Below are 144,179 nucleotides of genomic sequence, written 5' to 3' on the forward strand. Positions count from 1 at the left end.
ATGGACGCCAGAGAATAGTCGATTTACTCATATTTTTCGGTGTTAATTTACAGGCCGAAGTTTGGGAAACTTATTTCGAAGGGTTGAGACGTATGAATGAATTAAATGATAAAAATAATCAGCTGTTAAATTATGTTAGTCATCAATCGAAACTGTGTCTTACCTTAGAAAACCTACTGTGTCTTACCTTAGAAACCAATATAACTATAAGAAGAAAAATTAGAAATATAGAAGAAGATGCCACTCAACTGGGATTGCCACCAGTATTGGTTAAATGCTTACAACTTAAAGACCGATAGAAATATGTAATATGATTTATGGACATATGCATAAAAGAGCAGTTAGTAAGACTGCAGTTGATACATTATTTTTAATTGATTAAATGTCTGAGGTATCGTATGTAATAAAAATCTGATGTGTACACCACATGACTTCCTTGTACGGAATATTAAATTATACGCATTTTTTTCTTGCATTTTATTTAAACTTATTAGATTGAATTAAACCTACTTCGCCGACAGCGCATAAACCACAATAGAATAAATGCATTCTTTAAAATTCACTTTGTTTACCATAGCGACACTCTGGCGCTAGTTTCACTTAACAGTATTATATTTCGTTCATATTATAACTCTGAATGCACAAAATTTATATCATTAAAAGAATTATCTAATCGTTGCCACATGTTATATTCAAATACTATAATAAAGCTAGAACTATGTATAAAAGAAATTAAGCAAACAAAACAAAAAAGAAACAGCTTTTCACAGACGATTGAGTATTTTTCATTCAATTAATTCAGTTCTCCCTTCGCGACAAGGCAAAAATCCATAAAAACTCAAAATATCTGTATTAAATTTTACGAAGTAAATTTTAAACGCTTATTTCCTCGAAAAATTCAAGAAAGGATTAACCATGATTTAATTGGCAAAAATAAATAAACGCGTTATCTTTGTTGTTTCGAAGCTAAGTTTCTCTAGATTGGCAACAAATCCACTAGTCTCTTGTTTCAAATTTAAACATCAATGGCCGCCGTCAAATTAGGCTTAGCGGCACTTAAACAATTTTAAAATTGTTGATAATTCTAAAAATATTGCATACAGATTTACTAAAGGCATAAAACCCTTAACCGGAATATAAAAACAACATAATTCGATCATTTTTAAAGCAAAAAATGTACAATTTACAAACATATAAGAGTAAAGAAACTGAGATCACTGAGCCGGGTAACAGAGTGGATGTATTTATAAATATATTTATATACGTTTGGCGCGGCCGATTGAAACCAAAATACGAGGTGCACATCTACATGTTATAGTAGTCTTATATACGAAATTTCAACGTTCGTTATGCGAGATACGTACGTACGTACGTACATACGTTCGTACCGACGCCACGAAAAATTCTCTTCAGAATTCATTTTAAAGCAGTTTTTTAGTTTTTTTTTTTTTTTTTTTTTGGAGTCTTATATAAAAAAAAGGAAAAGAGTCTTTTAATCTGTCCTTACGTACAGATATCACGCACAAACATCGTTAAATTGCATTCGAAAGCGGTCAAAGTGGATATTTTCGTTGAAATATGCTGCCTGAAGCTTTTCGCGATTACAGTACTTCCTTTTTACTTCGTACAAGGAAGTAAAAAGGGGAAAAAAAATTTGTCCATTTTTGGATTTCCCACAAAGAGCAGTTTTTCAAAATTTATTATTTGACACTGAAAAAATACTTGTTATTCTTTACCGGAACTATTGTTCTACATTTATAACAATACGAACAGGCATGTAATCTAAGTTTACAACAAAAACACTTTGCCCGAATGAAAATTTATACATTTTGAAAACAATGAAAAACTGTCAAACTTAATATTAGTTAAAATTACACGCAGAAAAATAAACGTTGGTGATACTGAAACAAACAAGAATCGGTGTAATTCGCATAAATTTTTAAGATTAAGTTACAAAGCTTTAAATAGACACGTTTTCTTGTTTGCTTTAGAATTTCTAACATACTATCAGGCTCGTTTACTATAAAATAATAAAATGAAAATCTGAAAGGTTTCAGATTTTAAATTACATCCAAAAGGGCGTTTTTATCTAACATTTTGTGTGTTACCTTTATTTATTAAATATCATGGTCTTCTCACTTAAACCATAAAATTAAGTTTAAGCACAATATCGCAAAATAACTTTAAATTGAGCATATCTTTAGAATTTCCGATACACAGTCTCGAGCGCTGGAGATAAAAATGTTTGTTCTGTACAAAGTTGCCATTGCTCGCTTTGAAATTCTTGAGTTTGTTAATCAAAAATTCGTTAAAGTTTTACATAATATGAAATCGATAATAAAGCGATTTCCAAATTTCAAATTTGGGCTTCCAGATGCCAAATTTGGCCAATAAGTTACCAGCCAATAAGTGACCTTTTCTGAGCCTCCAGAACCACCAGGTTTAAAAAATTTGTATACCCCCGTGGCCGAGACTGCCTAGGTACAGATCCTAGCCAGTAGCTTCGCAAAATTCTCTACGTCGACCCCCGGGGGAGCTGGTAGGGAATAAGTGAAAACAAGAATTGATAGAAAAGCACTTTGAAATTAAAATATACCTTCAGAAAATCCCAGCACAGATTCCTTAATTAAAAGTATTTGTAAAATTTCAAAGTTTAAAATACTTCATGAAAAAGGAATTTAGACTCTAAAAAGACATGTTATGCCCTGTTATGTTTTATTCAGGAACCTATTTACAGCTCAACTGTGTTGTTTTATCAGTTAACACTATTAAATAACAGTAGAGGGTTTCTGCTAATTTTTGAAATATCGAAACTCACCTTAAAATTCCATGCCTTGTATATCTAACGTATTTAGCACAGACGTAATTTTTGTTAAAAAATTTCTTATATTTTGTTCGTTCACCAAGGTTAATGCTATTGGTTTTAGTGGTGCAGGACTTAAAAAATGCGAATGAAAATCGCGTGTCGAAAATATTAAAATTCATTTCTTTCATATCTACTAAATTTCAAGACTCTTCGTGAAAAATGTGCGAAACTTTTTATTTATTTATTTGAAATGACCAATCACTATAAATACTTCCTTTAGGGCATGAATGAGATTTTTAGTTTATCTTCTAATGAAAACCGGGGCGTATTTATAATATGCAGAAGCGAAGCGTCGCAGAAGCGAACGTCGCACTGGTCTTTCGAAATGACAACTGTTTCGTATCTAGGTTAGACATGGATAAACTACGAAAACTCCCATGCAGCCAGTCTATTCGCAGGGACTGAAATCCCGGCCGAGCTACCCAATGGTCAACAGATTTATGGATTGATCGTTAGCTGACTGAAAGCTTCGGACACAGGCTTCTATTCCAAGTCCCCATATACTCTGATGTCAAATATTAAATCTTATTCTTATTTATAAAAATATTATGACCAAACTTTTATCAACCAAATTTTTCTAATAAGATATAAACAGTAGGGCAATAACCAGTCCAACAAAATTGCAGATTTTAAAAAGGTTACATATAGATATATATAGAACAACAGTGGTAAGTTTTTTCGAGGTAAATTGTGCTCCCTTCGAAAGTATCCCTGTCCTTAAGCAGATAGCTCTCTAGTGCTTTGCCATAATCAAATAAACCAAAGCAACCCCTAATAAGGTTTATTTGAGATGTTGGCATTAGCGTGATAAAATTCACGCTGACACCAGCCTAAAAACAAGTATCCAAATTGCGGCAGTTTATTGGAGACTGTCATTCGTTAACAGAAATTATGGCTCCATCTTGATATTAGCCACTCGGAAATAGTTTTACTTTTGGTACTCGGAACAACCTGTTATGAATTGATATAAAATCTCTCCTGAATAGAATCAATTTGAATATTTGTGCATTAAACTATCATTTTTATCATGTATTGGGTTGAAACATAAAGTAACGGGCTTTCTTTTTATTAAAAAATGTTTATTTTAACAAAACAAAAAACATTAACTTTGTCAATAATAACCGAGTTTTTGGATTTTTCCCATAGACTCAAGATGTCGGAACTGTAGTCATTTGACTACAACCCATTCGTTCGACTGATTCTCGAGTGGTTTGACGCGCGTCTTCCTGCAGAAGTTGATTCAAACGCTCTTCATCAAACTCTTTTGGTCGTTAAGAACAGCGTCTTCGAGGTCGAAATTTCCATTTTTTAATTCAGCAAACCAATTTCTTGCAGTTCGTTCAGGCATTGCACCTTCTCCATACACTTCACAAATCTCTTGACCAGCTTCTGCAGCACTGATGCCTCGATTAAACGCAAAAAGAAGGTGTCGAAAATGCTTATTTTTGTCGACTTGACACCCCATTTCAATTATCTGAAAAATAACAAAAATTAGGTCAGACAAACAGCTTCCATGAGTTTGCTTAAACATGTTAAAAACTTATTGGCCTATAAGACGCAGGCTCCTAAGTACACTTGTTCTATTTCAGTACTGAAGTAATTATTGCGGGTTGCAAACTGCTGGGAAATGCTGCCATATCATAATGATATTGAAAATTCTAGTAAGCTTGAAAATGTGCGTGAGATGTAATATCTTGATCATTTTATTACTAATGTGGTGAATTCCAGGAATTTTCTTGGACTAGTTTCTTTACACAGCCAAGTACTTCTGACGGGAGGACTGGAGCTAGGTTATGTGCTAGTAGGTTTGGTGTGTACCTAGAGGGGACATCAGAGACTATGCGTTCTGCTGCTCTTTCATGTATGTTGTTCTTGTTTAACTGAGATTCCAGATGCGTTCACCAAACACACTTGAATTGAATTATTCTATTTCTCATGAATAGCTATATATCACAATAAAATAACACCACACACATTACAGAAAATAACACTTTTACTTTCAATACATTTATTTACCATAGTGACACTCTGGCACTACGTTTCTTTCTTACAGCGTAACATACGAATCGCAACTCCGAATGTACGTTTTTCTGCTCATATCTCCTTTAGTGACATTTTAATAAGCAAAAGTCAATAAACAAATAAAGAGCTTCAGAAAGGGAGAGGGTACTTAAACTTTTGTTTCTACAGAACTTCAATCTGAAAGTATCCTAGTAATCCTTCGTTTCACAAAACCAAAAGTAATATCACAGTCTCATAACCTTCATTAGCTGTTCCGGCTCTGACTTACTGAGTTGGATCTTTTAATTTCTTATTTAACTACTTTTATTAAATTCAGTTTACAATATAAAATTAGTTAAATTTTTACAAAATGTAAAATAATTACACTGCTCACTTTAAAACTATGATTTTTAATCAAAAATTTGTTAAATTTCTACAAAGTATAAAATAGATAATAAAAATATGTTAATTCCAAATTCAGGCTTCCAAGTGCCTATATGTTCGGGTGGAGGACTATGTTATCCAAAATTTAATGACTATAGGCAACATTGTTTTTCAACAATGCGTAAACATACATATGTTCATGCAAATTATCATTATTTAGTTTCATGAAATATGATACTGGGTGATAATATTTGGTGACAACAATTAGAAAAGTGCTTCGGACATTTAAAGTGATTTGACACAAAATGCCATTTTGAAACTAATAGCCCTTCTGGGGTAATTCACATTTGTGCTTTAGAAAAAAATATAAAATTAAAAATATTAAAATAAAAGCTGAAAGATTTCAAATTTTATATTACACCCAAAGGGAATTCTTTTAATGTTTTGTGTGTTACCTTTAATTCTCAAATAGCCTGTTCTTCGTACATAAATCACATAAAATTCAAGTAAACAGCTATATAAAAAAAATATTTAAAAAAGGCCTATCTTCAAAATTTCCAATAGCCTTCCGTGCTAGAGGTAACAAAATTTTTTTCTCATACAGCAATACCATTGCTCACTTTTATTCCATTATAACTGATGAAGTCACTTCAAATAATAAGGAAACTTTATGATGGTGTACAAGATGATTTGTGAACAGTCAAAAAATATTAGATAAGAAAGACATCCTACATTTTCTCAGACTAGCTAAGATTACAGGTCCACTCAATAATAATTCTATAATCTCAATAATTTCAAAATCCGGGTTAGATGGTAGCAACATTAGCTATGAGTTATGATGGAGCAGGTAACGTGATAAAAAAGGGAATTGGAGCTCAGATTAAAGCTTTTGCTCCAAAAGCAATCCATATGCACTGCACTTCTCATTACATGAATCTTGTGTTCATATACTCATGCAACATTTCTGAAATTCACAATATGCTGAACAAACTTTAAAAAAAATATTCAAATCGGCAAAAAATATTAGACCTTTTCCGGACAAGATAGATAGCCTATACGGCATTGAGGCGTACCGCCACTTCTATCACAGCTTTTCCGATATCACCGAATTTAAAGGATCCGAAATTCGATCGAAAGCAAGTCTATCGAAATACTGTTCATTGTGATTCTGTGTTTTGTTAATACAAAGCTGCATTTTAGCAGTACCTTAACTTGTCTAGCTCATTTTCCAACTAAAATCTCAGTTTTTCAAATTTAGAAAAGATTGTATATCACCGTTTTGCATCAGTTTGCGCTGATCATGTAAATGAAATTTGTGACATATAAAGATGATTTACCCTATCCGGTAACACATCGACGTATTTTCACTTAAAAAAACATCAGAGAATTGCACAATATCGGCAATGTGCATCTTCCTTTGTTCAAGTACACATTGATGTAAAAAAGTCAAAGGAAATTGACAAAAATCCAGTTTTTCTTACTCTTGTAAAAAGCGCCAAATAAGTGGGCGATTCTGCACTTCACACCCTAATTTTATATTTGCTGCGTTGTTTCAAACAGAGGATTAAACCAATTGTTTCCTTTTCCTAATATACTGTGAAAGCATCGATTTATCCGTTTATAGTTATATTTATAGTAAATTAATTGAATTCTGCTGCTATGCTCAACGATATATATAGTTAACAAAATAGCTCTAGACAAACGTTACGCAAATCAAACGACGCCAACTGTACTTTTAAATACGATGAAAATAAAATTAATAATCATGTACATACTAATGAGTGGATGAACTTTCGTTAAGTAACAATTACTGATGTAAAAAATTAAACACAAATATTAACACTTAATTAAATAGATAACCAATAGAATAGACTGATGCAATACATTAAAAGAATTTAACTACAGTTTATTATGAAAAACTTAATGCAGATAATTTAATTTTCATCAACAAAGATTTAACCGGGACATTGGTAGTACCGACAAACCGAGTGAAGTGCTAAAAAATAAATAAAACAATATAAATACGCAAATATACATTACCTGGAGCTGAAAGGCTCGGACTCCATTTCAGAAATTTTTATTTTTATTACACAAGTAAATTACAATATATATACTACAATACAAAAATTTTAATGGCAAGAAAAAAAGTATTTATTACAAAGATTATTTACAAAAATATTATATACAAATGTTAATAGTTAGTAAGAAAAATTAGTATTTATATACAAATGTTAGTAAGGTTAGTTATGTACGAAGATATTAAAGCTTAAATATCTGAAAAAGAATTAGAAAATTATATAAAAAAATATATCAAATACAAAGATAAAATATCTGAAAAAGGAATTAGAAAATTTATAAAAAATATATCAAATACAAAAATATTAAAGATTCTTAAAAAGAATTAGAAAATTATATTAAAAAAAATCAAAAATACAAAGATATTTAAGATTAAATATCTTAAAAAGAATTAGAAAATTATACAAAAAATATATCAAACAGAAAGCTATTAAAGATCTTAAAAAGAATTAGAAAATTAGATCAAATTAGACAATGAAAAATATATAGAGAATTTATAATCGCAAGAATAGCACCTAGATCCAACAAAGTTAAAGTCTAGTATGAGCTAAGGCTCCTCTAAACCTTAGTATAGCCTTAGTATGAGCCGTAAAGCTTTTGCACTTCGTCGCGAAGTCAGTGGCGAACGGTCATGTGCCCTTTCTAGCCAATCAGAAAAATCAGTTAAAAATTACGCTAAAATTTCATTGGATGGATTTGCACCGTTTGCTAATTGTAAATTTCGGCCCCCTCCCAGACCCGAAGCACTTGGCGACATAAAGTTCGAGCGTTTTCACTCTGCTCTTGTTAACAACCACTGATCAAGGAAATGTCGATGCTTGTCAAAATTCATGATGTAACCCCTCACAAAATTGATTCTGGCCCTTTTTTGACACAAAAAAATTTACTAAATTAAGTCCTTCAGTGTTTTTACCTTTTTTTCACTGTAGAAGGCAGTTACTCTTGTTAAATTTAACATTTGGCACTAAATTTTACCTCTTTGCGGAACCCTCTTTTTGGCGATAAAAATAATTCTTTGATGATGTGGGGATAAAGGCATTGGTCATTGCAAATTCGAATCCTTTGTTACCATTTCAATTAATGCTGGTGATTTTTTTAGTCTAAAACAAACACTTCGCTTCCGAAAACTGTCAGATTTAAATTGAAATGAGTTTCACTTCAGTTTTAGACAAACGAAATAATTTGACTAGCTACTCGGGAGAGGCGGAATATCTTATTGTAGCAAGTACGGTTATATAAATGGCAGGGAAAACTTTCTACTACCACCTTGCAATAAACTTTCATTTAAACCTCAGGACCCCGTAATATTTACACAAATTTTGTGGGACTCCATAAGTATTGCGCAAATAAGACACACGCGTGAGTGAAACTCTCAATTTTTTTCACTTGTACTGTAATATACTATTGCAGTTTCAGGTCATTCCCTTTAATTTCTAATTTTAAGACATAGAACGATGTGAAATTTTTAAATATGTAACAAACGAAATGACAGCTTCACGTGCAAAGCAAGGAAAATGAACGTTTATATTATAAAAAGAATGCGTCGAAACGTTTTCGTTTTTCCCTTTGTCTGTATTGTCTAGCTTTTTTTATTTTCAGATACATTGTGTAAAAATATTTGATAACTGTAAAATTATTATATTAAGTTAAAGAAATATCAAAACTGCTAAAATTTTGGCAACATCCTACTGCAGGTCCCGCGACCAACACGGGAGTCGTGACCTACAGTTTAAGAAACCCTGTTCTAGGTAAAATCCTAGTATACGGAACAGCATTTGACGCGACTTTAAAAATCGTCGCCAACACCAAAATGACACATAATGCCGCCGAATCCCGTATGTACTGCAAACTAGAATTAAAACGTGTTCTCTCTCTCACACACACACATACCATATCCATATATATATATATATATATATATATATATATATATATATATATATATATATATATATAATTTATTTACTAAATAATATTGATTATATTTATCTTCTAAGATTAATTATAGTAGATTTATCTGAAAAGAGTGAATCCATACTTAGTAAGTTCTATTTCGAAAGATGTTTTTAAGCAACTTGAATGAAAATTGTTAAAAATGTTTAACGGGGACTGGAATTAAATCATGAATAACAAAATTTCAATTGTAAAAGGAATAAATTAAAAGCAAGAATTAAATTAGATACAAATATACATATAAATTATATGCGTTGCTCTAGTTATTTCGTGCACTATTTAGGAATTTTTTACTTGTTGTAGAAGGGTTAAGGCGACTGTGCCTGGGCACCTTGTTGTGTCCAAACACCGTTCCATCGTGATACACCAAGACTCCATTAAATGTGATCACATTTTTCCAACCGGGATAGTGATTAGTGACTCTGAGTACCGTACCGAAAGACTCGCGCTCGAATCCCGGAGACTGCATGGATGTTTGTAAATGTATAGTGTCTGTGCGGTATGGGGGGCACTCTAAATACGCGGCGGGCCGAAAGTCTTTTTTCGTTTTGCAATATATGAAAGATGTTATATTATATGTTAGTCTAAACGCATATTCATCTAATATCCTGTAGAATGTGTCGCTATTCCACTTGACCCATGTCCATCCATAAACTCTATTGATATACCATATTAAAATTTAAAAGAAACCTTGTTTAAAAAAATGTATTTGTAATATTTGGATCGTATTAACCGAACTGTTGATCACAATAAGCGATGCATTTTCCATGTTTTCGTATACAAACTGAAGGGCGTTCTGCAATTCGATAACAATATCCAAATGATAACATTATTTTTCACATTGGACAGCTGATGTTTATCCATTTTCACAGTCGCACTTTCCCGTAATTCTGATAATACTCTGTTACATGCAGTTGAAAACAAGTCTGAAATCATTTTTTCCAAATGCAATTGAAAAATAGATCACTTGTACTGTTTCTGACAGAATTTAAACCACTTCAGAATTAATCAGGTTTACATGAATACAAAGCGTTATTATGGCAATGGTACGCAAGTCGCGAAGAAATTTTGGGGGGTCGCTAAATTCAAAAAAAATTTATTTGACAACAAAAAATATAACGGCATTTGAAAAGAATTTTGGATGCTTAACATTTACTAGGAATTTTAAATTAATCATTTCCATATATTAATTTTGATTGTATTGTTTTCCCCTTGATTCAGGCGTTATGCTTGAACAATTCGAGAATCGAATTTCAAAGCGCGCAGCGATAATTGTAATATGCATAGTTTACACACTTGTGTTCCCTATTTCTAACCAAATTTGTTGTCAAGCAAGCATATAACATTTTCGAAGTATTGGAAAATTCGATTGCGTGCTTGAAGGATGATAATAAAAAAAAAAAAAAAAAAAAAAAAAAAATCAGTTTTATTTGATGGATAAATGGCTACACAAGAGGGTACAATCCTAGAACGCGGTATGGTCTTGGCGCGAGTTTGAAAATTTTCGCCAACACCAAAATGACCCGTTTACTGCTTATAATAATGTCGCAAAATTCACCCAATCCCGTGTGTAACGTATACTGGGATTAAATCGGCAAGAGTGAAAATGGGAATGATGGCCAGACATCTAATAAACATTTTTCTTTCTACTTCTAATAAAAAATCAAGTAAATATCAAGAAGAGTTTATTAGATACTGTTTTACATGTTGCATTATCAGTGGAAAATGAATATCCGTTGTGTGTTAAATGCAATGAAAAATCAATGCATGAAACCTGTTAAATTAAAACTATATTTGGAAACTAAACATAACGATTTAGTAAATAAATCTGATTAATTTTTAAGAAATTAACTAACAGCGTGAAATATCAAAATGTATTTTTGAGAAAATATACAACAGTTCCTGAGGTTTCATCGGCATCCTTACAAATTTCATATTTAATTACGAAAAATCTAAAACCTCATACAATTGGAGAATCGCTCAATCTTCCTTTTCGGCAATAAAAATGACATCAATTATCCATGGAGAAAAATACAATAACGACTTAAATGATACGAAACAGTCACGATTTTATTTGAATTCGAAAAGGGGGTGGGATAGAATTCGGAAATATGCAACCGGGAAAAACCGGCAACTATGAAAAAACGAAATAAATAGGCGTAAAATGGACGAAATACGTTAGTCTAAACGCATAATTCATCTAATATCCTGTAAAATGTGTCGCTATTCCACTTGAGCCATGTTTATACATAAACTCAAACTGATAAACCATATTAAACTTTAAAAGAAACCTTTGTTTAAAAAATGTATTTGTAATATTTGGATCGTATTAACCGAACTGTTAATCGCAATGAGTGATGTATTTTTCATGTTTTCATATACAAATTAGAGGAATTTCTGCAGTTCGATAACAATATCCAAATGATAACATTAAGGGGCATTTACTGTATTTTACAATTTCTGATTAACAGGGGGGGGGGGATTCAAACTCTTGGTTGACAGAATGACAGTTTGCATGATTTTCCTTTCAAGAAAATATGATTTTTTTTTTCATCTGGAATTGGATCATTATCCATTTTTTTTGGCGCATGGCTGTAATATTCTGTCACTAAATTCCAAATTCTTTAGAAGCAAATCTGGCTCCACTGTACCCGAGTAGTTAAAACTGTTGACTACTGCGTTGGCTTTTGTGATTTTTACTATGCAATCAGTTTTCCTTAGAAATTACTCCACGAAATCAAACCTACGTTATTTGGCCAATGTGCTTGGCCAAATAACCTAACCTAACATTTGAAGGAAATCAGCGTGAAACCAATTTTGAAAAATACATAAACAAATAAGTAAGTAAAATTTTAAAAAAATTCTGAAAGTTTTCAGATTTTATATGACATTCAAAACTGCGTCTTTTAACGTTTTGTGTGTTCACACTCAGGCCACATAATATTCAATTCAACAGCAATATCGCAAAATGTTTAAAAACAGAACATCTGTAGACAGTGTCGCGCGCAGGAGATAAAAACACTTTTCTTCTGTACGGTGTTGCCACTACTGGCTTTAAAATCGTTGAGTTTGTTAATCAAAAATTCCTTAAAATTTTCCAAAATATGGAAAAAATTCGAAATTCAAAATTCGGGGGTCCAGGTGCTCATGTTCGGGTGGAGGATTACGTTATTAAAAATTGGATGACTGTAGGTACCGTACTTTCTTCACAGTGCTAGAAACATGCATACATTCATGCAGCTTCTTCATTATTTAATTTCTTTAAATATAATACAGGTCGGTAATATTTGGTGGCAACAATTTAAAGAGTGATTCGCCGTTTATAGTGAAACGCCATAAAATGCCGTTTTGAGACTAATAGCCCTTCTGGCTCACCGCCCGCTCGGGTTAAAAAATTAGGTTATGTTAACTGAATACACACAGTACTGTAGGGGTATCACCTTCAGGGATGGGACGCCTTTGTGGAGGTCTTTCTCAGGAAACTAGATTATACTCATGTTACAGACAAGTGAAAAACCAAGAGAAGTACTCATGTAGCCCACTAGTTCGAAGAGGTTTGCAATTTTAGTCGAACTACCGGTATTGAGTGGTCACTCGTGGGGTTTTGGAAAAGCTAAGATTGATTTTTTAAAAAAAAATATTTTTATTTATTTATTTAACCAAGATTAAACTAAATGTGTTCCACATTTTCAAAGCAACTGAATATGATTCTTACTTCGTTACTTGTTTACAGATCGTTACAGCTAGCTCAAGACAGGGATAAAAACTAAAGATAACTAAAGACAGCTTTAGTTTAGAAACTAAAGATAACTTCAGTAACTAATTAAAATAGAGATTTCTAAACTAAACTTTAGTTTAGAAAAATTAACCTTGATCGAAACTTAGTCTAGAGAAAATTGTTTGGCGCGTGTTGTCTTGCCTCTGTCGTCCCCCCCCCCCCCGCTTGAAACAAGATTTTTCGTTGTTTCACTTTTCATGCGAGTCAGTTGCCTTTCGGAAAAACGGAAGATATAATTCTTTCGTTTGTCCAGTATTAACAACTAAGCTATTTAAAAGAAATAGATGCAATTCTAAAGAATATTATCTATTTACATTTTAATATGTTTAAGTAAAAATGCACTTAATTCATGATACATCTAATTATATAGAATTGCATTTTATATTTCCTTCAGTTTTTAAGTACACAAGAGATACAGAACATTCCTGTGTTACCCTAAATGTATTATGTACTGTATTATCCTTTAAAATATTCCGTTATTCCACCTGGGACGTCTCTGCCCATAATCTCCACTTTCAAAGGGAAAAAAAGGCCCTTCTGGACGATCGGTAAAATCAACCCTTTCAGATTTTTCATTATTATTTTTTAAATTGGCGATATTGGCGACATAAACAATTTCGAAAAAAATTAAAAACTGAAGACCATTTTGACACTAAATCCAGGTAGTCGTAAATTCTAATAAAAACTACCTGAAGTGGACTGAAGTTTAGCTTTCCTATTTTTTTTAGCCCAAAGGGCGTTGGCTCAGCAGGGCTATTAATTTCGTTTTGGCATTTTGCGTGGATTCACTATAAACAGCGAATCACTTTTTAAATTGTTGCCCCCAAATATTAGAGCCTGTATTATATTTAAAGAAATTAAATAATGCAGAATCTGCATGAATGCATGTATGGTTCTCGCATCGTGCGGGAAAAAAAAAGGGGGGGGTTACTTAGAGACGTTAAACTCTGAATATCGTAGTTCTCTACCCGAATATGGATACCCGGAAACCCGAATTTAGAATTTCTTTTATTGTCTATTTCATATTTTGTAAAACTTGTCAAAACGAATTTTTGATTAGCAAACTCAACGATTTCAAATCAAGTAACGGTAACATTGTATTGAAAAAACACTTTTATCTCCAGCGCGCAAGACTATCTGTCGGAAATTCTAAAGATATGCTGTTTTTAAATATTTTTAGCCCAAATGCTCTCGAAATGTGTATGTGTAACGTAATGTAATATATACGAGTGTACTGCAACCCTCCTGGCCGATAATAATAGGCCTCATGGTTAACGCAGCACAACCAACACAAACGTGTATATGTACGTAATTTAAAAAAAAAAAAAAAAAAAAAAAAGCCCCTTTGATAACACGTGAAAGCCTTTCTATTTTATTTTATTTATTTATTTATTTTTTAAATTATGGCGGGCACTAACCGATTATAGGCGTTGCCCCCTACTAAGGTCAGAAAAGGAGGTCGTTTTATTATGGGGCCGGCGGCCACCGTTACGTCCTATGAAGGCACAGACAATTTACATACATGCCTTCTCCGGGATTCGAAATCAGGCTCTTCGGTTACGGTTACGTTCCCGTCTGGACGGCAGGTTTCCTAAATTAATGTTTTGTTAAATTACTGCAAAGTACACGAGGACTATCTGCCTGAGAGAAGGGATGCCTTCGTGGAGGAGTTCCTAAGCCTAAGTGAAATTGGCTCAAACTGGGGAAAACTAAGAAAACACCCATGCCAGCCCGTTAGCCAGGACTCGAACTACCAGTGTTCAGCGACTTTAGCGCTCGGCAGCTGGTGGACCTCCTACGTTAAAATTTAACTGCTATGAATAGGAATGGCATAACTGTTAAGCATTGATAGGGGATGTTTACAGGCTACATTTAAAATGGTTTATTTTACTCTGACAAAAAATGAATAAAGTTTTTGGAACCTAAACAATGAGTAATAAAAAAGATGTAAAACCAATCCTTTTTATGCCAGTCATATTTTATGTTGATTTTACTTTCTTACTTATATCATTTTCTTCTTTCACATAATTTCAAAATTGAGCGTGAGTCATTGTAATGACAAATCAGAATTGCTTCAACTGCCTCCACTGCAAACTTGTTACTTTTATCCGATTCCTGAGGACCATTAATGAAAATATTCTCTGGAAATTTGCATCGTGGGCTAGAATGACAATTAGCTTAGCTTTCTTGGATATGATTTCCGATCAGTATGCTTTGTATCTGTAAGAAATTTAGCCATTTTCAAAGTAATCACACAGTTTTAAATAGTATTCTTTTTTTTTTTTCCTAATTAATCTTAGTTACCTTATGGCAACCCTAGCTACTATACGAAAACGTTGGAAACGAAAAGGTAGATGTAAGGAAATTCATGAATCACAAAGTTAGTTCACTTCAACTGCAGTGTTTTAAAAGGCAGATGCAAAGCTCATAAACAGTATCTATTTTTCCGCTTTGGCGCGTATCGAAAGATGCAAAGTCAACAGAATTTTATTCGTATTTTCTGTTATTATATTCAGACATGTCCTTTAGTTACTCGCTGGGAATTTAACTTTGCTCTTGCTGTTGCCTTTCACCCTAAAGAACTCGGATATATCTCTAACGAAATGAAAGAACTTTGTTTCTTTCTTCTTTTTTCCGGTTGGCTAGGTACAGTGGCTCCCAAAAGTGTTCGAACACTTATGATTTTCATTGAAATAGGGCTCTATCCATTAATCAAAAGTAAACTTTTTCAATGAGATTTTAATAATAAGATCTATAACATATTCATAACAAAATTACATGATTTTTAAAATATAGCGAAACTTTATTTTTAAGAAATTAATAATAAAAAAATGACAAACATTTTATCTCACAAAAGTCTTTGTACACTGAAATATTTTTAGATAAAATCAAAATTAGATTTACAGTTCGCCGCTTTTTTTTAACTTTTGCAATGTGGTGACATTTAAAAAATCGCTTGCTTTAATTTTTTATTGTTTACTTCATAATATTCTATTTATTATTGAAAAATGGGTTGCAGTCGTAAAGAAATTACAAACAGCATTCGAATATTGATAATTTGTCACCACAGTAGAGTTAAATCAATTCGAAATATCGCTAAATTAGTTAACGTATCACATTCTACAGTGCAGTATGTGATAAAACGCTTTAAAGAAGAAAATCGGATTGAAAACAAGGTAAAAAAAGGTCGACCGAGAAAGTTAACTAAACGTGATGAGACTATTTAAACGTGATATACGAACTATTTAAACGTGATGAGAGATTTATTATTAGAAAATTTGTGAAAAACCCACATTTGAGTGCTGTAAAAGTTTCTGCAGAAATTAATGCAAAGTTTTCTACTTCAATTTCACCTTAAACTGTTCGACAAGTTCTCAGAGAAGCTGGATTACATGGGCGTTCACCCCGTAAAAAAATTTTGTTAGTGAGAAAAACAGAAAGCTTAGGCATTCATTCGCAAAATCAGAGATAAATACACCCGAAACGTACTGGAATAATGTCCTATTCGCTGAGGAAAGCAAATTTAACATTTTTGGTTCCGATGGTCGAATAACTGTATGGAGAAGAAAAAATGAGGAACTTTATTCTAAGAACTTAGTTGGAACAGTTAAGCAAAGCGGTGGAGGTGTACTTGTGTGGGGGAAGGGCATAACAGCATCAGGACTAAGTAATTTGGTATTAATTGATGCATAATGAATCATTCTCTTTATTTAAATATTTTAAGAGACAATTTAAAATTATCAGCCCAAAATTTGGGTATTGGAAACAACTTTATTTTTATTCATGATAACGATTCTAAGTTCTCTCAACGTTCGCCTGTAGTGTCTCTACAATTGTCCACAGGTTTTGAAAACACCAACTCAGTCGCCAGATTTAAACCTCATAGAACACATTTGGAAAGAGCTAGAGGTTAAAGTACAAAAACACGACATCAAAACGAAAAGCGAACTCAAAACAGCCATGATGGAAGAATGGATGAACATTGATACAGAAATTACAAAAAAAATTAAAATCTGTTCCCAGACATTTAAAAGCTGTTGTGGATGCTAAAGGATATCCTACTAATATTAATTGAACGAAAAATGAAAATATTTAATAATATGTCAAGATTTTTTTGAAGTGTACGAAGACTTTTGTGAGATAAAATGTTTGTCATTTTTTGATTATTATTTCCTTAAAAATAAAGTTTCGCTTATTTTAAATATATTACATGTCATTTTGTTACGAATAGATTATAGTTTCTTATTATTAAAATCTGATTCAGAAAGTTTACTTTTAATTAATGGATAGAGCCCTATTTCAATGAAAATCATAAGTGTAAGAACACTTTTGGGAGCCACTTTTGGGATCAAGAGAAACAAAGTATTTTTAAATATTAAATTCAAAAATCTCGTTGTGATAGCCCTCGAGGCTTTGCCATAATCACACACACACACACAAAAATCTCGTGAAGAAAACTGGCTAACTAGCGGCTCAACCGTGGAAAAAAATTAAAGGCATTTCAAATAAAGTTATTAAAATTTTATTGCCTTTTTGCAAAACCTATTTGTGTGAATAAGGATTTTCTTCCATGCTGTATTTTAAAAATAAATACAGAACTAAATTAAAAGTGGATCCTAATTTACGGTTAAAACTAAGTGAAATAAAACCAGAAATAATGAAAATTCTCTCTCTTAAATGGGCCCCAATTTCGCACTCAATTTTAAAATTTAATTATTATAACTTAAATTTTGATAATTAAAATGGAAACCCATTTTTAATCGAATATTTTTTATGCGTGCATATTTAATGCAAATAGCCAACAGGTTGTGCAAATGGCAAACTTTTTTTTCCTCCATTTGAGAAATTGAAAAATAATCAATGTAAAATGTAGTGGTGGAACTAAAGTTTTTCAATTTTTGTTTAGGGCCTACCAGCGGCCGAGCGGTAAAGACGCTGAACACTGGTAGTTCGGTCCGAGATTCGAATCCCACGAACGGGCTGGCTGCATAGGCGTTTTCGTGGTTTTCCCCATGTGTAACGTGTATACGAGCCAGTTTCCCTTAAGTCCTCCACAAAGGCGTACCTACCTTTAGGCAGATAGCCCTCGTGTGCTTTGTCATAATTAAATAATCCAATCCAATCAATTTTTGTTTAGATGGTACGCGTTAGACAAAAGGTTGAAAACTGCTGTTCTAACGTTTCACACAGGGCTTAATTTCTAAGATTAGGAGAGCCGAAGCCCTACCGTAGACCCTCAGGAAAGAGGAACAAGAATAAATAAATAAATAAAATAATTAATAAAATTGTTAATCATTAAAATAATTAATGATCAAAGTGATAAATAATAAAAGAAATATATTAAAATTTATTTCTTTGGTGATTTTAAATATAACTTAATCTAATAACTTTATTATTAGATAATAATTTAATCGAATAATTTATTATTCGATTAAATATACGAGGGCTATCCAGAAAGTAGATTACGTTTTGGAATAAAAAAATAAACAAAGTATAGGAAACAAATTTTATTATATACAGATGAAAGCCACACTCAAATACTACTTTTCTACATAGTCACCATACAAATTAAGGCATTTATCGTAGCGATGTACGAGCTTGGAAATTCCTTCGTCGAAAAATTCGGCCGCCTGCGCCTTCAACCACTTCGTTACCTCTTCTTGCAGCTGTGCGTCGTCATCAAAACGCTGCATAGCCAGCCACTTCTTCATTGCTGGGAATAGGTGGAAGTCGCTCGGTGCCAGGTCGGGACTGTACGGCGGATGAGGAAACAACTCCCACTTAAAAGATTCAAGAACTTTACGAGTGACATTTGCCGTGTGGGGCCGGGCGTTGTCGTGAATCAACAAGATCTTAGAGCTCAACATTCCTCTGCGCTTGTTTTGAATTGCTCTTCTGAGTTTTTGGAGAGTTTGGCAATACCTTTGAGAGTTTATTGTAGTGCCTCTTTCCAGGAAGTCCACCAAAATTACACCTTTTCTGTCCCAAAAAACAGTCGCCATCATCTTCCTTGCCGACATTGTTTGCATGCATTTCTTGGGTTTTTGGGGAGAACTTGTGTGCCCCCACTGCATTGATTGCAATTTCGTTTCACAGTTCACATGTTTCACCCATGTTTCGTCACCAGTAACGATGCGATCGAGTAAAGAGTCACCATCCTTATGGTAAGCGTCCAAAAAGTTCAACGCTGCAGCCATTCGCTGATTTTTGTCGTCCTCTGTCAAGATTTTTGGAATCCATCTTGCACAAAACTTGTGGTAACCAAGCTCTTCGCTGATGATTTCGTGCAACAAACTTCGCGAAATTTGTGGAAAACTCAAAGAAAGTTCCATTATTGTAAAATTTCGATTTTCACGGACTTTAGCATCGACTTTTTCGAGAAGTTCGGCGGTCACTATGCTGGGTCTCCCACTTCGATCTTCGTCGTGAACATTGGTTCGGCCATTTTGAAATCTTATGACCCACTGACGCACTCCACCTTCAGTGATAATGTTGTCCCCATACACTTCACGAAGCTGCCGATAGATTTCTATCGGTTTACAGTTTTTTGCAGTCAGAAACCTTATTACTGAGCGCACCTCGCAGCTCGCGGGATTTTCAATTAACGCAGACATTTCAAACCGTCACAGTATCTGAACGGAGCACAGCACGAACCTCTCACTAGCACGGCTAGATGCAGACTGAGCTGCGCAACGCTCTGACCCCAAGATGGCCGCGCTAGCCCCGCCCCTAGCGGACACAGACGGAAACGTAATCTACTTCCTGGATGGCCCTCGTACTATATATTAGATTATTAGTCCAAAGGGGCTTTGTCTCTGAAAGACTATTGTTTTCGTTTGCGATTTTGTGTCGAATCACTCTGAATGCCCGCTTCACTTTTCAAACTGTAGTCACCTAATATTATCGCCCTGTATTATATTTGAAGAAATTAAATAATGAAGAATCTGCATAAATGTAAGTATGTGTTTCGCATTGTGATAAAAGAACGATACCTAGAGCCATCCAATTTTGAATGACGTAATCCTACTGCGAATATGGGCATCTGAAAGCACAGATTTGAAATTTGTTTCATTATCGATTTCATATTTTGTAAAACTTTAACGAATTTTTGATTTACAAACTCTACGATTTCAAAGCGAGCTATGGCAACGTTGTACACAAAAAACAATTTTATCTCCAGCGCGTGAGACTGTGTCTCGGAAACAAAGATATGTTCAATTTAAAATTATTTTGCGATATTTATCTTGAACTGAATTTTATGGTTTAAGTGCAAAGAACAGGATATTAAATAAGTAAAGGTAACACACAAAATGTTTAAAAAAACGCCTCTTTGGACGTACTTTAGAATCTGAAACCTTTCAGATTTTCTTTTTTGTCTTTTTTTTTAAATTTATCTCTAATTTTAATAAATCTAATAAGTAATTTTTAATATAATTTTATTGCTTAAAATAAAATTTTCGATATCAAATTTCCACTGAAATTGTTGTTCAGTTCCATAGAAGAAGTACCGAAGCCTTCTTTTTTAGGGCTCCGGCTAGCATTATTATTTATCCTAAAAACTAAGAAGTACCGGAACCCGGTACTTAATAGCCGAGTTCCGGTAATTAAGTACCAGAACCCGTGCAATTTAAGCTCTGATTTCGCAACAATATAAAGGTATGTGAGACAGCGGCCAGCCGCTACCCGACTTTTTTCGTATCCTCTAAAGAAGCGGCCTACCAGCGGCCGAGCGGTAAAGTCGCTGACACTGGTAGTTCGGTCCGAGGTTCGAATCCCGCGAACGGGCTGGCTGCATGGGTGTTTTCGTGGTTTTTACCAATGTGTAACGTGTATACGAGCCAGTTTTCCTTAGAACGTCCTCCACGAAGGTATCCCTGCCCTTAGGCAGATAGCCCTAGTGTGCTTTGCCATAATTAATTACACCACCACCACCTCTAAAGAAGCAAACAGCATTGCCATGTATTACAACATACCTTGAAATTTGTTAGACAGTTCCAAGAATTAATGGCAAAATGCAAAAACGGCAAAAATTACGGAAAAAGAACACTCAAATCCTTGAAGAGAACAGGAAAGATAAACGCGTAAACAATAATTATATGTACTGTACGTAATATTTGCTCTGTTTGGCCTAGAAATATCTTAAAAAGGTTGTCGAGTTATACGGAATGTCTGGATATGGGGAGTCATGTTTGCGGGATTCTACTGTATTTAATTTTAATTAGATTTATACGCATTTTCGCAATCCATTTTGTTATCACACATTTAGAACATGGGTGTCTAAAGTACGCAAATTGTGAAAGTATTTAAATTTATACTTTTTTATTAAAAAAATAAATGTTTGAACTCGATTCGTTGGCATTTATTTTAAAATAAAAATTTAAATAAAAACATCTTAGTATGTCATGTTGATATGCAAAGTGACATTCAACTGAAAGAAAAATTTGAAATTTTTTTTTTACTGGAGTTTTATAAAGATTACCTACCCCGCGATAAATATCCTAATTTTAACAATCATGCTTTATTAATGTCTTCACTTATATTCGTGAACAATTATTTTCAAGAATGAAGTATACAAATATAGAACAAAGATCACTGACAAACATCCTGAAAATGCATTAAGAATTGCTATCTCGTCTATTGAACCCGATATCGATTTGCTTGTTCAACAAAAGCAAATTCAACCATCTTCATTAATTCGAACTTTTTCCATTTGTATGAAATCCGAACTAAATGAAATGAAACTTTTACTAATTAATAATAACATAAATATCTAATTCAAATATTAATAAATTAATAATAAAAAGAAATTAATTTATTTTAATAAAACAACATAGAGCTAATTTTTATTTCAATTTGTTAAAAATATTGTACGTGTGGCCCAGCAAATTTTTCTTTCTTTGCAATGCGGCCTCGCAAATTTTTATCCTTTACAAAGTGGCCCTCAAACGGTCCTAGTTTAGATACCCATGATTTAGAACAAGGAAGAGAAATTGAGCCATGTGGATTTATGTGTCGTCGACATCGTACCAAAAATCAAGAATATTTAAAAATGTTTGCTTCAAGAGACTGAAAACCGAACAAGTTATCGTTCCTAGAAAAAATATCTCTTCTAATACTATCACAAAATATGCGTGTTCCCTTCTGATACAATGCGAAGCATTGAAAATAATACAAGAAATGCGTTTAAGTGAAAATAGTAAAAGTACAGATTAGGCGACTTTGGCGTGATGTTGGCGAAGTACACTGCGCAAAAACACAAAATGGGACACTTCCCGTATCTGCCGTTCTACTGAGCCGATTAACAAAATTCAAATTGCGTTTTTCATGTCTCGAAAGCGCGACTTAGGATACGTACAGTGGGTACAAAAAGTATTTGCACACATACATTTTTGTTCACAATTTATAAGAAAATGCATTAAGAAATACAAAAATTGGCATTTAAAAATAGAATAAGCTTATTTATATAAATTAATTAAAAAATACAATAATATTAATAAAAAAAAACATTTTTTGCAACAATATTAAAATAGCTTATGTCAAAAAAGTATTTGCACACTCAACTCAACTTTAGCAAATTTGCATTTTTATGCTATTATTTGACAGTCATCCCGCAGTAAATAACGTACGTAAGACGACTAGGTGTTGTCGAAACGTTATCAGTTGATTGTCGATTCAAATTGTAATGGCATCTAAGAAATCTGAATTGCCGATTTCGTTGCGAGAAAAAATTGTGTCTCTACGTGAAAATGGCCTAAGTTATCGAGAAATAGGTAAAAAAGTAAATGTTTGCTTCTCTACTGTTCGGTATATTATAAAACGTTATAAAGAAAGAGGATCTACATCAAATAACTTGCGCTCTGGACGCCCAAAGAAACTTTCACTGCGAATGAAGCGAAAATTCATAAGAGAAGCATCAAAAAGTCCATTTGTTAGTGCAATTACTTTAGCCAATGATGTCGCTTCAACATCTGGAGTTCAAACCTGTGCCCAAAGTGTTCGAAATGTCCTGCATGAAGCACACATTTATGGGAGATCACCAAGGAAAAAAAACCTCTCATAACTGAACGAAATAGTCTGAAGAGACTTGAATTCGCTAAGGAATATAACAATAAGCCAATTCATTTCTGGAAAAATGTCATATTCTCCGACGAGAGTAAGTTCAATATCTTTAAATCAGATGGCAGGAAAATAATTTGGAGAAAACCTTGTACTGCTTTTCATACCCAAAATGTGTTACCTACAGTTAAACATGGAGGAGGTTATGTTATGATTTGGGGGTGCATGGCTAGCAAAGGAGTTGGTGATTTGTGTTTTATTGATGGGAATATGATAGCTCGAACCTATATTGATGTGTTGCGAGATAATTTGCCACAAAGTGCAATAAAATTGGTATCAGTAATTCGTACTATTTTCAGCAAGACAATGATCCCAAGAACACTGCCGGTATAACACGTATGTGGTTGCTTTATAATGTACCCAGAAAACTTGCCACTTCACCACAATCACCAGACTTAAATCCTTTGGAAAATTTGTGGAATTCTTTGGATTTAAAAATAAGAAAAAGGAAGATTTCAAGCAAATCTGCTCTTAAGCCCTTATTGAAGAGTGGTCGAATACTGACTCTACTGTTACAGAAAATTTAATTAAATCAATGCCAGCAAGATTACAAGCAGTAATAGATGCTAAAGGAATGCATACTAAATATTAGTTATTTGAAATTTGCTTATATATTTTATTTCTTTTGTATTCATGCAGGTGTGCAAATATTTTTTGATATGAGATATTTTAATTTTGTTACAAAAAAGCATTGTTATTTATATTATTGTAATTTTTCTGTTTGTTTCGGATGATTAAACTTATTCTGATTTGGAAATACCAATTTTTTTATTTCTTAATGCTTCTGTTTATGAATTGCAAACAAAAATGTAGGTGTGCAAATACTTTTTTTTACCCACAGTATGTTACTTCTTTCCATATTTCGATTCTACGACTCAAATGATGCCAGATTGCCAAGTTTTGTAAAAACTCGCACGGGAATTTTTAAAAAATTCGCTCTCAAAATTTTAGCTCCTCCATGTTAATTGAATTTAATATATATATTTATTAATATCTCTTTTTTATTAAACTTTTTGTATTTTTCCTTCCACATTTCGAAATTTAAGTTCATTCCAAATCAAATTCACCCATTTTTTATGATTTATTTGTTAATTTGTATTTTTAAACAAATTTTATCAATTTTTCGAAACAAATTTTGAATTCTGGTCTATAAAATTTTTACCATCATCTTAAAGTAGTTGTATTTCTAAGCATATCTACGAAAATTCGAGTTTTTTTTATCCAGAATTTCCTAAGATATACGTGAATTTACACATTGGGGCGTTTTGAAATTTGGCATATTTGCTATAAGCGATAATAACGCCAAATCTCATTTACGCACTTTGTTAAAATTAGTTGAAAGTAAGAACGATGACTTTTCCCGCTCCTGTATAATTAAAAAAAAAGGAACGGAAAATAGATTGCAATAAATTAAGAGGTACTTACGTATTATCGCAACCAGGCCAAAATTCGCATAAATTGCCAAATTTGGCTACCCTACTTACGGCACCCCTACGTGTTATACGTAGTTTTGTAAAAAGAGCATGTGGAAATTCACAAAATTTTCCTGCATTTTCGTGCAAATTTTTGTAATTTATGAGAAAATAGCAGTGTACATGGATAAAGTCAACAGTGTGCGCAGTGCCATTTTTGTGCAATTCTGGGATGTTTTTTTAAGTAAAAATAAGTCGACGTGTACATGGTTATGGCGAATACGGTTTTCAATCAGTGCTAAAAGCAATAGCCAAAAGATTTCCGCCGAAAAAATAATTCTGCAACTTATTCAAATTGGAAACCGGAAGGGTTTAATTGCTATTTTATATTTTAAAACAAAATAATATAAAAAACTGTATTAAAAATTATCTGTAATTAATAAATGTACATTTTCTTTCTATTCATACTTTTTTACTCAAACTTACAAATAGCGCCAACCTGGTTGCGATAATACGTAAGTACCAATTAAGAAGTTCGCTGAGTGAATTAATCTTGGCTCAAACTGGAAAACAAAAAAAAAAAAAAAAAAAAAAAAAAAATGCTCCAAGGTGGATTTTTGAAATTTCTCCATAAATTTTTCACCAAAAATTAGAAAATTTAATATTAACTCGTAGAATAAATTAGAAAATTTAATATTAACTCGTAGAATCGAAATATAGAGGGGAAAAAAATTGGTACGTTATTTCAGAAAAAGTCCGATTTTGTGTCAAAATGCCTATGTTAGAGCAATGCTATATATAACTCTAATACATATCCTAAGTCGCGCTTTCGAGACATGAAAAACGCAAGTTGAATTTTGTCAATCGGCCCAGTAGAACAAGGTATAAAGAACTCCCCCCCCCCCGCTTTTCGCGCAGTGTAAAAACGTATGCATGTCTGTGTATACACGCACACATACAGGCACCTACATACAGTTAGTCACGAAAGTCTGCATACAGACTAAATTTTAAATTAAAAAAACACTTAAAGCATAGAAAAATGTATTTTAATCATTGCATTTTTTTTTCTTCTATTATCTAAAATTGTAAGCTTAAATAAAAAGTAAATAATATCAGTGTAATACTTTTTACATTTTTTCAAAAATATATTTTGTCAAAAAAACTCAGAAATTCCCTCCAGTTAAGTCTGCGTACACTTTAAAAAAAAAGCAAAATATAAGTTTTTTACATTACTTCAATACTTTGTACGATATCCTTTATTCTTCAAAACAGCTTGCAGACGTCTGGGCATTGACTGAACTAGTTTTTCAGTGTCATCCGACGTAAATTTCGCCCATTCTTCCTGCAATTTACTAATTAGCTTATTTCGCGACGTAATATTGTGTTTTCGAATTCATTTCTCCAATTTTGCCCACAAATATTCGATTGGATTGAGGTCTGGTGACTGTGGTGGAGTACGCAATTGTTTTGGAGTGTGATAGAGGAGATATTCCTTCACAATTTTAGCTGTATGTTTCGGGTCGTTGTCTTGTTGGAAAATAAAGGTATTAGAAAGGTTTAAATTTCGGGCACTGTCTCGTAGATTTTTCTTCAGAATATCCAGATAAACATACTTATCCATGACTTCATCAATAATGTGAAAATTTCCTACTCCTTTCGACGACATACACCACCATACTACCACACCGCCAACTCCATGTTTGACAGTTGGATTTAAATTTCTCAGATTCAGTTCTGTTCCTGGTTTTCTCCATACAATAGGGTGGTCATTAACTTTAAATATTGTACATTTACTTTCATCTGACCAAATTACATTGTTCCAGAAGTCCTGCGAAGAGTTTAAATATGTTTTGGCAAAAGCAATTCTTTTCTTTCTATTTGTCTCGGAAATGTATGGCTTAGACCTAGGTTTGCGTCTATGATATTTGGACTTTCGCAGCACTTTTCGTACAGTTTCAGTAGAAATTTCCTTGTTGCTAGTTAAAAAAATGTCTTTTGCAATGCTTGCAGAAGAAAGTTTAGGATTTTGTTTAATTCGTAAAAGAATTTTTCTTTCTTCTCTCTGCGTTAGCTTCTTCGGTCTCCCACATCTTGGTTTTACAGCAAGACTACCAGTGTCAAGATAGTTTTGAATAACTCTTTGCACACTAGAAAATGGTTTTCTAATGGTTTTACCAATATAACGAAGAGGTTTACCTTCATCTCTCAATTTGATAATTAGTTGTCTCGTAACTAAAGGAATTTCTTTATTGGTTGTCATTTTCGTCAAAGAAAATAGAAATAGCAACTTCCAATCAACGTGAAATTTGCTTCGAAAGTCAATGACCTTCAAAGTGTAACCTTCTTTGCATTCTCAAGTTTGAAGTTTAAAAGTTAGATAAGAAATCCCCTGCCTCCTTCGCGTTGTACGCAAACTTTATAGGCTTTAATTTCTGGCCACTTATCTTTTAAAAATTAGTGTGCATAAATTATTAGATATGAAAATATTACAGTTAAATAATTTCAAAGTCCCTTATTGAAACTAAATATTTAAAAAATAAAACTTTAAGAAACTACCCTTTTCGCACCTTAAAATTTGGATTTGATACTACTTTTCTTGATGTACGCAGACTTTATTGACTAACTGTAAGTCCGCACATACATATACACATATAAGCACATACATAGTATGTATGCCTCTTAAAGAGGAGAATGAAATTCCGACTTTTCCAGATTTTCCAGGTGTGTTTTGAGAAAACTCCAGTCTATTCGCATAGTGCGTGTTGGCTGCGCTGAGAAGTAAATTAATTATAGTACCATTTGTAAACACAAAAGTTTGTCAATTGCATCAGAGGCATTATATAATAAAATCCTGAAAGAATTACTATTATAGCTATAATAGGAGCTGTTTTCTCCACTGAAGATTGAGATTAGAATCTGCCCGATCTGGATTAAAAAACGAGTTTTTTTGCAGACATTTTGCAGCTAAACGAAATAAATAAATCTATTTAATGATATTTTAAAATAAATTCAGGTATTTTATATTTATTTAGCAGCATACATAAACAAAAATATGTGCATTAAATTTCGTGATAGTATGTCATCATACTGCTAGATTTAGTTTCAGAATTATGCCAGAGAAATTTGCCTAAATTTGAAAGTATTGTTAACTAATAATAAATAAATTTAGAGGATTTAAACATTAAATGCTATAAATAACATTAAAATGAAGTTAATTACTTAAAAATTGAATTACCATAATCAATGATATTTTGGCGAATATAGTCAGATTAAACGATTACTATTTTTACTGACTGATTACGATTTTTTATTTTACTGCAAAATGAAAAATAAGGCATTTATTAAAATGAAAAAAAAAAAGTTTAAAAGATTTTGCGATAAAATCCTAGTCTTTGCTACGGCCTTGGTAGAATTTTGAAAACTGCCGCCAACACCAAAATGACCGGTTTACTGCCCAACATCTTCTTAAACAGAGACTAAGAGACAGAAAAAGGTAACTGTTGTTACTGCTCATCATAATATCACCAAATCCTGTGTGTACCGTACATGGAGGTTAGAATAAACTAAATATGTATTGTTAAGATAAAAAAAACTTCTCTGCAACAGAAATGGCTCCGTCTCAACGTTGAGGGAAACAGCTCCGTATGCGCGAAATATCTGTCGCCGGAGCTCGCGAAATTCAAAGGTCAAGTTTATCAAGAGTACATAAAACGAATATCGTTTTAAATTTCCTTTAAAGGAAAAGAAAATAATTTTTGTGCGAGTAAATTAATTAATAGATTAGCTATTTTGAGCAAAAAAAAGTACGAAAATCCGAGTATAAATTATCACGAAAGTCTAAGAACATCGCGGAAAGGGAAATTCTGGCCGTCAGGTTCCGTCGCCAAATCCCCTTGGCATTCTTTTCCCTTGGCGAGTTTTTCCCTCCGCTTTCTACCGACACTCTAGCAAACTGATTTACATTACGTCTATGGAACCTTTCTTTCTTTACATAGACATTCTTACATTAGATCAGAGTCCATGGTACCGTATATTAGGATTAAACCGATTTTGTTGCATACGAGAATGGAAAAGTATTTTCTTCAGTTCAACATAATCTGCACAAGCGAGTCTTTAGGATTCTCGCGGTTCGAAAACTTGCTTTGCCTTTCTAAAAGACAATGCGAAAATTGGCTCTACGCCAGCTGGCCGAATGACACTCATCCGATACATAAGTCGCCAACAAAGTGATCGTTTCCAACATTGGCGCAAAACTCGCTTTTTGGAGGATCACCGTATGACATAGCAAGCCCCGGCACTGCGACCTGCATCACAGCCAGCACCACCGGCCCAGGCTCTAGCCCCAACTCCTGAGGACTGCAGCTGTACCGACACTCTCCGTTGAGTATTCCAGATCTCATCTGAGTTCGGAATCGACCACAAAACCTTACTACAAGCCTTCAGAAATGCCCTGCCTCAGCTACGGACAGTCTCCACCGGACCTGAGCGAGCATTTTTTATCTACGAGGCCTACGTTGGACTCCTCAACTAAACCAGCACGTTCAACGATCCAAATAGAGATGAAGAGCTACTGATTTCGTTCTGGAATGCCAACGGAATAAAGAACAAGATCCACGAAGTCCGGGATTTTATTAATGAGCACCACATGGACCTCTTCCTCGTACAGGATTGTACATCTGGTTGAGGGACTTAGCGCGAACATCGCGAATTATGTTATGCTACCGAAATGATAGAGAGGTATGCATCAGTGACACTGTTCGTGCTAGTGGCGGTACTAGCATATATGTAAAACGCTCATTAAAGCATTCTAGAATACCCACGCCACCACTGGAGGCCCTAGAAGCGACAATTATTCAAATTCATATTCAAAATTCCCCCCCCCAATAGCAGTAGCGTCCTGCTATATGCCTCCGAGACAGGGACCTGCCTTTCTCTCTGATCTCAGAAAATTAAGTGGTGTAGCAAATAACCTGATTATCGCAGGAGACTTAAATGCCCGTCATAGAAGTTGGGATTGTGTCAATGCCAACAACTATGGCGATAAACTCAAAATTTGGGCTCAGGACGCCCGTACCCAAATTATAGCGCCGAACTCACCTACCCATTACCAGTTTCCTGGGGGGTTAGGTGCTCCTTCCATTATTGATTTGGCTTTATTTAAAAATATTCCATTAGATTATTCGATCAAAGTGATTCCGGAATTGTCCTCTGACCATTATCCGGTTCACCTCACCCTTAAAACTACCAAAGTCAATCAAAATTTACCGGCGCAAGTCTCGACTAACTGGGACAACTTTCGGTATGTTTTGGAAAATAGTATTCTCCCCCCTATCAAAATTAACGATAATCAGGAGGTTGACTTAACCATTGACAGGCTCAACCAAACCCTGGGAAGTGCGTTCACGGCTGCTTCCAAACCCAAATTCAGGCCTAATCACTATAAATTACCTGACTTCATTAAGGATAAAATCAAAATTAAAAACCGTCTTCGCAGAGATTGGCAAAACACACTTTTAGAATCCTTTCGAGTACAACTGCGAAGAATCCAGAATGAGATCAAGTCTGACATTAAAAAGTACGCAGATGATAAATACTCAAATTATCTTAAGTCCTTAAAGACTTCTGACAATAGCCTTTGGGTTGCTAGCGCACGGCTTCGCAAACCTAAACATGACATTCCCCCCTAATGAGCACGGTCAATGACCGGATGGCATTAACAGATACTGAGAAGGCTGAACGCATAGCGGACAGTCTTCAAACACAATTCTCATTAAACACTGGACTCATGTTCGATACCTGTGCAACGCACACGCATGAAGTCCAACACCAAGTTGAAGAATTTCTCTCCTCAGATACACATTCTGAGGAACCCATTACCACAACCATGACTGAGATTTCTGCAATTGTCAAAAATCTCACCCCTGCAAAAGCACCTGGCCTTGATAGGATTTCTAATCGCATGATTAAAAATTTGCCTATTAAATTCATATTTTACCTAGCAGTTTTGATTAACTCAATGCTAAGGTTAAAATATTATCCTAATAGCTGGAAGAATGCTTTAGTCATTCCTATTCTAAAACCTGGTATGGACCCAAAGTCCCTCAAAATTACAGACCGATCAGCCTCCTGTCTTCACTTAGTAAAATCTACGAAGCTATACTGCTTAGATACCTGAATGATTTCTGCCGAAACCGAAATATTATTATTCCTCAACAATTCGGTTTTCGCGCAAAACACTCAACTCAGACCCAGCTACTGAGGGTAGTAGAAATCTTTCACACAGGATCTCGCAGTGGAAAGCCTACAACTATAGTCTATTTAGACGTAGCAAAGGCTTTCGACAGGTGTTGGCATATCGGAATTTTATTCAAGCTCATGCGACTTGAAATTTCGGCTAATTTCGTGCACATAATGCACTCTTACCTCAATAATCGTACCTTTTCTGTCAAAGTTAAATATTCTGTTTCTTCTCCTCGGCCTATCCTGGCGGGGGTGCCTCAGGGAGGAATTCTTAGCGCTACGCTCTTCAAATTGTATGTAAATGACATACCACAATCACCAAGTGTCGATCTAGCCCTTTGTGCGGACGACACAGCCATCATTTCTCAGCAGCCAACACTTAACGCCACTCTCAATCACCTTCAACTTTATTTAACAGACTTGGAGTCCTGGCTCATTACCTGGAAAATCAAAATTAACGTCGCAAAAAGTGCCGCCACCGTTTTCTTTTCCAGAAAGAGGAACGTCCATAGTCAACTCCAACCACTCAGGTTATTTGAAGAGGAGATACCCTGGGTGGATTCCTATAAATATCTGGGAGTTTATCTAGATGCGAAGCTGCTCTGGAGTACCCATATCAACTATACAATAGCCAAAGCAAGAACTGTCAGAACCCAACTAATGTCACTTATCAACCGAACCAGCAACCTCTCTCTCAGCAACAAGATCCTCCTTTATCGCAGTACCATCCTTCCCATCCTCACCTATGCAGCTATCATCTGGTCAACCGCAGCCAACAGCCACCTAAAGAAACTCCAAGTATTCCAGAGCGTCACGCTTCGCATACTCACCAATGCTCATTATTTCGTCCGGAATGAAGTGCTCCATAACGATCTCAAAATTTTACCCCTAGATGCCTTTTTTCGGCAAAATTCGGCCAAGTTTTTCAATAGACTTTCTCAGATTGAAAACCCAGTCTTGCATTCACTTCCTGCCTATAATCCAGCAGAGCCCAGCTCTGCTAAGCGACCTAAGAGCGTTCTTGATAGAACATTTAACATCTTTCCTAGGAAGCCAAAGCGGAGGTGCTTGCTTGACTAGGAATTCTTTCTAATCTTAAACTTTAAACTTTAACCAGCACTTCACGGGCCTAACCCGGCGACCCTTAACTAACTCTCCTTTTTACATCACTGCCCGCCGGATCTAATCTGGCCTCGTTCATCGCGACCTACACCTGTACCACTAAACATGACCTCCCCCCATTTATCAGGACCTCACCTTTTCATTTTTCACGGACCAGACTTATAGCATTAAAGTTAACTTTAAAAATAAGCAATATTAAACATCAACTTATTAAACTAATTTAACTTCTAGTAAAATTTCGTTAAATTTGAGACTTAAATAATCCTGCAATAAATTATCTTTAATTTAATCATTCCTGCAGACCACCTTTTACTTAAATTTAAGTTCCAATTCCTTATTTTTTCACAGGTATTACAAGCTTGCATTTCATCACTTCACGACCCTTTTCCATAATTAAATTTAATATAATTTCTCTTTTTAATCCTTCCTTTATTTTCCCTGCTTTCCTTCTTTTGCTCAATACCAGTCCCTTTAAATCCTCTTCTAAAAATTTCTCCGTCTTTTTCGCAGTTAACTTTCTTCACGGTTCTCTTCCGCTCGAAAAGTTGCTCCCATTCTCTACTCGCCACGGGCGGTCGGAGAACTTTTCGCCTTCCTGAAAAGGCTATCCCCTCCCTCCTCTTCGCATGGAGGTAGGAAGTTCCTTTCCTACCTCCATGCCTCTTCGCTCCTTCTTCCCTGGATTCCAGTTTAGTCGCAAGACTCTTCCCCCCCCCCGTTCATCCCCAAGGCATCAGCCATCACTGCGGCTGTCCGTATTACCTAATATTACCTTTCCCAAGCCCTGGAACAACATGTTTCCCGGCTGTTCTCTTCCAACCTTTCCGATTCCATTAATGCAATGCGTTCTGGAATTCGCCTCAATCAACACCTCTCTCTCTTTCAATCTTGGATTACAAGTTGAAAGCAGAGAGAATTACTCGTCCCTTGCGCGGACTCCTTATTCATTTCTTTCATAGTAAACCCTTAACGGTTTGTTCATTTTTCTTTAGCCATTGCTTTTTCTTATTCAACTCAGTTTTCCTTATCGAAGTTGTGGAGGTAATTGCATTAAGTTGCGAAGGTACTCCGGAAGTCAAACGCCTTGGGCCTTGGGCCGTATGACATTCCCTGACTTTTCCCGATTTTGACTAAAATATTTAAATTCCCTGACTTTTCCCCGACTTTTTTGGTCAATTTTCGAATGCCCTGACTTTTTCCGGTTTTCCCGATTTTGCAGGTAGCGTGGCAACTCTAACATATATACGTCCATACATACATACATACATAGTATGTATGGACGTATATATGTTACATACACACACATACATTTCTGAATACATACATTTCTTACATGCATACATACACACACATACATACATTTCTGAATCCAGTCCCGATAACAGAAGAGTGCCGTTATTGTTTGATATTTTAACACTTTTATCAGTATTTTTAATTAATATTCCTGTACACCTGAAAAAAAAAAATTCTCAGAATTTAAAATTTGAGTTTCCCTTGAAGATTTACTACGCTGGAAGAGCATAATCTGCAGAAAACTCTGGTCAGTGATGGTATCAGCGGAAAACTAGTGATGCACCTCCTTTTACGTCAGAAGCAGCGAATCTTCTGTAAAAACTAACTACGTCGGGAAAAACAAAGCTTATGTGGGTCCAAGCTTTGTGTTTCCCAACCTCGGAAGTGAATAATTTATGAGGTGGGGTGAATTTCTCTTTCGGTCAAGAAGAGCAATTTTAACTAAGGATAAGAAACAACTGCAGGATAAAAAATACAGTAAGACCCCGCTTAACGCGGGGGATACGTTCCATCAAAGTAGAGCGTAATGCGAAACAACGCTAAACGAGGCTATCTTTACATGTAAATATTGGGGTTAGGGGAAGATGGCTAGGAAATTGGTTAGGTATTAAATTTAAAAAGTATGTTTTTTTTAATAAAAATAAAACCAAACATTTATTTCTTAAAGCCCAAATTAATACCACATTATTATTTCTTGCAAAAATAAAAACAAAATATAAATAACAAAACGAATATTCTTAAAAAAAAACAAATAAAATTCTCAGTCAGTCATATTTAGTTAGCCTTCCGCGTTTTCAGTGTTCTGCCTTTTTGTGACAAAAGCATCTAATGTTGTTTGCTTTTTTCTTTTGCGTTGTTCTCTTAAAAGTTCTTCATAAACGGATGGAGCATCTCTAACACCACGCCTTACTTTTGAGCTCCTGTCAAAATTCGGATCATTTTCAATGAATTGATCCATTATTTCAGTTATGGTAGACAAACACCTTTTTACAAACGCCATCGAAAGTTCTTTTTGCTCTTCTTCTGAATCACTGCTGTCAACATTTTTGTTTTCTTCTTGTTCAGTTAATTCCTTGAGCTCATCATTAGAAAGACTAGCCGCTGCTTCTTGAATTATTTCTACGACATCTTCCACATTTACCCCTTCAAAACCGGTTTGCTTCGTTAATTTCACTATCTCTTCCACTATTTCATCCACATCGACAGAGTGTCCAACGTCATCGCTCTTACTTAAATCCGGCCAAATATTCTTCCATACTCCTTTCAAAGATCTTTCTGTTACCTCATTCCAAGAAAGGCCTATGTTTTCTACAGCATCCACGATGTTGTAGTTTTTCCAAAATTCTCTTATGGACTGGTTCTCTTCTCCGTCTGTTTTTTCAAACATTTGCTTAAAGGTTCGCCGCAAGTAATAAGCCTTAAAATTTGATATAACGCCTTGGTCCATTGGTTGAATTAAGGCAGTTGTGTTAGGCGGCAAAAAAACCACTTCGACTGGAATGCATGTTGTTAAGTCTGATAAATTTGTTGGGTGGCTTGGAGCATTATCAATTAACAGAAGTGCTTTTTGTTCAAGTTTTTTAATTTTGCAATAACGTTTAACAGACGGGCAGAAATGTTCAGTGAACCAATCCTGGAAAATTTTCGCAGTTATCCATGATTTTTTATTAGACTCCCAAATTACAAGTAAAGTTGATTTAGATATGCCTTTCATCGCTCTTGGGTTTTTGGAATGGTAAATTAGTAATGGTTTTAATTTAAAATCTCCGCTTGCGTTACCACCTAGTAGAAGGGTTAAGCGATCTTTTGCAGCTTTAAATCCTGGTGCCCGTTTCTCTTCACGGGATAGAAATGTTCGTTTCGGCATTCTTTTCCAAAACAAGCCTGTTTCATCAACATTAAAAACCAATTCTGGAGGATAGTTTCCTTCTTCAATTATTATTTTTTTTTTTTAATATCGCTGGAAATTCAGCCGCCGCTTTTGTATCACCACTTGCTGCTTCTCCTGTAATCTTTATGTTGTGAAGGTTATTTCGATGTTTAAATCTATTAAACCATCTTCGACTAGCAACGAAAGTTTCACTTTTGTCAATTGTCTCAGCCTGAATGTAATAAAAAATTCTTCTAGCTTTTTCCATTATGATAGATTGGCTTAATGGCATATTGCGGTCAATTTCGTCGTCAATCCATATAGACAGTCGTTTTTCCATTTCCTCTATGATATTATTTCTAGAACGGGTAATTTTAGTTGCAGAGCTTGACGTAGTTGCAGTTGCCGATGACAGTATTTTTTCTTTATTCTTCATGATGGTCCTTATTGTTGAAGTTGGCAAATTCAATGAAGCACTAATTAGAGTTTGACGTTCACCAGAATCTAATCTTCTAATCACTTCCATTTTAGTTTTGAGTGAAATGCTTTTTCTGGTTGCTTTCTTTTCTTTTTCATTATCACCCATAGTAAAAAACTAAAGATCAAAATATTTGACACTGTAATATAGTATTAAATATGTAAATTAATACTTACAATAATGTCAACAAATGTTTTCAATAATAAAAATATGTCTGTACAATACCGCACCAAACAAGAAATACAAGTACACTCTTTCGGATATGTATTTGAAACCTATCGCTGCATAATATTTCGGGGAATCCCCTTATGCTGCGAGCGATTTCGTGGAATCCCCGGGTTGAAATAAAAGAGCGCTAAACCGAAACAGCGTTAAGCGGGGTCTTACTGTGTATATATATATATATATATATTTTTTTTTTTCTTTCCCTGTACAACGTTGCCATTGCTCGCTTTCAAATCGTAGAGTTTGTTAATCAAATTCGTAAAAGTTTTACAAAATATGAAATCGATAATGAAACAAATTTCAAATCTGGACTTTCAGATGTCCATATTCGCAGTAGGATTACGTCATTCAAAACTGGATGGCCCTAGGTCTCGTTGTTTTATCACAATGCGAAAAACATACTTATATTTATGCAGATTCTTCATTATTTAATTTCTTCAAATATAATGCAGGTCTCTAACATTTGGTGGCAACAGTTTGAAAAGTGAAACGGACATTTATAGTGATCCAACGCAAAATCGCAAAGCGAAAACAACAGTTCTTCAGGGACAAAGCCCCTATGGGCTAATTGTCTCCAGCGCGCGAGACTGTATATCGGAAATTCTAAAGATAGGCTCATTTTAAAAATTATTTTGCGATAGTGCCGTTGAATTGAATTTTATGGTTAAGTGCGAAGAATATATTTAATAAATAAAGGTAACACACAAAACGTTAAAAAAAAACGGCTGTGTGGCCGTAATGTAAAATCTGAATTTTTTATTACAGTCTCTCTTTCTTACGGAATTAAAAATCTGATGTGTACACCATGACTTCCTTGTATTGGAATATTAAATTATACGCATTTTTTCTTGCATTTCATTTAAACTTATTGGATTGAATTAAATCTACTTCGCCGACAGCGCATAAACCACAATAGAATAAATGCATTCTTTAAAATTAACTCTAGTATTTGTTTACCATAGCGACACTCTGGCGCTAGGTTCACTTAACAGTATTAATAATTATATAACAGTTAACTTATATAATAATTTTATAACAGAAACTAAGTTAACTGTTATATAATCCAATAATTATATAACAGTTAACTCATATATTTCGTTCATATTATAACTCATAATGCACAAAATTTATATCATTTAAAGAATAGAATTATCTAATCGTTGCCACATGTTCTATTCAAATACTATAATAAAGCTAGAATGATGTATAAAAGAAATTAAGCAAAAAAAAAAAAAAAAAAAGAAATAGTTTTTCACAGACGATTGAGTGTTTCTCATTTAATTAATTCAGTTCTCACTTCGCGAGAAGGCAAAAATACATAAAAACTCAAAATATCTATATTAAAAATTACGAAGTAAATTTTAAACGCTTATTTCCTCGAAAAAATTCCAGAAAGGATTAAGCATGATTTAAATAATAAATGAAGGCGTTATCTTTGTTGTTGCGAAGCTAAGTTTCTCTAGATTGGCAACAAATCCACTAGTCTCCTGTTTCAAATGTAAACATCAAATGGCCGCCATTAAAAAAAGCTTAGCGGCAATTAAATAACTTTAAAATTGCTGATAATTCTAAAAATATTGCACACAGATTTACTAAAGGCATAAAATCCTTAACCGGAAGATAAAAACAACATAATTCAATTATTTTTAAAGCAAAAAATGTACAATTTACAAACATATAAGAGTAAAGAAACTGAGATTACTGAGCCGGGTAACATAGTGGATATATATATAAATATACGTTTGGTGCGGCCGATTGCACCAAAATACGAGGTGCACATCTAAATGTTATAGCAGTCCTATATACAAGATTTCAACGTTCTGAGGCTACTCGTTTTTGAGTTATGCGAGATACGTACGTACGCATGCACGTACGTACATACGTTCGTACAGACGCGACGAAAAATTCTCTTCAGAATTAATTTTAAAGCAGTTTTATAATTTTTTTGAAGGAAAAGAGTATTTTATTCTGTCCTCACGTACAGATATCGCGCAAAAACATCGTTAAATTGCATTCGATAGCGGTCAAAATGGATATTTTCGTTGAAATATGCTGCCTGAAACTTTTCGCGATTACAATACTTCCTTTTTACTTCGTACAAGGAAGTAAAAAGGGCTTGCAAAAAATTCTTACACAGTATTTTATTATTAATACTCTAACATGTTTTACTTCATCAGAAGCATTTAAGCCTTATACATTGACGAGAGAATATAGCCTCTGAACATAAACAACGTGTTCCAAAATTGTATTTCTAGAACTTTTTTTTGTTTTTCACTCCAGTCTGATTTGGCAATTTGTTATCATTATATTCCTAAAATATTTTCTAAATTTATTAGTTCTTGAGAATAAATAACGCTAAGTGCGGTGATTTTAATGAACTAAACAATTACATTCTGCTTGACATCATCCTTTTTAACGGAGCTTTTACCTTATAAAACTATTTGAAAATCTGTAGCATCAATAACGTTTAACTTTTTAAATTACAATTTATTGTTTTTAGATAAGATAAATGTAAACGATTTCGTAAAAGGAAAACAGAATTTCCAAGTAAGAGTGATTATTACTCCTGATTTTATTTCTAGGAATCAGGCAAACAAAAATATTTATGGGAAAAAAAGATGTTTTTTTTAATTACAAATCTGAAAGCTTTTAGATTTTACATTACGCCCTAAGGTGCGCTTTTTTAAAGTTTTGTGTGTCACCGTTATTTATTAAATAAATTTTCTTCGCACTTAAACCATAAATTCAACAACAATAACGCAAAATAATTTTAAAATGAGCATATCTTTAGAATTTCCGATACACAGTCTCGCGCGCTGGAGATGAAAGTGCTCCCCCCTCTCTCTCCCTATAGTGTTGCCATTGCTCGCTTTGAAATCGTTCAGTTATTAATCAAAAATTCGTTAAAGTGTTGTAAAATATGAAATCGATAATAAAATGAATTTTAAATCCCAAATTAGGGCTTCTAGATGCCCATATTCGAGGGAGGATTACGTTATTCAAAATTAGATGGCTCTAGGTACCGTTGTTTGAAGACAGAGCGAGAAACATACACACATTTATGTAAATTCTTTATTATATAATTTATTTAAATGTAACGCAGGGTGATAATATTTGGTGCCAAAAATTTGAAAAGTAAAACGAACATTTAAAGTTTTCGACGCAAAATGCCAAACGAAATTAATAGCCCTTCTGGGCTAACGCCCTTTGGGCTCAAAAAAAAAAAAAAAAAAAAAAAAAAAAAAAAAAAAAAAAAAAAAAAAACACAGATTTTTATATTACGTCCAGAGGGGCGTTTTTTAACGTTTTGTGTGTTACCTTTATTCTTTATTAAATATCATGTTCTTACTTAAACCATAAAAATCTGTTCAATAGCAGTATCACAAAATGTTTTAAAGAGCATATTGTTGGAATTTCCGATAGACAGTCTCGTGCGCTGGAATTTTTTTTTTTTTTTTTTTTTTTTTTTTTTTGTAATAGTTTTCAGTTATGTGATTATAGTTTAGATTTCTATCATAAATTATTTGAGATAGACCGAGTTCTTCTCTTAAAAAATTAACTTTTCTAAAATGCGAATTAAATGAAAAAAAAAAATCATCTGAATTGTAAAGAGCGATTAACGATTTTCAAGAAGTAAAGCTGGGATATTACAGCCACAAACACTTGCATGAATATAATAAACATGATCTTAATGCAAATTTTTGCAGAAAATTTCGCTGAATAAAATTTGTTTAAAGACATATACCATTAATTTCATGTTCAATAGACTAGCCTGTTCAAATTCATCGAATTTCTAAACCTAATTTACGTAGAAGGAAAGATTTATTTGCAGAAATAAAAAGATAATAAAAATAATATCTATCTGTAGTTTAGAACAGTGTTTCTCTACTAGATTTACTCCAAAGACCGGTAAAATATTTCGGTACGTTCTAGCGGACCGGTAAGTTTAATAATTTGACCCATTGGCTCAATTTTTGGACACATAGCTGGATATTTCGCGGACGGCAAATATTTTTTTGCGGACCGGCGGTTGAGAAACATTGGTTTAGAACACATTTTGTGTCTTGTGCTAATTAACATACGATGTCATTTTTTTTTTTCCTTTTGTAGTATGAAGTATATTAGCAACTGGGTGCGTAATCTAGAGGTCCAGGTTCGAGTCCCGGCGACGGCAGTGGCGGGAGACATCTGTCACCGGGCGCAGCAACGAGGGAGCGCCAAATTGATGTTACCGAATTTTAAAATGAAATGTTTTCCATTCTTGCACACAGAAATGGGCGCAAAATCTTCAGTTGTCCCCGAGCGCTCAAAACCTTAGCTACGTCTCCGGGAGAGGGCATTGCTCATTTTTCATGTCTCCTTCAAAAATCCCAAGAACTCAACACCGTTATGCAGCGAATATACCTAAAAATTAAAAAATGCAATTTGAAATTAAAGGTGCCTGTTATGCGCGGGAATATGGTATGTATTCCTGGTAAAAAGGGAGTAAAATAAATATGTACACTGGGAAAAAAAAAAGAGACAGTTCTAAAGCTCCCATTTCTATCTAATATATATCATAAGTCGCACTTTCGAGACATGAAAAATACAGTTTGAATTTCGTCAATAGGCCCAGTAGAATGGGAGATTTAGAATTGTCCTTGTATTTTTATTTATTTATTTATTTGCGCAGTGTACAAAGGGACCAAAATAAGCAAATTTTATAATAGAATACGCTCGCGGAAATCGCGCGCTAAGGTGGTACAGGACTCTTTTTAATCGGTAGATAGAGCATTTTGCTGGCGTAAATCCTGAACTCCATGCGCATATCGAGCCAGTTTACCTTACAATATCCTCAATGAAGGCATCTCTCCCCTTGGACAAGTGCGCTTTACCATATTTATAACCTAACCTGTAGAGACATTAGGTATTTCTTGGAAGCCGGAGAGATAAAAAATGAGCAATCGCCTTCGCCGGGAATCAAACCAGGACCTCTGGAATACCGGCCCAGCGTGCAGAACCACTACACCACGAAGGCAAGCTAGGAAGCTGGGAGAAATACCTTATACACTCCCTTTTTAAGGGCGACTGGGGTTTTTGGAGGGCCCAATCGCCAAATCCTGGGTGTGGAGAATCCTCATCCAACACCCTTTTAGTTCCGGCGCCACTGTAGAAACATTAGGCATTTTTGGAAGCAGGCAAGATGAAAAATGAGCAATGCCTTCGCCGGGAATCGAACCACAGACGTCTGGAATACCGGCCCAGCGTGCAGAACCACTACACCACGAAGGCACGCTAGGAAGGCGGGAGAAATACCTTATAAATGTAAAATTTTCATTTGAAGTTCAATATGGGGTTTTTTTTCCATACCTCACACCATTCGATTTCTATCACTCCCAAAAATGCTGACTTCATTTTTACCTACAAATATCATAGGGTTTTACTTACATAGAAGCTTATGTTAACTCAATGTGAAAAGCTTCACTTGTAAGACAATAACAAACTTGTAAGACCTATCCCAGATCCTATTATAATGACAATAAGTTATCGCTCCAGCTTGAATTCAAATGACAGAAATTTTTTTAAGGTTTCTTAAAAAGGTCTTTTTTAAAGTTTTTTTTTTTTTTTTTTTTTTTTTTTAAGGCAATAACGTTTTTATTGAACTGTTGAAATTAACAGGAGGCACTGCTTGTGTACAGATGAAACTCTACCACCTCCGGTACTTAAAATAACATAGAACTGAGCGTTTAAATTCAAGTAAAGAAGGCTGATACTACACACAAAATTGTTTACTTAAGTAAATAACGGCGCGCTTTTTCAAAAGTCGGCTAGCAAAATATCTAAAGCCGGATTAAATTCTGGCAGCGCTGGCGATAATATGTAACTGTAAGCGAGCTCTAATTCTGAAACATTCAAAACATCAACTTAAATAATCATCAAGTTTCATTTTGATAAAGATTAATAGTAAAATTTCAAATCATAACCGGTTAATTTTACCATAAAATCCTACAATTTGACTGAATACGAAGAACCTTGAAGGTTTTCAAAACATCTTAACGAAGTGTAAATTTGCCTTTCAATTCGCTTCAACGAGAAATGGTTATTTCAAGTTATTTGGTCATGAAAATTATTTTTTCTTAAAATAGGCCCAACGGTTTCTTAATTAGCGGATTTTCTAAATATTCGTTCAGTTTAACTGCTATCGTTTTAAAAGATTACTAATATTATTTTTAATGATCCAGCTTCCACGGCTATTGAAATGCCTTAGACGCTTTGTTCGCAATTTATTTTTTAAAAAAAAATTTCTGCTGTATTTCGAAGTAAATATTTTGAATTAGTAGATTTCATGCACGCTTACTTTACACTTATTTTTCTCTTCAATTTTCCACGATTATAAAAAGCAAGTTGTATATTTTCTCTCGTCAAAAAAATATCTCAGAATTTTTTCGACGCATTTTAACAAAGAAAAACTAGAACCTTATATTTTCAAAAGTTTAAAATTCTTCCAGCTGTTTTACAAGAAAAGCCTATCAGAACTGGTTCTTTCTCATACCTATTACCGCAATGTTCCAAGACATTTTTAACTTTAATTTTCCAACGATAAAATAAATAAAATAAACAAAATACTTAAATACACAAAATAACTAATTCCTTTATTAGTTTTATTTAATTTCATCCTTTATTAGTTTTATCAATTTCATCGTAAAAGATTTAATACAGTATTACCTACAAAAAACATTTTTTTAATAATAGTTGAATTTTTAATTACTAAATGTCCTGTACCCAGTTACCTTTCTCTTTTTTTACTTAAAAGGGCTATTGGTCTCGAAAAGAGATTTTGCGTCGTTTCTATTTATTTCGAGTCTGTTCCCGTTCGCAAACGTGACATTCTTATTTCATATTTAATCTATCTATTATTCATGAACAAACTAAACTGTTTAAGAGAAATATTATTTTCCTCCCTTTTTAATCCGACTTATTTAAAAAAATAAGCATATTTCGTTCATGATATATATAATAAAAAACATTCAGTACTTTTATAGAATTACTTTCCACACCTTGTCATTTTTTAAATATAGAGAAGATACATAACGTCCCCATGTTATCCATGGACATCTCGATCGATAATTCCTACTGTTAAAAAATATTAACTTTAAAATAGTTCATCTGGGCAATCATTAAAATCTGAACTTTTTTTTTATTTTTTTTTTTTTACTTACTCTATTCAAACGCGCTTATTCCTACAGATAAACACATTTTTAGCCCAAAGGGCGTTAGCCAAGAAGGGTTGTTAGTTTCGTTTTTATATTTTGCGTTTATTCACTATAAACGGCGAATCACTTTTTATATTGTTCCCACCAAATATTAGAGCCCTGTATTATATTTAAAGAAATTAAATAGTGAAGAATCTGCATAAATGTATGCTTGTTTCTCGCATTGTGATAAAACAACGGTACGTAGTGCCATCCAATTTTGAATAACGCACGTCTCCATCCGAATATAGGCAACTGGAAGCCCAAATTGGGAATCTGGAATTTGCTTTATTATCTGTTTCATATTTTGTAATACATTTATGAGTTTTTTGATTAAGAAACTCAACGATTTCAAAGCGAGAATTGGCAACAACAACAAAACAAAAAAAAAAAAAAAAAAAAAAAAGAAAAAAAAGAAACACTCCAGCACACGAGACTGTGTTTTGGAAATTCTAAAAATATGCTGATTTTAAAATTATTTTGGATATTGCTGTTGAACTGAATTTTATGGTTTAAGTGCGAAGAACACGATATTTAATAAATAAAGGCAACACACAAAATGTTAAAAAAACGCCCCTTAAATTACTTAAAAGTTGCATCTGCATGTGTGGAAGAGTGAATCATGAGAAAAGAAGTGAAATATTTGTTTATATTTGGTGAAAAATCGTCCACTGCAGCAACTATGCTTTAAATCAGAAGAGTGAAAACGCGAAAAATTATCACTATGATTGTATCGTTGACAGTTGTACCGCTGGGTAGGCCCAGGTTTAGATTTGTATTTAATAATGCGGACCCATAGTCCTCGAAAAAATCATAAGACTATGGGTCCGCATTATTAAATACAAATCTAAACCTGGGCCTACCCAGTGTTATAACTGTCAACGATACAATCATACACAGCGAGCGTGTCATAATACACCTCGCTGTGTTCAGGCGCGGCAGGAATCATATGGTACTATAGTGTCTGTTCTTGGTAAGATGTGCTGAAAATCACAGATCCCATCTCTGCTCTTTTAAGGGCACCCAAAATTATAATGCAAAGTGTATCCTATGCCTGGGACCGCACCTAGCATCCTCTATCTCTTGCCCACGCAGACCAGGAAATCTAAATAGTAACGATAACCACAATGAAGAAATAAAAAAATATTAAATATTCTGAAATGGAAAATATTCAAAGCAATGCTACCTCAGAAAACTCTCAAAAAAGTTATGACAGGTCACGTGATACTGCTAACCAATCTGAAAACACTAACTCATATGCAACTGAAGTTTAAAATAAAATAAATCCCATCAAAAATTCCAATTCTAATGCCAAAAAGGAACAATCCCGAGAAAAAATATAAATAACAGGCATGAACGTACAGGGGAAAACCTAGACAAATTCATAGCTTTCATGGCTTCAATATATGATCTTTATGATGACTTCTGTAATGCTAAATTTGTCACTGACAAAATGACTGTAGGATTTGAAGCACTCAGGATCTACAAAAATATCAATAATGACTAATACAAACAATTTCCAAAATTATTCAAATTTTAATAGACTAAACTACACCAAGATAATTTTCTACAATTGTGATGGTTTACTAAGGCAGCATTTACAAAATACTAAATTTTTGTTTGAAAACAACCTAGATATGATGTTACTCAATGAAACATCTCAAGCCCAATAAAAAATTCAAAGTTGCAAATTATGGAGTCTATAGAAATGATAAAATGCACAAAAGTGGAGGAGGTACAGCTATCATTGTAAAAAATTCTGTCAAACATACTGAATATCTTCTGCCAAATTTTTCTACAATAGAAGCTTGTGCCTGCCTAATCTAAAGCAATAATTATACTCCATATCTAATTGTTTCAGTGCACAAACCACCTCAAAAAATTATCAATACTGCCGAAATTGACTATATCTCCAACTTGGGATACCCTATCATCATTGCAGGTGATCTAAATTGCAAACACCCAGCATGGCACTCCAGACTTACTAACAGTAATGGAGTTAGATTGTATAATTATATGCAAAACTCTCCTATCAATATTCTAGCTACCACAGAGCCAACACACATTTCGGCTAATAATAACCACATCTCTTATGTTATAGACATACTTATTACCTGCAATATCCCTCAAATTCCAGACCTTATCAATATCACAGACCTGGACTCTGATCATAATCCCATTATGTTCATTTTGAATAATATTAAGCATTATATGCCCCCACAGCCTACTCAAGTAAACTCGACTGACTTTAAATATACTAGTTTAATATCTTATACAACAATATCTCTGCTGCAGCTAAAATGACTACTCCAGACTTAATAGAAGAAGCAACTACTAAATTTAACAATAAAATTCTGGATGCCATCAATAAAGCAACTAGAAATTCATCCAAAAAAGACTACTCCCTTCCTATCAATATTGTAGAAGAAATTAGAAACAAGAACAGATTAAGGAAGATCTGGCAGAGAACTAGAGACCAGAGAGATCATAATAATTATAAAAGATGTCACTACACAGTCAAAAAATTATGCTTTGAATTTAAAAAAGACAGCTGGAACGACTCTGTAGAAAACTTATCTCATACAGATCATTCTATCTTTGAATTTAAAAAAGACAGCTGGAACGACTCTGTAGAAAACTTATCTCATACAGATCATTCTGTTTGAAAATTAGCCAGAAAACTAAGAAATACCAACCAGAAAATTGGACCTATTGAGAACAACAACACAGTTATTTATCATCCTGTAGATATTGCCAATGAATTTGCAGATGTCTATGAAGAACAATTCAAAAATAACTTTTCGCATCCGGAAGACAACAACATTAAAGAACAAGTTCATAACTTTATTAATTCCAATAGGAGCACAGCTAATCCTCCTAACACTCCCTCTGAAGTATTCTATCTGATTAAGCATTTAAATCCTAAAAAAGCCAGCGGTTATGACAAAATTTCAAATACTGCCATACAGAATCTTCCTAAAAAAGCTATGATCTTTCTTGTCAACTTATTCAATGACAGCCTGAGGAATAATTACATCCCTAATGTCTGGAAAATTGCTACTATTATTGTCATTAAAAAACCTGGAAAGGACAAAAAATTAACCACAAGTTACACCATTTTCTCTTTTACCTACTATTTCCAAATTATTTGAAAAAATCATTCAAAAAAGATTGCAACAATATGCTCAAGATAATAGCATAATTTCTCCTTATCACTTTGGCTTCAGGAAAAATTACTCCACCACTCACCAAGTCTCCCGCATCGTTGAAAAGATCGGTGAAGCCTTTAATAAAAAGGAAACAGCATAAATACAAAAAAAATTATCTATTTACAACTCATAAGTCCTGTAATGCTTTACGGTTCGCCAGTGGGCAGCAGCAGCACGCACGAACAGAAAGCCTCTGCAAACATTGCAAAATAAAATCATAAGAACCATGCTGGGTGCTCCGTGGTTCGTAAGAAATGAAGTCCTACATAGACATATGAAAATTAACACAACTAACGAAGAAATACTAAAGACCGTCTATAAATTCTACAATAAAATCGAAAATCATCCCTCAAATCTCGTCAAAAACATGGGCAATTACGATTACATTATAGAACAGCCGTACAAAAGACCAAGGACAATTCATCACAATGTTCGTTGGTAACATATGTATATACTCATCATCGTATTTTATTATTTTATTATTCAGTATTTACTCAAGATTTTTGCTATACTTCAATTCTTTTGAACCTTGAATGAATTTTTATTGAAGGAATTACCTTATTTATCTGCAACTGTATTGGCCGATTAGCAGCTACACCTCTATACTCAAGTTATATTTTTCTTTAATCATCATGCATCAGCATCATCATACTGATATTTTTCTAAGTTTACTGATAATGTTAGAATACAATTCTATTCATCAGATTTGTAAATAGTCTATTATTTATTTTAATATAGAGCAAAATATGTCATCTTGAGCATCTCTCGACTCTGCCAATCAACATCACGGAAATAGCACACGTGACCAGCACCTCTGACTTACGTTAGTAAATTGAAATTACATCCCTGGCATAGATGTCACTTTTGTAATCAACATCTCGAATTAACACTGTGATTCAGGAATCTATTTTACTACTTACATGCATCCCTATGAGACAAGCACCAATACATTTCTAAGGCCTTTAATGGATAATATAACAGGTCAAGTAATGTACTTTTATTAGTACAAAACTTGAAGTATAACGTTATGACCTGACCTGACCTGAAAGGTCAGATCCCACTCCAACATTCAGAATAATCAATTCGGCTTTCGTCAAGGACATTCAACAACTAATTCTCAATTTTAGCAGAAAAAAATTGCAGAAGCTTTTAATAATAAATCTTGTTTCGTTGCCTGCTTCCTGGACATCGCATTTGACAAAATTTGGCCTAATGGTTTACTCTACAAAATCATCTAAATTAAAAGCGACATTAATAAAGCATGTAGAATCATTAGGATTTTTTGGAAGCCAGAGAGATGAAAAATTAACAACCGCCTTCGCCGGGAATCGAACCACGGACCTCTGGAATACCGGCCCAACGTGCAGAACCACTACACCCGAAGAACGCTAGGAAAGTGGGAGAAATACATTATATACTCCCCTTTTTGAAAGGGTGACTAGGGTTTTAGGGGACCTAGTCGCCAAATCCTGGGTGTGGAGAATCTTCATCCACAACCCTTTTAATTTGGGTGTCACTTGTAGAGTCATTAGGTTAATTAGAAGCAGAAAAGATGAAAAATATGCAACCGCCTTCACTTGGAATCGAACCACGGACCTCTGGAATACCGGCCCAGCGTACTACCATTACACCACGAAGGCACGCTAGGGAAGTGGGAGAAATACCTTATAAGCATTTCTGAATAAATTAATGTCCCAATATTCCGCTTTTCGTTCCCATCATTGTAATAAATTGTATTTTTATTTTTCCAAAGAGGCGATTTGCCCAGAAGGACTATTAATTTCGTTTCAGCATTCTACGTTGGCTCACTATAAATGTCGGTTCACTTTTTAAATTGTTGCCGCCGAATATTAGAGCCCCGTTGTGTTATATTTAATGAAGAGTCTGCATGAATGTTATGTACAGTGGATGGACAAAAATATGGAAACACCTTGTGAAATGCACGTTTGAAAAGAAAGATTGATTTTAATGAAATATGTAGGTGGCGCTGGCATTTTTGACTACTGACGCCACCTATACAACTTCGTAAATGTGGTAAACAGTTCAGTTGTTGTCGGAGTACAGTTATGTGAGGTTGTCATTGCATTATGTCAGAGTTAAGAGACTTCGAACGTGGGCAAAGTGTTGGAGCACGTATGGTAGGTGCTTCCGTAAGCAAGGTAGCCGAGGTGTTTAGTGTTTCAAGAGGTACTGTATCAAAGATTTATTCCGCATATTTGAAAAGCGGAAAAACATCATCTGCTAAATCACAGCGCGGACGAAAGTGTGTCCTGAGTGATCGTGACAGACGATCATTAAGGGCAATTGTGACGAAAAATAAGAAGACCACAGCTGCAAAAGTTACTGCCTGAATGAATGTTGTGTTATTAAACCCTGTGAGTACCAAAACAATTAGAAGGGAGCTTCATAAACAGGGAATTGCTGACCGTGCTGCAATTGAGAAGCCACTCATCAGTGATGCTAATGCCCGTAACAGGAAAAGGTGGTGTTTAAGTCATAAAGCCTGGACTACAGAGCAGTGGAAGCGAGTAATATGGTCTGACGAGTCTTCTTTCACATTGTTTCCCACTTCTGGCCGAGTTTACGTCTGAAGAACGCCATCTCAAGCCTATAATACAGACTGGTTGTTGCCAAGAGTGAAACATGGCAGGGGTTCTGTTATGGTTTGGGCAGCCATATCGTGGTTCTCTGCTAGCCCCATGATAACTGTGTCAGAGCACATGACTGCCAAGACTTATGTGAACATTTTGGCCGATCAAGTTCATCCCATGGTACAAACTTTGTTCCCCGATGGTGATGGTGTCTTCCAAGATGACAAAGCCCCTGTTCACACAGCTCACATTGTCCAGGACTGGTTTTCTGAGCACGAGGATGAGTTGTCCCATCTCCCCTGGCCACCACAGTCACCAGACCTGAATATTATCGAACCTTTGTGGTCTACACTGGAACGGAAAGTGCGTTCTCGTTATCCACCGCCAACATCGTTATCTGAACTTGCCACCGTTTTGCAGGAAGAATGGTATAATATTCCCTTGGCAAACAAACAGGAACTGTATTTATCCATTCCGAGAAGACTGCAAGCTGTTTTGGATGCCAACGGGTTTCCTACCTCATATTAAGCAAAGAAACATGTTTTTTTAAAGGTGTTTCCATATTTTTGTCCAACCCCTGTATGTTTCTCGCATTGTGATAAAACAACAATACCTAGAGTCATCAAACTTTGAATACTGAACATTTCCACCCAAATATGGGCATTTGGAAGCCGAAATTTAGAATTTGTTTAATTCTCGATTTTATATTTTGTAAAACTTTAACAAATTTTTTATTAACAAACTCCACGATTTCAAAGCGAACAACGGCAAGACTGTAAGGAAAAATCATTTTTATCTCCAGAGCGCGAGACTGTGTATTGGAAATTCTAAAGCTATGCCCCGTTTAACATTATTTTGCAATATTGCTGACGAACTGAATTTTATGGTTTAAATGCGAAGAACATGATATTTAATAAGTAAAGGTAACATACAAAATGTTAAAAAAGCGCCCCTTTGGGCGTAATGTAAAATCTGAATGCTTTCAAAATTTTTTTTATTTATATTTATTTGATTTTTTCCCTCACAATTATTATTTGAAAATAATGCTACTACTTAGTAATTTTCTTTCAAATAATAAACAAAAGCAAAAGATCAGATTTTCACTTTGAAGGTAGGCAGTTAAAAATACGACACAAATTTTGCAATCGACTTTTTTTACAACTTGCTAGAAAGAAACCTTCCTTATGGGTGATACTCGTAGGATAAAATAACACTCACTGTAAAAGTTAAATGATACTACCAGATAAAATGAATTTTAAACCATCAATTTACACTGTATTAAGACACACACTTCTTTAATAGCATATATAAGTAAAAGATATTTTTTTGCCCTTATAACACAGAAAAGAGACTTTTCTTCGCGACTTTTTAACCTTTTTCCAATTTGATTCTTTATAGTGAAAGCATATAAACCGTATCCCAAATGATCTAGTTTTCGAAATATTTCTGTTAATTCCCAACAAAAAGTGAATGGTTAATTAAGTGTAATCGCCTTGAATGAGAAGAAATTAATACATTCCAATCAAACATTTTTTTAATGCAGTATTTTATCTGGTCTTTAAAAAATTCTGTATTAAAATGCTGCACAATTAGCTTTCTCTCACACAGAATTTCCCTTTGTTCGCTCTAAGCTTGATCTTTCGACCTGCGAGGAGAGGCCCACTAGCGGCCGAGCGGTAAAAGTTGCTGAACACTGGCAGTTCGGGCGAGGTTCGAATCCTCTAGCTGCATGCACATTCTCGTGGTTTTCCGCACGTGTAATGTGTATACGAGCCAGTTTCCCTTAGAAAGACCTCCACAAAGGCATCCCTTTCCTTAGGCAGATAGCTCTAGTGTGCTTTACCGTAATCTCAATACATCAATCAAAATCAACACCCTGCGGGAAGAAAGACTTCTGTCTGTCTTAGGTTGAAGCATAAACAGAAAACTTGCTGCTTAATATGTTGTGCGACTTTTAAAAAGTTCATACATGGACGATTAAATAATTATAATTTCTGTCTAATCACTTATTTAAGTAAATTACTAATCGAACGTAATCAACTTTTAGCTAACAGTTTATAATTTAATATTTCAAAGACCTTAGCGGGGACAAAGAGCTCTTTACGTTCAAACATAAAGAAAAGGTTTGCTTGTTACGACATGAACCTTTAAAAAGTCTAAACGTAATTTAGTTCTTAATTCTACAAACTGGAAAGGAACTAGATCGAAAGAAAACGCAGCCGATTTTTGTTTTATTCAGGGAGAATTGTTTATTTTTATTGCTTACAAATCTTGAGATATATCATATAAAGTCAAATAATTTCTTACATGGCTTTACCGCTTCTATCATGTTTAGCAACATTCAGTCATATAATCTTAAAAGTCTTCAATTCTGCCAGTTCCTTAATACAATTCATTTCAAATTGTATTTAGCTCACCAGAGGCAAAGCGGAAAAATAGGTGAAAACAGGTAGTTCGAACAGGGTTCATATCCTAGCTGCATCGCAGTTTCGTCGTTTTCTTCACATTTTTGGCTTGGTTTATTTGATTACGGCATAGCACACTACCTCAGTAAGGGCAGTGATACTTTCCTGGAGAAATGTCTAAGGAAAACTGACTCATACCCACGTTATGTATGGGGGAAAAGACGATAACGCCGATGCAGCCAGCCCGTTCGCCCAAAATTGAGTCCAGGTCAAACTACCAGCGTTCAGCGACTTTACTGCTGTACTGCTATGACCCGTTTTTCTCAACTATAAAGTGGCCGGGAGCCAGGAAAGGGGTATTGTCGTGACTTGCGATGTGGCGAATTTTGGTACTTAGTTATTACTTTTGTAACAGACAGCGCCACCACTTTTTCAAGTCATTTCATCACACAGTTGCCATTCGCCAATGTAACAGCCAATTAAAAAATATTCAGAACTACCTTTCAAATTTGCATAATAAGATTTATTCTTATTAAATATTAATATATATATATATATATATATATATATATATATATTTTGTCTGTTTTGCAAAATATTTATTTCTTGTGCTGTGTTTTATATTACGGATAAGAAAATTTTCAGTGTACGAAAATACAAGTGTGAATTTTTTTTATTAAATTAGCTGGTTTAAGTATTTCACTGAATTATTTGGTATTAATATAACTGAAAGTGAGCTCCTAAATGTGATGGATATAGATAATATCAAGAACTTTACGCATATAGTGAATGAAACACACCCAATTTTGTACTGCTATATTTACTTGTCAAAATCTATTTCACTTCTTGTTGTAAGCACAGCATTAAAAAGTCTGATATGTAGACCACGACTTCCCTTGCGCGGAATATTAAATTATACGCACATTTTTTTTCTGCATTTCATTGAAACTTATTTCCTCTCTCATTAGAGATAGTTTTCTCTTTCAATTAATTCAATTCTCACTTTGCGACAAGACAAAAATACATAAAACCTCAAAATAGCTTTATTAAAAATTGCAAAATATAGAGACTTGAAACACCAAATACAATTAAAACAATTAAAAAAAACAATTTTTACAATTAAAATTATTGTTTCTACGCAAAAACAAGTAGTTATGCCAGCGACAAGAAGGCAGATTTTTCGGTGCACAAAACTTTTACTTTGGGTCCCACTTGGCAAAAAGACACTAAAAGTGCAGAAACTGAATTCACTATTTCGCTAAGTTTCAAATGCAAACAAATATGGCAGCTATAGTAAAAAAAAATTAGGCTTAGCCGCACTTAAAAAACTTTTAAATAGCTAATAATTCTACAACTATTGCATGCAGATTAACTAAAGGCATAAGAACTTTAACTGGGAGATAAGAACAACATAATTCAATCATTTTTAAAGCAAAACATGCACAATTTACCAATATATAAAAATTATTTTTAAAAAAAACTGAGCTCACGCAGCTGAGTTACAAAGTGGGTATATTTGCTTATTTATACACTTTTGGTGCAGCCGAATCCAACCAAAAAGGTAGGTGCACAACTACATGTTATATCATATACAAAATTTCAACGTTTTGAGTCTACTCGTTTTTGATTTATGCGAGCTACATACTTACATACGTACATCTAGACATCACAAAAAAATCTGTCCTGAATCCATTTTAAATCCTTTTTGCAAACCGTTTTGGGAAAAAGAGTCCTTTATTCTGTTCTTACCTACAGATGTCATGCAAAAACATCGTTCATTGTATCTGATAGCAGTTAATATATGGGTATTTTCATTGAAATATGATACCTGAAAATTTTCATGGCTGCGACACTTCTTACAAAAGTACAACTTACTTCGTTTGATTTACTTACAACTTACTTCGTTCACTGTCTGTCTCATTATTTACAACTTACTTCGTACAAGGAAGTAAAAAAGTGAGTTCTCAAATATCAGTAAATAATTAATTTTATTCCTTTTGTTCTTTCATATTATAATAGTTTATCATTTATCAGTACAAAAACTGAGGTAATTAAAAAATTAACTTTTTAGATATTTTTAGTATTTTTTCATTAACGTTATAAGGTATTTTCTCCCTCCTTTCTGCATGCCTTCGTGGTGTAACCGTAGCACACTCGGCGCGTATTCGAGAGGTGCAGGTTCAAGTTCCGGCGACTCCTTTGCACATTTTTCACAGCTCCTTTAAAATAACCTAATGACTCTACAGTGGCGCTCGAACTAAAATGTTGTGAACGATGATTCTTCACAACCAGGATTTAACGATCGGGTTTCCTAATTTCCATTTGCCCTTTAAAAGGGATAATGTATTTTCTCTCTCCTTCCAGTATGCCTTTGTGGTGTGACGGTTAGCACACTAGGCGCGTATTCGAGAGGTTCAGGTTCGAGTCCTGGCAAAAGGCATTGCTCATTTTCAAAAATACCTCTCGGCGTATTATAAAAAAATAACCTAATAGATTCTAAAACGTAATTAATGAAAATCATTTCAACCCAAAATAGGATTTGCGTTAGTGAATTTTAGTTAAGAATAGTGGCTCCCCACTATTCTGAATATTATTGGAATAATTTAAAGATTAAATCCGATAGTATCTTAAGATGGTTTTGCAATCAGAAAACAAACTCATATTGATTCATCCTTATTTTCTTTACAAATGCCGAATATCTGTTTGCAAGTCTAATCTGTTTTCAAATCAAATGCCGAATATCTGTTTTCTATTTGAACTTGATCAAATAGTGTGTTAGTGTTTAATTCAAAAGATAATATTATGCATTGATTAACATTTCCTCTAACTTCTTTTTAACTAAGGTTGCCTATGAGCAACCCCTTTAATTCTGACTCGCAGCTTTTATTTTTAGGTCAGGATATGAATGTAATGTTAAGGCCAGGATATGAACGTCGGAAGGTTAAGGATATGAACCTTTAAACAATAGGATTTCTTTTGAAGCACAGCGGCATGACAATGATCAATAATCTTAGCATCACTAAGAATAATTTTCTGGGTTCTCATACTGAAATTTTCCCAGAGTATTAAAAGTTGTAAATGAAAATGTAAGCATATTATAAAGGAAAATGTAGCCGAAAAATGCTGTGACTGCTATTTAACTCTAAAGAGGGGTTATCAAAGAGAAAATGAGAATTAATATTGATTAAAATTGCATTTTAGATAATTATTACTGATTATAATAGACTGCAATGTTTGAATATGAATTCTTTGAATATTTTTTTAAAAAATTATGATTGCGAAAATAGAAAAATAGTTTCTTGGATTGATTCCTTTCTCACAGAAGCCAGATGAATTCTGTTTTACTTAATGAAAACTAAAATTTATTTGCATATTAATCTGTCCTCTATGAGCACTTTATTTCAGTGATCTCTATTAATCTGCCATTTGTTTTTCTTAATTTAAATGCTTCAAGAATAATTAGAAAAGGACCTAATTCTCTTCTTGCCTTTAAATTCTTCATTTGTAAAACTGCATTTTCAGCTATAATCATGTGAAATAATTCTCTAAATATAATTCAGTGCAGAAAAAATAAGATATATAAACAGCTTGCAAATGGGATCACCACTTAGATTCTGTTTTAGAAATATGATGAAGCTTACGAAAAATCTAAGAAGCGAAGTAATTCCGTACAATATTTTATAATTTTTTATCAATGATCAACCTGTAAATATAATTTATCGACATGCAAATATAATTTAATAATTTAATGTGTACGTATATGTTACCGTGAAACACCGAAATTGGAGAATATCGACTTTCACCGGAGAATGACAACATTTACCACATACATCGGTGAAAGATCGAATATTGCATTACATTCTTGTACATTCGGACCCTCACCGGTGTTATGTCGACAATCACAGATATGCTCTGGTGTAGGTCGAAAAGAGAGTTCATAAGAAGTCATAATAGTTTAAGTTGTTGCAATAAATAAGATTTGAGTCACATAATTTAGTAAGCTTTTTATTACTATTATTTTATTTTCTCATTTAGAACGCACTGTATAATTAAGTAAGTTTTTAACTTCTATTATTTTCCTTTCTCATTTTCAATGTACTGTGTGTTTTAAGTTCTTATTTTAAGTCTCAAGTGCTTTTTTTCGTGACTGAATTACGGAGAAGAAATATATTCTTATATGTTCAACATTCACCGGTGAAAGTCGACATTCTCCAGATTTCGGTATTTCACCATAACATATGTTCTACATGTAAATATTATAATATATATATGCATGTATATGTGAGGAGAAGGTTCATTAGCGTCTGAGTGGTAAAGCCGCTAAACAGTGATAGTTCGGTCCGGAGTTCGCATTCCAGTGAACGGAATGGCTGTATGGGCGTTTACGCTCCCCGGGGAAAGCGATTAGAAATACGATTTGTATGCGATTGAAATGCGATATTAATGTGCAAAATTGATATAATTTTGAATATTTGTTTCACCTGTTCATTCGTGCTTTCCCAGTGCTCGGGTACCTTGGCAAGGTCGGGGGGCTCCCTCTCCAAGGAGGGTCGAAAGCCTGAGCAAAAGTGCCTACTACTTACTGACTTGGTGTGAACCCCAGGGTACCAGGTCGGTCTACAGACCCAGTGCATCTTATTTAGTTAAGCGTTGAATAACTCTACCTACATCAAAATGAGTTCTAAAGACATTCTCAAAGAAGGACAGGCATATATTGCCACCTTAGAGACAATATTGACAAATTCTGGCATATTCTGGCATAAACAAGGCAGTAGCCGCTGATATTCGACATCAATTTCAATTGATGTTCAACCTTCTAACTGAACAGTGTGTCGAGATGGCACACATGGAAGGACAAATTCATCAAACGCCAAACATTAAAGACTCTTATGCGGACGTACTTAAACGTCCAGCTCGTGACCGATCCAAAACATGGAGAAAACCAGATAAACAACATGTCACTATTTTATACCCCACAAATGAAGGGGATAAACCAGACAACATCAGAAAGAAGCTCTTAAAAACTATTGATCCCACAAAGCTCCACATTGGAGTGAAAAGACTTAAAAATGAGGCAAAAGGTGGTCTCTTAATAGAGACCAATAAAGCGGAAGACATAGAGACGCTAGAAAATGAAATAAATACTGTACCAGAACTTAAAAAGGACCTACAAATTGTTCGTCCTACACGTAGGCTTCCTAAAATTATAATATATGATATTCCAAGGGACTTGACTAAGGAAGAACTTAAGGAAGCCATTTTAGCCCAAAACGAAGGCATCGATGGTGATGGCCTACAGGTTAAATTTCCTATCAAGCATAAGAACAGAAATCATTGGGTTTGTGAAACCTCACCGGAGGTTTTCAAACACTTACTAAGTTACGCAAACTGTGCGTTAATTGGGAACGTTTCAATTTAAGAGAATACATCAGACCAACGCAGTGTTTTAAATGCTGCCAATACCGACATATTTCTAAACAATGCCAAACAGAAGAGGCATGTGGACATTGTGGAGAAGTGGGACATTCCCACAAAAATTGTGACAATAACTACCAAAGATGTATTCATTGTGCAGAAAGAAATGCGAATAGTGATAAGCACCTTGACGAGCAGCACTCAAGTTTCTCAAAAGACTGTCCTAGCAGACAGCTAGAAATTGAAGATCTTCGAAGAAAAATCAATTATGGCTAGAGAACTTATTCAAAATATAAAAGCGTTGCAAATTAATTTAGCGAGATCACATGTCGCAACAGCACAACTAAAGACTTGTATCTTTGAATACGACTTGATTTTTATTCAAGAACCATACTGTATCAATGACAAGCCGTCTGGCTTTCCGACTCAAACATTTTTTCTCCAAATGACCACCCCAAAACAGCCACAGTGGTGGTTAACCCACGACTTACGGTTCTGAATACTTACGCTTCTTCTACTTTAAATGTTATTACATTAAAGATTGAACATAGGACAATAACCATTTTTAACTGTTATACTCAACCTATAACGGACTTAACAGATTTAACTACTCTGTTAAACTTAGCTGAACGTTACTTTGACGATCAACATGATCTTCTTCTCCTTGGCGACTTAAACGCGAAAAGTGTGCTCTGGGGCTCCCCCTTCAAGGATCCCAGAAAACGCACACTTAGAGAATTCTTAACAATGCATAGACTGGCTGTTGAAAACGATCCGGATGGTCCCCCTACCTACAACTGCACAAGGGGAAAGAGCTGGATTGATATTACAGCTTCCAGATCAATCTCTTCCACGTCTTTCATTCATAATTGGAAAGTTATGGACTGTACCACTTTAAGTGATCATTGTTATATCTCTTTTGAAATTACGTATCAACATTCTAGCTCAACTCAAAGAGTCAAATATAAACTTACACAAATGGATTGGCTCTTACTGAAGGCAAAAATTGGTCACTTTTTTGGTTCAATGGAATCTTACTTGCCTAAAGATACAGTTGATCTTAATCAACTTATAATTAAGTGGACTCAGAAAATACAGGAATACTGTGACTTGGCAACCCACGCCAAGGGAAAATATGTTAAAACTCAACACAAAGGTGTCCCTTGGTGGACCCCGGAACTCTCAATATTACGAAAAAGAATCCTCGCTTTGAGAAAGCGTTATCACAAATGTATTCATGATGACGAACTAAGGGCACACTATAAGCAAGTCTATGAAAAAAACCTTGCTCTCTATAAAAGAAAGCTTATGCAAGCCAAAAGAACAACCTGGAAAAGATATCTGGAGCGTCTAAGTCCTAGTTCACCCTTCGGGGTACACTATGACATTGCTAAGGGGACTATGCAATCCCCTCTACAATTAAAAGCGTTACTCAAACCAGATAAAACCAAGACTTCCACAATAGAAAAAACTATACGTTTCCTAATGGATTACCACTTTCCTAAAGATATAATCAGCGAAGACACGGAGTTTCATACGACAATTCGTAACAACTTAAGGAATCCATATAATTCAATAAATGATGTTCCGTTTACGATTCCAGAAGTGGAAAATGCTATCAAATCCCTCAATCCAGGCAAAGCACCTGGAATGGACAATATATCTAAAGAAATTATAGCTGAAGTTTTCTATGCTAACCCACAATTACAAGTAGCGTTACTTAATGAACTCTTCCGTCGAGGAATATTTCCTAACTGCTGGAAGACAGCGAAATTAGTATTATTCTCAAAAGAAGGAAAAAATGGTGAGCTTCCTGATGCTTACCGCCCTATTTGCTTGCTTAACGCATGGAGTAAAGTCTATGATAAATTAATCACTAACAGATTGACTTATTTCTTAGTATCGAATTCCAAATTAAGTGAACAACAATATGGCTTCACGGCGGGAAAATGCTCAGCAGATGCCATCAAGGACAACATAGTCTCACAAATAGAAGCAAACCGACGTAATAATAATTACACCAACGTTATCTCTTTGGATATCAAGAGTGCATTCAACAATATTTGGTGGCCGTTCCTACTACAGGAACTCCGCAATCTGGGATGTCCTCTAAATATTTATAAAGTTATTGAAAGTTTATTGGATAATAGACATATAATCTATGAAATAAATAATGTTCAATACTCCATAAAACAAGAAAAAGGATGTGTACAAGGATCCAACTCTGGACCACTATTCTGGAATATAGTAATGAATATAGCTTTAAAACTCGAATTTGAAGATGGAATCCACATCCAAGCTTATGCGGACGACGTTTCACTCCTAGTAACAGGATCTATGCATATGCAAATTCAAACCAAGGCAAAGTTGGCGCTTCAAAAACTATCAGAATGGGCACTCAAGTGCAAACTTCAATTCTCTCCCGAAAAGTCAAAGTCTATGTTTATAGCAATCAAAAAGCGTGGTGCAGCCTATTCAGCACCGACAATAAAGATGAACGATCATACCATTAAGCAACAAAAATCCATTCAATATCTTGGAATAGTCATAGATGAATGCCTTACCTGGCTACCTCATCTAGATTATATTAAATCTAAAGTTTGTAAAATAATGAACAATCTTCTTAGATTACTTGGGATGCCCAAACCAGTTCTGAAAGAACTTTATAAACGTGCAATAGAGCGTACCATAGTATACACATGTCCTGCCTGGTGGTACCCACCTACGGTAAAAATGCGAAACAAAACAAACTCTATACAACGCATAGCACTTCTTGCAATGACCAAAAGCTATAAGACTGCCCCTACTGCAGCTCTTCAAGTGATTGCTGGAATTATGCCGCTTGATCTTAAATTGGACATGGAAAGCATCATCCAACGTACCAAACGAGGATGGACTGACTTTAAATATGAGGACTTAGAACTTTCACGGGATCAGATTGAATTCCCAGTACCTAAATGGCATTCTCATCCAGCTCATATTCAAGTCTTCGGATGGGACAACAAGCCTCCAATCAATAAAGGTTTAGAAATTTATACGGACGGTTCAAAAAGTGAAGACGGCACTGGAGCTGGCTTCTGTTCCTTCATGAATGGAGTTTGTCACGATCAATTTATGTTTAAACTGGATAAGATTAGTACAGTATATCAAGCTGAAACTTTAGCATTAAAGTCGGCATTACTATGGTTAAAATCACACCCCAGTCCTGCGCATATATATTCGGATAGCCAGGCTGTTTTAAAGTCTATCCATAAATACAATATCTATAATCAGAACATTATCGCCATAAAGAAATTACTGGCTTTTACAAAAGCAAAGCTTCATTGGATAAGAGGACACCAAGGCACTGCCGGCAATGAAAAAGCCGACGAGCTAGCCAAACAAGGGATTTACTCGAACACGTACCTAGACTGCAAGATCCCTATGAGTAATAGCATCAGGACGACAAACGTTCACACTTCTACCGAATGTTTCGGAGAAACGGCATTTCAGTGATTTTTTTTAAATCAAGTTATCACTAATCACGGAGCCTTTCCGATTTAGATTAACAGATTCAAACTAAAGGAATCTACATGCAAGTGTCAATGTGGTAGTGAATCCGCAGATGCACTTCATATGATTATAGACTGTTCCAGTGTATCAACAAAACGTAGAGAAATTTTCAAACAAAATATAACTTTAGAAACTCTAAAACAACTAATTAAGAACGACAAGGGACGATCTTTGTTATCAAGTTTTATGGAATACATATACCATAATGAATCAGATCTGTACTTATAAATTGATTGTATTATATAATATTATTGTACTTATATTGGAATACTCATATCACAATGAATTAGATCTGTACTTGTAAATTCAATCGTATCATGTAATATCTTTGTACTTTTATTTGCCATGTTATTAATCATTTAATTATTGTAATACTTAATATTGATTCTTTACTTTGTTCTTCCTATCATTCTATGTTGCATTGTATAACTCAATTTATGTTCAAAAAATAATTTGTTTTGTAAATATAAAAACATGCTATGTAATGTATTTTTTCAATAAAGACGTTGGCGAGGCCAACACATCTCCTAGTCAGAAGACCTCAAAATTCTAACTAGGTCTTTCAAAAATTCTAATTGGCATTATTTGATCTTTGAGCTCTTGCTCCAAAATTGAAAATTTCCTTAGCCTATTGGCTCTGGTGATACTTCTGCTTAAGAAGTGCGGACCAGACAATCCATTTTCATGTTGTATGGGCGTTTACGTGGTTTTCCCCATGTATAACGCATATACGATCCAGTTTTGCTTAGAAAGTCCTCTACAGAGGCATCCTTACCCTTAGGCAGATAGCCGTCGAGTGCTTTGCTATATTTAAATAAACCACAACAAACCATATAAGTAATTTAAAAATCGCTTTATTTTATATATGCTTATAAAATGTATATATATATGTGTGTGTATGCGTAATTAAAAATTTTCTAATTGCTTCAGAACCTAACATTTATATTGATATTATATACATATACATACATTAATGAACATTGTATATTTAAGATTTTTTTCTTTCATATTTTATACCTGGTAGAGACATTAGGTATTTTTTTCCGGAATCAGGCAAAATGAAAATTAACAGAGCCTTCGCCGGGAATCGAACCACGGACCTCTGACAATACCGGCTCAGCGTGCAGAACCACTACACCATGAAGGGATGCTAGAAAGGCACGAGAAATACCTTACATACTCCCCTTTTGAAAGGGCGACTGAGGTTTTTAGGGGACCCAATCGCCAAATCCTGGGCGCAGAGAATCCTCATGAAACACCCTTTTAGTTCGGGCGCCACTTTAGAGACATTAGGTATTTTTTTCTGGAAGCAGGCAAGATGAAAAATTAACAACGCCTATGCTGGGAATCGAACCACGGACCTCTGACAATACCGGCTCAGCATGCAGAACCACTATACCACGAAGGGATGCTAGGAAGGCGGGAGAAATACCTTATAACCTTGTTCTTTATTTTGTTGCATTTATTTATGCCTATATACATACATATAAAAAAAACATAATAATAGGCTAAAAATTAAAAGCAAAATTTTTAAACCCGTCCTGCACTATAGATATGTGTGTATTGGACGGCAGAATTTAGGGAAGTTGAAATTTTTGGAATTTGGGAAAGCACCGAGTGTCAAAATTAAGGGATGAGAAGTATTTATGATTTAGGGAAAGCACTGGGATCCAAAGTTTAGGCATGGTTAAAATTTAGAACTTACAAAAGCGCTTTGCAGCAGAATTTAGGACCTGTAGAGGCGATACCAGGCGGTTTCGAGCGCCAGCCCTAGATAAAGCCTTAAGTATATATGTGGGAGTTTATTTATTCAGGACTCATATTAGTTTGAAGCATGTGCAAGAAATAAACGTAGGTATAGTAAAAAACTAAACTATTACAATTCAGGCTTAATTCAGAACGCTATAGGAGCAAGACAAAATTTAGCGAAACCACTTGGGTTTCGTTGCCAATCTTGTGATACATAGCCAATAACGTATAACACACGCTATTAAGTTAGGCTAAAATTATCATTACTGATTCTAAGGCATTTTAAATTAATGTAGCAGACCGCGCTGCTCCCTGACCTTCTAATTTGACCCAGTTTATTAATTTTCGCAGACTGTTATTATTACAGAAATTTTATAAAAACTAAGCTTGAACTTTCGATTATGTTGAAAAGAGTTTCCAATTCTGGAGTTACAAAAGGGATCTACAAAGCGAAACCATGTTTAGAAGTCCATTAAACAAAATGTGGAATTGCTGCAAAAAATGCATACAGGCATATTCGTCTTAAAATTATGTGAGGAGTATGGCATTGGAAAGTCCACTGTATATGACACAAGAAAAAAGAAAAAGGAACTTTTTGAATTTTTTGTGGGAGCATCTTAAACAACTTGCATTGAACGAAATGTTTAATAAAGTAAACAAATATTAAGCTTTCTTTTGTAAATTTTGATACCCTTTAGATCATAATTGTTCTTTATTTCATAAATTACAATTTCATAATTTTAATTGTATAATTTCTGCATGCCATCTTACCAGATTTAAATTGATGATCTATTATTAGGGGGACCAAAAAGTAATGTCGTTTCTACGCATGTCGACAACAACGATAGACAACAACATACTAAGGGCAGAAGTGGACGCAAATCAATGTCAAACAATCGAGGAACTGTCAAACACTCTTAACCAACCTTGGTCGACCAAAAACATTTAAAGCAGAATGGAAAAATAAGCAAAGCAGGTGTTTGAGTCCCCCATAATCTGTCCCAAGAGAACAAGGACAACCTATCCATCACACGCAATGTATTGCTTCAACGGCACCATACAGAACCATTTTTTGATCGCTTGATTAGTGGAGACAGAAAAATAAGTCCTATATGATAATCCAAAACTCAAAAGGCAGTTTTAATAGGGGTTACAAAGGGTTTACATCCCGAAAAGGCACTTCTGGGTATTTGGTGGAGTATTCGTGGAATTGTTCATTTTGAATTGCTGAAATCTGGAAAAACTGTTAATGTAGACCTTTATTCTGAACAATTGGATCTAGTGAACCAATCTTTAATTGGAAAATATCCGGCGATTGTCAACGGAAAAGGCGTCATTCTGCAACACGACTGTGCAAGACGAACACTGGAAAAACATAATGAATTGGGGTGGGAGGTACTGCCTCACCCACCATATTCACCCGATATCGCACCCTCGGATTTCCATTTATTCCAATCCCTACAACATTTTCTTAGTAACAAAAAATTTCAAAATTTTGATGATGTCCAAAATGCCATCTTGAGATATTTTACTCAAAAACCAATTGATTTTTATTGATCTGGGATTGAAATCTGCATACTAGATGGCAAAAGGTTGCTGATAACGAGGGTGATTATATTATTGCTTAAAAATAAAAACTTGTTACAAATTTATTTGTTTGAATTTAATGTAAGAAAGTAACATTACTTTACAGCCCCCCACAGGATTTGGAAATATCCCAAATCCGGAATCGGCTAGTGCGGATTTCGAACTTTGTACTGTATTTATTAATACTATATGAAGAGATACTTTTTTAAATTATAAAAAATATTGCTTAAATTTTTAATGCATTTTATTCTCACTTTTTTGAAGTGTTTGTAAGAGTAAATTTTTAATTTTGCAATGTTATTGTCTGTTATTTTACTTCAATATTTATAATTAAATTTTATATACAACAAAATTTATTTTGTAGATTTCAAAATTGTGCATCATATACATATTTAATACTTCTAAATATGTCAAACAATACATAAAAAGTATTATAAATTAAACATGCTTATCTTCTACTACAGAAATGTTTAACAGCAACAAAATTTAATTATAAGATTTTTCTTTTCTTTCATGTTTGCAGCAAATGCAAGAAATAAAAATAATTCTGAAGATGTTTTTTATGTTGAAAGGTATCTAGTGGCATTAACTGCATAAGATACTTTTAAGCAAGTTGTAGCTTATATTTAAAAGAGTCGCTGATATTATCATCCAAGACTCATATTTTCAAACTACAGTAAATTTTTTTATAAACATGAGGTTTAGAATAATCACTTTCCTAAAAATCAAATAATGACACAAACATCAAGTTCTTAGGAGCCTGAATTAATCAGAATCACAGAAATTCAGTGGTTATGTAGAAATTATCCACAGCAGGACAACTCAGAAAGTTCTGGGGACAAGTAAAACATGCACCAAAAATTTTGGAATCATTTGCCATGATCTTTATTAAATAAATTTAAGATGATTTCTGAAAATAAAAATTCAACTTTTTTTAAAATTAAATACTGGAAAGCACTTTCCTGTTTTCTCACATGTGCTTAAAATTCTAATTTAGAATGCAGTTGTCAAGAACTGAATTTATTGCCTATGAAAAAATATTTCATTTTCAGATTAGATATAAAAGAATTTTTTTACCTCAGTAGTACATAGAGACTTCAAACTGCAAAATGTCCTGCAAAAAAGAAATAAAAATGCATTTCAATAGTCAGTACATAACAGAATATGCTATACAATATTTACATATAAGTTGCTTCAAAGGACTAAACTGGGAAGTAAATTTCTTCTGAAATTTAAGATGAATATGAAGAAGGTATACAATAAATAATTATGAAACTAAATTGAAGACCTTTAACTAAGAATTTAAACATGCTGCTAATTAATGTATACAGAATCATAGCCTTTAGTGCAGTAATAAGGAATAGCAAATGTAATAAACAGTAACTCTTTAATCAACACTAAGAAAACTGCTGAAACTGAACATAAAACACTAAGTTAATAATTTCAGAAACAGTTACAAAAAAATAATTGTTTAAAATCTTTACATATAACAACATAACACTGTTGGGCATAATAACAATTCAGCCTTTTAGGGCATAGTACATGCAGCAGAAAAGGTTTGAGATGGCACACAATTTGCTCTCAGTTCAGTTTTATATCCCTTTGGCCAGTGAAGGCAAACTCATTAGTCAACAGAGTCAATTATCAACAGTTCAGCACTGTATTTATTAATACTTGTATTCTCTTTTTAAGTATCTTCTTCCATTCATTCTCTGCATATGTCCAAACCATCTTATACCTTTCTCAACACTACATCTTTTTTCGCTCCACAACACTCCCTAAAATTAACTCAATATTTCAGTTTTTAAGTCTTAGTTAAACTATATATATATGTCGAATAAAACTTGATATTATACTTAATAACGATACTATTTTATTGATAAAAGAGAATTGCAATATATTGAAAAACTTGAATCGCAATAATGACTAACAAAACACTAATGTAAACAATGGCCTTGCATCTTCTTGAAAAGTTTGCATTTTGTATGTTGTTTTTCATTTTAAGCCTTATTACAAGTTTTCATGAATAAGATGACTTCTCTATTTACTCTTGACAAAAAGTTCATGCTTGAAAATTATTGATCGTATGAATATGTAGACTCGAATAAGAAAAACATCAAACGTTAGTTTTTTAAGCTGATTACATGAGTCGGGAATAATATTATTCCACATGTTTTCCTTCTCCAGATTACTTGTGCTGTGAACTAAGCACACATTTATTTTTCTCCAATGTTTCTACATCAGCACTTAAAATGTTCAAATTTCAAGTTTCATAATTTTTTTTTTTTTTTTTTAAAATTCAGCAATTGATTTCAGAGTTGCCAATGTGAATATTAAACAGAGAAATGCAATTCCGTTGCACTAGTATTAAGAGGTTTTTTAACAAAGGCTAATGTTGCTTTGCTGATTCAGAATTCCTGAAACCTGCTGAGAAAAACTTCTGTCATAAAACTGTTGTTTTGAAATGGCAAATGTCAATATTAGATCTATTTTCTTGAGAATGTTTCAACAGGCTTGGAAAGTGAACCAAAGTTTCTGTTTCAAAAATCTTGAGCAGAAAGAGATAATTTGCTTTCAAATGAAATAACTTCTTCCAACATCAGAAAAATTGTGTTTCCTCTTCCCTATAGGAGGTTCGAATCCCGCGAACGGGCTGGCTGCATGGGCGTTTTCGTGGTTTTCCCCATGTGTAACGTGTTAAAAATGAGCCAGTTTCCCTTAGAAAGTCCTCCACGAAGGCATCCCTCCTCTTAGGCAGATAGCCCTCGAGGCTTTGCCATAATCACACACACACACACACACCTCTTCCCTATAGTTTTTTGATTAAGCTGATTTAGATGAGATGTAACGTCTACCATAAAATAAAATTTTTGGATCTACTGATCATTCATTAGTTCTGGATTATAAACACTCATTTCAAGGAGTAATGCTTTAACTTCTGTTAATAAGGATGCAAAACATTTCAAAACATTTCCTCTTGATAACCAACGCACTTTATTATTCAGCAGAAGATCTGAGTACTCGCTCTCCATTTCAACTAAAAATTCTTTAAACTGGCGATGATTAAAAGCTGTAGTAATAATGAGGTTAACAATAATATAATTATGAATTCCATAACTTTGCAAATTTCTTCTGGAAATGTCGAGCACAAAGCGCTTCTTGATGAATGATACAATGGTAAGTAAGATCTTGTCACTGATTTTTCCTTTCAAAATAATAACAAAAACGTTTCTTACCCCGGTCATTCTTTTCGCCCTGTTTGTTGCAACTGAGACAAGTTTATCGAGATTTGGTGATCTACCAGGAGACCAGAAGAAAAAGCAGAGTTGGCAGCTGTGGTTTATAAATATAAAAAAACTATTTTTATTCGAATCCTGGTATATACCAACATTTTCTGTACTTTTTTTGGTTTAATTTATAAAGTAAGTTCAAAAGCAATCTAAATAAATATATATATGCATTTTTCAAGTACTGAAAAGGAAGGGCATGATGGGAATGATCTTCTAGCAATGGTGAAAGGGGTGGAATAGGGCAAAATAGGTTGAGAACCACAATGTTAGATCTTTTAAGTATTAGTTAAAAAAAAAATAAGTTTGAAGCTTTACACGGCATTTAATTATTATTAAATGAAATTTGTTTACATCTAATTAGAATTTCGGAACACTTCCGCAAAGAACCCGGCAAATGTAAACATCGACAACTTTGGCGATAATAGTTCAAACCTGGTAATCCGGCAGATTCAACCTATTCGCTTGTAAGAAGGTTGCAACCATTCCTCTAACGTTCATTTTGTTGAATTATCACCGTCATTGTTCGCATTTGCCAATTTAAATTATTCTTCACTTATTTATTATTATTTTTTTTGTATTTTCACGTTATTATTTATGATTTTTTAACAAATAGATAGAAATATTTTCATATAATAAAGGAAGTTTTCGGTGACAGATGCTAGTTTGTGGAAGAAAATATGGCGGGAGAGGGGTTAATGATAATTGGTAACATGGCTGTTAACGTAGCGTTAAGCACACAGAATCATGAGGTTTCCAACCGATAAAATATTTTGACTTCATCACCTGCCAAAATATGCATTTTAAATAATTAATTAAGTAATGTTTTTATTATTGGTATGGTCATCTAAAATTATGAGAAAAACAATATTTATGGCTTAAAACTTTAACCAGATAATATATTGTTAATGCTTTTCCAACAATAACATTTGAGAAGATTTCAGGTGTGACACACAAAGAGATGATTAAACTGAAATAAAAAGTATTATTGATTCTCTAAAATGACAGAATAGTTTTATGGATACTCAAAGTCATCAAAATTAGCAAACCACTACTTGTGTAATGAATCCAAGTGCAAATGACTCTTCAAAAGTTTTATTAACAATGCTACTGAATAGAATTTCAATACTGAAAATTATTGGCACTGTCAAATATACTATGAAAGACAGGCAGTTGTTTCAACATAAAATGCTTTAAACTGTTTACAAGTAAATTGATAAAAATAACATTGAAAAACTGTTTATGTAAAATGGATGTATTAAAAGTCATGCATTCATTAATTTATTACAGGCACATGGCTCTTATTGAACTAAGACTGTCACTGAATGATTGTTTGGAATCGACATTTCTTGCTGTCTGAAACCTACTTCACCTATGATGTAAATATGCAGTTGTGGTTCTCACTGACATAAAGTTTAGCCACTCCTGATCGATTATATATGTCTACTGTATTTATACCTATTATACTAATTATCAGATACAATTTTGAGAATATCAACAAGCAAAACACTTAAAAATTTAAAAAAGACACTTGTAGTAGAAATATTAATGTTCTATATGAATTATGGAAAGTACATGTAATGAATAATACCATGACCAAACACTTAAAAAAAAGAATAGATTAAGTATTTCCTACCTCGATACTTGAGAAAGCAATCCTGTTACACAACACATAGTTAACTTTTGATTACATGATATTACATATTACATATTTAGTCCTACGAGTGGTTAAGAAGGCTGAATAGTGGTAGTTCAATCTCGGCTCAAATCCTGAAAAACGAGCTGGTTGTGCAGGTTATTTTTTTCGTATGTGTTTTGTGAATTTTGTGACATTTTCGTGGTTTTCCATGAGCCTATTTACCCTAGAAAATATTCACAAAAGCATGCCTTTTTCAGCTAGCTCTCACATGCTTTGTATATTAAATTAAGTACACACAAACCCTTCTTAATTTTAAAATGATAAAGTTATTAAGTTCACATTACATGCAACGAAGCTTTTTACAAGCCAGGATACTTTCTTTAACAATTACAGTGCTAATTAGTGCTGTACTTCTCAGTTATATGTGAAATAACATCTCAGTGTCACTGCTTGTGACACATTTGTTTCACTTAAGTCTTCTTATGCAGTCATAAGCATGAAATAAACAAAACAATAACATTTGAGAAGATTTCAGGTGTGACACACAAAGAGATGATTAAACTGAAATAAAAAGTATTATTGATTCTCTAAAATGACAGAATAGTTTTATGTATACTCAAAAACTCATGGTTATGCATGAAAAACCTAATCCATACATCCTTGGTGACTGATATTAACATAGTTTTTATGCTGCATTTGTGAACTACGCGGTTAAATTGAGTGAAATTGTGACTAAATTTCAGAAGACTTATAAAATTATGGTGTGAAAATTTAAATGTGAAATTAAAATCAAGGATACATTGGACAGAACAATCAAAAAAGAAATGTTGTCCATAAATATATTAATAATAATTAATGATAAAATGGACATTTAAAATATTCATATAATAAATATATACAATTAGTGTAATTAAAATAAATATATGCATTTAAAAATGATCTAACTTGGACCATATTTGCAATTTTTGTAATGTTATTAAATATGGACTTTAAATAAAATTTTTAGCAGCATACATCATTTGGGTTTGTTTAAATTATGGAAAAGCATGGGAGAGATATCTGCCTAAAAGAAAAGATGCCTTCAAGGAGGTCTTTCTGAAGGACACTGGTTTGAATCCACGTTACATATTGGGAATACCATGAAAACAATCATACAACTTGCCCATTAGCTTGGCTAACTAAACTACCAGAGTTCAGTCACTTTACTGTTTAGCTGCTGATGAGCTGTATATCAGTTGCAAAGCAGTGCACAAAAAATGATATATTCCTTGGTTCTCGTTATGAGTTACACAGGGTTCATAGCCACATTTTAGTTAAAAAAATAAGCACTTTTCAAGCACATTTTAAGAAAAAAAATAAGCACCTGTCTAATGACATTATACACAACTGCATAACCTTAATTAGACTTGTAATTTAAAATATGAGAAATGCAGTATTTATTAAGAGAGAATAAGCATTACCTCAACCATGGAAAATAATTACTTTTTTTTTCCCTTTAAATTTTAAATAACAGTTCAATTTACAGAACTAGTTTACAATGAGAGAAAAAAAAAAAAAAAACTATGCAGAACTAAACTATATTACAAGATTTAATGATGAAATTTCAGTTCAAAATAGAGAAAATAAATAATAATAAGGCATATTTATTGTATTTGCTTGGAACCTAATAATAAATACAATTTATTTTTCCACTCATATTAATATTTAAATAATTTAAATCTAAATTCTGAATATTTTCTAAATTTTCATTGTATATCAGTTTTCTCTTAACAGATATTGCAAGCAAAGTAATTTAAGTAAAAAAGAGGAACATTTCTGAAATCAGAAGACAGAAATTTGCTTCATGCAGTCATCCTTTAACAGTAAAAGCTTAACTAAGCCGCATACTTGAAACTGGCGAATATTCGGACAGTTGAGCGTAACTTGAAAAAGAGGAGCGGAGGGGGGGGGTTTGACTGTAGCCACTTTTTAGATTTTTCCGCTAAATAAATGCTTTTGACATTTTGATATGTGAATCATATAAAAATAAACCAATGGAACTGAAAAATATTCTGCTTAGCAAGCACAGTAAAACTCTTTTAAGTGTTCATAAACAAATCTCAAACAGAACATCAAAATTAATTAATTAATTATCTCTGCGAAATATCGCAAACGTTATTGCACAATACGTGTGCCATAATTCTTCCCTACGTGATATTACGCAATCGGAATCAACAGCTGCTGAAATTGGGAGAATAAAGAACTAAATATGAGTAACTGGGGTGTTTTTCATTCTAATTTTCAACAGACGGCGTTAAATTTCCGCAATAGAATCATTCTTCGCTTGGGTTGGTAGACCACAGAACTTTTAGTCCTATTCAATCCAGATTGGAAAGTGACAAAAAAAAAAAAAAAGTCCGTTGCTTGTTTTGCAGCGAACTTGTAACAGTTTCAATATTTGAGATTTTGCGGAGAAAGGGGACAACCTCCCAATCTTCGCACTATATAATGTATTGGCCAAAAAAAATTAAATTATTTTGACTATTCGATTACTTTCCCTTTATTTAAGCCATTCCGAGTATTATTCCTAAAACGCTGTGTTAAAATACAACCATTTTTGGAAGTTTACTATACTTCAGCAGTTACTGCAACTGTTATTATAAACATTCATACATATACTCATAATATAAGCATAATGATCATAATAAACACAAATATGAACTGACCAAGCGGAACGAGAATGCAAATTATTAAGATCTGGATAGAAATTTAAACGTGTATAGTATTTGGGTGAGAGGAAAAGAATGCCGAATGTACCGAAATTTTCTACTGCTTTCGCAATTCTTTGACCAATATAACGACGGGCACCTGTCTGTACTCTTTGTGCGCACCAAAGGTTATGTTAATGCAGAGAAAGGGAGAAAAGCTATTTCCGGGAGTATGATTCACCACCTGACATTCAATATTAAGAAAAGTTGTTTATTTAGTTTCGGCTTTGGTAGGGGGAAAATAGCGCGTTCATTAAAAAAAAAGCACTAAAAGCAAAAAATAAGCACTAAAAACAAAAAAATAAGGGCTTTAAAGAAAAAGTAAGCACCTATAAGGGCCTTTATATTTTATTTTCAAATATAAGGACTTATAAGCACTTATAAGGACCGCTATGAACCCTGGTTACATGCAAAAAAGCAAGTCTTAATAAAAATCGATATGCCAAATGTAAAGTTAATATGTTGGTTTTTTCGTGCAATACATGAACATATACATAAAATTTAAAAAAATAAGTCAGAGCAGAATATAATTTATTACTAAAAAAACTTTTATGTAATCAGTTGCAATTAAGTTTCTATTTAAATGAGAATATCTATTCATTTCATTTATGCGATCATAATGGATTTTCAATCGTAGTTTTGGAAGTACTTTAAAATTATGCAATGAAGATATTAATCATAAATTCACAATTTCTTTAGAAACTGCACTGTTAAAAACATAAATATTTTGGAATTTTATAATACTGAAAGATATTCAAAGACAGATCTCAATTTTCCCAAGAAATTGCCAAGAAAAAGGGTCATTATTACAAAGCTCAATATTACATGATTTTTCTACTTCCATTAAGCTTTACATATTGTTTTCTGTGCTAACTTGAATTAAATACAAATTTATTTTCGTGCATCGTGTTTAACCAGTTAATTTTGAATTTTCACTTTCGTATGCTTAATATATTGTTTTCTCTGCTAACGTGAATTTATGTTACTTATTCTTTAATTACTTTGATTATATTCTTTAAATATCATGTTTACGCGGCTTACTTCCATGTGTTTTAATATCTCATAACCAACGCCCATCAACCATAGGTGAACTTGGCGAGTAAAACAGCAACAGCGCCAACGGGTTCTCTGTGGATGAAAATTCAGAATTTCTAAATCAATCAAACACATTCATGAAAACAAGCAATTTCAAAAGTCATTATAATAACAGTAGTCAAGAAAGCATAAAGTTACCAGCAAGAAATCTCTAACAAAGTTAAAGATCATCCATATAATCCAATTGCTATATTAATCAAAATAAATAAGAAATTCAGTACAAAGTCTGAAATCCAGACGTCCATTATCCGAAATGATCTAAAATCCGGACCTCAAAACCACCAACAACATTTTTCTCCTAAGTTTTACGCATGCACATTTGATTCCACCCCCCTCCGAGCATAATAAAACATCTGGAGTGTGCCAATTCTTAATTTCACTTTGACACTAAATGAAATACATTGTTATTGAAGAAACAAAACTTTTAGCATAAATATGTACGATCAGGATCAGTAACTTGGTTTCATTCCTGCGTATCCGCTTTATGGTACACATCTCAAACTGAAACATTCCACATAGATACATCATTGATCTGACGCCAACCTTGGGAATCATTATTTATTATACTTTCCTTTCATCACCGCATGTTTATCAAAACATGACAACTTCAGTAATGACTCATGTAGCGATGCCTAAACAATTTTTCGTACTTTTCCGTTTTGCCGGCGCAAGCGATAAAGTCGCCAATAATGGTACAATCGATGCCAAAAGGAATATTCTCGCTGGTAACCTTTTACGCCTCATTTTCAAAACAAGTCGCAGCTTTTTCTTATCAGATTGATTGGTTTTTTCAATACTGGCATATAATTACATAGAATTTTTATCAGATAGTTCAGTTTTATGTCTAAGGCCATTTTCAGTAGTTAAGTCAATTAGGATGCAATCACAGCTCTTACCCGAAGCCGAAAATATAGAAAAGGTAAAGTCAAGGATTAAATTCATCAATTCTAATAAGGATACATTAGCGAAGTAAAGCACTGCAGTTTTACATAATTTCTAAGTAAGCTATTCGTACGAATTGAAATATTTCTTGCATTTAAACTTGTGTTCCAAATTAAGATTTAACTTGAAATTAATGTAGATAATTACTGAGAGCATTAGATTTTTGTAGAGTAGTTTACGTGAGATGAGATAGCTTGGGGTCACGTGATATAAACCGGCGAATTAGGATTTTGAACCATGAAAGCATAGTAAATTCTTAAATTAATGTCTTTTTACAAATTTATTGTCTTTATTTATCGGCTTTTTATAAAGTTTTAAGTGATATTAAAATGTTTATGCCTTCAAAAAATGAATTCTTAGAACTAAGATTTTTTTAATATTTTTTATGTGTATACTGTCTGTTGTCGCCAATAAAGTCTGCTTGGCGAGATTTGCGCCGGCGAAACGGAAAAGTACCCAATTTTTCTTGTTAGTAATTGAATAATAAAGGTGTATGGTAACCTTATATGTTGACATTACGCTTGGCGATGATTACAGATTTAAGTTAAATGTGCTAAAAAAATGTTTACGAGGAAACATTTACCAAACATTTCTTTCCATGTGATAAAAATAGATTTTGTTGATGATACTCATAGACTCAAAGATTAAATTTATGGCTATTTGAATTAAGAATAATTGATTTGTTATTCACATAAACCCAGAACCAGCACCAGGGCTCGTATGGCTGCAGAGACTCGGAGAATTTAGGACCCACAGAGACTGCATCAGGCGGTAAGATATCTAGCGCCGGCCTTCAATAAGGCTGAAATATATGTGGGAATTTATTTATTCAGAACTCTAATAAGCCTTAAGCACGTGAAAGAAATAGACATAAGTATGATAAATAACAAAACTAATATAATTCAGGCATAATTGTCTCAGTGCGTGATAGAAGCAAGATAAAATTTAACAGAACAACTTGTCGTTAGTCGCCAAGCTCATGATGCATAGCCAAATATGTACAGTGAAGGATAGCTAAATTTGATGAAGATAGCCACTAATTTTAAAGGTTTTCGGATATAGCAAAACAAAGGCGAAATTTTCCAATTAACGGATTTTGTAAAGAAATGTGGACAAGCTGTAATAAATGAGGATGATATAAAAGAAGTTTTCATTGTGATGACAATCCTTCTCAATCATCAATCAATTAATGAATGGCGAAATCTGTAGTATAGTTCTAGATCCAGAAAATACGCTACTGATAGTGAAGAAAGTGACAGAGAAGTTACTGACAACGAGAAAATTTTGATTGACAAATTAATCGGAATTCTCGAAACAGCAGTTACAGGACTTCAACAATGTAACTAAGCAAAGGATTATGCCTGTCTACAGAATTAAAGAGAATGTATTAGCGCAACAAACGGAGCAACTTAAACAACTTGCATTGAGAGAAATGTTTAATAAGGCAAACAAATCAATATTAAGCTTTTTTTTTTTTTTTTTTTTTTTTTTGTAAATTTTGATACCCTTTAGGTCATAAATACTTCATTATTTCACGAACTTTATCCATGTACACGTCGATCTATTTTCACTTAAAAAAAAAAAATCCCCGAATTTCACAAAAATAGCATTGTGCACTCTTTTAACTTTATCCATGTACACGTCGACCTATTTTCACTTAAAAAAAATCCCAGAATTGCACAAACTTGCATTGCACACTCCCTTTACTTTGTCCATGTACACATTGATATATTTACACTTAAAAAGTCAAAGGAGCACCAAATTCTACAATATAGGGGAAAAAAATGCAAAATCTCAATAAAATACATTTTAAACCAAAAAATAAAATAACATAGAAAAGAAAAAACATGTTATATATTTAAGCACTACCAAAAGCAAATATTCACTTACCATGATTTTCGAGTTCGCTTCGTACACCCCGAGCCACGTAAAAATCAAAATATCAATCATACTCAAATGACTTTTTTCAAACCAGGTACTCTTTCTGATCGAACACTTCACATAGTGACCATCTGAACTTTTCTTCCTACAAACCCATTCAAATCCATCTAAACGATTTTTACGTTCGACTAGACGCATATCCTTCCTACATACAAAACACTTATAATGGCTACTAAGTAAACCTACATTTACACACCAGTCAATTAAAGCTCTTTTCCCCTTTTGCTCCAAATTGTACAGAAACTTCAAATTAATCTTACTACATTCGGCCATTCTACTGTCTAAAGAATCAAACCAACACACACCACAAAAACGCTTACAAAACATCCCATGATTCAAAATTTCCCAGAATCATGCACCTGATTATGTCACAATAGGGTTTCCATAACATTCAACTACTCAGGCTACCATAAATGAAACAACAACTTGGTGATAAATCAAACAACAACTTCACCATAATACAAGGGGTACCTTAAAGTCTACTCTACCCCAATTTTTTTACTTGCTATTTTCAAGTTGGCAATTTTGAGAAACGTGCGGAGCAGTGGGTGATTCTGCACTCTCCCAGTTTGTCGCAAGGGCTCTTATAGGATTTTACCCAAATTTTAATTAACATAATCTAATATTTTAAAGTTGCAATTGCATAACATTATGGGAAGAAACGTATTCATGGAAAGGTTGTTTCACATTACGGAAAGCTTCTATCAATCTACAACTTTTATTTATTTTTAATTAAAACAAATTTTAAGACTATTTAACAGGAAGAAAGAAATAAAATAGAATGGAAATATCCCCATTATAAATAATCAATAAAGATCCTGAATTATTAAAAAAAAGTGTGGAAATTTTTCTCTTCCTAAATATTTAACATTACTGGATAAATAGTAGCATTTAGGCTGATTAGCATATTTCAGCTAAATATCCACTGTATCCTTAATTCTTACTCATCTATTACAATATAAATATACCTAAGTTTGAAAAATAATATTAGGTACTTTTCCGTTTTGCCGGCACAAACGATAAAGTCGCCAATAATGGTACAACTGATGCCAAACGGAATATCTTCGCTGGCAAACTTTTACCCTTCATTTTCAAAACAAGTCGCAGCCATTTCTTATCAGATTGATTGTTTCTTTCAATACTGACATACAATTACATAGAATTTTTACAAGATAGTTAAATTTTTTGCCCTAAGACCATTCGCGGTAATTAATTACGATGCAATCACACCACTCACCTGAACGCAAAGATATAGAAAAGGAAAATCAAGGGTTAAATTCATCAAATCTAATGAGAATGCACTAGCGAAGTAAAGCACTGCGGTTTTACATAATTTCTGAGTAAGCTATTCGTACGAATTAAAATAATTCTTGCATTTGAACTTGTATTCCATAAGATTTAACTTGAAATTAATGTAGATAATTACTGAGAGAATTATATTTTTGTAGCGTAGTTTACATGAGATAAGATCACTTGGGGTCACGTGATATGAACCGGCGAATCAGGATGAAAGCAAAGTAAATTCTTAAATTAATGTCTTTTTACAAATTTATTGTCTTTATTTATTGGTTTTTTACAAAATTTTAAACCATACTAAAATGCTTATGCCTTCAAAATAAAAAATTCTTAAAACTAACATTGGTTAAATTTTTTATGTGTATACTGTATGTTGCTGCCAATAAAGTCTGCTTGGCGAGATTTGCGCCGGCGAAATGGAAAAGTACCCAATATTATAATTAAATTGTCTTGGACTAAATATCTCACAAGATTAGTAAAGTTCTGCTTCAAGTAAGAGAAAAGCAGTTATGTAATTAATTGATAATACTGTATTATATTCTACAAGACATCTTTGTGTGTTTTCCAAGAGGTTTCACCTTTCAAATTCTGCCCTGCTTCAGAAAATATGTTATAGTGTCAAAAGCTGTTAAATACATGATTTTAGAAATTTTCAGAAAGATCATTTCAAAAATTTGGTTAATCTTTGGAACATGGTAACAGGTAGTTTGGTGACATTTTGGTAAGGTGATAAAGGTTACTAGCTAGGATTTTAGCAATAATCTGAGAAGTACACAGTTCGAATCACAGATTATTTTATCTCAGAGAAATGAGAGATCATGAGACATGTCATGTGACATTTTCCGGAAAATTCCAAACAGGATTTTAGCTAATAAGCACTTAGAAACAATTTCGCTGCTAAAGTGCAGAATCGCCCACTTATTTGTTTGGTGCTTTTTACAAGAGTAAGAAGAATTGGATTTTTGTAATTTTTTTTTTTTTTTTTTAATTTTTATTTTTTAAGTGAAAATAGGTCAATGTGTACATGGATAAAGTCATTTTTGTGTGCGCAATACCAAAGTGTGCACAATGCCATTTTTGTGCAATTCTGGGATTTTTTTTAAGTTATAATAGGTTGATGTGTACATAGATATCGTGTATATGCAATTCTTAAAAATGCAGCAAGCAGTGGGCGATTCTACACTTCCTCCCAATTTCGCACCTAATCTTCGTCATGATTAAGCACTTTTGTTCCATAAAAGTTCTAGCATAAGCGTAATTCGGCTAGCAGATTGTTGGAAAAAATTTTGAGTAAAAAAAAAAAATAAAATAAAACATGGCTTTACTTCGTGAAAACAAAATGGCATCCAAAAAAAAAAAAACTAGCAGGTTGCTGTAGCAGGGATGGTCGCCAAAGTTTCGCCAAGTTACCATAATCCGAAGATTCACCAAAAATTTTACTAAAAAATTCCCTTTTTCTACTTGCAAACTAATAACAAATTTAAGAGTTTCTAGTTTATTTACAGTGTGAGCTCCATCTAAGGTATTTTGTGCGTTATGGCATTTTGTCCCATTTTTAACGAGCATTTTAAGCTAAACATACAGTTCTGAAGAATAATGGTCAACTTAATATAACATGTGACATGACGAAAATATAGTCAGCCTATTTTTGAACTTATACTTAACATCTGGATTTATTGTAAAATGAAGACTAAGAAAACGCATAATTCAAGGAAACTAACATTTTATACTTTTAGTTTCGCACATTTAAATATTCTGGCACTTTTTTAGGAAACTACACATATTCGATTACATTTGGATATCAAACATTTTACTTTAATTGTATATTGAATTCCTACATACAAACAGATCACGAATATAAATATTTTCGCTCTAGCGTAGAACTGAGTGCCCCTTCGCTTCACGACAACTTTTTTAAATTTTGGCGATGAAACCTTACTTCTGGTTACCATGATAGTTTTAACTCTGTTTTAGCTTCCTGATTTTATTTAAATGAAAATAGATTGATGTGTACATGGGCAAATTTAAGGCAGTGCGCAATGCCTAGTTTGTGCAATTCTAGGATTTTTTTTTAAGTGAAAACAGATCAATGTGTTCATGGACACAGAGTCTGTACAATTCTTTGACTTCTTATTTTTGTTTTGTGTAGCGACCATCAAGAAATTGTACCTTCCTGGTGCCGATCTTGGCATCAAAAAAAGAATCGCCAAAAAACAAGGGGCACCCAATTGTAAACTTTTACCAATATTTTGTGTATTTGAAAAAATATATATATAAGTGAATACATACACAGCAAGCCTTTTGAAGCGTTCTTCTTCATCACCCGCATCAATATCCATTGAAGTCTCGGAACTTTTAAAAAGAAAAGCACACGGTAAATAACACATTTGTTCATTGGCGCAAACACAACCAGCGAATCAGCTTTACGTTTCAACGTTGCCAAATCGCGCAATTTTCGACAAAACTATGCTGCCAAAATTCATGTGCTTGCGTTTTTGGGAAATTTTCCCTGCTCTTTTTTCTTAAACGCACATATGTTAAAATAACTTTTCTATTAAAATTAATTTATAATAAAAAGATCTTGCCCCCCAGATGGTATAGTGTTTAGGAGCTACTCTAATTTTTCATTATTTAATTTCTTCAAATATAATGCAAGACTCTAACATTTGGTGGCAACAGTTTGAAAAGTAAAACGAACATTTATAATAGTGATTCAACGGGGAGATCAGAGATCATTATTCGTTAAGTAGTGTTCGACCCGAGGGCCTTTACCACTACATGTTTATCAATCCCCTAAGGACCTGTAAAAGTTCGTTAAATTCCATAAACTGGAAAAGTCGTATGCATTTGTAATAAAAGTGCAAAGTCTTCAGTTGCGAAGAAGTTGATCAGGGGTGACGCTGTAGCCTTGGCTACTAATGTTTAAAATTAATTTATGACTAGTAACAGCATGAATTATAAACAAATAGCTAAGTTATTGCATTTTATTTTCCAGCTATCGAAATGCGACGCTACGAGCAACGTTTTGAAACCAAAACCTAGCAATCATGAATCAGAACTAGAACTAGTTGCCATTCAGCATAAAAAAATTTAAATATAAATATGAATATTAACAAAATATTAAAGTTAATTTTATAAAATAATTAAACACATGAACAAATATATGAAATAAAAAATAATTATTTCTCATGCAATAACTGGGCCACTACACTACTCCCCCACCAGTAACTAAGTTACGTTACGAAGATGGAGAAATAGGTAGTAACTAGTATTGCAGTGTTAACCACTATCAAAATAATTTAGTCAGTCCTTGAATCTAACAGGTAAACGTATAGTTCTGCCTGTGCGAGAAGGTTTTTGATTCACATCCGAATTTGAGTCCGGTCTCTGCAAATTACTGTAGTCAGGTTGTATCAACTGAGAATTTTCCTCAGCTAAAATATATGCTGGTTTCAGGCGATCCAGGGATACATTAACATGTTTTCCTTTAGTGCTAATAGTAAAATATTTGTCCTTGCGATCAATAACAGGAAATGGTCCTTCATAAGGAGGTTGCAAAGGTTTTTTTTATCCGATCTATTCGCTGAAACACATGAGAACAAGTTTTTAAGTCTTTATGGACAAATATCTGTTCAGATGAATTTTTACGAATTAGTCTCGGTCCAACAACTTCCATCTGTTTCTGGAGTTTATTAGCAAAAGTCTCCGATGCTGTCTGGATACTTGGTTCGCTGAAAAACTCGCCAGGAAGTCTGAGACTCTGGCCATAAACTACTTGCGCAATAGAATGATTGGTATCTTCTTGAATAGTGCTGTTGAATAGTTTACAAACCCAAAAGTACTGTTGGTAACGTGTCCGTCCAAGATATGTTGTTGTGGGCTTTTAATGCTGTTTTCAATGTTCGATGAAGGCGCTCAACATTGCCATTACACGAGGGGTGGTAGGCAGTAGTGTGTTGTAAATTGATGCCACAGATTTTGGACAAAGCTCGTAATGTATCACTTTTAAATTGGGATCCACGATCACTAATGAGTTTACTTGGCGTTCCGAAACGCGCAATCCAGTTGCTATAAAAGGTTCTTGCGACGTTCTCAGCAGAAATATTTTCTAAAGGAATTGCTTCCATCCAATTCGAAAATCTATCTATGCAAGTAAGACAATAAATATTCCCTTTAGATGGTGGAAGTGGTCCTATGAGATCGATATGGATGACAGAAAATCTTCCTGGTGATACTTCAAACTCACCTAATTTTGTTTTGGTGTGCCGATTGATTTTAGCTTTTTGGCAATGAATGCAGGTTCTTGTCCACAACTGTACATCTTTTTTTATGTTAGGCCAAATGAATTTTGATGTCATTAATTTCATAGTCGATTTTATTCCTGGATGTGATAAACCATGAATTCTTTGAAAGACGTGTTTTCTGAAAGCCTGAGGAATATACGGCCGAACATGTTTAGTTGATGTATCACACCACAAATATTTCCCCGATGGTAGAGAACATTGCTTGAAATTCAAGGAAGTAGTGGTTTGCAAACTCTTCAGTTCTTCATCTTGAGTTTGTTCATCAGCTATTTTATCATAATCTATCGATGAAATTTCATTAACTCTAGATAACGTATCCGCCACAATATTATTCTCACCTTTTAAATATTTGATATCAGTCGAAACCTGGGAGATGTATTGAAGTTGGCGAGCATGTCTAGGTGTTGCTTTGTCAAGTTTTTGACGAAAGGCGAATATTAAGGGCTTGTGATCTGTATAAATTGTAAATACTCTTCCTTCTAGATAATGCTTAAAGTGTCTAACTGAAAGATATATGCTTAATAGTTCTCTATCATAGGTGCTATATTTTTGCTGAGTATCACTTAATTTTTTAGAAAAAAATGCTATTGGCTTCCACGAGGAGTTTTCATATTGTTGCAACACTGAGCCAATCGCCGTATCTGAAGCATCTGTAAATAATGCCAGAGGTAATTCAGAATTGGGAAAAGACAACAGTGCCGTGTTCACCAGGTCATTCTTGCACGTTTCAAACTGTTTTTCAGCTTCTTCAGTCCATTCGATTTTACGTTTGTCCCTCTTTTTAGCTCCCTTGAGATACGCATGTAACAATGCTTGATTCTTCGCTGCATCCTTTATATAACGACGATAAAAGTTAAGTATTCCAAGAAAGGTTCTAAGTTCATGAATTGTTTCTGGTCGTTTGTAGTTAGTAATAGCTTGAACTCTTTCTGGCAAAGGACGGGAACCCTTAGGTGTAATTAGGTAGCCTAGAAACTCGATTTGGGGAACAGCAAAGACAGATTTTGAAACATTAATTCTTAACCCAAATGTATGTAATCTTTCGAAAACTAATTTAAGGTGATTTTCGTGTTCTTCATGGGTACTGGATGCAATGAGTATATCGTCTAAATAGGGAAAAACGAATTCTAATCCTCTAAAGACTTCGTGAATAAATCTTTGGAACGTTGCAGGAGCATTTTTTAAACCGAAACTCATTACATTAAATTCGTATAAACCGAAAGGAGTGATGATAGCCGTTTTACATTTGTCTTCTTCTGCAATGGGAATTTGAAAATAAGCTTTGAATAAATCAATTTTAGAAAAAATATTTGTATCTCTTAAAATATGATGAAAATCTTCAATGCGAGGAATTGGGTATCGATCAGATATCGTCTGCGCATTCAATCGTCGGTAGTCTCCGCAAGGACGATATGAACCATCCTTTTTCGTAACAAGGTGCAAGGGGCTTGACCACTGGGAGTTTGATGGACGAATTATTCCATTGTCAAGCATAAATTTAAATTCCTCTTTAGCTATAGCTAAGCGTTTTGGATCGAGCTGTCGTGCCTTTGAATAAACGGGTTGACCAACAGTCGAAATAAAATGTGTAACACCATGTTTAATTTGTGTAGGAAAAAGGTTAGGTTTAGAAATTTCGGGATATTTCGACAGTAAATCGAAAATTTTTATGGATTTATTTAATGTGGTTACTGAGTAATCACTGGAAATAGCAGCGACATCACACTGGACACAAAGCTGTGTTACGCCATCAATTAATTTTTTCTTAGTTATATCGACAAGCAATTTATATTTGTGAAGAAAGTCAGCTCCTAAAATACCTTTTGTGACATCAGCAATTATGAATGGAAACTGAAAATCACGACGTAATCCCAAATCAAGAGTTAGCGTTTTTATGCCATAAGTGGAAATATCTGTGCCATTAGCTGCATACAGTTTATATTCAGTTTTACATTTATTCTGTGAAGTAGCAGGAATTATGCTTACGTCAGCTCCGCTATCAATAAGAAAGTGCAAATTTGATCTTCGGTCACGAACGAATAAACGAAATTTGCGACAATCCTTCATATTTTCTGCAGCAGCGTTTGCCGCTGAACCTACTGCAGATTCGAGTTTTCCTGGTTTTTGAAATCGTTTTTTACCCAAGCACACGGAGGCTTGCATTTCTCTAGAATGAATTTTGCTCCAAAACGAAAGTGATAAAAACAAAATTTGCCAGTAGGGTCATATCGTTTACGAGGTTGGCTTCGAGATCGTGAACGTGAATTACGTAAATCCGAGTCCCTTCGTCTTGAGCGAATGGTTACTTGATCAATTTTTTGTTCAAGAAAGGTAATTCTTTGCAACAAATCATTTGCGGGAACAGAAGGAGCATTAGTACTAAATACTTCTGGTTTCCGATTCATATCACTAATTTTATCTGCCATAGACGCTAACTTGGTTACATCTTCATCACTAACTAATAATATATTTTTATGGAGTCAGGTAGCTTCTCCAGCCATAATGTTTTGATTAGATTTTCAGACACATCTGTAGTAGCAACTGATCTCAACTTCTGCAAACGTTGGCTTGGTTTCATGTCTCCAAGTTCGATACCAGTAATCAAACGTTTAATCCGTACATTTTCACTTTCTTTGAATAAATGTAATAACCTAATTTTAGCATCCGAATATTTTGTGGCACTATCGTTCGTTACAATGTCCCAAATATTTTCCACGAACTTAGGTTCAAGCTGTGAAACTAAATAATTAAATTTCGTTTCTTCTGAAACGATATTTCTAAGTTTGAACTGAGCTTCAACTTGAAAAAACCATATTTCCGGTTTATCAATCCAAAAAGGAGGTATTTTCACACTCACCTTATGAAGCTCCGGTGACTGTATCGTATCTTTCATAGCAGTTTCAGAAGAGTCATTTGTTGACATTTCGAAAATTAATCAGGGTCACCACGATGTAGCCTTGGCTACTAATGTTTAAAATTAATTTATGACTAGTAACAGCATGAATTATAAACAAATAGCTAAGTTATTGCATTTTATTTTCCAGCTATCGAAATGCGACGCTACGAGCAACGTTTTGAAACCAAAACCTAGCAATCATGAATCAGAACTAGAACTAGTTGCCATTCAGCATAAAGAAATTTAAATATAAATATGAATATTAACAAAATATTAAAGTTAATTTTATAAAATAATTAAACACATGAACAAATATATGAAATAAAAAATAATTATTTCTCATGCAATAACTGGGTCATTACAACGCCATATATCGGCCACAGATGAAGTTTTCGTTGGATAAGCTATAATAGCAACTAATAATTTTGGCATATCTTTTACACATTATCGTAGATTTGACACAGTATCGTACAGTAAAAATGGAAAATAATATATACAAGTCCCAGAACTTTTTTTTCTTTCGTCTGAGGCGAAAGTACCTATATCTTAATACTCATAGGGAAGGAGACGCGTATTTCCAAACCCTACCCCACTTTTCAAATTTTTGACGTCACGGAAATATCGACTAGTTTGGCAAGACGCCTACCCCACTTTTGACTTCTACGGTGCGCTTTCGAAAGAATTGTGCTCCTGAATAGTGTGTTTAGGTGCTAATTGTGAGATTTTCGCAATTTAAATTATTATGAGTGGAAATTTACGCAAAATCTTTAGTGAATGGTTATTGTTTAACGCCGTAGTGTATTTGAGGAAAGAGGAGAATAATTCACTGCTGATGTATACATTAACAGTATGAAAAGTCTGGAAGGTGATACTCGGCAATAAATGTGCTGCATTTCATCGCAAAATTCAGCGACGCCAGTAAAATAAACGAAAGTGTTTGAAAAACTTATCCACATCTGAAGCCACTATACAAAAATTATATGTGTGCCAATACAGCAATTTAAATAAAAAAAAAAAATTGCAGAAAACTTCAGATCAAGGAATAAGAATTGCAGTGCCTCTATGTGCTTAAAAACTACGAAGCATTCTGCAGACTTTCGTGCCAAAATCAAGTTTGACAAATAGATTAATACATTTTATTGTTTCTTTTAGTGTATATATTTCAAAATTATTAAAATAACTTGAACAGTTGTTTAATTGCTTAAAACAGCAATAAAGTTCATTTATAAAGATACACAAGGAACTTCATAATTCATTGCTTTGATGAACAACTGAAATTTACTAAATTACCTAACTTTATAACATTAAATATCTTTGTAACTGTGTTATTATGCTCTGTTTTATAAAAGCTTCTTAACTACTTCTAAAAGCTAACTACTAACTAAAAGCTTAGTTACTTACTATTCATTTGTTATACATTAAAATATTTTCTGATTTATTTACTAAATGTATTAAGAATTTCCATACATGCTTGTGCAGTGTGAATGCATGTTTGTGTAATGAACTTTGATTTTCATGAACGAAAAAGAAATACAATCTCCGAATAAGTGTTTTCCAGTTCCTGTGTTTAGCTGTAAAAGTAAATTCACTTCAGGTATGTGTCTGTGTAATTTTGATGATGTAAATGCTGAAATGTATGTATAGTAAAAACTCGACAAAAAAAATATCCGGAAAGCTCTTGAAATTTTGGATAGCCGAGCATATAAAAAATGAAATATTGTAATAAGTGAATGTAAGAATAAACTTAGTCTAAAATCATAAAAACAGTTCATCTTATTTGTATCAACTTGACTATCAAAAGCCAATATTTAATATTATGCACGATTTTGAAAAAAATGTATGCTGCTGATCTTTGGAATATGATAACGGGTGATTTTTACAATGGTTGTTATGTGGATTAAGACTGCAAGTTGAGACTTTAAATATGAACAATAGTAATCTGAAAATTTGAAGTAGTAATTTCATATCCAACAATCTCTGCCAAATAACTTCTATGTTTTAAGTAATTAAAAAATATATTTTAACCACTTATTATTAATTTTATAAAGTATATTCTATAATTTAAATTTTATTTACTTTCATCTATTTTTAATGTTTGCCATTATAAATTTCATACTATGTACTTTTTTATGATTTCATAGTTGCTAATTAAACTTCCTTTACAATTTATTTAGTTATTCTATACTTACAGTTATATTTTATGTAAGAAAGGGATTTATGTGCAAGAGATATACAGTGAAAGTCATTTAACACAAAACTGAGGGGACTGAAATATTTTTTCGTGTTAAAGAATATTGAAAAGAAAAAAAAAAGCATATATTCAACAAAATTAAGCTTAGCTAAATTAAGCTAATCCGATCCCTAAAGATCCTTCACCTTCGGACTTATCCAAAATAAAAACTGCGATCAAATCTTCGCAAATCATTTCAAGCAACTTAAAACATTCGCTTATCCCATCTGTTGCGAATTGTGCCAGATTATATGTTCTTCCCAAAATTCATAAAAGTGGTATTCCTTTCCGCCCTATTGTATCAAATTTAGGTACTGCCTCGTATCCATTAGCTAAATATTTAGTTTCTAGATTTTCCACTCTATTAGACAATAACATTTACACCATAAAAAATTCAATAGAGTTTGTAAAAAAGGTTAAAAACATTTCTCCTCGTAATTTACTCATGGTTTCTTTTGATGTAAAATCATTATTCACCAATGTCCCAGTGGAGGGTGCATTAAGATGTCTAGAAACCAGACTTCGCGAATTTCATTTCTCTTGCATCGAAATTGATGAGCTAATTTCTCTCACTCAACTCTGTTTGAAACAAACACATTTTGTTTTCCAAAATAAATATTACAAGCAAACTGAGGGATTAGCCATGGGAAGCCCCCTCAGTCCCCTCCTGGCTGATATCTACATGCATTATTATGAATCAAAATTGTTTGAAACTTTAAACTTCCCGGCATGGTTCCGCTACGTAGACGATACTTTTACCCTGTTTGAAGGTAATAAAGATGATTTAAATAGAGTTCTTTCAACAATGAATTCTATTGATCCTGCTATTCAGTTCACTTTTGAACTTGAGACTTGCAATTCTCTTCCGTTTCTCGACATTCTGGTCACACGCAACACATCCAACTTCAGTACTACAGTTTACCGTAAACCTTCATCGGTTTGCCTTCCACCACACTTTAAATCATGTCATCCGACTAAACAAAAGTTAGCTTCATTTTATTCCTATGTTTTCCGTGCTCTTCAAGTTTGCTCCTCCAAACTAGCCCTTGATGAAGAACTAAATTATTTAAAAGCAATAGCTATTGACAGGGGCTTTTCACCTAACATTATTAATCAAGCAGTTAAAAAATTCTCATCTCAACACACTAAAAGCCACACTCTTATTTTAGGAGATTATAAAAATTCTGTTGTTATTCCCTTCTTTCCATCAATTAGCTATAAAGTTGCACATATTTTGCAGAAATTTAACTTTCGGGTTGTTTACTCTCCCATCAATAAAATTCCAACTTCTAAACTCAAGGACCCCATTCCGGATATGAATTCCTGGGGTATTTACTGCATAGCAGCTTTCCCTTGACCAAGAGTTCGCATTGCATACGTAAATCTTCTGTTTAGCTCTGATATATTTTTTCGGACACCCATCATATTAGAGTTTCTGAAAGTTCTTTTACATGAACACTTTGAGCATAGTAACTCAAATTTTGAGCTTAAACCATGATGAAATAGTTCACTTAAATGAACATTACAAATTTTACAACATAAATTATTTTCAATACATTGAAATAGGATATCCAAATCAAATAGTCTATAACCACTAAAATTAGGCTCTAAAGTTATCTTTATCTCTTGGTGGCAAATCAGTGTCACTATTTAATTTTTTAAACGAAGAACTGACACCACACTTCTTATTCATTGTATCATTATGCTGATTTCCCTGGAACTTTTTTTCTTTGGTCGATGAATACAAGATCTTTTATATTTTACATCTTCCTCACAATTTTCCATAATTATCAGGTGATAAAAATACTAAACAAAAACTGCAATGTTATAATAAAAACACCTTCAAAAAAGTCAAAAGAAATTTAGAAATCGCAAAAGAGCTTGTAAACAATCACGTTTCACGCTAATCCAAAGCTGGAGTAAGATTTCAACACATGCCTATGTTAGATTCCTACGTTAGAATAGTGCTATGTATAAATCTAATATATTCCTAAGTCGCGCTTTCGAGACATGAAAAACGCAGTTTGAGTTTTGTCAATCGGCCCAGTAGAACGGGAGATATAGCACAGTCCTCCTTTTTTTTTTTTTTTTTTTTTTAGCTTGATAACACATCAGCACTGTTTTTCCACCATCTCAAAATAAATTATGAAGATTTGTGCTTATGCAACTAGTTGAATTTCAACAGAAATACACGTTCATATGAAAACGTTGAAGCTCTTTTAAAGGGCCGGTTTTATACCTTTATGCAAATGTAATTCTACCGCATATAGCAGTACTTCCCTGTTCGCTGAATTACTTTCACACTGAGTCTTCCGATGAGAATTTTCCTAATTAAATACCAAAGGATGAATGATTATAAATTTCAAAGCACCTACTATCTTAACGATCGTTTCACTCAAAATCAAATATTCGAAAAGTGAGCAGAAAGGCAAAATAGACAATAGCTAAACATGCGAACATTGAATGTGAATAGCACTTTATTGTTGGTCTGCTGCCTTTTAATAGCTAAGATAGTACTTGCCAGAAACCGAAGATTATCCAACTGTGGGCATTGTGGTAAGAAGTCCTTTAATGAGTTCTCCAGCCGAGTAAACGTAAATGCGATTAACCTCTCGAAGCCGGCTGGTACAGCAGTTGTACAAGGAGAATGACTTTCTCAGACGCCGGCATCGGTACAACTGTCGTACCATCCATGCCCTCCCCATTTTAGAGAATCGCCTATCTGTAGATCTTTGGGTGGTCCATTGTCGCTGCTCAGAGTAGCCGCTGGCTACGCATTATTTCCCTCTTCTTATCAGTTTAGCTACATTTTGGCAAAAACCGCAGGTTTCGTCTCGCGCCAATATACTTGAAAATTAAATAGAGGCCATCTCTTTCTCAATCTGTCTCCTAATTTTAATGCTATTTTTTTTAGTACTGACTTTTGCTATGATTAAAACGTCAGCGATTTTGCACGCTCTTTAAGCTTACCATATTTAATGTTCTTTAATCATAACAAATAAGAATAGATTAATATTTTAGATTTAATGCCCTTCTAGAAAATAGGTAAAACCGTTTTTTATCGTTTACTCGTTTACTTCCTTTTCATACTTATGAATAATAAGATTTTATTTTGACATTGTTTTGTGGAGTGCATAAAACCCTTAAGAACTGTCAACTCTTTCAAAGTGCTTCTATTATGCAGGCAATTTTGTCTGATTTATCAGGAGATAAATAAGAGACAATTGTATGCATAATAGTTTTTCTGATTTTCATTCATTCAGTGATTGCTTTCAATGATTTTCATTGATTGTAAATTAAATAAAATCAATTTATCTTTACACCCTCTTTTAGGATGAGATCTGCCAAAAAATATTTAAATATCAGTAAAGCTCACGTTACTTCTAAACTGAATCAAAACATCAGTTAAATGTTATAAAATTTTGGCCAGTTTTATTTGCTGAAATTCTTATACTCTTCAAAAGATAGAGAGAATTCAGACAAGTTGATAAAAAAATATCTTAAAAAAGTTGTTATTTTGTCTGTAATAAGGTGTATGTCAACTTACTACTAAATGTATGAAAATTAGGATTGGATTACGGAAAAGCACGCGAACGCTATCTGCTTAAGGGAATGGATGCTTTCGTGTAAACCTTTTTAAGAGAAAATTGCTCGCATTTACATTCCTGGTGGAAAACTCCACATGTAATCAACCCGTTCTTCGGTATTGATTGGATTAATTTGTTCGCTTACTGAATTACATCAAAGCACCCAACGATTACCTGTATAAGGGGAGTTATGTCTTCGCGGAGGACTTTCTAAGAGAAGCTGGCTAGCATTTACGTTACACAAAAACCATGACTCCAACTATTTATCCGGGATTCAAATCCAAGCGAGCTATAAGTGTTCAGCCACCTTTACCGCTTTACTGAAGAGCAGGTAAAAATATTGATAAAGGAAAAGTATTGAATTAACCGGTTTAATTTACTAACCTATATTTCTCAATCGACAGTACATAAATTACGCATATGAGGGGGATTATTTGTGAATAAATAAACTGTATTGCACTTTTATCCACTATGTCATATTACAATGGAATTATTGCATTTCAAAGTTATTTCTCATGAATTAATTTTGCTCTTCATGATTTTTGATATTTTCAAAGAGAAAATTCCACACTTTAAATAAAAATATACACGAGAAGATACTTTATGCACAATTTGGCGTAAACGGTTTTCTTAATTTTGCTTTGAAAATATTGCAGGGTAATCGTTTTCATTACTGGAAGAAATATAAAAAACAAATTTACTACATGGTATCAACACCCAATATTTCCTTATTCTTTTGAAAACGTGAAAGATTACTCTTTCTAAAATAAATTGGAAAATATATTATGTGCAAATAGAATATTCGTTGAAAATGAAATAGACTTCAACTTTTGGATATAACGATAGTTTTAGACGAAATTTCTACCTATGGAAAGAAATTGACGTATAATTAATTCTTCAGGAACATTTAAAACTGTTCTCAAAATTCTTTTGATGATTGCATGTATAAGTCACGAATTTTTTTCTCGGCTAACATAAACAAAAGCCAATTTTACAAAGAAAAATTCTCGTTAAAGATATACCTTCTTTGCCTGATAGTCCAATGTAATATTTGTTAAAATTAATTATTAAACGCAACCAATGTATCTCGGATTTTGATTTTTATATTATAATAACAAAATTATCGAAAAAAGCAGATTTAAATCTCTGTTATTGTTATGTAAAGCTTTATTATTGCTGTAAGTTCATCTCAAAATCTATTTGTATTGAATCTCATTCTAATCATCTAATGGTAATAAATATTATTATTATTATTTCATTAAATTAGTCATTACCATTATTTTATTAATGAAAATATGTTATTAAAAATCGCATTCCGGCCTGCAGACTTACTGATCTAGTCTGTATTTACTATATTTTGTTAAATTTTGTTCTCGCTTGCTAATTTCTAATACGAAAATACGCGAATATAAATGAAGAGTGAAAACAAAGTTAAAAAATTCACAAATTATTTACGAGATTGATTAGAAATAGTGAATGAAATATAAACATTGCATACATTTTGTTCTAAATAAAGTGTGCACTGGATATGCATCCAGTACTGCACATTTATTTATGCACTATTTATTTAGAATTTTGCTTTCACTTAAATATGAAAGCAAAATAATCATCGAAAAAATTGCAAATCTAGCAACTCCTCTACTATGGGACGTAGGCGTCCGACAAACATGTAAATTTTACTTCATCCATGGAGGGGAACTGACGACTTTTCTCATTAGGAAAATGTCAAAGAGGGGGCAAAACTGTTTCGGATTGCGCTGGTCTGAAAGCTATAATATGAGAATTTCGGCCCGGTTTTAGAAGGTTAAGAGGGTAATGCTTGAGAACCTATTGTAATAATTTTGTGGAAACATTTATTTGGAAGAACGTTTATAAAAGTATAAAGAAACATTACAATGAGAGAGAAAATATAAATTATTATCAGGTTTTAGTCAAATTATCTGTATATGAAACGTCGAAATGGTAATATGAGGAGTATTTTATTCATTTGTGTAAGCATTTTATTTACTTGCATACCAACGAGTTCTGACGAAAAGTCTGCATAGATTTATTACCTAATTATTGGCACTTTTTGCAGACGCAAATGAGATCTAATCAGAAAATAATCAAGAATCTGAATCAGTCAATCATCAACACGCACATTCTAAATCAGATTTCTGAATTACTTTCTTGAAGCGTTTACGGTCCAAATAAAACTGAAGAAACATTTTAAACACAAAACAAAGCAGCAGAAGTGTGATAAGTATATATTACTATAAAGCCAACACTCTGTCAGTTAAAGACAAAGTAGTTTGATTAAATAAACAAGGTGAACAGAGACACAGTTGTAGCCGTTTGTAATTTTAAAGTACATAAAGCGCAGGAGTATATGAGAAAACTAGTGAGTAGCACATTGGTTACAATTTTTATTATAAACATGCTGAAACTGTGAATATAATTTCAAGCATCGGTGGCATCATCGAATGGAGACATGCTTCAGTGTCAGATGTATTTCATTAAAAGATATGAAATATTTTTAAACGTTTAAGAACACAGTTTCTGAAGTACTTGACAGCTCACCCTGTATAAGCTTCATTCCTTTGTTTAAAAGTCGGTAAAGCGTTATCACAGATTTTCTTAAAAATTATCGGTGATCAATACTGGTATTGATCAATCATAACGACAATAACATACATTGTTATGGAAAGAGAGAAAGTACTTGTGAGGCTTTCTGAAAGACCGAGTCTCAGTTTTAATATTTGAATATTAATCTCTACAAGTCTGAATTAACTGACACTACTGAAATAGTTACGAAAAATTGATTCCCACTGTTAAAAAATTGATCTGCATTTTTTTTTCGTAAATTTTATTTTTTTAAACAACATGTCTGTAATCAATGTGCGCAACCGCTTTGATGCTGGAAAACACTAAAATTTGAATCATCGTTGTACAAGCTAAAAAAAAAAAAAAAAAAAAAAAAAAAAAAAAATTTAATTGTGAGAATAAAATATTCTAACGACTATAATGATAAATCATGAATAAAATCAAATCTGTAGCTGCAAGCCTTTTTTTAGCGTTATGGTGGTTAGGGAAACCTGAGTGCGATACCGTAGGGCTCAGGTTCGAATCCCGGAGAAGGCATGGATGTAAAATTGTCTGTCCCTTCATAGGAGGCAATGATGTCCCGCCTACTAGGCGCCTCCATGATAAAGAGACTACCGATCTGGCCTTAGGGCAGGACGATGCCGACATAGGCAAGTGCCAACCATAAGAAAAAAAAAATTGATTGTAATCTTATTCAAAAATTCCTAAGTATAAGACGCAAATTTTTAGACACCTTTCTCATGTTCGTTTTTAATGGTAATCAAACTAATATGAAAGTGGACTGAAAAGTCATTTTTAAATGAACCCCATAATCTTATACGTCTCTGTACATTTGCATTAATCCATAATGGGCCAGGTATTATTTTGTCGAAGGACAAGAGTCTAAATGGAACGATTATTTCGCTTGCTTGCGAGTGAATTCTAGGAGGTCCGACGAAGACATCGCGGACGAAAACGTAGCGGAGAAAACAACGTAAGAGGGAAACTTCGTTGTAGAAAACATGTGGGAGAAAAGAAGGCAGGAAAACATATCGTAAGTCTAAAACATCATCGAAGAAAACAATCGTGGTACAAAACATCGACGAAGAACAGAAAGAGGTTCCAAAACTTCGCAGTTTAAAAATATCGTCGTGGAAAATATATTCCTATAAAAGAGAGTAAATAAAATAATCGCATGACGATTATTCTGCAGATATATCTTTTCTACATTTAAAAGGTGCTGGTGCGTATTCGAGTAATGAATTATAGGTGCGAGTAAGAATGAGGAATATTTTTACCTCTATATTTCATATATTTCCTTTCATTAATAATTTTTTGCTAAAAATCCAAGAAGGAACTCTTGCATTGAAAAGTTGAAAGGAAGTAGAAAATTAATGATACGTATGGGAGTACTACGCAGTATTTATTTTTTATTTTAAGAGAATTTTAAATTTATTTACTTAACTATTAAACGTTATTATTTAATTAAGTCATTTCATAAAGTTGTATTGGCAGTTCTTCATGAACAATATATTTTTAAAAAGTTAAAAAAGGAAAAAGGAGCATTTATTTTAGATTAAATGTATTTAAAAGTTTTATGCATGTCTGAAATTTCTAATATTATGTTCTTTGAATAAAATTAAGACTTCTTTTGTTCTTTTTCCTTCAGCTTCTTCAAAGTAATCCTTTTATATAAGTATCCTTTGCATGTTGCGATTCGTTAGTTGTGATGACACAAGTCAGGATGAACTACGTAATATTTCAGTACCCTATTTATATTTATTGGATTATTGGAAGAGCACGTTAGGGCTCTTTTCCTAAGGGGAGGGAAGCGTTTGGGGAGGACTTTCTCAGGAAAAGTTTCGTACGCACATTACACATTAGAAAAACCACAAAATTCTCAAGCAGCGTGTTTTTGTGCTGGGTCTAGCTACCAGCGTTCAACGACTTTACCTCTGGGCCACAGCAGCCAGATAGAGTTATTAACGGAATAGATTATTAACGGAAATGCATTCATTTTCACACTATTTTTTTGAGAAAGATCAAATTTAAATTTAGATCTAGAAAATGTAAACGCAGAATTTTACAAAAAGAAAATATAGGTACAATAAATCCTCTTGTCGATTACCATCCTAAGATGACCGATGTTTCTGTGAAAATAAGTAAATATAGGTTTTTCACAATGTCTCTCTAAGATGACCGCATCAACGGAAGACTAAAGAGATATGGAATCGTCAACGATCGCTTTGAAACGAATATTTTATATTTAACTTTACATTTATATATTTTTATAAATGATTCTAAAATATGGTTAAGCTTTTGTGTCTCAGTGTGCCACTACATGGAACACCCAAATTGAATCGCTTCGAAAGCCTCTAAATTCAACCGTAAATAGATAAAAATGCTTTTATAATATACTTTGAACTTTTCTTTTTAAACCGTAGATAGCAGCATATCACAAGGAGACACATAACGTTAATTTATTATGTGTTATTAAAATCCATTTTTTTCAAGTAATTTTCTCTATTTTTTTAATGATATAAAAATTTTATTTGGAGAAAAATAGGCATAATTTTGCTGGCTGTACTCCAAATTATTTTTTTAATCTTTCATACAAAAAACATACGCAGAATCATTGAATAAAACCAGGTGTTCCATTAGCGGGAACACTGCGCCTTTAGCAATCTCATGCTCTTACTAATCAGAACATCTGTGCTCTTAGGAGAGAACATCCGTTGTTTTCGTTTTCTGTTTCCGTTGATTTTTTTGGGGGAGGGAATGAATTCAAACAAAGTAGCATTGAGGGGCGAGGTGGTTTTTGTGTTATGAAAGCATTAATATTGGCATCTCGAAATTTTTCGGGGTAGTTTTTAGGCGGGAATTTCCTTAGTAGCTTGACTCATCTTTACTTAGACCTACGCGAAATTTTTGCTGTCTTTTTAGTCTCATTCCCGTTTATTTTCAATAATTGTGTAGATATTTTTCGTGTATCTATATATTATAAGCTTATTTTTCTTTTTTGTTAATATTAATCGTAGTTAATTATTTTAATCTTAGTTGGTTTGTGCTTCCATCAAAAAGGTGTGACTTGCTTTGAACAATTTCACGAAGCTAAGAAAGAGGAAAATTTATAAACATTTTTGTATATAGGACTTGTGTATGTAGATATGTATCTCATTTATCCGTATATATTCAAGAATATTGTGTATATCCAGGAAACCATGTATACAGCCATAATACAGAGTTTTTTCATTCTTATGCAAACGCTTCTACTCATTTTCGTGCTTCACTGCAATGCTCGCTTAGTCGCACTTTTCAAAGCTCTGGCGGCGCAGTGTTCCACCTCATGGAACACCCACAAAATTAAAACGGTAAGTGCAATTTTTACAACATTTTACCTGTATACTTATTTAGGACTAAATAGACTGAATACAACGTTTCTTGCTGAAATTCCGACTTTAACGTACAGCGCGCCGCAAAGGATTAAATATTTTAGTTCTACGTTACGCAAATTGTATTTCTCTCTTCGTACCGAGGAGAGGCGCAGACACAAATTTGTTAGGATCGTAAAGCTCGGGTTTAGAGCTCTTAATTTTCTGTGAGTTTCAACTAAGCAGAGGTTCTCCCGAGTTTACTTGGTGAGCCGCTACTGAAGTCAGAGGTTTCAAAGTGTTCTTCGCCGTTCCTCAGCCAACTTAATGTTTGAAAGCCAATGAAGTAGTTTCGGTCAACATTATGACTCTGAGGTTTCTTGGGTTCTACACTGAGGGAACATCAAGTGAATTTACAGTCCACTACTTTTGAACGACGGGACATACAGTTTTCACACACAATTTATTCGAAAATGTTTTAGTTATTGCTTGAACTTTTAGAACGAAGTTCTCAGCGTACCACTTTTTTTTACGACCACTTCTTAAAAGTATAGCTGTGGAATTCTGGTACTAATTCTCATCTTTTTAAGATTTCCCATTTAGGTAATATTTTATTACTGCATTTTACAATATAAAGGAAGTATTATAATTACGAAAATTTTCAAGTATCACATTTCAGTGGAAATATCCATTTTGTCCATATCTGAATCCATTTGGATGATTTTTGTGCGACATCTCATACGGACAGAATAAAGACTTCTTCCTTTTCATAGTATATTTTATAATGCATTTAAAAGGGATTTTTTCGTGTTCTCTGTATGTATGTAGATATAATATATGTGTGTATGTATCTCGCATAACTCAAAAACGATTAGCCGAAGAATATTGAAATTTTCTAAAGAGTAGGCTTGCTTCTCTCTTTATATTGCAGGTTAGCTGTACCAACTGTATATGTATATGCTCACGTATATGTACACCAACATCCTTTATCCGGCTTAAAAGTCCCTACACGACCTTTATTTTTGCAATCGTTGCTTGTAGTAATATACTTCCAGTTATCGAAATGTTTTTAAATCACGAAAATATTCATGTTTTGGCGATGTCAAATTTAAAAAAAAATTCTTTTTTGACAAATAAGTAAATCCAAATTTTAATACAGTCTCGCGGTTCGTATACTTACATTTGGGAACGTTTCATACTTGTTATCTATATAGTATATAAAGAAGAAAGTTTGTGTGTTTGTCCTCTCATAACTCGGTCACTACTATAGCTATCACCACCAAACTTTCTACAATTAGGTCGACGTCACTTTTCTCAAAAAAAAAAAAAAAAAAAAAAAAAAAAAAAAGTAGCTAAAATCAGAGCTATAAATTAAAAACTCGGAAAAACGATAATTTTCTTTCCCATTTTCCGAGTGGCAACAGTCTCGCACTCTGGAGACTAAAATCTGCTTTATTTCGAAAGTTGTTACCATTGCTCTCTTTCAAATCCTAGAGTTTGTTAAAATACGAAAATAGATAAAAGATGAAATAAAAATAGCTTTCCCAAACATTAAATACGTTATTCCCGATTCCGAAAATTCGAGGGAAGCTATTTCGACTATTCTCATCTTAACCCCTTTCATGAGCCAAAATACTAATTAAAAATTCTGAAAGTTCTAATTTTCGCACTCATTTTTCCTAGTGGTAACAGTCTCGGGCGTTGGAGATAGAATTGTTTTATTTCGAAAAGTCTTGCTACTGCTCGCTTGCAAATCTTACATTTTGTTAATAAAATAATTTGTCAATTTTACATAACCTATATATATAAAGAAGAATGTCTGTTTGTGTGTTTGTTTGTTTGTTTGCGTTATTGATTTCTGATCAATTATGATAAATATTTTGCGACATTGAATCGACTAAAGTTGAATATAGGTGAAATATTGGATGGAACTTGAGCTGTTATGGCCATTTGATTAGAAAGACGAAAATCACTAAAAGCTGAGTGACATTGCTTCTGATACAATGAGAGAGAATTATATTTTTCTATCGAAATGTTTTATGTGGGGTTGCATATCGCACCAGACTGAAAAATGTATAACTATGAATCGTATTTTTTACATCGTTAGAAAAGGATTACAACGGTATCGTTCTCTCTGTTGTTAGATACATTGCTTTCAATCTAACTTAACTGACATCGGGTACTTCCGCTAATAAAGAAATAAAATTAGAAAAAATTCATAAACGCACGACCAAAATTAAGCAGTATACATTATTTCAAAATCAGCAACTTTCTTTTAGGAATCGGGTATTCAAGTTTGAAAGAGCAATTCGAAGAAATAAATTTAAATGATCAGCAGCAAAAAGTGTGTATAATTTAATAGGCCTTATAAGGAAATTCACATAACTTATAAGGAACAATACATAAGGCCTTACAAGGCCTTATTTGTTGTTCGCCTGAGATTTTTGATTTTAGTAAGCACATAATTTTTCGATTTTTTTCATTCGAAAAAATATGCGTCTGTTTCTCGTACTTTTCTAATATACAGTGAATTATTTCATAAGAGCATTACGCGGAAGTTTCTTATTATTAGTTTATATATAGTATATAGACATTGTCAAAAATTCGTTTCCTCCAGATGTAAACCACCTGTTTCTCGACCTGGCCCAAACAGCTTTTTACATATTGTTAACTGCAAACAATCATTCGATTTACTGCATAGTTAAATGGAATGTACTCTGAGAGCTGAAAAATGTCATCTAAGCAATTTGCAATTTGATTCATTACTAGTAAATCTGAAATCAGTTTCGTTATTTTAACAAGAAAGGACATTTTTATGCATAGTGCTGGAAATAGATTAAAGATTTAATAAAAATTAAATTTTAGGTTCGAGTTCCATTTGACGAATATCAAAATGTTTACCTTGAAATATTAATAAAAGTATTTTGAAAATAGGAATGTAATTTTTAATTATTTTAAATCTATTTACTCTAAAGCAAAATGCCGTTACATTAAATATCAGACGCACAAGTAGAAGATATAGAACTGGATATAGATGGCTAGAGTAAGAAACAAACAGAAAAGAAAGAGAGAGATCAGAGTAAAATTATTCATGTTAAATTCAAATGGAAAGAATTTGAAAATGCTATATTTCAATAGCTAAGATTTAGTTAACTCTAACAGGGAGAAGTGCCTCATATGGGCATAGTATACATCATAAGTGAAGTGGTGAAAGCATACGGTATCGTGTTTTTACTATTTGAACACTTTCGAAGATCTGAATGATGAGTTTATATATGTCAAATACTCTATTAATTACTTATCTCTATCTATCTGTAATTATACACGTACTGTCCAGCAATGAATGCTCGATGTATAGGTCACAGCCACTATCCCACCAAAAGAGAAAACTTTCATTTATGAAACTTCCTAGTACGTCTGCCAGGGAAACGAAAACAGGCTTTACATCTAACATTATCCTGCACATTTTTATGAAACATTAACATTTTGATTCGACCCTTTTGTTTTATTTTGTTTTGAGTTTAAGCAAACGTTTCGAAAATCATTCCTACTTGTAAATACCTGTTTGTTTCTTGTATGTTTGGGGCACCATTGGTCATGTGGTTAGGATTGCAGAATACTGAGAGTTTTATGGAACTGATCATCCCAATTGTAATTTCCATTATTTATATACAAAAACAATATAGGAGCATGAAAAACACCATGGATAGTTTAATAAGACGAAACTTCAGCTCGTAAGTGCTGATAAAAAACAATGTACAATAACTAAATGTTACTGTAGGACGTTTATTATAGCTTAAATAAACAATATTCTGTTTTTGCTCAAACACAGCGTTAAAAATACCAAGTGGTTGACACGAAGCCACATAAATTTCATTTGACTAATTATTAATATATTATTATATCATAATATTAGTTAGCAGTGGTAAATCTAGGTATTAAAAAACCATAAACACGAATTTTTGAAAATTTTAATATTTCTCTTTTCGCCACGTTTGAATTATCCATTTGAAATTAGGCATCAAGAAGGTGGCAAGGGGCCTTCATTTTCAAGGAATGATTGCTACCGGCAGTAATTTTACAATAATATTATAAGATTAGACATAATAAATCTGACAGCATGAATGCATTATATGAAAAAAGCACGGAATTTGCATTATTTTGCTGTAGAATGTTATACTAATTCTCGATTATCCGTGTGTGGAATACCCGTCTTGCAATTTGGAACTAGGTACCGTTGAAGCAATTTTAAGCGACCAGCGAATATATTTTTCATTTAGTCAATTTGTCGAAATTTTAATCTTTTTAATTGCAGTTTTACATTATTTTGATTACCTTTAAAAACGAACGTGAGTAACTCATCTGAAAATGTATAAGCTGTGAAAGAAATCATATTGAATGATCTGAGCATACAGAGGAGACTAATTATATGCCTTTGGCTTTACAATCCTTGTTAGAATATTTCATTTTCAGAGTTGTGTTTTTGTGTTTATTGCAGCTTGTAAGATGATGAGTGAAATTGCTTGGAACTCCGTGCATTAAATAAGTGCAAACATTGGTTACAGACCTTGTTAATTAAAAAAAAATTAAACTTTACAAAAAATAATGTTACAGAATACATATATTTCTTTTACATTCCGAATCAATTTTTATTACCTAGTTGAGTCACATAAATTATGACAAACTTTGAGAAATTAATTTAAAAGAATTAAATATGAAAAAAAAAAGAATTTAACAAAACAATTATAATTTGGCTGTGCGAGAAATCTCACAAATACTACGTTTATGTTTCTGAACAAATGCATAATATTCCCTCCATTTCTATCTATCAATTTTATCAATTATCTCTCACACCCTTTTTAATGAAAATCTGTGATAACACTTTACAAACATTTAAACAAATAAATGAAACTTATACAGATTGGACTGTCAAATACCTCGAAAAATTAGTTGTTAAATTTCAAAAAATTTCAGATTTCATTACGAGATATATCTGACATCGAAACAGGTCTCAATTCGATAATGTCATGGATTTTTAGAATTATGTTTACAGTTTGAAATTATCCTTATTATATGAAAAATATTAAATAAATTTGTTATATATCAGTTTCCTTGCACACTCTTGTGCTATATGTACTTTAACGTACAAAGAACGTTATAGAATAATACGTTATAGAACGTTATAGAAAGAACGTTATAGAATAGTGTTATCAATGGTTATTTAAACCAAACTGCTGTGCGTTTTTAAGGCCGAGCGGTAGCTTTCTAATTAACACGCTGAGTTCGGCGCCGAATTTGCTGTCCTTTCCGTTCAGCCGGCAGCGAGCTAAGCCTTAAAGCTAAGCCGTATTTTTGTTTAGAATGTTTTAATACATTTCATTAATGCTAAATTTGATCACATTTCATTGAGACTATATTTATTTTTTAACTTATACTGTCGGTTCCGTGGAACGACGCCAGGCAAACGAAAATTCCAGTGCCTGTTCCCAGGGACCGACGCCGGCCACACGGAAAGTTCACTGTCGGTCCCCAGAGACCGGCGCCGCGCTCAACGTGTTAAGAAAGTTTCGGGCCGGTAAGTAAATATGTATTTAATTCAAATATATGAATTGATATGTAATCTATATATATGATTGATTGTATTTGAGTTCCATTTCGAATACTCAAAACTTAAACACAAAGAACTAGAGGCAGCAGATACATAAATCAGTTTATTGAACGCAATTTAACAGAATCGTTACAGGTGATGAGATGTGGGTAGCTCACTTCACCACAGAAAACAGCAACTCACGATTGATTGGCGTCACAGGGACCACGCGCCGGACGATCCTCAGTCTATGCACGGAAATTGAAGTCCACGGTATTCTGGGATAGTAAAGGCATTCTGCTCATTGACGTATTGGCGAGTGGTGCTCCGGTGAAAGCTGATCTTTATTGCGCTTTACTAGAGAACATCTGAAGAGCCATTCAGAACAAATGGTTTGGGATGCTCAGTGCTGGTGTTGTGGTGTCCTACGACAACATCGGACGCATACGGGGAATTCCACAAAATATATGTTGCAGACGTTTCGCTGGGAGATGTCTGACCATCCATTCTGTGGCTCCGATCTTGCTGTTAAGTACTTCAACGTGTTATTGCACCTGAAGACGTTCTTGTCTGGGCACACTTTCCTACAGGTGAAATGTTGCAGACAAATGTGACGGGCTGCCTTTCTTCCCAGGCGACAGACTTCTATGACATTCTAATGGAAATAGGTAACCCACGCTATGACAATTGGTATAGTTACGATGTTTCTTATGCTGAGAAGTAGCAGAAATATAGCTGTATCTTTTGCAATAGGTTTTTCCAGGTAATAAGACTTCTTTTTTTATTGTTTTACGGCAAAGTAATTTTTCGGACGACCCTCTTATTGTTTAAATAATCATTATCAAATGAATATACCTTCATCTAAATCAATATCTAACTCATTGAAATCATCATCTATATAAATTTCCTTCTAAATCCAATCAACTTCATCTGCTAATCTAAGACATCTAACTAAGCATAACTACCCAAAACACATCTTCATGTTAAACCATCATATATATATTTTCATCATCATCGTCATTGAAAATATCGCCAAATTAAGATAAATCATCATAGCTCAAATCAACTAAATAAAAAGCAGTATCATCTAAATCACCACCATCAACAATATGATTCTCATTTGATCATCGTCTTCATCACCTCAACCTTCTAATTCACCATCAAAATTGTTATCTGAATAACCAAGAAAGAAATTATAAAATTATCACCAGATAATTCAAAACCATCATTTAAATAATCATCCTCATCGAAATCATACCTTCAGTTTAAACCGTCGTATATGTCATCCTCACCATTATCATCGTCGAGATAGATAAATCATAATCTTCCAGATCATCTAAATAGAAAGCAATATCAACCAAATCATCATCTTCTTCATCCTCATTTAATCATCGTCTTCATTGTCTAACTCCTCTAAATTATTATATAAATCACTCTCACATCATGTATAAAATCGTCATCAGTCAAAACTATGTCACCATCAAATTCATCTAAATATTTATTATCACTTAATACACATCGTCATTTTAACCATCATGTATATCGCGTCACCATGATCATCGTCAGAATAAGATAAACCATCATCATTCAAATCACATCAGTCATTCTAAACCATCCTATGTATCATCTTCATCATCATCATTGAAGTCGTCGTCAGAATAAAAAAACTTCACCTAGATACAAAGCCCGATCACCTAAAGTTTTATTATCATCCTACTCAATTATTCATACTCTTCATCACTAAACCATATACTCACGACCACCTAAATAAAAAATCAGCAGCAGTTAATCTAAATTGTCGTCCTCAAAATTCCAGTTAAATTATTCAAATCATCGTCGTTTAAATCATGACTTTTTAGTGTTTCGCTAGTGTGCCGTCAAATAGAGCCAGTTTCATTCAGGTACAGACAGAAGGATATCACCGGAAGTTCACTATCGTTGGTTCAGGTGTAGTAACCAACCGCCCTCAGGAGATGCCAGAGGCTTGGGTACGTAGCCGAAACCTATGCCATCTTAGATAACGTGACACTCGGAAGTGACGTAAGAGTTTGAATAACGTAATGTTTCAAAAAGTTTGGTTTTTGTGACAACGAAAATATTTTTTAAAGTTTCATTTCTTCCGGAAACGACGAATTGTTTTCTTTTTTTTTTAGGCAACGGCCTCTTGAACCCCTTGAAATCTTGTTTGTAATGACATTAAAAATTTCCCTTTTATCATTAAATCTGTATTTGTTTTTAATTGAGCATCTCATTATTTACTGTTTGTTCATTTCGCATAATTTTAATATAATAATAATAAGCCAAATGCAAAATGTTAATCATTAAAGAGAAATGCGACCAGAGATATAAAATCAAAAATTAAAAGACAAAGAATTAAATTTATGTATCAAGTTTTAACAGAATAGAAAAAAAGAGAAAGGACTTTAAAGAATAGAACAGTTGAAGGGGTGTTGAAAGCCAAAACATTTCATGAAATGAGGATTTCTGATATTTGCATTTTCAAATTCTCTACAATTTTAGCTTTCTTAAAACACCGTTCTTTAATCTCTATGAAAATTAGGACTGTACAAAATCTAGCTTTAATTTGTCATTGAATATTTTGATAATTGAGAATTTTTACATAAAATCGCGTTTTTCCCCCGAACGTGATTTTTTATACTCGATGTAGTATGTGTTCTCAAGAACTACTGCTCACAGGTATCTGAAATTTTTATACCTTATTTACTACGCTTCCAAATATTTGCCGAAATGAGCTTTTGATTATAATCAGTACTAAATTTTACTATGCGTAACAAAATATACTGTAAAATACTCTAAAATTTAAAATGATAAAAAAGCTCGTTTCAGGATATTCAGCTAGGTATTATGATGTTCCTTCCCTTAGCGAAAGACGTTTCCAGAACATTTTATCCGCGAGGGGCGAAAGACGGTTAAAGGAAGGGACGTAGTTACGCCGGAAAACAGAGTGGAGGCTAGCTGGTGGGAAGAATACGAGACTTGTGACTTTTGCGGTTGGACCGGCAGTCATGCCGTGTGCAAAGAGATAACTTAAGCTAAATGTATAGTAGTGGTATTTGTTTTATTGTGTATTGTTTAATAAATTAGTGGATAAAATTTCAAAACTGATGGAGATTATTTTCCTATTATGGCGAGTGCATAAGAAATGACCGAACCCGCCTCGGAGTTAAAACGGCGCGAGGTGCAAATTGGCGCAGTCGATTGGATAAGATTGTGAAAAAGGAAATCACTAAATAGTGAAAATAATAAATAAATATGGTTGTAAAAAGTTACTGAAAGTTATAAAATGAAATTCGGTGATAGTTCACGAATGGATCTACGATGAGAGAAGATTTTTATGACGAAAGAAAATGGCGCGTTTAGGGCCATGTGTGCGAATAAATTCATCCGATTTGTGAAAGCGTGATGTGCTAAAAAGTTAACAGCCAAACAGCCAGTGAGTGGTAAAATGGGATCATCAGTGTTCATCATCCTAGTGAAATCGTGAAAAGTTAAATCAGGGGTAATGTGAATTACCGTGTTGTAATCATGTCAAGTTACGTGCCACTGCAGTGTGCTCATGATTAAAGTTAACAGCGTCAAGTTGTGCTCTTCGTTTGATATTTTCACTATCGGGATCAAAGGTAAGTCCTTCTTAATTTATATATTAACCATATTAACTTAGAAAATTATAATTGTTTTTATGTCTGTTAATAACATGATTCGAATGTCAGGCGTTAAAGCCAGTAGACACCGAGAAAGTATATTTTATATGGAAATGAGAAATTAAGGTTCTTATTTTTATCAAGATATAGGAGAATCTTAGAGATTCTTAGAGCAAGGGAAACGATTATTGAAACATTTGAAAATAATGAAAGGAGTTATGTTTGACCCACCATCGAAAGCTGAGAAATGGCCGTTCTTTTTACATCATGCTGAAGTGATTCTTGATCTCTATAAAATATCTGAAGAAGAGAAAATTATTTTGCAGAGTTTAAAAACAAAAGTTAAAAGTTTGATCGCGACTCTCGATGAAATGGATTGAAATAACAATATTATGATTAAAGACACCGTATTAAAAGAATTCGAGATTCCTCGGAAAAACCGATCGAGGCAGGCTGGTGGCGTGAATACGAGACTTGGTACTTTAGCGATTGGATTGGCAGCCATGCCGTGTGGAAAGAGATTACTTAAAACATGTTTTGCGCGCTCTATATTATGTATATAGTTGAGATTACTTAAAACATGTTTTGCACGCCTTATATTATGTATATAATTAAATGTATACTATTCTAGTGATATTTGTTTTATTGTATATTGTGTACCGTTATGTGTAATAAATTAGAGGATAAAATTTCAAAGATAGAGATTATTTTCCTACTATGGCGAGTGCATAGACGAACCTGCCTCGTGGTTGAAAGAGCGCGAGGTGATAGATGTACTTTAATTACGTAAAAACCTTCAAAACCTGTAAGAACAGCAGATTTTCAGAAAAGGTAATCCAAAAATGGCCAATTCAACATTGTTGCTATAGGGTTTCCAACACCCCTTAATAAAAAGGAGTAAAATATTTTTAAAAAATGGCATTTATGGAAATACGAAAAAGAAATATGTTTAGCTTATAAGAGTATATAATATTTCTGTAAAATAAATAAAGTGAGCATTTAAAAGCAATTTTTTAAAATAAAAAACCAAAAGGAAATATTTATAGTTTTTAAAATCAGTATTACTTTTGTAAAATGAAAGAACTTAAAATCTTTTTAAAGTAAAAATAGCGAAAAGAAAAATTTAAATTAAAGTTTCACGTTATTAAACTAAATATTGAAGAGAAAAACATTTTTGACACGAGAAAGGGAAAATAAAAGAATTTAAAAGTCAAAATTGCATTTACACAAGTTGCAACTTTGATAGAGATTCGCGTTCCTTTAAGCCTCGGGCGTCTCCCTATGACGGTCGGTTACTATTAAGCTTGTTATTGTAAACTGGTTATTCAAATTACAGTCGGTATGCGCAAAGGACGCCTGAATCTTCATCCTGAAAAATAAACAAAATTATTGTTACACATCACATAAAAATATCAGTTAAAATGATAATTCAATTCTGAGTCACAAGCATGAGAATATTTGAGAAGGTTATATGGTATACGCAAATAACCAAAATGAAAGGTACTCGAAACGCATGTCTGTGCATTGTCTGCAAAGGTTCAGACCGGATCTTGGTCGTTTGTGGTAGGCATTGACTAGCAAGTACAAATGTGTTTTGAAAAACGTAAATGTTTGCGCTTTTTTGGTACTTTTAAATTTAAATTCATTTGTTTTGTAAAAATTACGAAGCCTAGCTCTTCATATGTTTCTCCGACACTCATAATTTTATGAGGAAAAAGTTTGCACTCGTTATGAAATAATTTTGAACATAAGTATCTCCGTCTGATTTCGATTGACATCAGTCAATTGTTTTGTGATTTATTTCTTATAACCAAAAGGAAAGTTTCCGAAATGAAGTCTAGGTATTGGAGGAAAGAATAATTAGTAAAATGTAGAAAACTGCTACTTTTATTTTCAATTTTTTTGAAATGAACTCATTATGCAGCGTGCCAAAAAAATTAAAAAGACTTCTCTCAAAATTTAATTTTCAACGTTCTATTTTGGAAATGAAAATACCAATGAACAATAGACAGAACTCGTCCTTGACTTTGTAAATTATTCTAGAAATCCTTGACTTCCTATAGCTGGTAAAAACCTGAAATCTCTTACTAAATTTGTCATGGAATATGCCAGTAAATTTCAAACGTAAAAATGTGCGCCATTTGTTTTTACATAAAATATCTCATATAAATAATTCTTGGATTAGACTTTTTTTGAAAAGTATCTTGACCCAAAACGTTTAAACTGTTTTCTTAAAACATTCGTTTGCTATTGAAAATTTTATAAATATAACTAGACTGAGTTTTGAATAAATGAAATTACAACGCATAAGCACATTGTTGGAACATTTTGTATAAGAAAACGTAATCGCATATAAATCAAGTTCTTATATCGCTTAATTACAATGCATCAGATCTTTAGTAAATAAAGAAAGCAATAAAATACACATGGTGGTTTGGCAATACCAAAAACATCATATCCCGCAACAGCTCTTCTTGATTATTTCATACCTTAGGAAACACGAGCAAATATGTCAATTGCGGAAACATTGCAGTTTGGCAAGCGATAAGGTGGTGCGCAGGAGAATTGATTATCGGGGAAAATATTTCTGCAAGGTAGGAGGTGATTTGTATTCATTCTGGATGTGGAAGAGAATGTTATTCTAGGACTTCGAGAAATAAGGAACATAATTTGGATAAGAGTGCACTTTCGACCAAAGTGAATTTGCGGAATTAGGAGTCATGTTTCTTCTTTCTGTAGTCATTTGAAGCCGTGGTTCTGATGTCAACATCAAAGACTTAACGATATCACATTTGATTTTAGTGAAGTGTAGTTCATCCAGTGCTTTCTTCAGCAGTAGTTATGGCTTTCGCCGAACGAAACAAACACAATGCAAGTTTCAAATGTTAAGTCATTCAGTTTGCGAAAGAAAATGGAAATCATGCAGTTTGGTTTTCGTGAATGCTTCGTACACGAGTGGAAGAGGCATGAAATTTTACAATGATTATTGCGCCAAAGAATAAATGTGTATTGCATAAAGAACTAATGAAATAGCTTACCGTCGGCGAAAGTGTTGGAAACTGATTTGTAGAAAATCCCCATCATCACTAGAATGGATTAATTGTAACAAGAAACAGCGTACATTTCTTTGCCTTAAAAATAGAAAAATGGAGTGCAAATGGAAGTGAAAACTCTAAAGCAAACTGAGGTTGTGTATTCTATTTACTTCACGGAATAATTCAGTTCTCCGAGAAAAAGAGATAAAATTTTTTCAAAGGCTTCGAAAATATAGAGATAAAACTTTGATGAGTTTTTAAAAATATGTAAAAATTTATTTACTATCACGTGTTGCAAATATGGATGTCATTCCTGTAGTTTTGATATAGTAGGAGATAAAGAAACAATGATATGAAAGAAAAATAACGGTTAACATAAAGTCAATAGGCCAACGAGAAATCTCACCTCACCGTACTGATCTCCTGCTTAGCCGACCGTACGAAATTAAAAGCTCATCGATATCTTGAAAAGAAAGACTTTGCTGAAGTGCAGTTTCCCGAAAGTGTTTTCATCCGTATTCACGAGAAATGATCGGCGGAGAAAAATGTTGTGAAACTGTGGATAAGAAATATTTGGCAAAAGCTTCCTTTTGCCTCAGATAATCAAGAAAGTCTAATACTTTGGGACATGCTCAGCCTCCATCTAACGGATAACACAAATATGTTGTTGAAAGAGTGTTATACAGATATGACAGTTTATCCATGCGGATTATTGCCATTAGTTCAGATATTAGACATATATGTCAATAAATCATCGAGAGAATATTTTAAACGTTAGTGGAATACTCGAACAAAAGTGAAGGTGAAAAAAACAATTACAAATGGAGACCAAATACGTCATGCCAGTCCATAAATAGTGTGTCAGTAGATAATAAAATCACGGAATAAAATTAAACCTGTTTAATTTATGTGGTATATCTGACGGTCTAGATGCAACGAAAGATGATTATTTATGTGTGGATCAGAGTAAAAGTCACGGCAAAACTGAAACAGAATTCGATGATGTGCTTGAAGTTATAGCTTGAGACGTATATGAGGAACTTGGATCTGTCTATGCAAGTATGGATCAGAGGTGAAGGTGAAAATGAAACAGAATCCGATAACGAAAATTTTTAAGTACATAAACTATGTTATTTCTCTTAAATAAAAAGCATTTAATTACACGCAGAAATCTAATTTTATCTAATTCTAATCACTTTTTCCATATTTCTAAACATAACATTTTTATAGCTGGCGTACAGCGCGTACCCATAAATTTCAATCTTGCATTTTCTTTTAAAAGTGCGCCTTATACGCCTGAATATACTATAGCAAACATAGCTGAAACTTAAGTGATAGAGATATTTACATGCTTGCTGAAGCATTATATTCTGTTTTTTTTTTCTTTTCTATTAGTGTATAAATGTTTTCAAAATTTCGATGTTACGTTTTTCAATCTTTGTGTTTAGAAAAGGGATAAAGAATTCAAACTTTTATCTCCGAAAACAAAATTCTAAATCAGATTTCTAATGAAGAAGTGAAATTCTCTATAGCTTTACTTTCCGGACTAAATAAAATTAAGAAAAAGAAGAGAGGAAAAAAATAACTGATTTGGGTAAGCAGAATATTTAGCCATTCAGTATCTATTGATGGGAATGTATATAACTCTAATGAATAGTACAGAAATAAGATAAAGTTACGTTTCAGTTTGTAGGCCTTACATTTCAAAATGGTTTTAATACAGCTTAAAGCGCATAGCCAAAGATTATGCTCTCAACCGCTTTTTCAGTAATAACGTCAGAGAATAATTCTTACAGTTACAATGTTTTCAAATAATCCATTCCTTCAAAAGTAATCTATTGTACTAAGATAATGTGTTTTCGAGGGCAGAAAATGAAACAGAACGGCGAGATCCATCAGAGTATGATCCTGTGATGCTTTAACAAATCTTTCGCAGTCTTAAGTAATAGAGAAATGTGGTAGAGCTTCATCTTACACTATATTCTTGTATTCATATTATTTGTATTATGTGACTATGTGTCTCTATTCGATGTGTGGGAAAAAAACGTCTCCAACAGGTTTATATATACGATACCATTCAGATAAACGCAAAGGAAACCAACATTTCCATCTAATAATATTCATTTTATTTTAATTATACCATTTTCTAGTTAGATAACCAATTTGTGAGCAAGAATTTGCATCGTAACAGTGAATCATATTGCTGCCAAATTCCAAATATAAAAAACTAAAGCTCACGAATCACAAACCGAGAGTTTCTGTGAGATTTGTGAGGTGCGAAGGAATCTCTATTTTGAAAGAAATCGAAATTGATATAAATTCGCTTTATAACATATTATTCAGTTTATTTATCTAATTATATTTTGATTCTGATGTAATGTATACACACATTTGTAAAGTTATTTCTTTCGCTCATTTCAATTTGTAATCTTGAATTTTTACACTGAAAAAATCCTGAGTAGAGACGGAAACTGTGGTATGTCAAACTGAATTTAAACAAGGTGAAAGCAAATGAAAAGCTAATGTACATACTACAATAGCTTTTAATTTGTTTAGAATTACAATCTTAGTAATGCAAATCATGCTGATTAACACATAATTAAAAGTGGATAAACATTCCTTTTTGAACGTTTCTTTGAACCTTGATATAAAGTTCTATGAATATCTGCAGTTGGATAAGACAGCTCAGGGTCAAACAAATTTTAAAATGAAATTTGTATAAATTAATTTCATGAGTTCAATTATGAAAGATATGCCGTGCAATATTTATTTGCACAATTTAAAGCCAGTAGCACAACATAAATTTATTGTTGAAAAATATTGTCATGTGTAAAGCTATGTGTTAAAAAAGTCAATAAACTGTGACTTTCCAGGTAAAACCGGAAGACCTCGCAGCCATGAAAGGCACTGAAAACATAGATCTGAACTACGAAAGAGTGTACTTACTTGCTGCTAAAATAATACTGGTATCTTAAAGTTAGCATGACTAATTACTAGCTTATAATATATCAGTAGTTACACTTACCGAGCAAAATATTATCAAATGCCGTCCATATACTAAGAACACCATAAAGTTCTTGATAATAAAAATGTTGTTGATAATAAATTTGGGTAAAATGAAGCAGGTATAGGATTTATTTGTTCTATTTTTCTTTCCGGGTCTTGCTTCGTTTGGTCATTAAATCAATCGTTCTACAGTCGGTATCCAGTTCTGGCTCTTTTCGCAGTTCAACCGGTTTCCTTTTCGGGTTTGACAGTTCTTTTCCGGTTCCAGCTTGTCTTTCAGATTTGGAATCTTTTCCGTTTTTTGCTTCTTTTCCAGGTATTGCGTCTTTTCAGACTCCTCTATATTTTCCATTTCTGGCATCTTTTCCGGCTCTTGCTTCTTTTCCAGTTTTTGCATTTTTTCCAGTTCCTTCTTCATTTTCAGGTCTCTCTTTTTTGGTTTTTGCAATTTTTCCCTCAACTTTTGCCTTTCCAGTTCATTTTTGTGTGCTTGTTTTAGCATCTCTTCAATATGTTTCTCCATTTTCAGTTCTTCTTTCTTTTCTAGTTTTTGTATTCCTTCCCGTATTTTCTTCTTTTTCAGTTCTTCTTTCTTTTCTAGTTTTTGAATCCATTCCAGTAATTGCTTCTTTTCCAGTTCTTTCTTCTTTTCTAGTTTCTGTTGCTTTTCCAGTTTTTGTTTGTTTTTCAGTTTTTCCTTCTTTTCCAGTTTTTGCTTCTTTTTCTGCTCTTGTTTCATTTTCAATTCTTGCTTCTTTTCCAATTTTTGCTTCTTTTTCAGTTCTTGCTTCTGTTCTAATTCTTGTATCTTTTCCTGTTCTTGCTTCTTTTCTAGTTTTTGTATCTTTTCCAGCTTTTGTTTCTTTTTCAGTTCTTGCTTCTTTTCTAGTTTTTGTGTCAATTCCAGTTTTCTCTTGTTTTTGAGTGCTTGCTTCTTTTCCAGTTTCTCCTTCTTTTCCTTTTCTTCCTTTTTATTCAGTTTTTGATTCTTTTCCAGTTTTTGCATCTTTTCCGGTTCTCGCTTCTTTTCCAGTTCCTTCTCGTTTTCCAGTTTTTTCTCGTTTTCGAGTTTTTGCTCCTTTTCATGATCACAAGGAGGATTTTCCATTCTATAAAAAAATCGGTATATCTTTATTTCAGTAGTAAAATAGTGAAGCTAATGCAATGACGATCACGTTTAACATGTACAACACTTCCATATTCAGATACTATATGACACTTTTGGCTCAGTTTCATAGGGAAAATACTCCCCGTAGATTATTGCCTGGCAGAATTGTTTTCTACAAAGGGTGAATTTGTTGTTTTCGTTGTTCTGACCTAAAGCCAAGCAGATAAGTTAAAGTATTTTGCGTTATTTGTATGCAATAAGCGGCCTCCATGAATCTCACGTAGAGCGCAATAATTTGCAAAGTTTCAGTGCCTTACTTTTCCTTACTTAATTTTTACATAAGTTGCAATAATAATAACAGAAATAATAAACAGGTGGCTTAAAAACAGAGGGAAACAATGACGAAAATTGCAAAATAGGAGGAAAAAAGGAAACTGAAATGAAAAGGGAAACAACTACAAACAAAGGATGGAAAAAGCATTTTAGAAGATATACATGTAACGTTCTTTCTGAATCAGCAAAACCTGTATTTTAACGAGTCTCTTTGCATCGCTGGCTGCACAGATTTCAAATTTTCTCTCGTTATTCCAAATTCGGATCATATTGCTGGTCTTTTTCGTAGTCCAGCAGAGCCGCACTAGGATTTTTGCCACCATTTGTTTTCAATTGAAACTTTTATTCTCATTCTTCAGTTGCATTCTTAAAGTTTTTTTATTTATACAGGAAGAAAGAAAGATATCAATCAAATCAAAGTAAATTAGGAAAAGATATACCTGTTTTCTCCTATATTTATTGTTCCCTGTAATTTCTTTTGCCTGTTGCATTAAATTTATTGAAGGAAAATTTACAAAATCTTTCAAAATGTATTTCCTAAATCCTTATGCGAATTTAGCCCTTCTGATCATTTCGGCCACACTTTAATGGCTTTTACAATTTGATGTTTGAATATTGACAGCTGCCTATACTGAAATATGTTCTCCATTGTCCTCGAAAAAAGAAAAATTAAAGTTCCAGGAAATTTTGCTATGAAGGACACATATATCTTATATGAACGGCAAGAGGAAAAGAAAAAGATATTTTCGGATGGGAATATGTAGCATTTTAAACACTGTGTTTGTAAATGTCATCATATAGTAGCAACACTTGAGTCATAAGTAATTATACACATATATGAGAGAGACGACGATGACGAAAAATTAAATGGCAAAACATGGCCGAAAACACTTTCCTGGGCGGTGCAAACAACACAAAACACAAGAAAGATCGGACACCAGTTATGCTTAGCACAAGAGAAATTAAAAAGTAGGAACAAAATTAGACACTTATGGACCTCAAAAAAGGTGTTCGAAATTACGACCTGCACCCTGTTACAGGTATCCCATCTCTCGCACATCCAACATGAGATGTTCTGGAAAATACCGTGCATCCCCAGGACTTTCCCAGCACCTGCCACAATATGTGCCACAAGTTCCTGTTGGACTTCTAACTGGGGTTTCGTGCACTTATGTGTTGAAGTACCCCGAGACGAACTGATAATGCAAGTTAGGTCTCGTGATCTTGCTGAACAATGCACTGGACTATCCCTACCAAACCCATGTTTAGGATACGTTCCGAAGGAACTTTCGAATACTTCCTTTGATGGCGATCCCCTGCTTTTGTTCTTATTTCTTGGTTTCCGCTGCGCTAAGGAAAATAAACAAATATCTTTACAATGTTCGTACCCTATTTTTCTTGTGTTGTCTCTCGTCATTATGGGCCAGGAACGCGTTTCCGACAATGCATTGCAATAAACGATTATATATATATATATATAAACAGTATATATAAACGATATATATATATATATATATAAACAATATATATATATTTATAATCTTATAAACATATGTTACCGTGAAAGACGGAAATTGGAGAATATCGACTTTCACCGGAGAATGTCAACATTCACCAAATACGTCGGTGAAAGATCAAATATTGCATTACATTTTTCTACATTCGGACCCTCACCGGTGTATGTCGATAATCACAGATATGCTCTGGTGAAGATTGAAAAGAGCGGAGTATATGTACACACTATTATTGCAAAAGGAAGTGTTCCACAAATAAATGCAGTTGTAAAATCAAGGGCCTCTTGTGCAATTGAAAGTGTTGTATATTATATACATATATATATATATATAATCGTATAAACATATGTTACTGTGAAAGACCGAAATTGGAGAATGTCGACTTTCGGTAGATTGAAAACAGAAGAGTATATGTACACACTGTTATTGCAAAAGGAAGTGTTCCACAAATAAATGCAATTGTAAATGCAAGGGCCTATTGCGCAATTGAAAGTGTTATATATATTATATATATATATATATATATATATATATATGTATATAATCGTATAAAAATATGTTACCTTGAAAGACCAAAATTAAAGAATGTCGACTTTCACCGGAGAATGTTAACATTCACCAAATACGTCGGTGAAAGATCGAATATTGCATTACATTCTTCTACATTCGGACCCTCACCGGTGTATGTCGACAATCACAGATAGGCTCTGGTGTAGATTGAAAAGAGAGGAGTATATGTACACACTGTTATTGCAAAAGGAAGTGTTCCACAAATAAATGCAGTTGTAAAACCAAGGGCCTCTTGTGCAATTGAAAGTGTCATAACAGTTTAAGTTGTTGCAATAAATAAGATTTGAATCACGTAATTTAGTAAACATAGCTTGAGTAAGCTCCCTGTTCCGAGTCAGGATAGTTCATGTTTCCAAAGCAAGTAAAGAGGAATACAAGTCCTGATAGTGGCGCCCGACGAAGAAGAATAACCATGGCCGAGTTTCAAGAAGAACCTGTGGTGCCTGCAGAAGCGGCTCAGAATCCAGAAATGCCAGCTGCCGCCCTGGAAGGATTTGGGTACATCGTACAGACCATGCGCGCATCGATGAAACCAGAAGCAACATTTAATGGAAACTCACCGGTAACCAGTTTTTTGGAAAAATTGGATGACCACTTCATGCTGTATTCAGTCCATGAGTTCTATAAAGTCACCTTAGCTACCAGCGCTTTGAGGGGCCAAGCGCTTAATTGGTTCAAATGTATAGGCAGAAGCCTCTTGGGTCAAGCGGGAAGTCCCACCTATACTTACGAAAATTTTAAGACTGCCTTAGTAAAAGCCTTCCCTGTCGTAAGAGATCGTGCAAGTTTAGAAACGGAACTCTTCAGCATATACCAGCAACGAATCGAAAATCTTTCCACCTTTGTTTTATGAAAAATTCACATCTTTAAACTCTTGTATGGAAACCGTCCGGATCCTGAGATAATCCAAGTGATTTTGCCGAGTTTAGTTCCCCAAGTACAAGACTTTATTTAATTAAGGAATCCGACTACACTGGAAAAGTTATTTGAGCTAACAATACAGTTTGAAAGTAGAAGAACGGCGGACATCGAATGAAGACGCCAGTATTAGCAACGAAGCCAATTTGGTGCGCCAAGACCACAGCAAAGGCAAGAACACGGCTACGGAAGCAAATCGAATCAGAGGGCAAGGAAACCTGGGTATCCAAAAACAACCGGCGAACGTCGACAGTTCAATAGTAGGCCAGAAAAAAAGTCTGAAGGCCAGCGGAAAAACAAGGAAGGCATGGAAAGGAAGAAAGAAAATTTAAACTAAAACGGATTTCTGCTGACGGGAGGGTGCGGAAATCCGAAGGCCAAGAAAAGCCCTCTTTCTTCAAGTTAAATACAGTTATTGTGAAAAATTTGACTCTTCCAAAGATTTAAGATAGAGTTTTATAAAAGATTTTGCAGCTATTGTTGAACCATTGTTAAAATTAAAAAGGAAAAAGGCAAGATTCTCGTGGACGGTCGAAGCCAATAGTGCTTTCGAAAAATTAAAGCAAGCATTAACGCAAGCCCCTGTTTTGAAATTTCCTGAAAACGATGAGAATTTAGAAATTTCAGTGGATGCTTCGGATTATGCGCTAGGAGCGGTACTTTCGCAAAATCAACAGCCCCCGTGGCATTTTTAGTAGAACTTTAAATCAAACACAAAGAAATTATTCCGCGACTGACAGAGAGGCACTTGCAGTTCTGTTAGCAGTGCAAAAGTTCCGAGTCTATTCTGGAAAGGATCCAATAACAGTGTATTCTGATCATGCGGCGGGAACTAGATTGTACTCAGGGAAAAACTTATCCCCAAGGTTAATAAGATGGGCACTAAAGTTACAAGAGTATAATCTGGTAATTAAGCACACGCCACGGAAAGGAAAATATCGTAGCAGATGACCTATCCAGAATAAAAATAGATGAAGAAGGTAATACTGTAAAGGTGGCAATGCTCACAGCATGTAAGTTACATTCCCGAGAAACTGTGATAACCGAACTGAGTAAGGATCGTGAATTTAAAAATATTTATGATTATTTAAAGGATCCTGAAAATTTTAGCCACCAAGATATTGTGGCGATAAGAAATAGGGCGGCACATTACGAACTAATAGATGGTCTATTATTTTATACAAAACTACGAATTCCAACAACGAATTTCGACCTGTTATCCCAGCTAGTCTTAGATTAAATATACTGCAGGAGTTACACGACTTCCCTTTAGCTTCTCATGCTGGTATTCGAAAAACCATCCAACGCGTACGCGAAGCAGTTTATTTTCCTGAGCTGCAAAAGTTAACAAGAACGTATGTCCAGTCCTGCCCAACATGTCAAGAAGTTAATTATATTAATTTCCGCCCGGCCGGGTTTCTAAATAGTATTAAATCGGAATTTCCAAATGAAATAATTGGCATCGATTTATTGGGCCCTTTCCCAAAAAGTCAGTTAAATAAAAGTGGCTATCTCCTTGTTATGGTTGATCATTTTAGTAAGTGGATCGAAATTGTTCCCTTTAAACGAGCCTCCGCGAAATTAGTTACTGATTCTATTTTAAATAAATATATTTTAAAATACGAGGCGCCCCTAAAAGTAATATCGGATAATGGTCCTTAATTTGTAAGTAATATATTTGAAGACTTGTGCCAAAAACTGGGCATACGTCATTTAAAAATGGTCCCGTATCGGCCGCAATCAAATATAGCGGAACGGGTCAATAGAAATATAATGAAAATTGTCCGTAGTTATGTTAAAAATTTTCATAAAAGCTGGGTTAACTATGTCAATGAATTAGGTTTCTCCCTTAGGACCGCAAAACATGATACGACGGGCAAAACTCCTGCTGAGTTATTTTTAGGCAGAAAGATTATAACGCCGTTAGATAAATTATTTTATGTTCAACAAAGAGCCCCAGAATTTAAAATGGGCAATATAGAAAAATAAATTAAAGAAGCAAAAAAGAACACAAGTAGCACAGAGAAAACAGAAGCTTTATTATGATATGAAACGACGGGGAGTAACTTATAAAGTAGGAGATGAAGTGTTAAAAATTAAGCATTAACTTTCTTCAGCACCAGAAGATAAAACTGTCAAATTTTATCCACGATTTGAAGGACCATATGTCATAGAAAAAGTAACTCAGGCTTAGTGGTGTTAAAAGCCAGGAATGGTGAAACCTGCACCTCAAACGTAGACCAGATAAAACCATTTTATAATCGTAATAAAATGCCTATATTTCAAGATCTTTTGCAGGATCCGGCACGGCAGGCACAAGCTCCAGAGGTGGAACAACGACAATCCCAAGGGCAAGCCATTAGTAGACAGGAGCAATTGAAAAGAAAGTTCCCCCGTTGGAAAACTGAAGGTAACAAGAAAAAAAAAGTCATTCCACCGACCAGAAAAGAGAGGGCACGACCACCCCCAGAATGAAGAAGGGAGAAGTACGACTAATGCAAAGAAAGCCAGGAGAAATGACAGCAACTATAACACGGCTCCAAAACAGAAGATCTACCCATCGGATAGGAGTCTACGCTGCAAATGTCGACGAATTGATGAAGGAAGACCAGCTGCAGATGCAAAGACGCAAGAAAAATTTGAACAGCCAGCAACGAGATCCAGGCAACAACGAGAGACAGTTGTCCCGGTTCCGCCAAGACCAGCTGCCATCAAACGGCCGAGACCACAGGCAGATGCTAAAAAAAAGGTCTTCAAGGGTGACCGAACTGGAAGAAAAAGAAAGCTCATGGAGGAAGGAACCGAAGGGCGAACCCGCACAAGAAAGAAGATCAACCAGACCGTAGTCTTCGCTACCTTCCAGGACTGGGCAGAAAAAAGGATGTCTGAATATCACAAAAATAAGTAAAACTTTATGTTACTTTGAAACCATAAGTTAATTTTTCAATCTTACTGCATTGGCAGAATTCAAGAATTTTTACCTCATGTGAGGCCTACCTTTATCGCCAAAAAGGCGAGAAAGGGGTTGTTACCTATTTTGGTATTGTTTTTCAATTACTCGCGAGTAAAACTAAAATTAATGTATAATAGGAATGTGTAAATACTTGAATATTGAAAAAGCATTGATAATCTTTGAGAAAGGTACCTTAAGAAAATTGTAAAAATTATTGTATAAAATTTTATTTAAAAGATTCTGGCAAGAAAGAAGTTTTAATCTGAAAGACTTTTGAAATGTAGAATTTCAATGCAGAAGAATTGGCACTTGCTTGGAAAAGAATAGAAGTTAACAATGTACTACTAATGTATGTTTTAAAATGCGTAAAATTAACGGCATGTTAATATGTCCTTATATACAATGTGAACTGTTATCTTAAAAGTTAAGAAATATTGTGATATGTTGAAAGTAAAAATATTAGAGTAATGCCAAAAATTTTAACTTATTCGTGTGACTGTAAAAAGAGCAAATTATTGTGAATATGTGATAAAGGTTGAATGAATGTAGTTAGGCTCTCTGACGCTACACTTCAGAGTTAGCCACTTTTCAGAATAGTACCTCAGGGTTTAGAGATGAATATAAGGTGTGTTCTGAGGTCTTGTTATGTTGAATTTTAACACGTTAGTGTTTTGATTGCAGGCGGTAGTGTTGAACACTTGTACATAGACGAGCTCGTGTTTGGTGTTTTTCTTTACAACACAAGTAAGAGAGCACAGAGAGATAATTAAATAACGTCATGAATGAAATAAGAATTTTAAAGGAGAAATATAAATATTCATGTTACTTGCCATTTGATTGTGTAACATTTCATTAAACTAGTTTTCCTTCCATAAGGAACCAGATTTCAACTAAGAAACTCCTGTTTATAGATGCAGTACAGATGAAAATACTTGTCCATAGAGATGATAATGTAAAAACGACTTTTTAATATCTAGTTTCTAGAGAGAAATGTTTGTAAAAGATTGGCCTCGCGTTAGATTCTAGAGCTAAAAGTTTTCAACAAGGTCGTTTTAGACCTCAGTTTCAAACTAATTAACTCTGGCGGGTAGTATGTAAGGATCCTAAGTTTTACTAACGTTTTTGATGTCATTTAAAATGCTTAATTACAGGGCCGTAGTACAATACACAACCCCCCAACCCCAGAAGTATAGCGATATACAATAGTGACGTGATCGAAGATTCTTTGGAAATAATCGTTGTCATCGAATGACATGCATATTCTATTTAAGTAATCGTAGTCATCGGCTTTTAATATTCTTTGCAAATGATCATTGGCATCAAATAATCATTGTAAAGAATCATTCTCATCGGATAATCATTGAAAATAATCCTTGTCGTTACATAAAGGGGCATAGAAGCTGATGTATAAAGAATTGTACTCAAATTCTAATCAAAAGAATCGCATACGTATGCAGTTTATCATATGATCATTATTTACAGCAAGATTCTTATATGTTTTCGACCTACGGCTCCTAATGACGCCGCGGAAAACTTGCGCAACAGTGACAAAAAGAATATTTAAAAATACAATAAAAGCTTGAAAGCTAGGGAAAATGTGTGAATTTATTTTCCTTTTATTTAAATGAAGCTTAATGTTTTTAAAGGAAATTGAATATTGTAAACAGGAATCAGCAGTTTAAATATATGTGGGATTCTGCCTCTTTGTTTTTTTTTCTTCGTAACATCATATCCTCCGGAACGGGGGGGGGGAGATTTGAGTTTAGAAGGAGGTACCCTTGGATTTCAAAAATTCTTGGTAAAACTTTTCGACTATTGTTATCTTCGTACGACTATCACTCGAGATGTTATATAAAATTTCGGAAAGCGCTGAAGATCAAATTGCTTTATTTAGAAAAAGGATGGCTCTTCTCACTCTCAAATCGTATTGTTGAAGAGAAATTTTTAAGTTAAAAAAATATCAAATAAATAGTATTGCCAAACTCGAAACTTATTGTTATTATTCACGGTTATATTCTGAGTTGAAGAAAGCACGTGATTCCATATAACGTCACTGTATGTCGAAAAATATTTCGTTAATTTCAGTATTTTAAATGAATAGCTGCTTTTGGCAACTTTTATGTTTCACCTTTAGATACGTGACACGATATGCTATCGCTACGTTAATTCTTTTATTGAGATTTTGCAAATCTGTTATATTAAAATAAATTTAAATCATAACTTCAAATGTATTACCCCAAGTGTCAAAGGTCTGTTTCCTGACTTGGCAAGCAAAATTTATTTACGAATAGCTGGTTGCTTGGAAAGAATGAATACATTTTCTTCATAATGAAATGTTTCTATGCATTTTATGCTATTCTAATTTTATTTATAAAAATTTAATTTCTTTTATTGTATAGTTCCTTTCTGAGTAGAAGTTTAAACTTCTGTAGGTATTTAACATATTTTAGATGCAATGTTACTTTACTACAGTTACATAATTTTTTTTTTCAATTTACTAAAATGTCTGAACGCAAGAAGACAGCACAAATGTTACAGCGAGCTACAGAAAAAATGAAGTAAAAAGCACTAGGAGACTCAGCAGACAAGTACAAGAAAACTTGCATGCTTCAAAAATGAATGAAGATACAACTAGAAACTCAGCAGGCAAGCATAGTGACAACAAAGGTTACGCATTCAAGAAACTGAAGAAGAAACGAATAGGAGTTCCAGCAGACAAGCAACAACTCAAGAAACTTCGCTTGCTCAAACTGTATCAGAAACTAGTGGCAGACGCAAAAGACATTCAGAAAACCAAGAATCACTGCGTGCTCCGGAAAGGTAAGCAGAAGCGAAACGGAGGCCCATTAGGCAAGCGGAACGTCAAAAGAATATGAGCGATGACGGGAAGAAGTCGCAAGTAAACGAAGGATGCAAGACTGTCCGCGTCATCGTCAGATTCGACAGGAAATACCAGAACAGCTCAAGAAGCTGCATAAACAACTCAAGACGCTGCAGATTACGGACAATTTCGGTTCGAAGAGGCAGAGCTCATACGAGGAAACAAGCTTCGCATGAACGCATCACGACATACACGTAGTACTCTTCACAAAGCAGGAAGTTTACTTTGAGCAACACACTGTATACGTAGAGCTCGTAGACATATATAGTAAAGATTTTTCTTTGTCAACAGCCCCCTAGTAAAATGTATGAAGTTTATATTGACATCTCACAATACCTGAAAGAAATTTTTCTATTTACTTCTTCATTTACTATTTTCTTAAATTTCTTATCAGTAATCCTGTCTATATATTATAGATATCAAAATCAGAAAAAATTAATTAATTATCTTTAAATGTATCTAAGTGATGAATACTTCGCCCCTGTTCGTACCGAAACAACACGATGTAATTGTAGATACCTAGAAAGTAAAATGTATTCAGCAGGCTGTACAGCAAGCGACAACTATAAATGGTGTAACACAAGAATGTTATATAATGTTATATACTGGCAGAATTTTAAAAAAAGAACATATACATCAGTGTTTTAAAAATACGAATTTTGCATCAAATTGCAAAACAAATATCTTAAAATCTGCCTTTCCATGCATAAGAGTTCAGGATTCGGAAAATTATATTTTCGTAAACGGTTTAGCAAAAATAACAAAAATTATTGCCTTGAGAAATGGATAATCTTGGTATGAATACGAATTACGCCAAGACTACTCGTCAATGGTTGTTTTGAACACGCCCTTAATGTATATATATAACCCTTAAAAAACGTAAAGTGAGTGAATCTACTATTCGAGTGTGTCTTTATATCTTGAGTATTTAAGAAATAAGAATTGCATTTATCTATCTCGATAAAGCTAACGCTATTGCCCGAATAACAACGTTTATTTAACACTTGATATAACCAACTTCATATATATCTTGAAATAAAACATAAATTTCCTAATCAGATACTACCAATTGCAGAAAAAATACAAAAATAATGGAATTTCTAATAACACTACAAGTAACATACCGAGGAATAAATTGCGCAGCAAAACTGATGCAATCTACAATATGTAAACCACAAAATTTATGTACCGCTATAGAAATGCAATAGAATGAGAAATGAAACTGTGATGAGATTTATAATGAAAAATTTACCATAAACTATTAGTATATGATATAAGTAAATATATACTTTTAATACTATTCATTTAAATATGTTCAAACCTTCATAATATTCATTACTTACAAACGCTTCTTCATCCATCGAAGCATAGCACAAGCCATTCTCAATTCAGTGCTGGTGCACGTCAATAAAATAAGGATAAATCCAAATTTTTACAAAAAATCAATCGCCTTGACTCGTTTCTCAAAAAACGTATATCTACAAATACAGTATTAATATATCACATCAATATAATTCGGGATCATAAAATCACCAAACAACGCATTAAACGCAAAAAATCGCATTAAGGCAGAATGAAGAATTTTCACCCTTACAATGACTTTTACAACAATATATAATAGAATCGAATTTCTAAACTAAGTGTTCATTGTTACACCATATTTCATTCTTGGGGAACCTTTCATGGTTGTTCAGTAATTCTAACTGTTAACTGGTATAAAAAGAATTATGATTTCATATATATGCACAGACTTATATATGTATTATATTAACACGTATCTGTAGTAAGATACATCATCTTATATTATATGTATTCGCATAATTCTAAATTAATTATACTAGTCAACATAATTTGTATATTGATAGCAGCACAGTTTTAAAATTATTTATTACTATCTCTTTGCTAACGATTATATAATTAAGTACAGTGGTACCTTGACATACGAGTTTAATATGTTTCGTAACCTTGCTCGTATCTCAAAGCAATTTTCCGCATTGAAAGTAATCGAAATGCCATTAATCCGTTCCAGCTCCCAAAACACGACCTCAGCTGTTTTTTTAAGTGTTTTTGAATACGAAAAATGTAGTTTCTTATTCAAAAAGAAGAAGAAACATTTATTTATAAATAACAAATACATATTCTATAAAAACATAATTAAAAGAAAAAGTGCCTACGGAAGCGCTTAATTTTTGTCACTGGTCTTCGCTCTTTTTGTCATGATCTGCTCATTTTCACCCGCAGATCGTTTAAAAAAACTGTCCAAGGAGGTTTGTTTCTTACTACCTGTCAAGGTATTGCGGAATCGAATTAGGCAAGTTTCGTTGAACAACTTCGATTTAGGACTAGTTGCAACTTTTTCGCGGTGATTTTTATCCACGAACTCTACAACTTTATCCCACATTCTCAAGATCTGTTTTATATCTCTTGTAGGGATAACCTCCTCCATCTCTGGCTCCTCTTCAAAACTAATTTTTCGTTGAACCACCGTATGCTGCTGCAAATGCAGATCGTGTAACTCCTCGGTTGTCAGCTCCTGAGACTGTTCCTCTACGCGTTCACATCTCTCTCCTCCACCTCCAGACTCATGGATTTTCCCAGAGAAACAAGCTCCTCTACCACTGACACTTTGGGTTCCAATCCTTCGAATTCTCTTTCAGCTACAGCCTCAGGCCACAGCTTCTTCCATGCAGACGTTGTAACACTCAGCCAGGCCTGAACAATAATTCTTAGGCACATCACGATGTTAAAGTGGTTTTTCCAGAATTCTCGAATGGTAAGGATTGTGTTCTCTGTCACCTCAAAGCAGCGGCGAAAAATGTGCTTGGTGTACAAATTCTTAAAATTAGAAATCTCCTGCTGATCCATGGGCTGCAGGATAGGAGTGGTGTTGGGTGTAGGTAGGGAATTTTATATACTTGAACTCTTCGAGTAAATCATCTTCGAGATTTGATGGGTGAGTAGGGGCATTGTCGAGGCCAACACCAGAACAGAACACCAGAATTATCCACTCCACAAAGAAGTTCATTCTGTCCCACGCCTTCGGATTTGCCCTCCACATATCTTCTTAAAATTATAACTGGCAGGTTTTCTTTTAAAATATTATATGACTTAAAGCCTCTGGGGTTTTCCGAATGGTATACTAGCGGAGGCTTGATTTTACAGTCGCCACTCGCATTGACGCAAATTGCTAGATTTAATCTATCCTTAATGGGTTTGTGACCTGGCATCTTCTCCTCTGCCGTTATGTAAGTTCTATTCGGCATCCTTTTCCAGAAAAGCCCTGTCTCGTCACAGTTGAGGACTTGCTGGGGGGGGGATGTATCCTTTGGCTACTATCTGTTCGGAAAACATTTTGATGTAAACATCAGCTGCCTTTACATCCGGATTTGCTGCCTCACCATGCCTGACGACGGAGTGAAGGTCGGTCCTTTACCTAAGGTTGTCAAACCAGCCCCGACTGGCTTTAAACGGGTCTTCCGATTCCACGTTTGTAGAAGAGTGTGGGATCTTCTTTAGAAAATAACCGTAAATCGCTCGTAAATAACTCGTAATAGTGCCTTCTCACATATGATGCTTTGTGTTAAGGTTCCTCCTTGAAGCTGCTTCTCTCTCACTCACACCATCAGTAGTTTCTCCATGTCTTGACGGAGAGAGGTCGGAGCTTAAAAATTATTGTAACGCCCTTAGTTGGCGTTATACTTTATCAACTCCTTTTGTTCAAGCACAGTAAATATCATTGATGTGTTACGCCCGTACATCCTCCCCAAGTCAATTACTCGCACACCTTGCTCATGGTTTTCTATTATTTAACGCTTTAATTCAATAGACATCATCATCTTCTTTGGACCCAGGGTTATAAAAATAAATATGATAATGTTTTCTAAATGTACAAAAAGCAAAAAACGCGAACCCAACTTATCAAAAATGCTTCCAAAACGAGGGAAACAAGCACTCAGACTGAGGACTAGTCTGAGGTGGGAGAAACTGTTAGACGCTGCACACGACATCTACATGTGCGCGCATGTTGCGGTCGTGTACAGCAGTGTAGCGTGCGATTCATCGTATCTCAAATCTTCCTCTCGTCTCAATGCAAAAACATCGCTCGCTCGGTAGCTCCTGTCTCAAAACACTCGTATGTTGGGGCACTCGTATATCGAGGTACCACTGTAAATACAGTTTATAGTTTCTTTAATGTGACAATCATTATAAGCCATGTAGATTCTTCCTTGTGGCTTCATTTGTTTTCTCTTCCAAAATTTCGAACGTCCAACAGTTTTGTCAGTTTCGGGCTTTTGGTATGGAGAGTGAGAAAATGAGATAAGACCAGAATGAACTTCAGTTCTGAACTTTGCAGTTCAGCATAGAGTAAGGAGTATTGACAGATTTATGTTCGCTCTTTACGTGCGCTTTTCATCGTATTTTCTTCATCATTCTCAGCACTTTAAAGTGATAACTACTAGCAGTGTTCCTTTATATTTCGTATATTTTTGGAATTATATTTTTTCACTCGTACTTTTCGAAAATCTCCAGAATTGTTTAGTGTTTTTTCGGGACAAATAAATTCTAACAAGCTACCAGCTCTTCCGCATGCTTTACGAACCTTTATGCCAGGAACAATTTTGGGTGTTAGAAGTAGGACAGAATGCTAGTGACAAGAACAATTGAGGAGCATCTGAGGCAGCTTGTGACAGTCTTTGCTGCGTTCCAGGAAGATATAAAAGGAGAGGTTGATTCCTTTACAGAAGAGATAAATGCGTCCAACAAAAGAGGGAAAGGGGAAATAATACCAGTTCAAGGAAAGATGGAATCTATCCAAAATTGATACTTAAGCCTGTCAAGAAGAAATAAAAGACAACAGTAGAAGATTTTCGAGGATTTTGAAAGCAGAAATAACATGGTCGAAAGGAGAGTTAGAGAAACTGGAGAACGTGTTTCTGTTGTCAAACAGCAAATCAAAGAAAGAGTTAATGCTGTCAAACTACAAATCAAAGGAAGAGTTTCTGATGTCGAACAACAAATCGATGACAGAGTTTCTGCTGTTGTCGCCAAAGAATCTGACAGCTTGAACACATTCATAATGACAACTGGAGACGATTCTGATACCTTTAAATTGGTACCTATGTTTTCCGACCCATTTCTCATGCTTTCCACGTGTGATGGAAAAAACATTTGGCATATGTACAAGACTCAGTTCTGTATAGCTCCAAATGGAAATGGGTAGGATTCCGAAGACAAACCTGTAATTTCGCAGCTTCTCTGAGAATAGAAGAAGACGATATCGGTCCCACTCTTTTAGAAAACCAGAGGCTAGATTTTGATGCTGTACCTGGTACGCGAAAGCTCTACTAAGAAGTTTTTAAAAGGCTACAGAAGGCTGCAGTTAATATCTCGATAGCAGAAGCTCACCAAAATAATCCAGAAGCTCGCCACTGATATCGAAATGCTCTCCCATCTCTCCTTTTTTGACTGCTCAACAGAAATACGTGAAGTACAATCCATGAAATACTTCCTCGGTGGCATACGGGAACCTGAGGTATAGAAAGAACTGCGAATAGTGGATCTCAAGGATTTAAAAAATGCCTAGAGTGTACGCCATGAAAAAGTGGCAGTCCTTTCAGAAACTTGCACACATCATTGCCCAAGCGGAACTACTCCAACCCAGAAGCTAGTGGACAAGTGACAGCTCGTCCAGGCAGTCTACCCACTTAAGTAAGTGCCTTGAGGCGGAACAGACGTCAGACGAACGCGACCTTAGTATGCTAGAACTGCAGTGGTGATGAACACTTACGAAAGAACTGCAGAACACATTATTACACAGAAGATAATGCTGCTAATCAGCAAGAAGTCACGAAAACAAATCGTGGATGTTGAGCGGAATTTGCCAGAGATTGCCAGATATTGAGAAGTCCCACATAAAATCCTTTCAGATTTCGGTTATGGTTGGTGGCAATAATGGACTTTTCAATCATGAGGCATACAAATAGAGTTCCCTTAGTATAACAATCGATACATGAGTAATTTACCATCATCCAAATCCTCAAGTCGAGATGATAGAACCAGCATGAACAGAACTTTTCCTTCCAGGATTATAGCTGAAAACAGAAATTTCCGGTAAGGCATTATGAAATATGCTAAGAACGTTAAGAGCACGAAATGAGTACTAATAATATGTTCTTTCGTTGAATTATCAAGGCCGTCATTCCGGTGACGGTTGAAACGTAAGTGCCAAAGCTAAAGTCATTGGGGAATGCGAAGTGGTTGCATCACGTTCTCAATTGAACTACGTTAAGGGGTCTCGTACACCTTAAAACCCTCAAAACCTCTGAATATGATCCTGTTGTAAGAATTGGGATAGCATATTTATTTTTAAACCTATTACTTCCAGTTTTTTACAGCTGACTATATAGCACAGCTGAATTAGTAAGCAAATAGTTTGTGTTGCCACAAATGTTTTTAAAATTTAATCTTCTTTGTGAGGTAATTTTTTATATGTTCACGTAATACTCCCACTTTGCGTGCACAATTTAAAACATTCTGTTATATATTTTAACTTCATAGTTAATATACAGCTTGTATAGCATCTAAAGACTACTGTGAACCAAAAATCTTAAGAATTTCATGTTAAATTCTCATTTTATTTAGAACTAAATTTATACAATGCATTTTAATAAAAAATTTTTAATATTTCCATGCGTAAAATTTTTGACTATTAAAATATTCAATATATTTTTGGTTCAGTTAGATGATAAAACTCACATAAAGAAGTCCATTAAATTTAAAGTGTGTACCAAGAACCGTTTTTAAAATATCATGTGCGCAACAGTGAAAATTTATGTTTTGAGATAATCAAGTTTTAATGTAAATATTTTTTTAAATACTTCTCTTGTTATAAAATATATAAAATGCTTATTTTCTGAGAGATATTGTAATATTATACAATTTCCAATAGTTGGTATAAGCATAATTAATGTAAAATAAGCTGCCATCATCAAAGTATAACATATCAACTAAAAATGATTTGAAACGTCTACGCTATCAATGATACAACTAAAATTTTTCTTACAAATTGGAACTTACTTATAGGCAAATGTTTCAGGTAAAGTTCTCTGTAATGTATTATTGTATATCAAACATATAAATCATTTAATAGTTCTTCCACAGGGTAACTTTAGCATACTCTAAATGCTATGTATACAACTGGGAAAAAATGCATTTTAAGAAAATCGAGTTTTGATGCAAATATTTCAGTATACAACTTTCTAATAATAAAGTGCATAGTATATTTATTTTCAAAATGATATATTTAAAAAGTATAAATCCTAATAAATTGCATAAGCTTTTGTCAATATGAAACACATTAAAATTACCATACTATATAAAATACCATGACAGAATGATAGCCGTGTATTAAAATACGTGTAGCATATTTGAACAAATAATTTATTTTTACATAACCACATCACTTAAGTACTTTCAAGCATTTAAGCATATGATATGTATCATATTATGCAATATTATTTAAACATATGTGGGAAAAAAACCTTTACGACTTATTTGAAATTGAATGCTAAACTGCTACATTCATCGAAGTATAACATATCGACTAAGAATGATAAAACTAAAACTTCCTTACAAATAAGAATTTACTTATAGCCAAATGTCTTAGCTAAAGTTCTCTGTAATATATTACTGTATATCAAACATATAAAACATTTAATAGTTCTTCCACAATGTAACTTTAGCATACTTTAAATGCTATGTATACAACTGCGAAAAACCGTATTTTAAGAAATTTGAGTTTTAATGCCAATACTTCAGTATATAACTTTCTAATAATAAAGTGCATAGTATATTTATTTTCAAAATATATTTAAAAAGTATAAATCCTAATAAATTGCAGAAGCTTTTGTTAGTATGAAACACGTTAAATTTACCTTGCTATATACATTACCATGACAGAATGATAGCCGTATATTAAAATACATGTGGCATATTTGCACAAAAATTTATTTTTACATAACCACTTTAGTTAAATAAACTCAAGCATTTAAGCATATGATATGTATTATATTGTATAATATACATATTATTTAACATGGGTGAAAAAATCTTTTACGACTTACTTCAAATTGTATGCTAAACTGCTAAAATTTTATTTACAAATTAAAACGCACCAGCACAATAAACATCCCCATCATTTTTATGGAGGCCTGCACTTCTTACATTTTTTGCTGCCTTTCAAGTTTAGCTGTTGTTTTGTTTCTGACAAGCCTTTCTTTTCTGCGTTATCTATTCTCTTGTTATCAATTTGTAAAATCCTTCAATAGAAAACTTACTTCTAAAAAGCTGTAGCTCATTCATTACAGAATGTCTACCAACAGACCTTTCGTAAAAGCAATTACTGCTTCATTTCCAGCAATTTGAACTATCCTACTACCAGCACGACATGTCTTCGGAGAAAATTTCCAAATTAAGGAATTAAATGATTCATTATTATTTTGTGTTTTGCCGTCAAGGCAACGACTCAATAACGAAGGTTGTGACAAATCTATAAAAACTGGCTTTATTGCCTCCATTACAGCGACTGGTTCAGAATTTATATGCTTATAATCAGCTTTATTTTGCTTAGCTTTATTGTATTTGCACCATGTGGTTTCATTTGTAGGACAAACGTCATGAATCGGCTTTTCATCACTCGATATTTTGTGGTAGTAAATTGCCCAAATGGCTTTTCTCATATCACTAACAGACTCATTATATTCTCTAATCGCATTACCATAATACGAAGTTATTTCATTTATTAACTTATCTGTTAGTCTCCCTTTACCAGACAGATTTTACCGTCATTTAATTTTACTTTTTTTCTTTCAAGTTTTAATTTGCGTAGCCATATTCCCATTCGTTTTTGAATATGTCCAACACACTCAATTTTTTCTATATTTAATGAACCATATGGTTTGGCGTCAGTTATACCTGCAAATGGTTTTGCATCATCTATGTAAGGATCTTAAGTTTTACTAACGTTTATTTTATTTTAAATCTTTACTATCACTTCTTATTTTCTACTTCCGGCCAGAATTAAAAGCGTTAACTTATTTATGCGAAATTTGTCTGGCGAACGCCAAGTACTTAAGTTGTGGCTTTTTGCCAAGCGAGAGAGAGGATGGAGTTAGTCGAAGCAGGCCGCTTACCTTAGAAGTTTTACTCAGTTGCTGGTTGCCTTCCAGGCCAGAGGTTTAATCCTCGTGATAATTTTTAAACGTATTGTAGTGTTAACAGTTCTCTGTACTACATACGGCTTCCTGTTAATATAAGGCCATTTCGCGCTTTCGAGACATGAAAAACGCAGTTTGAGTTTTGTCAATCGGCCCAGTAGAACGGGAGATATAGCACAGTCCTCCTTTTTTTTTTTTTTTTTTAGCTTGATAACACGTCAGCACTGTTTTTCCACCATCTCAAAATAAATTATGAAGATTTGTGCTTATGCAACTAGTTGAATTTCAACAGAAATACACGTTCATATGAAAACGTTGAAGCTCTTTTAAAGGGCCGGTTTTATACCTTTATGCAAATGTAATTCTACCGCATATAGCAGTACTTCCCTGTTCGCTGAATTACTTTCACACTGAGTCTTCCGATGAGAATTTTCCTAATTAAATACCAAAGGATGAATGATTATAAATTTCAAAGCACCTACTATCTTAACGATCGTTTCACTCAAAATCAAATATTCGAAAAGTGAGCAGAAAGGCAAAATAGACAATAGCTAAACATGCGAACATTGAATGTGAATAGCACTTTATTGTTGGTCTGCTGCCTTTTAATAGCTAAGATAGTACTTGCCAGAAACCGAAGATTATCCAACTGTGGGCATTGTGGTAAGAAGTCCTTTAATGAGTTCTCCAGCCGAGTAAACGTAAATGCGATTAACCTCTCGAAGCCGGCTGGTACAGCAGTTGTACAAGGAGAATGACTTTCTCAGACGCCGGCATCGGTACAACTGTCGTACCATCCATGCCCTCCCCATTTTAGAGAATCGCCTATCTGTAGATCTTTGGGTGGTCCATTGTCGCTGCTCAGAGTAGCCGCTGGCTACGCATTATTTCCCTCTTCTTATCAGTTTAGCTACATTTTGTCAAAAACCGCAGGTTTCGTCTCGCGCCAATATACTTGAAAATTAAATAGAGGCCATCTCTTTCTCAATCTGTCTCATAATTTTAATGCTATTTTTTTTAGTACTGACTTTTGCTATGATTAAAACGTCAGCGATTTTGTACGCTCTTTAAGCTTACCATATTTAATGGTCTTTAATCATAACAAATAAGAATAGATTAATATTTTAGATTTAATGCCCTTCTAGAAAATAGGTAAAACCGTTTTTATCGTTTACTCGTTTGCTTCCTTTTCATACTTATGAATAATAAGATTTTATTTTGACATTGTTTTGTGGAGTGCATAAAACCCTTAAAAACTGTCAACTCTTTCAAAGTGCTTCTATTATGCAGGCAATTTTGTCTGATTTATCAGGAGATAAATAAGAGACAATTGTATGCATAATAGTTTTTCTGATTTTCATTCATTCAGTGATTGCTTTCAATGATTTTCATTGATTGTAAATTAAATAAAATCAATTCATCTTTACACCCTCTTTTAGGATGAGATCTGCCAAAAAATATTTAAATATCAGTAAAGCTCACGTTACTTCTAAACTGAATCAAAACATCAGTTAAATGTTATAAAATTTTGGCCAGTTTTATTTGCTGAAATTCTTATACTCTTCAAGAGATAGAGAGAATTCAGACAAGTTGATAAAAAAATATCTTAAAAAAGTTGTTATTTTGTCTGTAATAAGGTGTATGTCAACTTACTACTAAATGTATGAAAATTAGGATTGGATTACGGAAAAGCACGCGAACGCTATCTGCTTAAGGGAATGGATGCTTTCGTGTAAACCTTTTTAAGAGAAAATTGCTCGCATTTACATTCCTGGTGGAAAACTCCACATGTAATCAAACCGTTCTTCGGTATTGATTGGATTAATTTGTTCGCTTACTGAATTACATCAAAGCACCCAACGATTACCTGTATAAGGGGAGTTATGTCTTCGCGGAGGACTTTCTAAGAGAAGCTGGCTTGTATTTACGTTACACAAAACCATGAATCCAACTATTTATCCGGGATTCAAGTCCAAGCGAGCTATATGTGTTCAGCCACCTTTACCGCTTTACTGAAGAGCAGGTAAAAATATTGATAAAGGAAAAGTATTGAATTAACCGGTTTAATTTACTAACCTATATTTCTCAATCGACAGTACATAAATTACGCATATGAGGGGGATTATTTGTGAATAAATAAACTGTATAGCACTTTTATCCACTATGTCATATTACAATGGAATTATTGCATTTCAAAGTTATTTCTCATGAATTAATTTTGCTCTTCATGATTTTTGATATTTTCAAAGAGAAAATTCCACACTTTAAATAAAAATATACACGAGAAGATACTTTATGCAAAATTTGGCGTAAACGGTTTTCTTAATTTTTCTTTGAAAATATTGCAGGGTAATCGTTTTCATTACTGGAAGAAATATAAAAAACAAATTTACTACATGGTATCAACATCCAATATTTCCTTATTCTTTTGAAAACGTGAAAGATTACTCTTTCTAAAATAAATTAGAAAATATATTATGTGCAAATAGAATATTCGTTGAAAATGAAATAGACTTCAACTTTTGGATATAACGATAGTTTTAGACGAAATTTCTACCTATGGAAAGAAATTGACGGATAATTAATTCTTCATCAACATTTAAAACTGTTCTCAAAATTCTTTTGATAATTGCATGTATAAGTCACGAATTTTTTTCTCGGCTAACATAAACAAAAGCCAATTTTACAAAGAAAAGTTCTCGTTAAAGATATACCTTCTTTGCCTGATAGTCCAATGTAATATTTGTTAAAATTAATTATTAAACGCAACCAATGTATCTCGGATTTTGATTTTTATATTATAATAACAAAATTATCGAAAAAAGCAGATTTAAATCTCTGTTATTGTTATGTAAAGCTTTATTATTGCTGTAAGTTCATCTCAAAATCTAATTGTATTGAATCTCATTCTAATCATCTAATGGTAATAAATATTATTATTATTATTTCATTAAATTAGTCATTACCATTATTTTATTAATGAAAATATGTTATTAAAAATCGCATTCCGGCCTGAAGACTTACAGATCTAGTCTGTATTTACTATATTTTGTTAAATTTTGTTCTCGCTTTCTAATTTCTAATACGAAAATACGCGAATATAAATGAAGAGTGAAAACAAAGTTAAAAAATTCACAAATTATTCACGAGATTGATTAGAAATAATGAATGAAAAATAAACATTGCATACATTTTGTTCTAAATAAAGTGTGCACTGGATATGCATCCAGTACTGCACATTTATTTATGCACTATTTATTTAGAATTTTGCTTTCATTTAAATATGAAAGCAAAATAATCATCGAAAAAATTGCAAATCTAGCAACTCCTCTACTATGGGACGTAGGCGTCCGACAAACATGTAAATTTTACTTCATCCATGGAGGGGAACTAACGACTTTCCTCATTAGGAAAATGTCAAAGAGGGGGCAAAACTGTTTCGGATCGCGCTGGTCTGAAAGCTATAATATGAGAATTTCGGCCCGGTTTTAGAAGGTTAAGAGGGTAATGCTTGAGAACCTATTGTAATAATTTTGTGGAAACATTTATTTGGAAGAACGTTTATAAAAGTATAAAGAAACATTAGAATGAGAGAGAAAATATAAATTATTATCAGGTTTTAGTCAAATTATCTGTATATGAAACGTCGAAATGGTAATATGAGGAGTATTTTATTCATTTGTGTGAGCATTTTATTTACTTGCATACCAACGAGTTTTGACGAAACGTCTGCATAGATTTATTACCTAATTATTAGCACTTCTTGCAGACGCAAATGAGATCTAATCAGAAAATAATCAAGAATCTGAATCAGTCAATCATCAACACGCACATTCTAAATCAGATTTCTGAATTACTTTCTTCAAGCGTTTACGGTCCAAATAAAACTGAAGAAACATTTTAAACACAAAACAAAGCAGCAGAAGTGTGAAAAGTATATATTACTATAAAGCCAACACTCTGTCAGTTAAAGACAAAGTAGTTTGATTAAATAAACAAGGTGAACAGAGACACAGTTGTAGCCGTTTGTAATTTTAAAGTTCATAAAGCGCAGGAGTATATCAGAAAACTAGTGAGTAGCACATTGGTTACAATTTTTATTATAAACATGCTGAAACTGTGAATATAATTTCAAGCATCGGTGGCATCATCGAATGGAGACATGATTCAGTGTCAGATGTATTTCATTAAAAGATATGAAATATTTTTAAACGTTTAAGAACACAGTTTCTGAAGTACTTGACAGCTCACCCTGTATAAGCTTCATTCCTTTGTTTAAACGTCGGTAAAGAGTTATCACAGATTTTCTTAAAAATTATCGGTGATGAATACAGGTATTGGTCAATCATAATGACAATAACATACATTGTTATGGAAAGAGAGAAAATACTTGTGAGGCTTTCTGAAAGACCGAGTCTCAGTTTCAATATTTTAATATTAATCTCTACAAGTCTGACCTAACTGACACTACTGAAATAGTTAAGAAAAATTGATTCCCACTGTTAAAAAATTGATCTGCGTTTTTTTTTCGTAAATTTTATTTTTTTAAACAACATGTCTGTAATCAATGTGCGCACCGCTTTGATGCTGGAAAAACACTAAAATTTGAATCATCGTTGTACAAGCTAAAAAAAACAATATTTAATTGTGAGAATAAAATATTCTAACGACTATAATGATAAGTCAAGAATAAAATTAAATCTGTAGCTGCAAGCCTTTTTTAGCGTTATGGTGGTTAGGGAAAACTGAGTGCGATACCGAAGGGCTCGGGTTCGAATCCCGGAGAAGGCATGGATGTAAAATTGTCTGTCCCTTCATAGGAGGCAATGATGGCCCGCTTACTAGGCGCCTCCATGATAAAGAGATTACCGATCTGGCCTTAGGGCAGGACGATGCCGACATAAGCAAGTGCCAACCATAAGAAAAAAAAAAATTGATTGTAATCTTATTCAAAAATTCCTAATTATAAGACGCAAATTTTTAGACACTTTTCTCATGTTCGTTTTTAATGGTAATCAAACTAATATGAAAGTGGACTGAAAAGTCATTTTTAAATGAACCCCATAATCTTATACGTCTCTGTACATTTGCATAAATACATACTGGGCCAGGTTTTATTTTGAAGGACAAGAGTCTAAATGGAACGATTAGTTCGCTTGCTTGCGAGTGAATTCTAGGAGGTCCGACGAAGACATCGCGGACGAAAACGTAGCGGAGAAAACAACGTAAGACGGAAACTTCGTTGTAGAAAACATGTGGGAGAAAAGAAGGCAGGAAAACATATCGTAAGTCTAAAACATCATCGAAGAAAACAATCGTGGTACAAAACATCGACGAAGAACAGAAAGCGGTTCCAAAACTTCGCAGTTTAAAAATATCGTCGTGGAAAATATATTCCTATAAAATAGAGTAAATAAAATAAACGCATGACGATTATTCTGCAGATATATCTTTTTCTACTTTTAAAAGGTGCTGGTGCGTATTCGAGTAATGAATTCTAGGTGCGAGTAAGAATGAGGAATATTTTTACCTCTATATTTCATCTATTTCCTTTCATTAATAATTTTTTGCTAAAAATCCAAGAAGGAACTCTTGCATTGAAAAGTTGAAAGGAAGTAGAAAATTAATGATACGTATGGGAGTACTACGCAGTTTTTTATTTTTTATTTTAAGAGAATTTTAAATTTATTTACTTAACTATTAAACGTAATTATTTAATTAAGTCATTTCATAAAGTTGTATTGGCAGTTCTTCATGAACAATATATTTTTAAAAAATTAAAAAAGGGAAAAGGAGCATTTACTTTAGATTAAATGTATTTAAAAGTTTTATGCATGTCTGAAATTTCTAATATTATGTTCTTTGAATAGAATTAAGACTTCTTTCGTTCTTTTTCCTTCAGCTTCTTCAAAGTAATCCTTTTATATAAGTATCCTTTGCATGTTGCGATTCGTTAGTTGTGATGACACAAGTCGGGATGAACTACGTAATATTTCAGTACCGTATTTATATTTATTGGATTATTGGAAGAGCTCGTTAGGGCTCTTTTCCTAAGGGGAGGGAAGCGTTTGCGCAGGACTTTCTCAGGAAAAGTTTCGTACGCACATTACACATTAGAAAAACCACAAAATTCTCAAGCAGCGTGTTTTTGTGCTGGGTCTAGCTACCAGCGTTCAACGATTTTACCTCTGGACCACTGCAGCCAGATAGAGTTATTAACGGAATAGATTATTAAAGGAAATACATTCATTTTCACACTATTTTTTTGAGAAAGATCAAATTTAAATTTAGATCTAGAAAATGTAAACGCCGAATTTTACAAAAATAAAATATAGGTACAATAAATCCTCTTGTCGATTACCATCCTAAGATGACCGATGTTTCTGAGAAAATAAGTAAATATAGGTTTTTCACAATGTCTCTCTAAGATGACCGCATCAACGGAAGACTAAAGAGATATGGAATCGTCAACGATCGCTTTGAAACGAATATTTTATATTTAACTTTACATTTATATATTTTTATAAATGATTCTAAAATATGGTTAAGCTTTTGTGTCTCAGTGTGCCACTACATGGAACACCCAAATTGAATCGCTTCGAAAGCCTCTAAATTCAACCGTAAATAGATAAAAATGCTTTTATAATATACTTTGAACTTTTCTTTTTAAACCGTAGATAGCAGCATATCACAAGGAGACACATAACTTTAATTTATTATGTGTTATTAAAATCCATTTTTTTCAAGTAATTTTCTCTATTTTTTTAATGATATAAAAATTTTATTTGGAGAAAAAATAGGCATAATTTTGCTGGCTGTACTCCAAATTATATTTTAATCTTTCATACAAAAATCATACGCAGAATCATTGAATAAAACCAGGTGTTCCATTAGCAGGAACACTGCGCTTTTAGCAATCTCATGCTCTTACTAATCAGAACATCTGTGCTCTTAGGAGAGAACATCCGTTGTTTTCGTTTTCTGTTTCCGTTGATTTTTTTTGGGGAGGGAATGAATTCAAACAAAGCAGCATTGAGGGGCGAGGTGGTTTTTGTGTTATGAAAGCATTAATATTGGCATCTCGAAATTTTTCGGGGTAGTTTTTAGGCGGGAATTTCATTAGTAGCTTCACTCATCTTTACTTAGACCTACGCGAATTTTTTGCTGTCTTTTTAGTCTCATTCCCGTTTATTTTCAATAATTGTGTAGATATTTTTCGTGTATCTATATATTATAAGCTTATTTTTCTTTTTTGTTAATATTAATCGTAGTTAATTATTTTAATCTTAGTTGGTTTGTGCTTCCATCAAAAAGGTGTGACTTGCTTTGAACAATTTCACGAAGCTAAGAAAGAGGAAAATTTATAAACATTTTTTTGTATATAGGACTTGTGTATATAGATATGTATCTCATTTATCCGTATATATTCAAGAATATTGTGTATATCCAGGAAACCATGTATACAGCCATAATACAGAGTTTTTTCATTCTTATGCAAACGCTTCTACTCATTTTCGTGCTTCACTGCAATGCTCGCTTAGTCGCACTTTTAAAAGCTCTGGCGGCGCAGTGTTCCACCTCATGGAACACCCACAGAATTAAAACGGTAAGTGCAATTTTTACAACATTTTACCTGTATACTTATTTAGGACTAAATAGACTGAATACAACGTTTCTTGCTGAAATTCCGACTTTAACGTACAGTGCGCCGCAAAGGATTAAATATTTTAGTTCTATGTTACGCAAATTGTATTTCTCTCTTTGTACCGAGGAGAGGCGCAGACACAAATTTGTTAGGATCGTAAAGCTCGGGTTTAGAGCTTTTAAGTTGCGGTGAGTTTCAACTAAGCAGAGGTTCTCCTGAGTTTACTTGGTGAGCCGCTACTGAAGTCGGAGATTTCAAAGAGTTCTTCGCCGTTCCTCAGCCAAATTAATGTTTGAAAGCCAATGAAGTAGTTTCGGTCAACATTATGACTCTGTGGTTTCTTGGGTTCTACACTGAGGGAACATCAAGTGAATTTACAGTCCACTACTTTTGAACGACGGGACATACAGTTTTCACACACAATTTATTCGAAAATATTTTAGTTATTGCTTGAACATTTAGAACGAAGTTCTCAGCGAACCACTTTTTTTTACGACCACTTCTTAAAAGTATAGCTGTGGAATTCTGGTACTAATTCTCATTTTCTAAGATTTCCCATTTAGGTAATATTTTATTACTGCATTTTACAATATAAAGGAAGTATTATAATTACGAAAATTTTCAAGTATCACATTTCAGTGGAAATATCCATTTTGTCCATATCTGAATCCATTTGGATGATTTTTGTGCGACATCTCATACGGACAGAATAAAGACTTCTTCCTTTTCATAGTATATTTTATAATGCATTCAAAAGGGATTTTTTCGTGTTCTCTGTATGTATGTAGATATAATATATGTGTGTATTTATCTCGCATAAATCAAAAACGATTAGCCGAAGAATATTGAAATTTTCTAAAGAGTAGGCTTGCTTCTCTCTTTATATTGCAGGTTAGCTGTACCAACTGTATATGTATATGCTCACGTATATGTACACCAACATCCTTTATCCGGCTTAAAAGTCCCTACACGACCTTTATTTTTGCAATCATTGCTTGTAGTAATATACTTCCAGTTATCGAAATGTTTTTAAATCACGAAAATATTCATGTTTTGGCGATGTCAAATTTTTAAAAAAATTTTTTTTGACAAATAAGTAAATCCAAATTTTAATACAGTCTCGCGGTTCGTATACTTACATTTGGGAAAGTTTCATACTTGTTATCTATATAGTATATAAAGAAGAAAGTTTGTGTGTTTGTCCTCTCATAACTCGGTCACTACTATAGTTATCACCACCAAACTTTCTACAAATCTTTTATCGGTCCCGGAATAGGTCGACGTCACTTTTCTCAAAAAAAAAAAAAAAAAAAAAAAAAAAAAAAAAAAAAAAGTAGCTAAAATCAGAGCTATAAATTAAAAACTCGGAAAAACGATAATTTTCTTTCTCATTTTCCGAGTGGCAACAGTCTCGCAAGCTGGAGACGAAAATCTGCTTTATTTCGAAAGTTGTTACCATTGCTCTCTTTCAAATCCTAGAGTTTGTTAAAATACGAAAATAGATAAAAGATGAAATAAAAATAGCTTTCCCAAACATTAAATACGTTATTCCCGATTCCGAAAATTCGAGGGAAGCCATTTCGACTATTCTCATCTTAACCACTTTCATGAGTATGAGCTAAATATATAACGCTCGTTGTTGTTTGTACAATTGGAGATTTATTTCTGTAATCTTCAATTGCCTGAAGCGCTGTCTGACTGTCCGACAAAAATGCAATTAATCTATAAATAGATCGCTGGCAGTAAGTGATAATTAATATTATTTTTTCCCTTTTCATTGTTTCCAGAAATTCCGGACCTAAAGTGTTTCGCACCGCCGAAGAGACACAGAAAATATGTTTTCCAAGGAGATTGTGTCAGATATAATTGCTTTACCCCCTGTTGTGGATAAGTTAACTAACGAAGAGTACTTTGATGACGGTGAAATGATGACTCCATCGGTAAAAGATCTGTCAGGTAATGTAGAAATCTGTCATGTGTGGAGACAGAAGGTTTGCTTCCTCAGGCAGATATTCCTAATATGCTTTACTGCCCCTAATTACATTCTGTTGTTAATCTCCCACAAGTTAGTTGCTTCAGGTATATATTTGTGGTGACGAATGGAAGTTGCTTGTGGCACATTCAGATTTCAAGAACATGTCCGTTTTCCGGTTTTTATCATGTTTAGTAATGAGAATCATTTGCTCTTGGTCTCTGCAGGTTGGAATTTTCAACTGCAATGTTCAACAGTAGATTCAGCAGTGAAGGAAAATTAAAGTGGAGATCCGTATGTCTTGCTTTTCGCTGATAAATTTTAATCGTTGAGGTAATGACATCGTTAGACGTTGGTTGATATGAAGCAGAAGTATTCGACCTGGATCAAACTACCAGTGCTCAGAAATTTTATCGCTCGGCTGCTGGTGGGTCCTCCACTATAATAAAAAAAAAGACTTGATATTTAAATTTCCACGTTCTCCAGTAGTACATGAAGCACATATTTACCCTGGGAAATGATCAAAGAAAGACAAACCTCTCATACTCTTCTCGATTGAATGCAGGCTTTCTGCAGCTATACAGCATAAAGGCACCTTTCTCTTTGATGCTTTGATGCAGAGAAATCCAGCCTTTTAGCTTCCCTGGGCCACACTGGAAGAAGATGAGATATTTTGGGCTAAACAAATAATTTTCTTAATATCACTGGAAACTCGTGACCTTCTAAATATACAAATCACATAATTGCGTAAGTTTCATTGAAAATTCTTGGATTTTCTCAGGTTTAACTGCTGAAGGAAATTTTTTTAAATTTCACCTGTAATAGAGAAATTTAGGGGTTTGACTGCGATGTTTCAAATTTGCTCTTTGTGGGCTATATGCAAGAAAGCGGATATACAGAAATATGTAGCGCATATATAGAAAATTTAAGTGAATCAGTGATTTACTTGATTAATATAGCAAAACGTCACTGCCTTACATTGACGATGGCTGATGACAAAACTTAGAAGTATATTAAATAAATTTTAAAAAAATAATTAATTTATTATTTTTTCAATGCAGTGACAGAAACACAGAAATATTTTGACATTTTATTTCACATTTCATATATAAAATTTCATTGTAAATTTTGGCTGTAACTACAACAAATCATGAAATTAATGTAAAATTCGACCTTAAATTTAAGAAACTAATGCATTAATGTCTGGTTCGATTGAGATGGTTTTCAATTATCAGTAAGATTTCAATATGTTCTTGTTCTAATTTTACTTTAAATACGCTTCACGATTGAAAATATTTTTATACACATATACCTAGAACCAAATAATGATGACAATGAATAACGCGTGACTATGCAGTGAGGCATAGTAGTCTCTCGGTGCGCATGATTTATAAAATTTCAACAAAGAATCGTCATCTATTTTCTATTAAGCTGAATGTCATACAGCACCTCTGTGTATTTTCTTTGAAAAAATTTCAGCAATATCTGTATCCACAATAGAGCCGCAAAAATAGAAAAAGTTTTATTTTTTCCGAAATTTTTAATTTTTTTTTTTTTTTTCATATTCTTGTATCAAATCAAAAAGAAAGTTTACGTTGTTTCTCTCATTTTTAGGGTCAAGTTTGTCTAGGATATTGAAATGCGGATATCTCCATGCTTGATTTATCTAGCCATTCGGAATGCATTTTATTTCAATCCAGTTGAGATCATCAAATAGCTAATCCGCCCACACTGAAGGCTAAACTCGAATTCCGATTGCAGCGATAAAATATGTTCTCGGAGCGGAGACTTCTCTCACGTTTCACGCTCATCTTTTCCACGCATACTTGTCATCCTGCGCGAGCTAGACGCTCGAGTATTAATAGTTGTTGTTAAGCAACATGTACAGACAGAATCAATCTGTCTCTTCCTACTACTCAAAAGCCTTCGTTTTAATTGCAAGCTATGCATCATCAGTCAATATTTTCACTTCTTTCAGGAATGGATGTTTTCTTTTCTTATTGGTCCCCGGTTTCATCTAATAAACGTACTAATCTTCTTGCCGGTAGCTAGAGATTTTTGCTTCTGAATTTGTTAAGCGTCTGTACATGAGGTTTACTATTTATATGCCCTTTTAAAAAATCTAGTTTCCGATCACCGTCTTTCTTTTATTTAAGTAACAAAATTATTATTTTCATGTCCATCACAACAGCTAATAAAGATAATTCCAGTTTCTTTGTCATATAAAAATATTTCCCGAAATGGAATTTGCAAATTTACTTTTAGTTAATTTATTTCATTAAGACATTCGATTTTAAATTCACTTTCAGGTTTTCCTAGATTTACGAAATTTCAGGATTCATATATAAATATATGAAATTACAGTGCAATGCATAAGCAGCTATGTGATTGGATATATTATCGAACAAAGCACATATTAACTACTAATTAGTAAAACGTGCAAGTGCACCGTCATCATTTCGTGCACTTGTATGGGGCAACACAAAGCCCGTGTATTTAATACCAATGAATATATATAATCAGTGTATTTAATATAATATATTTTAAAGTGAGAAATTTAAGTATTATTACTTGTGTGAAATTATAATTATTATTTTTACTGTTAGTTTTATTAAAGTCATATGTGGTTGCGCGCTTGCTAATTTTTCTTGTGCTCTAAATTTCCGTAATGAGAGAGCGTGCATACACTTGCAGTTTAGAGAGGACACTGGTTACAATAGTGTACATTTTTACAAATTTTACATAATGTAACATGAATGGACTCGAGAAAAAACTGTTATAGACATATATAACATTATATAACAGAGTAATTCTATTTAACAGTGAAGCAAATAACGATCTCGCTATAATGACGAGATTTTTGCAAGCTGGTGATGGCTTTGGCGACTTACTTTCATCGTCAAATTCGGCGAGATATTGCCAATAGTCACTAAAGTAAGTGATCATTTGGTGACATTTGCGTGTTCTGTATAACAGTATTTGCTACTATAAGTGATCCTTATATTGAAGTTTAAACATATCCTGCCCTTATATGTAACTTGTACGACATTCAGTAATTTCGAGAAATGCAAGGTTCTAGAGATTTCTCGGCAGGCAGGAAAAAACAATATAAACGCAGATAGAGAATCAAATCTGAGTTTTCATTTAGAAGAAGACTTCGGAGTATGGTTCTCCGCAGGTAGATAGCGTTCATCTCTTTGATAAAATCAGATAATCCGATGCAATTTACTGTTAGATGCAAAGAATCAAGATCTTTAATTAAAAGTCATAAATGTACAATTTTCTCAAAAAAAAAAAAAAAAAAAAAAAAAAAAACCCACTCAAAGAATGAAAACACAATTTGCGAATAAGCAATCACGTTCTCGATTAAAAGCATTGAAGAAAAATTTAATTTTAAATAACTTCAATCTGCTCAACGTCACCTTGAAAGTCAGAGGTCTGAGGAGGATGTTAACACTCTGGAAAAGAAATGGTTGCTCCTACAAGTTTAGGAAATTAGAAAAAGTAAATCTTATAACAAAATATTGCTTAAACAACAAAAATCAGCGTTATATTTACAAAATTTTCACAGAACTAGTTTCGATGGTTTTACCGAACCACCATCTTCAGCTGCAAAACCGCAAATGAAGTTATAATTATTTATTCGGCGTGTTATTGTGTCTTAATTTTAAAATATTGCTTATTTGTATTCATCCAAACTGTAAACTGGATAAGTTTAATTTCTCACAGATATTTTCATTTTTTTTTCTTTTGAGAAGTAATGTGTTCTGAAATATCCTTCTTTGTGTTCGTGCGGCCTGCATAATCTTATGTTCAAAATCCAGTTTGTGGCATAATTAATAATTGGCATGAAAGACTAAAGATTGGTCTTAGATTATCTAGAACAGTGTTTCTCACCTGGAGTTACACCAAGGGTCGGTAAAATATTTCGGTACGTTCTCGCGGACCGGTAAGTTTAATAATTCGATTCATTGGCACAATTTTTTCACATAAATAAATTATGAAGACAAAAATAATTTAGTAAACTATTGTTATTGTAATGTAAGTGCGATTTCAATATCGGTTGTCGGCCGATGACGCTTTGGATTTTGAACGCTCTGGATATTTCGCAGCCTGGCAAATATTTCTTACGGACCGGTGACTGCCCACGGACCGGCGGTTGAGATACACTGATCTAGAAAATGCAAAAATAGATAAATGTAGGAATTGAGCAAGAAATGAGTTAAAATCTAGCTGTTCCTTTCAAATCTATCTTGAATTTCTTGACAACACTACAAAAGATTAAATCGCGTGACGGAATTCTTAAGATGAGATACCTTTTAGAGTTCC

At 33.6% G+C, this 144,179-nt stretch overlaps 1 protein-coding gene across 1 annotated transcript; it reads right to left on the bottom strand.

Annotated features, from left to right (window-relative positions):
- Positions 1-3,933: 3,933 nt before the first annotated feature.
- On the bottom strand, positions 3,934-79,505 carry LOC146998009 (uncharacterized). The gene is made up of 3 exons (XM_085812939.1): positions 78,791-79,505; positions 64,632-64,668; positions 3,934-4,340 (listed from the first exon to the last, which is right to left on the bottom strand). The coding sequence occupies exons 1-3, from the start codon at positions 78,886-78,888 to the stop codon at positions 4,107-4,109; spliced, it is 369 nt and encodes a 122-aa protein (XP_085669065.1). The 5' UTR covers positions 78,889-79,505; the 3' UTR covers positions 3,934-4,106.
- Positions 79,506-144,179: the final 64,674 nt, after the last annotated feature.

This window comes from Stegodyphus dumicola, chromosome 3 (assembly GCF_044657685.1).
Source record: "Stegodyphus dumicola isolate Sdum_Otavi_A_Nest chromosome 3, ASM4465768v1".
In the NCBI taxonomy this organism is placed as follows: Eukaryota; Metazoa; Arthropoda; class Arachnida; order Araneae; family Eresidae; genus Stegodyphus; species Stegodyphus dumicola.

Coding starts and splice junctions, on each gene's coding strand:
- LOC146998009 (XM_085812939.1), bottom strand. CDS start 78,888: ATGTGTTATTTACCGTGTGCTTTTCTTTTTAAAAGTTCCGAGACTTCA. Junction 64,669..78,790: donor CGCTTCAAAAGGCTTGCTGT/GTATGTATTCAC, acceptor TCTTTTTTGCAG/GACATTTTGCAGTTTGAAGT. Junction 4,341..64,631: donor AGTCTCTATGTACTACTGAG/GTAAAAAAATTC, acceptor GTTATTTTTCAG/ATAATTGAAATGGGGTGTCA.